Genomic DNA, 144,179 nt, shown 5'->3' with positions numbered 1-144,179 from the left:
TGGAGGTTTGTGAGGCCGAGGGCCAGGGAATTTTCATACTTCTCCCATGTGCATAAGGCCTATTCCCGGATCGACTTCTTCATTATGAGTAGGGCGCTGATTGCGAGGGTGGAGGATGCTGAGTATTCGGCGATAGCCATTTCTGACCATGCCCCGCACTGGGTGGACCTCGAGCTTGGGGAGGAGAGAGACCAGCGCCCGCTTTGGCGCTTGGAGATGGGGCTGCTGGCGGACGAGGAGGTGGGGAGATGGGTTCGATAATGTATCGAGAGGTACCTGGAGGCCAATGACAATGGGGAGGTCTGAGTGGGGACGGTCTGGGAGGCGCTGAAGGCGGTGGTTAGGGGGGAGTTCACAGGGAGAGATTGCTGAGGGAGCGGCGCAGCCTCCAGGCTGAGTTTGACTTGTTGATCACCAGAAAGGCGGAAGCTCAGTGGAGGAAGGCACAGGATGCGGTGTATGAATATGGGGAGAAGGCGAGCAGGATGCTGGCACACCAGCTCCGTAAGCGGGATGCGGCTAGGGAGATCGGTGGAGTTAAGGATAGGGGAGGCAATGTGGTGCGAAGAGGGGTAGACATTAATGGGGTCTTCAGGGACTTTTATGAGAAACTGTATCGGTCCGAACCCCCGGCGGAGGAGGGGGGGATGGGGCGCTTTTTGGACAGGCTGAGATTCCCGAGGGTGGAGGAGGGACAGGTGGAGGGACTGGGGGCGCCGGTTGAGCTGGAGGAGCTGGTCAAAGGGATAGGGAGCAAGCAGTCGGGGAAGGTGCCGGGGTTAGATGGGTTCCCGGCTGAATTTTACAAGGCGTATGCACACCTGTTGGGTCCCCTGTTGGTTAGGACCTTTAACGAGGCAAGGGAAGGGGGGGCTTTGCCCCCGACGATGTCTCGGGCGCTGATCTCCCTGATTCTTAAGCGGGACCAGGATCCCCTGCAGTGTGGGTCATACAGGCCGATCTCACTTTTGAATGTGGACGCCAAGCTGTTGGCAAAGATATTAGCCGCGAGGATAGAGGACTGTGAAGGGGAAGCAGCTGAACACCAACATAAGGAGGCTCTTGAACGTTATAATGATGCCGGCGGTAGAAGGGGAGGCGGAGATTGTGGTGGTGCTGGACGCGGAGAAGGTCTTTGATAGGGTTGAGTTGGGGTACTTGTGGGAGGAGTTGGAAAGGTTCAGGTTTGGGGAGGGGTTTGTTAGTTGGGCGAGGCTGTTGTATGAGGCCCCGATGGCGAGCGTGGCCACGAATAGGAGGAGGTCGGAGTATTTTCGGCTATTCCGAGGGGCGAGGCAGGGGTGTCCCTTGTCCCCTCTGCTCTTTGCGCTGGCAATTGAACCCCTGGCTATGGCGCTGAGGGAGTCGGGGAATTGGAGTGGCTGGTCCGGGGTGGGGAGGAGCACCGAGTGTCGCTCTATGCGGATGACCTATTGTTGTATGTGGCGGACCCGTTGGGGGGAATGTCAGAGGTGATGGGGATTCTCTGGGAATTTGGAGATTTCTCAGGATACAAGCTCAACTTGGGGAAGAGCGAGCTGTTTGTGGTACACCCAGGGGATCAGGAGGGAGGGGATTGGCAGGCTCCCACTGAAAAGGGCGGGGAGGAGCTTCAGGTACTTGGGGGTTCAGGTGGCCAGGAGTTGGGGGGCCTTGCACAAGCTTAACCTCACAAGATTGGTGGAGCAAATGGAGAAGGGGTTTAAGAGGTGGGACATGCTGCCGCTGTCTCTGGTGGGTAGGGTACAGTCAGTCAAAATGACGGTGCTCCCGAGATTTCTGTTCCTGTTTCCGTGCCTCCCAATCCTTATCCCGAAGGCCTTTTGGAGGCAGGTTAACAAGAGCATTACGGTGTTTGTGTGGGCACACGGGACCCCGAGGGTGAGAAGGGTGTTCTTGGAGCGGGGCAGGGACGGGGGAGGCTGGCGCTGCCCAACCTCTGTGGGTACTATTGGGCTGCCAATGCAGCGATGGTGCGTAAATGGGTGATGGAGGGGGAGGGGGCAGTGAAGAGGATGGAGATGGCGTCCTGTGTGGGCACGAGCCTAGAGGCGCTGGTAACGGCGCCGCTGCCGCTCCCTCCAACGAGGTATACCACGAGCCCGGTGGTGACGGCTACCCTCAAAATCTGGGGTCAATGAAGACGGCACAGGGGGGAGGTGGGGGCCTCGATGGGGGCCCCGATACGGGGCAACCACCGGTTTGTCCTGGGGAGAATTGATGGCGGGTTCCTGAGTTGACACAGTGCAGGTATCAGGAGGTTGAGGGACCTGTTTGTAGACGGGAAGTTTGCGAGCCTGGATGAGCTGGAGAGGAAGTTTGGGCTCCCCCGGGGAGCGCCTTTAGGTACATGCAGGTGAGGGCGTTTGTCAGGCGGCAGATGGCGGAGTTTCCTCTGCTACCGCCGCGTAGGATCCAGGACTGGGTGCTCTCGGGGGTGTGGGTTGGTGAGGGGAGGATCACGGCAGCGTACCAGGTGATGCAGGAGATGGATGAGGCCTCGGTCGAGGAGCTGAAGGGTAAATGGGAGGAGGAGCTGGGTGAGGAGATAGAGGAGGGGACGTGGGCGGACGCCCTGGGGAGGGTGAACTCCTCCTCTTCTTGTGCGAGGCTTGGCCTCATACAGTTTAAGGTGCTGCATAGGGCTCACATGACTGGGACAAGGATGAGACGGTTCTTTGGGAGTGAGGACAGGTGTACCAGGTGCTCAGGGAGCTCAGCAAATCATGCCCATATGTTCTGGGCATGCCCAGCGCTGGGGGAATTTTGGAAGGGCGTAGCGAGGACGGTGTCGAGGGTGGTAGGATCCAGGGTCAATCCGGGCTGGGGGCTCGCAATTTTTGGGGTTGCAGTGGAGCCGGGAGTGCAGGAGGCGAAAGAGGCCGGCATTCTGGCCTTTGCGTCCCTAGTAGCCCGGCGGAGGATTCTTCTTCAGTGGAAGGATGCGAGGCCCCCAAACGTGGAGGCCTGGGTCAACAATATGGCAGGGTTTATTAAATTAGAGAAGGTGAAACTTGCCCTAAGGGGATCAATGCAGGGGTTTTTCAGGAGGTGGCAGCCATTTCTGGATTTCCTGGCAGAACGATAGGAAAAGGCCAGCAGCAGCAGCAGCCTGGGGGTGGGGGGGGGGGGAGGGTTGTTTCGTTGTTTTGGACCGAAGGGACGGGCATAGTTGTTCTATGCTAATGGCGGGCGTTGATTTATTTCTTTCTGTATGTATACACGGGGGGGGGGGGGGGGGGGGGGGGGGATGTCGAAGGGGCGGGCGCAGGTTTTGTGCGAATGGCGGGTGTTAATTTACCTCTGCCTTTGTGTATGCGCGGGGGGGGGGGGGGGGGTACTGTTTTTTCTGTTCTTTGTAAAAAAAATTGTTACTTTTTGTTGTTGATATTTTATGAACCTTTTGAATAAAAATTATTTAAAATAGAAAGATGTTCATCCACATTCCAACAGAGTCAACATTCTCCACTGAGGTGTAGTCATACCAATCATTCTACTGTAAATATGTCAGTTTTGGAAAAGTGAATTTGTACTTGCTGACATCCTCGTATGTGACATTGGGCATTGCACGGTCCTGAGGGCGGGGCCAACCAGGCCACTCGGCATGTTCCCTCCATCACTCCCCCCCTCCCCCGGCCTGGCTGGGCCTCCCCACCTCCGCCAGCCCAGCCAGTGTCTGGCCCGGCAGCCCACAGTCACTCCTCTCTGTGTCCTACCTCCTCTCTCTCTCTCCCTCATCATACACGATGCCGGTTCCACAATTTTTAAAAGCACAAGTGAACCGCGCCATCGGGAACTCAGCCCATCAGAGGCGGAAACTCGCAGAGGTCCCAGCGAATAACATGAATGAATGTGCCTCTCGGTACGCATTGTCACCACTGTCAAGGTGACGGAGAATTGCGATTGGATGTCTTGCCTCGAATTTGGCATCGGAACCGATTCTCCGCCCAATCGCATTTAGCGTATTCGGAGTTTACCAACGGAGAATCCCAGCCATTGCTTTCACTGGTGTACGGGTTCCACACACTTAATCTCACTGTGGTACAGGATCCAAAAACTGTGAATTACATTGGACCATATCCCATGCCCTAGTGAGTTAGTAGGCTGGATTCTCCATTTGCCGACGTCGAAATCGCAGTAGGCGCTGGTTTGACCGCCAAATCGGGATGCTCTGGCACCCCCAAAATGAGGTAAATGCGGTGCTCGCTGCCCAGCCTCTGTCACCCGATACTCCGGGGCCTCCACGGTTCAGCGCCTCTGATGGGCCGAGTTCCCGACGGCGTGGGTCTTGTGATCTCACAAATCATGAACCTGGCGTCCTGGCTGCTGAGCGAGAGAGAGGAGGTAGCAACTGATGTGGAGTGACTGCGGGCTGCTGGCAGTGCTGGCTGCGACGGGGAGTGGGGTGGGGGGGGGGGCTCTGCCAGGACCGGGGTAGGAGAGGGGGAGGGTGGGAGGGGGGTAGAGCAGACGGCAGTGCCCAGGCCCCAACTGCCATCTTGCTGAACACCCACTGACCACCCACCCCAGCCCCTGGTTCTACACAGTGGCACAAGCCGTATGGTGCGCCCACCCCGCACCCCACCCCCCCGGCCACAGCGCCCCCTCCCCCCTCCGCACTAAACACCCCACCCAACCGGCAGCCACCCACTGGGGGACCACCCAGGGCAGCCCCAGTGAGAGCACTGCCAGCCAACAATGCCCCTGGCAGCAGGGGCGGGCACCAGGACCGGGGGGCACTGGCGGATAACAGGCCGAGAGTGAGGGGGGTCACGGTGAGGGGGTGAGTATGAGGGGTGTGGGCATCCAAAATGGCCACCCGCACAGATCGATGGGCAATTGGCCAACACAGAGACACAGACAGGCTGCAACTTGCAAATATCCAAGGCCTTGCAGAAACTGACACAGGGAAAAGGCCATTGAAAGGCTATCCCAGGGCAATGGGCTCCAGGTAGAAACTAACAATAAGTGGCAGACTTGGTGGCGTTGGTTTCCTTATTTGGGAAGGCCAACGTGCCTCGGACACTAACGGCCATGGCCGACTGGGAACCGTCCCACCATCGAGGTATCCACCCCCAATTGGTTGCAATCGATCAGGGTGATCGAGGCCTGATTGATCTATTGGACGTCTATCTGGAACCGCCCAAAAGCACGCAAAGCCTGTAAGTGATAAAAGGTGCTGCGCAGCCCACCACCCGCTCACTCGATCATCAACGACCACAGTGATACATGTACCAGCCAAGGAGGGGACCATCGACACCATCCACAGAGGGACGAGAGCCGGGGACACCAACGACCAGCGGCAGACATCCAGCATTGCCGGATGACGGAGTCCAGTTGAGGCCATATCTGTCTACACTTGCCAGTCACCTGGAAGTTAAGTTGGTCTTTCTTGTGTGTTAGTTTAGAGTCCAATCTGCTTGTGTGTGTGATTGACTAATATTAACTCTGTGTGTGTATTGGACTTGTATTATTTTATACAACTTGTGTGGTCATTTGTCCAATGTATACGGGTTGGAGCCACACTGCGGTTCAGAAGGCGACCCTGCTGCTATTCGGCTGGGAGTTACAATTGTTGCCCCGAAAGATGCCACAGGACAATCTTGGAGATTCCGCCTTAGGTAGGCAATCGACCCACGTAACGGTCAGTATCCCAAATTCATCGAAGGGAAAATAAAGGTCCCTATTCTTGAGGAATCTTCACAGATCAAACATAAACCACAAGTGTGAACTCCGTATTGGCCAAATCACCGGATTTCGGAAGTGTGTACTGATTACATGCGTACCTAACAAGGGAGGATCGGGTCAACCCGGCAGATTTGCGTGCAGCCTCTGAGGGATTAGGGCCGAACACAGCCACAAGCCGTATCGCTGTCCAATCGGCCCTCTACCTCCTAACGTCAATATGGCAGCTCGGACAACAGGTAGCGATGTAGAGGCATGGACAACAGGAGCAGAGAGGTGTCCCATATGGGAGACGGTGGTACGGGGATATATCAAAGGGAGAGGTTGGAACATATGGTCAGACTTCATCAGGCACCAAGACAGGCCCGGGGCGGTTGAGCACACTTGGTGGGAGGACGTAAGCACAGCGCACGGGTAACATCTGTCAAACTATAGGTAGCCACAGGCCACACCTATGGCATCATTGAGGAGAAGAGCCATCACCGCACCTCTCCACCCGGCAACTGCACGGCCGAAGCCCGAGCCAGGGTTAGTGCCCGTAACGGACATCTCGGGCAGCCACCCGGAGGTGAGCCAATGAATGCGATTGACGTCTCCCAGAGTAACATAGCCAACCTAGCTCAGTCCCAAAGCACAGATGGTTCCCCGGGACAGATCCTGAACGTCGATTCCCAGCCCCTTGTGAAACATGAGAGGACGGGCAGACCACACAGGACGGATTCGGTTAAAGGGTGGGAATGAGGTGGTCCTTACCCAGAACCAAAACCAGCTGATATACCAATCCCATGATGGACACGGGCACCAGGGTGTGGAGGCCACGACAGACCACCATTATGTTGGTGCCTGGAACTAAAGTAGGATGTCACTGACTACATTGAGGACTGCCTCATCCGCGACCAGAACATTCCCAACAGTGATGGCAGGAGAGGACATACAGGACATATTGTTGACGAGGACGGTGTGTATGGGGGTGGTTGTGTGTGTGAGCCTCATGTGCGGCAATCACAAAACCAGACGAACCCGGCACCGTTTTGCATGGAACCATTTGCTTTCCACGTGGCGATGGTGCTAGCCATTTAGAGTTGCTGAATTGGCGCAGCTGTTGGGCTGTTTTTCCAGTCATAAAACACAACTGCGTCAGCACTTCAACTCAAAAACGGAGAATCCAGCCCAGTGTGTGTGGAACCCGTACCCCAGTGAGAGTCAGTGTGTGTGGAACCCGTACCCCAGTGAGAGTCAGTGTGTGTGGAACCAGTACCCCAGTGAGAGTCAGTGTGTGTGGAACCCGTACCCCAGTGAGAGTCAGTGTGTGTGGAACCCGTACCCCAGTGAGAGTCAGTGTGTGTGGAACCCGTACCCCAGTGAGAGTCAGTGTGTGTGTGGAACCCGTATCCCAGTGAGAGTCAGTGTATGTGGAACCCGTACCCCAGTGAGAGTCGGTGTGTGTGGAACCGTACCCCAGTGAGAGCCAGTGTGTGTGGAACCCGTACCCCAGTGAGAGTCAGTGCGTGTAGAACCCGTACCCCAGTGAGTCAGTGTGTGTGGAACCCGTACCCAGTGAGAGTCAGTGTGTGTGGAACCCGTACCCCAGTGAGAGTCAGTGTGTGTGGAACCCGTACCCAGTGAGAGTCAGTGTGTGTGGAACCTGTATCCCAGTGAGAGTCAGTGTGTGTGGAACCCGTATCCCCAGTGAGAATCAGTGTGTGTGGAACCTGTACCCCAGTGAGAGTCAGTGTGTGTGGAACCCATATCCCAGTGAGAGTCAGTGTGTGTGGAACCTGTACCCCAGTGAGAGTCAGTGTGTGTGGAACCCGTACCCCAGTGAGAGTCAGTGTGTGTGGAACCCGTACCCCAGTGAGAGTCAGTGTGTGTGGAACCCGTACCCCAGTGAGAGTCAGTGTGTGTGGAACCCGTATCCCAGTGAGAGTCAGTGTGTGTGGAACCCGTACCCCAGTGAGAGTCAGTGTGTGTGGAACCTGTACCCCAGTGAGAGTCAGTGTGTGTGGAACCCGTACCCCAGTGAGAGTCAGTGTGTGTGGAACCCGTACCCCAGTGAGAGTCAGTGTGTGTGGAACCCGTACCCCCGTGAGAGTCAGTGTGTGTGGAACCCGTACCCCAGTGAGAGTCAGTGTGTGTGGAACCCGTACCCCAGTGAGAGTCAGTATGTGTGGAACCCGTACCCCAGTAAGAGTCAGTGTGCGGGAGTGTCTGATTTGAAGACTAAGTGCTGATGCCGCGTTTTAAGCCAGAAAAAACGGCGCAAAAGCTGCACCGATCCTCCGTCTGGTGGGGAGCTAGCAGGCACACAATGTCGATCTCCGGCTTTACCTGTGGATCTGGCCGTAGGATTGCTGGGTCAGTGGCCGCGCTTGCACACGGCAGCGGCTGAAGCGGCCGAAGCGGCCGTGCCGTGCAACATGGCACTGGCCGCTCGCGGACCCGGACTGCCACACACTGTCCCACAGTAACCCACTTGCAACCCCCCAGACCAACCCCCACAAGTGCCCCCAGCCCCTTTCAAAGCACCGCACCCTGCCTGTGGAACGTCTCCCCCCCCCCCCGACTGTGGCGGCGCTGGACTCAGTTTGCAGCTGCCATGCCGGGTTCACAGGAAAAAGGATAAGTGTTTCACACCGTCGGGAACTCGGCACATTGGGGGCGGTGCATCGGGGGTGGGGGGGATCATCAGATGACGTCCTGAGGGCCTCCCAGCAGCGTGCGGTGAACTCTGCGAATACACCGTTTTGGAGGGGGCAAATAGGGATTCTCCGACCGATCGGCGAACTCGATTTCAGCTTCGGCAAGAGGAGAATCGCGCCCAGTGTGTTTACTTCTTCACTAAGATAAGGAGACCAATGCTGTACACAAGCCCTTCCATCATTTGGCTGATAATTGAAAGAATGAGCTTTAATTCCCGCAGTCATCGTGATGAAATAAGGTGCGGTTGGGTAAATTACTCCAGAATGAATTGTTCAGCTTTCGTTATGTCAACTTGTTCTTTCTCACATCCTCAGCTGTGAAATTATTTGGGGTTAGCATTGTCTGAAAAATAACTTCCTTGCACGATTTTAAAACTTGCCTGTCGACATTTAACCATGAAACCTTCAATCAGGTAGAGACACACACGGACTCTCACTGCTGTATGTGAAACTGGACACAGCACATTCCATCATTGACATTTGGAAAATGATGTTTAATCCACATTGTGACGGATTCAACATTCTCCACTCAGGTGTGGTTGTACCAATCACTCTAAAGTAAATATTACAGCTTTAGAAAAGTGAATTTGTACTTGCCAACATCCTCATACATGACATTGAGCACTGCCACAGTCCCGACGGGGGGGGGGGGGGGGGGGGGGGGGGTGTCACCCTGGCCATGCGGCCTGTCCTTCCCATCACCACCACTCGTCCGCCACCCCTGGCAGGGCCTCCCCACCCCAGCCAGCCCAGCCAGTGTCCGGCCCGGCAGCCCACAGTCGCTCCTCTCTGTCTCCTGTCTCCTCTCTCTCTCTCCCTCATCAACCTTGTGCCTGTTCCAGATTTTTTTAAAGCGCAAGTGAACCGCGCCATCGGGAACTCAGCCCATCGGAGGCAGAGAATCACAGAGGCTCCGGCGAATACCGGGTCAGCCCTGTTAATGATATACAAGCAGATTTAATGTACGTGCGTTTCAGTACGCATTGACGTCACTGTGGAGGTAATGGAGAATTGTGATTTTAAAAAAAAAATGTATTTTATTGCAAACATGTATCAAAACAGGCTCCAGTGAATAAACACCCCGGGAAACATACTTCCCAACACCCAACGAGACCGTCTGTACAGATTTTTCCCCTTTTTCACCTCCCCCACAACAAACAGCCCCTCAAACACGGTCATGAACATCCCCCACCTTTCCTCAAACCCCCTGAAGAGCCCCTTAACTCATACTTTATCTTCTCTAATCGCAGGAAGTTGTACAGGTCACCCAACCAAGTCGCTACCCCCGGTGACGATGCCGACCGCCACTCCAGCAAAATTTGCCACCGTGCAATCAGAGAGGCGAAGGCCACGACATCGGCCTTCCTCCTCTCCATGAGCACTGGCTTCTCTGAACACCCAAATATCGCCACCAAAGGGCCTGGGCCCACCTCCTCCTCCGCTATCCTGGCTAAGACCGCGAATACGCCCGCCCAGAATCTTCCCAATTTTTCACAACCCCAAAACATGAGCGCGTGACTCGCTGGCCCCCGCCCACACCTCTCACACTCATCTACTACCCCCTGAAAGAACCCACTCATTCCTGCCCAATTCATATCCACCCTGTGCAACACCTTAAACTGTACCAGGCTCATCCATGCACAAGAGGAGGCCCTTTACTCTACGCAGTGCCGCACGCTATACTCCGCAATTGACCTCCCTTCCCAACTCCGCTTCTCATTTCTCCTTGATCTTCACCACCCGCTCGCCTCCCAGCTCTCCCAGTCACTTGGACATATCACTAATTCTTCCTTCCCCTTCCACATCCGGAAGCAGCAGTCATTCCAGTAGTGTGTATCCCGGCAACCTAGGGAACCCCCTCCAGACCTTTCACGCAAAGTCCCTAACCTGCAGATACCTGAACTGGGGGGACACGGTAGCACAGTGGTTAGCACAGTTGCTTCACAGCTCCAGGGTCCCAGTTTCGATTCCCGGCTTGGTTCACTGTCTGTGTGGATTTTTAACTTTCTCCCCGTGTCTGCGTGGGTTTCCTCCGGATGCTCTGGCTTCCTCTCATTGTCCAAAGACTGCAGGTTAGGTGGATTGGCCATGCTAAATTGCCCTTAGTGTCCAAAAAGGTTGGTTGGGGTTACTGGGATACAGGGATAGGGTGGAGGTGTGGGCTCAGGTCGGGTGCTCTTTCGAAGGGCCGGTGCAGACTCGATGGGCCGAATGGCCACCTCCTTCTGCACTGTAAATTCTATGAACTCACTCTCCCTCGGCAGCTCTACCCTTTCCCTTCGCTCCTACAGACTGGCGAACCCTTCCTCCAAATACAGATCCCTCACCTTGACCAGCCCACTTCCCTCCAACTCTTGCATACACTATCCTTCCCACTAGCTCAAACCCATGATTCTTGCACAGCAGCGTTGCATACAACAAAGAACAAAGAATAGTACAGCACAGGAACAAGCTCTTCGGCCCTCCAACCCAGCGCCAACCATGCTGCCCGTCTAAACTAAAATCTTCCACTGTTCCGGGGTGTGTATCCCTCTATTCCCATCCTATTCATGTATTTGTCAAGATGCCCTTCAAACGTCACTATCGTCCCTGCTTCCACCACATCCTCTGGCAGCGAGTTCCAGGCACCCACTACCCTCTGTGTAAAAATCTCACCTCGCACATCTCCTCTAAACATTGCCCCTCGCACCTTAAACCTATGCCCCCTAGTAATTGACCCCTCTACCTTGGAAAAAAGTCTCTGACTATCCACTCTGTCTATGCCACTCATAATTTTGTAGACCTCTATCAGGTCGCCCCTCAACCTCCTTCGTTCCAGTGAGAACAAACCAAGTTTATTCATCCTCTCCTCATATCTAATGCCCTCCATACCAGGCAACATCCTGGTAAATCTCTTCTGCACACTCTCCAAAGCTTCCACGTCCTTCTGGTAGTGTGGCAACCACAATTGAACACTATCCTCCAAATGTGGCCTAACTAAGGTTCTGTACAGCTGCAACATGACTTGCCAATTTTTGTACTCAATGCCCCGGCCAATGAAGGCAAGCATGCCATATGCCTTAGAACATAGAACATAGAACAGTACAGCACAGAACAGGCCCTTCGGCCCTCAATGTTGTGCCGAGCCATGATCACCCCACTCAAACCCACGTATCCACCCTATACCCGTAACCCAACAACCCCCCCCTTAACCTTACTTTTATTAGGACACTACGGGCAATTTAGCATGGCCAATCCACCTAACCCTTCTTGACTACCTTCGCCACCTGTGTTCCCCTTTCAGTGACCTGTGGACCTGTACACCTAGATCTCTCTGACTGTCAATACTCTTGAGGGTTCTACCATTCACTGTATATTCCCTACCTGTATTAGACCTTCCAAAATGCATTACCTCACATTTGTCTGGCTTAAACTCCATCTGCCTTCTCTCTGCCCAAGTCTCCAAACGATCGAAATCCTGCTGTATCCTCTGACAGTCCTCATCGCTATCTGCAGTTCCACCAAACTTTGTGTCATTCGCAAACTTACTAATCAGACCAGTAACATTTTCCTCCAAATCATTTATATATACTAAAAACAGTAAAGGTCCCAGCAGTGAACCCTGTGGAACACCACTAGTCACAGCCCTCCAATCAGAAAAACACCCTTCCATTGCTACTCTCTGCCTTTTATGACCTAGCCAGTTCTGTATCCATCTTGCCAGCTCACCTCTGATCCCGTGTGACTTCACCTTTTGTACCAGTCTGCCATGAGGGATCTTGTCAAAGGCCTTACTGAAGTCCATACAGACAATATCCACTGCCCCACCTGCATCAATCATCTTTGTGACCTCCTCGAAAAACTCTATCAAGTTAGTGAGATAAGACCTCCCCTTCACAAAACTGTGCTGCCTCTCGCTAATGCATCCAGTTGTTTCTAAATGGGAGTAGATCCCCTCTCGAAGAATTCTCTCCAGTAATCTCTCCAGAATTCTCTCCCCTACCACTGACATAAGGCTCACCGGCCTGTAGTTCCCTGGATTATCCTTGATACACTTCTTAAACAAAGGAAAACATTGGCTATTCTCCAATCCTCAGGGATATTACCTGAAAACAGTGAGGATCCAACCCAACATCGCTTCCACCCTAAAATGTCTCCTCAGCTGATTCCATAACTTCACTGTGGACTACACCACTGGGCACCCTGAATACTTACTCGGAGCCATTGGCAATGCTGCCGTCACCATAGCCCTCAAACTAGACCCCTTCCTGCTCCATCCTAACCCACTCTACCCCTTTTCCTTCCCACCATCGCCGCACCTTGTCCACATTCGCCCCCAATAATAATGAAGCAAGTTCGGCAATACCAACTCCCCCTGCTGCCTCTGCCTCTGTAGTAAGGTCCTCCCGACCCTTGCCACCTTCCCTGCCCATACAAAGTCAGAAATGGCGTGTCTAATTTCTGAAAAAAGGCGTTTGGTATAAAGATCGGGAGAGCTTGAAAGATAAACAAGAACCTCAGCAGAATATTCATTTCACCACTTAGACCCTCCCTGCCAACGTTAAGTGCAGTGTATCCCACCTCTTAAGATCCTCCCTAGCCTCCTTCACCAGCTTCGTTAAGTTCCACTTATGGAGCCCCGTCTATTCCCTTGATACCTGAATCCCCAAAAACTTAAACCTATCCCTTGCAACCGTAAATGCCATCCCCCTTAAATTAGCCCACTGTGCCAGCTCATTCACCGGGAAACCTTGCCTTTCCCTACATTCTGCTTGTACCCCGAGAAACCCCCAAACCTCCCCAATAGGCCCATAATCCTTCCCATACTCTCCAACGGATGCAAAACATGCAGCAAGAGGTCATCGGCATGGAGCAACACCCGATGCTCCCTCTGTCCCCTCGTAATCCCCCGTCACTCTGCCAACCCCCTGAGAGCCATTGCCAATGGCTCTACGACCAGCGCAAACAGCAGCGGCCACAGTGGGCACCCCTGCCTCATAGCCCTGTGTAAGTCAAAGCTTCGTGAGCTCATATCATTCGTCCTCACCCTCGCCCTTGGTGTCACACACAGCAAGCGCACCCCTGCCACAAATCTTGGCCCAACCCCAAACCTTCCCAAAACCCCAAACACGTACCGCCACTCCACCTGATCAAATGCCTTCTCCACGTCCATGGACACCACCACCTCTGGTACCAGAGCCCCTGACGGATTCATCACCACATTCAACAGCCGTCTTATGTTACACGCGAGCTGCCTGCCCTTCACAAAGCCTGTTTGATCTTCTGCCACCACCCCTGTATCACAATCCTCCATCCTCCCCACCAACAACTTAGCCAATACTTTCACATCCGTGTTCAATAGTGATATGGGCCTAAAAGACCCACATTCCACCGGGTCCTTCCCTTTTTCGGGATTAGTGTGATTACTGCCTGCATCATCATCTCTGGCAACTTCCCCTTCTCCAGTGCTTCATTAAATGCCCCCAACAGATGTGGTGCCAGGTCCGTCGCAAATTCCTCATAAAATTCCGCCAGGTACCCATCCAGCCCAGGGGCCTTCCCCAATTTCATACCCCTGATTCTATTCAGCACCTCCCTCAGCCCCAGGGGCTCCTCCAATGCCTGTCTCTTTGCTTTCTCTACCTGGGGAACATAGAATATAGAAATTCCAGCTTGTCCACATGTCCCCCTCCTCTCCACCCGGGTCTCCGTCATAAAATCCCTGGCAGTACACTCTAAATGCTTCATTTACCTTCCCTGGATCTGACACCACATCCCCAGCCCCAGTCCATATCTTCAATATTTCCCTGGACGCAGCCTGCCTCTGCCGCTGGTGCACCAGCATGTGTCTCGCTTGCCCCCCATACTCATGTTGCACCCCCTTTGCCCTAAGCAGTTGCCCTACCACCCTCCCTGTTGTCAGCCTGTCAAACTGCCCCTGCAACATTTTCCTCCTCGCCAATCCCTCCATGGTGGGAACCCTCGAATATTCCCTGACAACCTCCACTATCTTGCTCAAGAGATGGTCAAGTTCCTCCCTCCTTTTCCTATCCACACGAGCCTTAAACAAAATAATTTCCTCCTGGACCACTGCCTTCAGTGCCTCCCAAAAAATGGCCGCTGATGCCTCCTCATTCTGATTCAACTTCACAAAAACCTCCATCCACCAACACCCTGAGTCAAACTTCCACCCAGGCCTCTGCTCTTATCCCGATCTAAACCAAATCTCCAGCCAGTGGGGCACATGGTCCGGGATAACTATCCCCACATACTCTGCCCCCTCCACCCCAACCAAAATCTCCCTACTTAGCACAAAGTAATCAATCCTCGAATACACCTTATAGACGTGTGAAAAGAAGGAATACTCCCTTCCCCAGGGTTCTGAAAGTGCTATGGATCCACCATACCCATCCTCTCCATAAACACCCCCAGCTCCCTCGCCATTTGTACCCTACCCATCGACCTGGGGCTCGACCTATCCACCCTCGGCTCTAGGACATAGTTAAAATCTCCTTCCATGATCAACTGGTCATGGCCATATCTGGGATTGATGCCAGCAACCCCCTCGTAAAACCTACATCATCCCAATTTGGGGTGTACACATTTACCAACACTACCGGTGCCCCTTCCAATACCCCACTCACAATCACATATCTCCCACCTGGATACCTCACCTCCTTCGCACTCACAAATCCCATTTTTGTGCTCATTAAAATCGCCACTCTCTTCGATTTTGAATCAAACACTGAGTGAAAAACCTGACCGACCCACCCCTTCCTTAACCTAACGTGGTCCATCACACAAGGATGCATCTCCTGCAGAAAGACCATCCCCGCTTTCAAGCTACTGAGGTGCGCGAACACCTGCAACCTTTTAACCGGCCCATTCAGTCCGCGGACATTCCGCGTTAACAGCCTTGCCAGGGGCGTATGCCTCCAATCCCCTCTACCGTCTGTCATCTTCCCCTTTAAGTCCCACCCCTTTAATTCCACCCTATGCCTAGACCATCCCAGATGGTCCCCTTCTCTGCTCCTGACCAAGTCATCTCTCATCCCTGCCACGTCGCAACAACCTCCCCCCTGTCCCCCCTTCACCTCCCCCCCCCTCCCCCGGCCACCCCTATCGGCTTTTTCCCCCACCACCTCACTTCCGTTCACCAGCATAACCTGCTAGCGTAGCAGCCCTGCCTAAAGGCAGTTACCAATGACCCCCCCCCCACTCCTCAGCTCAAGGAGGAAGGCTCCCTGTTGACCTTACTCTCCCCAACCCAAAGAAAAACTTCACCTGAACTCCAGGCAGCCTTCTCCAAAAGCAAACAAATAAATGTTAAACATAAATAGGAGTGGGGGGGGGGGGGGAAATTAATCTCCACATAACCTTTCCATCCCTTACAATCCCAACAATAAACAGCCACACCCCAAAACAACATGCACAGTCCCCAATCCCTACCTCCACTTCAAACATGCTCTGACCATTACAAAGTGCCAGCACTCCAGTTCCCAAGCATTGTCCGCTCAGTTCTCCCCCAGTTTATGCTCCTTAATAAAGTCTTCGGCCGCTTCTGGGGTCACAAAATAATACTCCCGGTCTCCGAACGTCACCCATAATTTTGCCGGATAGAGCACCCCAAACCTGACCTGCCGCCGGTGCAGCACCCCCTTGGCCTTGTTGAAGCTTGCCCGTCGCTTTGCCAACTCGGCTCCAATGTCCTGATAAATTCAGACCTTATTCTGCTCCCAGACGCAGGTACCCTTCTCCCTGGCCCATCGCAGAATCTTCTCTTTCTCTTCAAATTTGTGGAGCCACACGATCACCGCCCATGGCGGGTCCCAGCTCCAGGCTTCTGCCTCAGGGATCTATGCACTCGGTTCACTTCAGGTGGCTTATCTAGCACCCATGCTGCCACCAGCCCCGCCAGCTTCTTCGATACGTACCCCGTGGCACTCACACCTTCCACTTGTAATTGGAATGTCACTTTAAGATATGTTTGTCTGCTCAAGTGGCTGCAGTGATGTCAGAGAGTGGGTGGAGCTGAGCTCTGGCTTTCCTTTTTAGTCTCGCTTCGAGGAAAAGCTTGGTTGTGTCTGTATTTTTTGCTTTCGTTTTAGTGTTGGAGCTGCAGCCAGCCAAAGAAAGAGTAATTTTGTTCTGTCTGCCATCTACAGACTATCTCTAGATCATTTGGTGAATTCAGAGTGATAACTGCTGTCAGTAGAGAATTTAAACCAGATGTGTAAAAAGGGTTTTTGCCTTATGGATGTTAAAAGGCAAGTTTAAGGATTACTTACGAGTGTTGTATTCTTTGGGGGGTGTATTTGAATTAATGGTTGCTAAGATGTTCACTGTATGTTTTAAAAAGGTTAACTGAGTTCACAGAATAAACATTGTTTTGCTTAAAAATTACTTTTATATTTCTGCTGCACCGCACCTGCAGAGTGGGCCGTGTGCTCCCCATACCACAATCTAGTAAAGGTCGTGGGTCAGGTAAACTTCATAATATACTTTGGGGCTCTCTAAACCCTGGCCCATAACACACTCCTTCAGGCAGGCCCAGTATTCGCAGGATCTGTCTTCTTGAGGCATTCCCCTGCACCTCCACCTTTGCCTGCAACATTTTACAGAGCTCTCCTAGGAGCTCCACTTCCGCCTCCAGAATCACCACACGATCGCTGTGGTCTGAGATCACTCCTTCAATCTCCCAAATCTGTGACTCCTGCACTTCCAAACACTTCTCCACCCATTCCATAGAACTCTTCACGGGTGTCACCGCTTCTTCAATGGCCTTTGCGAGCTCTTTGCACAGTTGTTCCCTCTGCTGCTGGAATTCAGCTTCAATAAAGGCCATCAAGTCAATTTGAAGCCTTCCAGCTTGAAGCAGCCCTTCCCCCGCCTGCATGCCTAAAGTGGCTCTTGCTATTTCTGCAGCACAACTCTGCTCCAGCTTTTCAGCCAAATCTCTCACTATTTTCTGCCGGGTCTGGTGACCAGCAGACATATCAGTCCCGGGGGAAAGTACTCCTTCAACATTCACCTTTCGTCTTTTCATGAAGATTCCACCCCGCATTGGGTAAAAAGAGCTCTTTTCTGTGACTATAAACAGGAGCTGCCCTGTACATGACCACTCACTCCATGGTCAACGCCGAATCTTGGTGAACTGTGGTTTGGTGTCAAATCGGCTCTTGCCGCGATTTTGGCATTGGAACCGATTTTCCGCCCAATTGCATTTCGGGATTTTGGCGTTGGCCAATGTAGAATCCCACCCAGTAACTTACACTGGTGTTTTCCACACACATTTAATCTCATTATCATAGGGGTTCCACACACACTGACTCTCACTGGGGTATGGGTTCCACACCCACTGACTCTCACTGGGGTACGGTTTCCACACCCACTGACCCTCACTGGGGTACGGGTTCCACACCCACTGACCCTCACTGGGGTATGGGTTCCACACACACTGACTCTCACTGGGGTACAGGGTCCACACCCACTGACTCTCACTGGGGTATGGGCCCCACACACACTGACTGTCACTGGGGTACGGGTTCCACACCCACTGACCCTCACTGGGGTATGGGTTCCACACACACTGACTCTCACTGGGGTACGGGATCCACAAACACTGACTCTCACTGGGGTACGGGTTCCACACACACTGACTCTCACTGGGGTACGGGATCCACAAACACTGACTCTCACTGGGGTACGGGATCCACACACACTGACTCTCACTGGGATATGGGTTCCACACACACTGACTCTCACTGGGGTACGGGTTCCACACACACTGACTCTCACTGGGGTACGGGTTCCACACACACTGACTCTCACTGGGGTACGGGATCCACACACACTGACTCTCACTGGGATAGGGGTTCCACACACACTGACTGTCACTGGGGTACGGGTTCCACACACACTGACTCTCACTGGGGTACGGGTTCGACACACTGACTCTCACTGGGGTACGGGTTCCACACACACTGACTCTCACTGGGGTAAGGGTTCCACACACACTGACTCTCACTGGGGTACGGGATCCACACACACTGACTCTCACTGGGGTACAGGTTCCACACACACTGACTCTCACTGGGGTGCACGTTCCACACACACTGACTCTCACTGGGGTTACGGTTCCACACACACTGACTCTCACTGGGGTACGGGTTCCACACCCACTGACTCTCACTGGGGTACGGGTTCCACGCACACTGACTCTCACTGGGGTACGGGTTCCACACACACTGACTCTCACTGGGGTACGGGTTCCACACCCACTGACTCTCACTGGGGTACGGGTTCCACACACACTGACTCTCACTGGGGTACGGGTTCCACACACACTGACTCTCACTGGGATACGGGTTCCACACACACTGACTCTCACTGGGGTACGGGTTCCACACACACTGACTCTCACTGGGGTACGGGTTCCACACACACTGACTCTCACTGGGGTACGGGTTCCACGCACACTGACTCTCACTGGGGTACGGGTTCCACACACACTGACTCTCACTGGGATACGGGTTCCACACACACTGACTCTCACTGGGGTACGGGTTCCACACACACTGACTCTCACTGGGGTACGGGTTCCACACCCACTGACTCTCACTGGGGTACGGGTTCCACACACACTGACTCTCACTGGGGTACGGGTTCCACACACACTGACTCTCACTGGGGTACGGGTTCCACAAACACTGACTCTCACTGGGGTACGGGTTCCACACACACTGACTCTCACTGGGGTACGGGTTCCACACACACTGACTCTCACTGGGGTACGGGTCCCACACACATTGACTCTCATTGGGGTACAGGTTCCATACACACTGACTCTCACTGGGGTACGGGTTCCACACACACTGACTCTCACTGGGGTACGGGTTCCACACACAAGGAGCGGGATTCTCTCACCCCGGGACCGGGCCGGAGAATCGCCGGGACCGGTGTGAATGCCGCCCCAATGCCGGGACGCAATTCTCCAGAGGGTTTGCTGATGACATGACCATTGTGAGTCGTATCTCGAATAACGTTGAGTCATAATACAGGAGGGAGATAGAGAGCCAAGTGGAGTGGTGCAACGACAACAATCTATCCCTCAATGTCAGCAAAACTAAAGAGCTGGTCATTGAGTTCAGGAAGCAAAGTATTGTACACACCCCTGTCGGCATCAACGGAGCTGATGTGGAGTGAGCTGACAGCTTCAAATTCCTGGGTGTGTACATCATTTAACTCTGTCTTGGTCCACCCACATCGACGCTACCACCAAGAAAGCACAACATCGCCTGTGCTTCCTCAGGAAACAAAGGAAATTCGGCATGTCCACACTGACTCTTACCAACTTTTACAGATGAACCATGAAAAGCATCCTATCGGGCTGCATCACAGCCTGGTATGGCAACTGCTCGGCCCAGGACCGCAAGAGACTTCAGAGAGTCGTGAACATAGCCCAGTCCTTCACATGAACCTGCCTCCCTTCCATTGACTGTAACGACAGCTCCCACTGCCAGGGTAAAGCGGGCAGCAAAATCAAAGACCCCTCTCACCCGGCTTAGTCACTGTTCGAACTTCTTCCATCGGGCAGGAGATACAAAAGTCTGGGAACAGGCACGAACCGACTCAAAAACAGCTTCATCCCCGCTGTTACCAGACTCCTAAATAATCCTCAGATGGACTGACCTGATGTATACTACACTCCTGTATGTTTCACCCATTGCCTGTGTATATGTATTTACATTGTGTACCTTGTGTTGCGCTATTATGTATTTCCTTTTTATTTTCATGTGCTAAATGATCCGTTTCAGCTAATCATGTAAAAATATTTTTCACTGCACCTCGATAAAAGTGACAAATCCAATCCAATCACTGGAGTGCTAGGTTCCACACACATTGACTCTCACTGGGGTACGGGTTCCACACACACTGACTCTCACTGGGGTACAGGTTCCACACACACTGACTCTCACTGGGGTACGGGTTCCACACACACTGACTCTCACTGGGGTACGGGGTTCCACACACACTGACTCTCACTGGGGTACGGGTTCCACACACACTGACTCTCACTGGGGTACAGGTTCCACACACACTGACTCTCACTGGGGTACGGGTTCCACACACACTGACTCTCACTGGGGTACGGGGTTCCACACACACTGACTCTCACTGGGGTACGGGTTCCACACACAATGACTCTCACTGGGGTACGGGGTTCCACACACACTGACTCTCACTGGGGTATGGGTTCCACACACACTGACTCTCTCTGGGGTACGGGTTCTTTTACACACAGACTCTCACTGGGGTATGGGTTCCACACATACTGACTCTCACTGGGGTACGGGACCCACACACTGACTCTCACTGGGGTACGGGTTCTTTTACACACAGACTCTCACTGGGGTATGGGTTCCACACATACTGACTCTAACTGGGGTACGGGTTCCACACACACTGACTCTCAATGGGGTACGGGTTCCACAAACACCGACTCTCACTGAGGTACGGGTTCCACACACGCTGACTCTTACTGCTGTATGGTTTCCACACACACTGACACTCACTGGGGTATGGGTTCCACACACACTGACTCTCACTGGGGAAAGGGTTCAACACACACTGACTCTCACAAGGGTACGGGTTCCACACACACTGACTCTCACTGGGGTATGGGTTCCACACATACAACATAGAACAGTACAGCACAGAACAGGCCCTTCGGCCCTCGATGTTGTGCCGAACAATGATCACCCTACCCAAACCCACGTATCCACCCTATACCCGTAACCAAACAACCCCCTCTTAACTTTACTTTTTTAGGACACTACGGGCAATTTAGCATGGCCAATCCACCTAACCCGCACATTTTGGACTGTGGGAGGAAACCGGAGCACCCCGGAGGAAACCCACGCACCCACGGGGAGGACGTGCAGACTCCGCACAGACAGTGACCCAGCCGGGAATCGAACCTGGGACCCTGGAACTGTGAAGCATTTATGCTAACCACCATGCTACCTTGCTGCCCCATACTGACTCTCACTGGGGTATGGGTTCCATACACACTGACTGTCTCTGGGGTACGGGTTCCACACACACTGACTCTCACTGGGGTACGGGTTCCACACACACTGACTCTCACTGGGGTGTGGGTTCCACACACACTGACTCTCACTGGGGTACGGGTTCCACACACACTGACTCTCACTGGAGTACGGGTTCCACACACACTGACTCTCACTGGGGTAGGGGTTCCACACACACTGACTCTCACTGGGGTACGGGTTCCACACACACTGACTCTCCCTGGGGTACGGGTTCTTTTACACACTGACTCTCACTGGGGTATGGGTTCCACACACACTGACTCTCACTGGGGTACAGGTTCCACACACACTCACTCTCACTGGGGTACAGGTTCCACACACACTGACTCTCACTGGGGTACGGGTTCCACACACACTGACTCTCACTGGGGTACAGGTTTCACACACACTGACTCTCACTGGGTTATGGGTTCCACACACACTGACTCTCACTGGGGTACGGGTCCCACACACACTGACTCTCACTGGGGTACGGGTTCTTTTACACACTGACTCACTGGGGTATGGGTTCCACACATACTGACTCTCACTGGGGTATGGGTTCCACACATACTGACTCTCACTGGGGTATGGGTTCCACACACACTGACTCTCACTGGGCTACGGGTTCCACACACACTGACTCACACTGGGGTACGGGTTCCACACACACTGACTCTCATTGGGGTTCGGGTTCCACACACACTGACTCTCACTGGGGTAGGGGTACCACAAACACTGACTCTCACTGGGGTACGGGTTCCACACACACTGACTCTCACTGGGGTACGGGTTCCACACACACTGACTCTCACTGGGGTACGGGTTCCACACACACTGACTCTCACTGGAGTACGGGTTCCACACACACTGACTCTCACTGGGGTAGGGGTTCCACACACACTGACTCTCACTGGGGTACGGGTTCCACACACACTGACTCTCACTGGGGTACGGGTTCCACACACACTGACTCTCCCTGGGGTACGGGTTCTTTTACACACTGACTCTCACTGGGGTATGGGTTCCACACACACTGACTCTCACTGGGGTACAGGTTTCACACACACTGACTCTCACTGGGTTATGGGCTCCACACACACTGACTCTCACTGGGGTACGGGTCCCACACACACTGACTCTCACTGGGGTACGGGTTCCATACACACTGACTCTCACTGGGGTATGGATTCCACACACACTGACTCTCACTGGGGTACGGGTTCCACACACACTGACTCTCACTGGGGTACAGGTTCCACACACACTGACTCTCCCTGGGGTACGGGTTCTTTTACACACTGACTCACTGGGGTATGGGTTCCACACATACTGACTCTCACTGGGGTATGGGTTCCACACATACTGACTCTCACTGGGATATGGGTTCCACACACACTGACTCTCACTGGGGTACAGGTTCCACACACACTGACTCTCACTGGGGTACGGGTTCCACACACACTGACTCACACTGGGGTACGGGTTCCACACACACTGACTCTCATTGGGGTTCGGGTTCCACACACACTGACTCTCACTGGGGTAGGGTACCACAAACACTGACTCTCACTGGGATACGGGTTCCACACACACTGACTCTCACTGGGGTACGGGTTCCACACACACTGACTCTCACTGGGGTACGGGTTCCACACACACTGACTCTCACTGGAGTACGGGTTCCACACACACTGACTCTCACTGGGGTAGGGGTTCCACACACACTGACTCTCACTGGGGTACGGGTTCCACACACACTGACTCTCACTGGGGTACGGGTTCCACACACACTGACTCTCCCTGGGGTACGGGTTCTTTTACACACTGACTCTCACTGGGGTATGGGTTCCACACATACTGACTCTCACTGGGCTACGGGTTCCACACAAACTGACTCACACTGGGGTACGGGTTCCACACACACTGACTCTCACTGGGGTACGGGTTCCACACACACTGACTCTCATTGGGGTTCGGGTTCCACACACACTGACTCTCACTGGGGTAGGGGTACCACAAACACTGACTCTCACTGGGGTACGGGTTCCACACACACTGACTCTTACTGGGGTACGGGTTCCACACACACTGACTCACACTGGGGTACGGGTTCCACACACACTGACTCTCACTGGGGTACCGGTTCCACACACACTGACTCTTACTGGGGTACGGGTTCCACACACACTGACTCACACTGGGGTACCGGTTCCACACACACTGACTCTCTCTGGGGTACGGGTTCTTTTACACACAAACTCTCACTGGGGTATGGGTTCCACACACACTGACTCTCACTGGGGTACGGGTTCCACACACACTGACTCTCCCTGGGGTACGGTTTCCACACACACTGACTCTCACTGGGGTACGGGTTCCACATGCTCTGACCCTCACTGGGGTACGGGTTCCACACACACTGACTCTCACTGGGGTAGGGGTTCCACAAACACTGATTCTCACTGGGGTACGGGTTCCACACACACTGACTCCCACTGGGGTACGGGTTCCACACACACTGACTCTCACTGGGGACAGGGTTCAACACACTCTGACTCTCACTGGGGTGCGGGTTCCACACACACTGGGCGCGATTCTCTGCACTCACGACGGGTCGGAGAATAGCGGGCGTCGCAAATTTTTACGGCGACGCTGGTCCGACGCCCTCCCGCTATTCGCCGAACCCCGCAAAATCTCGGAGTCGCCATTCCCGCCAAACGCCTCCATCACGCCCCCGACACGACCAGAATCGCTACAAATTGGCCCCCCCGCTATTCACCGGCCAGGATGGGCCGAAGTCCCGACGTCATCGCGCACTGTTTACACGGCGTCAAACACACCTGCTTTTTAAGTTCGTCAACCAGTCGTGCTGGCTGACGACAGCTTCGAGGAGGTTAGCGCACCGCTCAGCGCACCGCTCAGCGCACCGCTCAGCGCACCACTCTGCGCACCGCTCAGCGCACCGCTCAGCGCACCGCTCAGCGCACCGCTCAGCGCACCGCTCAGCGCACCGCTCAGCGCACCGCTCAGTGCACCGCTCAGCGCACCGCTCAGCGCACCGCTCGAGTCTGGCCACAACGGGGAAGGCATCCCTGAGACCGGGAGGGGGGTCCAGAGCGGGGGGAGTGGGGGAGACAGAGGGGGGAGTGGGGGAGACGGAGGGGGGAGTGGGGGAGACAGAGTGGGGAGTGGGGGAGAAGGAGGGGTCAGTGGAGGAGATGGGGGAGTGGGGGAGATGGGGGTGAGTGGGGGAGATGGGGGGGGAGTGGGGGAGATGTGGGGGAGTGGGGGAAATGGAGGGGGGAGTGGGGGAGATGGAGGGGGAGTGGGGGAGACGGAGGGGGCAGTGGGGGAGATGGAGGGGGGAGTGGGGGAGATGGAGGGGGCAGTGGGGGAGATGGGGGGTGGGGAGATGGAGGGGGAGTGGGGGAGACGGAGGGGGCAGTGGGGGAGATGGAGGGGGGGAGTGGGGGAGATGGAGGGGGCAGTGGGGGAGATGGGGGGTGGGGAGATGGAGGGGGCAGTGGGGGAGATGGAGGGGGGGGAGTGGGGGAGATGGAGAGGGCAGTGGGGGAGATGGAGGGGGGGTGGGGGAGATGGAGGGGGGAGTGGTGGAGATGGAGGGGGGGGGGGGAGACGGAGGGGGAGTGGTGGAGATGGAGGGGGGGTGGGGGAGATGGAGGGGGCAGTGGGGGAGATGGAGGGGGGGTGGGGAGATGGAGGGGGGGAGTGGAGTGGGAGTGGGGGGGGGGGGTAGGGAGAGAGTGAGCGAGTGACCCGTCCAACCCCGGTTACAAAATGTCTGCCACCATGCCATGGCGTGCCGGTCACGAGGACACGGCCGCTGGTTCCCCTGTGGCTTACGGCCACAGGCCACTGACACACCGGTGAAGAGGACGTAGTTTACTGGCCGTTGGATGCAGAAAGTGACCAGGGGTTAGGCTGCCCGCGTGTCAGCAGCACGTCCGGGACACACAGGTATCCCGTGGCTGGCGGCTGCCGAGTTGTCGACTAACCTCCGTCTAACATGTCCCGTTTCTCTGCCCCCACCACCCTTCTGTAGGTTAGCACAATGTCTGTGAACAGAACGGCTATGTTCTGCGCAGTGGTTGGGGCCGCTGCACTGCATTTGGCGATGCAGCAGCATCCACACCCACAACCCGCAGTGGATGCAGGGCCAGCTGCAGCAGCAGAGGGAAGGGCCGAGGAGTTGCCAGTCGTCGAGCAGCATGGGGGGAGGAGGAGGAGGAGGAAGAGGAAGTGGAGAGAGTGAGGGTGCAGCCACTGCGCCAGAGGCGACGACCAAGGCCGAGGGTGTACCGTGTCCGGGTCTCTTTCCTAACAATGACGGACATCATCTGCAGGAGGAGACTCCGGCTGAGTAGGCAGACGGTGATACATATCTGTCACCTCGTGGCGCACCTCGCCCCACGTGGAACGGGGGGAGGACACGCGATCCCGGTTGCCATCAAGGTGACGGTCGCTCTTAACTTCTATGCTACCGGCTCCTTCCAGTCTCCGAGCGGGGACCTCTCCGGGATCTCCCAGTCATCGGTGCACAGGTGCATCCGGGATGTGACCGACGCCCTCTATGCCATCGCTGACATCTACAGCACCTTTCCCGAGGACCAAGCAAGTCAAGACTCACGAGCTCGTGGATTTGCCAGCGTGGCCGGGATACTGAGGGTGCAGGGGTCAATCGATTGTGTTCACGTCCCCATGCGCCCGCCTGCAGGGGACAGGGACGTGTTCACAAACAGAAGGGGGACATACTCCATGAATATCCAGGTGGTATACGACCCCCACATGAGGATCATGAATGTCTCTGCAAGGTTCCCAGGGAGTGTGCATGACTCCTACATACTGGCGCAGTCGTTCATCCCTGCGATGTTTGAGGGACGTCCCCCCCGGATGAGGGGCTGGTTGCTAGGCGACAGGGGTTATGCGCTGAGGTCTTGGCTGATGACGCCTATACGGAGGCCTCAGACCAATGCGGAAACACGATACAACGAGGCCCATGCAGCAACCAGGGGTTTGGTGGAGCGCTGCCTTGGCCTCCTGAAGATGAGATTCAGGTGGCTGGACCGCTCCGGAGGGGCCCTGCAGTACCAGGCCGACAGGGTCGCTCGCATTGTAGTGGTCTGCTGTGCGCTGCACAACATCGCGATGCAGAGGGGTGATGACCTGCTGCAGGAGGCGGAGGGAGAAGCCAGTGGCAGTGGTGCCAGCACAGAGGAGGAGGAGGAGGAGGAGGAGGGGGTGGAGGAGGAGGAGGAGGAGGAGGAGAGGGAGGAGGAGGAGGCTGGTGGAGTGGCGGGCGCAGCACGCAGACACGACCCAGGTGCTGGGGATGTCCAGGAGGCGGCACGACAGACCCGGCGAGGACGGCGGGCACGCGACGCCTTGGTGGCAGCACGGTTCACGCATCGCATGTGACGTCCCCGCTGAACACCAAACCACCACCTGCATCGCTAGTCGTGCAGAGGGTCAACACACAACTTCCACCACCACAACCCCCCCCACCCCCTCTCAGTGAACACTGCTCCACTTCGACATCACCCTTACCACTGGGTCCAGACGGTATGGCACAACATTGCTGGATGTGTCAGCGGGTGTGATCAGTGCCATGTAGAATGATGACAGCCCGCTCTGCGAAGAGCTGTGAGCTCAGAATCGTTAGAGAGAGTCTGACCCATGGCAATAGCTGAACCATCCACCTTGGTGGCCGCTGAGATCGTCACTGACACTCTATCACGTGCCCGCGTGGGCTAGCTGTGGGAGGGGGTGGGGGGAGGGGCAGGGACTGCACACCCGGCACCGAAGTTTCACCGCTTGTCAACCCCAGCGACACTCAGTCACCATCACGATTCCTGTGGCTGTGGAACAATCACACGGTATTACAAGTAAGGTGGAACAGTGCGTTTAATGTTAACAATTATTTACAGGTGCCCTATCCCCTACAACTAAACTGTGCCCTTCACGCGTGCTAACTTACTCAGTGTCTATCTTAGTTGCCTTACGGGCCCTAACACTACGTCTACGTGAGTCCCCAGATGATACAGCAGGAGTGGAGGAGGATTGCTGCGAATCGCCCCCCTCGACTCGTTTCTCCTTGGCCAAGCGTTTCCTGGGGCGACCCGGCCTTGATGGGCCAGGCTGCTCTGCGGGCGTCTCGGGTGACATTGTGCCACCCTGCTCTGCCTGCTGCCCACCCGATGCACCAGGGATGGGACGGGGGGAGGCCGAGAATTCCGGGACGTCCCGTGATGGACTTAATGGGACGGGCCCCGAAACCTCCTCCTCCCTCGGGGAGCCCGGTGGCCCCCGGGCCTCACTTTGGGACAGAGGTGCGAGCGGGGAGGTGCCCCGTCGCACCACCGACACCTGGCGCTGCCAGTCCTGGAGGCCTGCAACGGTATCCACCAGGATCCGAAGGTTTGCAGGACACGGAGTCCAGGGAGTTAGACATTCCCGCCAGGGACTGTGCGATCTCAACCTGTGTGTGCACGACGCCATCCAGCACATGTGTCAGGCGGTTGATGCTCTCGGCGACTGACTGCTGCGACTGGCCAGTGACCTGGTGAGACTGGGCCAAGGCCTGCAGGGCGCCGGCAATGTCGTTTTGCCTCTGGCACATTGCTGCCTGTGAGAGGGCAACCCTGTCCAGGGCCGAGGATGACGCGTGCATATTAACCCCAATGCCTTGCATCACCTGACCCATTGCCTCCACCGCGGATGCCATCCGTGCGGTGTCGGACTGGGTCTCTTCCATGAGCGGCACCACTCCCTGCTCGTGGACGCGGTTCGACTCCTCTAACAGCGTCTGCAGAGTCTGGAAGGCAGCCCTCATCCCGTCGGTGTTTCCCTGGGTTTCGTGAGGCATCGGCTGTGCGGTTGGGTTGAGAAACTCCAGGAACTCCGAAAACGTCTGGGAGCCAGCTGCATCCTGGGCCTGGTCTGGCCTCCGCGAGTCCGGGCCCTCGGTTGCTCCGACCTCCACCTGCTGTACCTGCTCAGCTGTGATGTGCGAACCAGACTGTGACCCAGGAGACTCATCACTAAATAGGCCCGCCGGGGTGAGTGTCTCTGGGATGATGGATGTTGTGGGAGATAGCAGTGCCGCAAGCCCGATGTTGTCGCAATTTAGTGCCTCCTCTATGGTGTGGGGCCACTCAGAGTCCAGAGGATTATCGCTGGCCATTTCCGTGGCTTGTGTTCTCGCCACCCTCTGGGCGTCCTGATCCGCAGATTGGGTTGGGGAGGATGGGACTCCCCGCTGATCGGGCACCCTCTGTCGTGCGGCCCCGGGTGAGGTGGCGGCAGATGCCTGTGTCCGTCTGCAGCCAGACGGCCCTGGTCGTTCGGCATCACGTCCTAGGGAAGAGAATGAGATGGGTTATTTAGATTTGCTCGGCAGGCCGCTGGACGGTCCCAGTGGGCAGCGTGTGAAGGGACAGAGGATGGGGGAGGTGTCCCAGTGGGCAGGGTGTGTGAAGGGACAGAGGATGGGGGAGGTGTCCCAGTGGGCAGGGTGTGTGAAGGGACAGAGGATGGGGGAGGTGTCCAAGTGGGCAGAGTGTGTGAAGGGACAGAGGATGGGGGAGGGGTGGGTGTTTGTCAAGGAGGGTTGTCTCACTTGCTGCAGATCCGCCAACCTCGCATAGCGCGACATCCCGGGTGACAGACCCCCCAACAAGGTCCAGTGCCCTCTGCTCAAAGGTGGTGAGGGGGTGCAGGTTGGGCGAACCCCCTCCAGTCTTGTGCCGCTCACGGTTGTTGTGAGCGGACTTGGCCTGTTGGGGGAGGGTACATAGGTAAATCATTACAATACGGCAGGTATCAGCAGTCCGTTCAGATACTGCCACAGTTTTGGGGGTCAAGTTGTCATAATGGGCAGCACGGTAGCATGGTGGTTAGCATAAATGCTTCACAGCTCCAGGGTCCCAGGTTCGATCCCCGGCTGGGTCACTGTCTGTGCGGAGTCTGCACGTCCTCCCCGTGTGTGCGTGGGTTTCCTCCGGGTGCTCCGGTTTCCTCCCACAGTCCAAAGATGTGCGGGTTAGGTGGATTGGCCGTGCTAAATTGCCCGTAGTGTCCTAAAAAGTAAGGTTAAGGGGGGGGTTGTTGAGTTACGGGTATAAGGTGGATACGTGGGTTTGAGTAGGGTGATCATTGCTCGGCACAACATCGAGGGCCGAAGGGCCTGTTCTGTGCTGTACTGTTCTATGTTCGAAGACGATTGCATCTCTCCACGGGGCCAGAGCGCTGGGTCTGTGACAACTTTGTGAACCATCCTCAAATAACTCTGACCCAATCCCCCTCCACCCCCCCCCCCCCCCCCCCGTGCCAGGGGGGGAGGTGGGTGATTAAGTAAAGTGGGGGGGGGGAGGGATGGTTGTGACTAGGGGGCACCTTCTTGGCACTTACCCTGGCAGCCCTGGTGAGGTCGTGAAGCTTTTCCGGCACTGCTCTGCAGAGCGAGGGGTCTGCCCCACAGCACTGACGGCAGCAGCCACCTCACGCCAGGCCTGGCGTACCGCGCTGGCAGGTTGGCGATGCCCTCTCCGCGGGCAGATGATGCCCCTCCTCTGCTCGACAGCATCGAGCAGCGTCTCGACATCGGCCTCCACAAAACGAGGTGCAGCTCTCCTGGGCTCCGACATCATGGCCTACGGATTCTGTGATCGCCCGCGCCTTTTGCGGTGTCGGGCAGCGTCACGTGGGCGTGATCGTGTCATCGCCGCGTTCCGTCGTCATCGCGCACGTGATTGACGCCGCGGCGTTACTAACCCATTTCCCGGAAGTGAATACGTCGGGAAATGGACCCTTCCCGACCGTCGTAAAACGCGCCCGTTTTTTACGACAATTTCGCGATTTTTCGCGGGTGCGGAGAATCACACCCACTGACTCTCACTTGGGTACAGGTCCCACACACACTGACTCTCACTGGAGTACTAGTTCCACACACACTGACTCTCACTTGGGTATGGGTGCCACTGATACTGACTCTCGCTAGAATATGTGTTATGTTTGTGCACTATGATAATAAATGAATCAGTGTACGACAGAACATCTAGTTATTTAACGTTGAATAACTGTGGGTAAACTTAACATTGCTGACAAAACTGTGGAACTTTTCACTATGCTCCTGTCAGCTCCTCTAACTATGACTAATACTGGTGCTGTCCGTTTCCAGAGTCCAGTTCCTCTTGCATGACACCTAGTGGTCGGAGGTCCTATACACTTGCTATATATACTGGTATTGCATATCATTACATCCCCTTTCCTTGAGATTTTTAAAACATCCTACACATCATTTCTGTAACCAGACACATGATATGAGTAACAATAGCGAGTTTAGCGAGTTGGTCACACTGCAGATAAAGGAAGATAGGAAATTGGTGACCAAAACACAGAGCATGAGTACGAAAGCAGTGTAGATGTCCCCTGTGGTCATCTCCCTGCAAAACAGATGTACCGTTTTGGATACTGTTGACGGAGGTGGCTCACCAGGGAAAGACAGCAGCAGCCAGGTTCATGGCACTGTGGCTGGCTCTGCTGCGCAGGATGGCAGAAAGAAGAATGGCAAGGTTATCGTGATCAGCGAGGTGGGATGTTTGCTAGTGCTTTTGGGGAGGATTTAAACTAATGTGGCAGGGGGATGGGAACTGATGCAGGAAGACGGAGGGAAGTAAAACGGGGACAGAAACAAAAGGCAGTAAGGGGGAAAGTGCAAGGCAGAGAAGCCATAGTCAAAAATCAAATAGGGCCACAGTACAAGGTACAATGACTGAGGGGAGCTCAGTGAATAGGCCCAGTAATAATAAAAGGAATAAAGTAAAGCAGTAGGTTCATGAAGATATGTGTTCACCGCTAAGGAAAATTAGGAAAAAAGTTCAAAAGAAAAATAACTTAGGAGATGTTACTGATAGAGGTGTTAAGATTCAAAACGGAGGTATGAATATCAACATAAGGGTACTTTACGTGAATGCTCATAGTATTCGGAATAAGATAAATGAGTTGATGCCGCAAATCATCTTGAATGACTATGATTTAGTGGCTATTACTGAAACATGGTTAAAGGATGGTCACGACTGGAAGTTTTAATATGCAAGGGTATCAAACTATTTGCAAGGACAGAGTAGATGGTAAGGGAGGTGGTGTAGCTCTGTTATTTAAGGATGACATCTGGGCAGTAGTGAGGGATGACATCGTTGCTATGGAGGATAAGATTGAATCCATTTGAGTGGAAATCAGGAATAGTAAGCTGGAAAAGTCACTGATAGGAGTTGCCCACAGGCCACCAAATAGTAACATTACGGTGGGGCGGGCAATAAACAAAGAAATAACGGATGCCTGTAGAAATGGTACTGCAGTTATCATGGGGGATTTTAATATACATTTTGATTGGTTAAACCAGGTAGGTCAAGGCAGCCTTGAGGAGGTGTTTATACAACGTATCCGGGATACGTGTGGAGGAACAGAGGGGTCTTGGGGTCCACGTACATAGATCCCTCAAAGTTGCCACCCAGGTTGATTGGGTTGTTAAGAAGGCGTATGGTGCGTTGGCTTTCATTAACAGGGGGATTGAGTTTAAGAGCCACGAGATTTAGCTGCAGCGTTATAAACTCTGGTTAGACCACACTTGAAATATTGGGCGTGATTCTCCGAGGCTGCGCCGGTTGGGAGAATCGCCGGCCGCGACAGTTTTCCACGCGACGCTGGTCCGACGCGCTCCCGCGATTCTCCCAAGAGGCAAAATCGGTCTTGTCGGGTTCCGCGTGGCGCAAGCCGGAGAATCGCCCGAGACACCCAAAATGGCGATTCTCCAGTAACCCCGCTATTCTCCGGCCCGTATGGGCTGAACTCCCGACGGCGTGACCCCAGTTTACGCCGTCGCCATTCACACCTGCTATATACAGTCGGCAGCCAGTCGTGCTGGCTGACGCTGAGCACTGAGGTGGAGAGCGGACAGTCCCGGAGTTTCTGCAGACTGGGGAAGGCTTCCCCGAGAACGCTGCGGCCAAGGGAGGGGGGGTAGGGAAGGGGAGGAGGGAGGGGGGATGGAGGGAGTGAGTGGAGGTGGGAGGGGGAGAGGGAGTGAGTGGAGGTGGGAGGGGGAGAGGGAGGGAATGGAGGTGGGGGGAGGGGTTTGGAGGGAAGGAGTTGGGAGGGGGAGGGAGTGAGGTGGGAGTGGGGAGCGAGTGAGGTGGGAGGGGGTGGAAGGGAGGGGGGAGGGAGGGAGTGAGTGGAGGTGGGAGGGGGAGGGGGGGAATGGAGGTGGGAGGGGGAGGGAGGGAGTGGAGGGGGTCGTCCATCCGCGGATGCCACATGTCAGCCGCCCGGCTATGGCAGGATGGTGATGAGGACACGCCCGCAGGTTGTCGTGTGACTGATGGGCAGAGCCGACTGGCACACTGGTGAGGAGAACGGTGTTAACTGATGTTGGACGCAGACAGTGACCAGGGGTTAGGCTGGCTGCGTGTCAGCAGCGCGACCAGGCCACCGGGGCACACAGGTATCCCATGGCAGCCGGCTACTGAGGTGTCGAAGAACCTCCGAGAAACATGTCGTTTCTCTGCCCCCCACCACCCTTCTGCAGGTCACCATGTATACCAACCGGACAGCGATGTTCACCGCAGTGGTTGGAGCCGCTGCACTGAAGTTGGCATCCAGCAGCGTCCACAGCGACAGCCCACAGTGGATGCAGATGCAGGGGCTGCTGCTGCAGCAGAGGGGATGGCCGCGGAGTGGCCCGTCGTCGCCGTGCAGGCCGCAGGCGCTCATGGCCGGTATGTCCAGGGGGATGCCGAGGGGAACAATGACCCCCAAACACTGAGGAAGGCACAGGGTGCGGGCACTGATATCGAGCAGCATGGGGGGGAGGAGGATGAGGAGGAGGAGGAACCACTGATGGTGGAGCCTGGGCGCCATAGTCGGCCATCAAAGCCTAGGGTGTACCGTGACCGAATGTCATTCGAGGCCCTACCTGGACATCACATGCAGGAGGAGACTACGGTTCAGCAGGGAGACGGTCGCACATATCTGCCACCTTGTGGCGCACCTCGCACCACGTGGAACGGGAGGAGGGCACGCTATACCGGTATCCGTCAAACTTCTACGCTACCAGTTCCTTCCAGGCTCCGAGCGGGGACCTATCTGGGATCTCACAGGCATCGGTTCACAGGTGCATCCGGGACATGACAGACGCCTTGTTCGCCATCATGGACTGCTACATTACATTCCCCGAGGACTGAGCACATCAGGAAGCACGAGCCCGTGGATTCGCCAAGGTGGCCGGGATACCGATGGTCCAGGAAGTGATCGATGATGTTCATGTCCCCATGCGCCCACCTGCAGACAACAGGGAAGTGTTCACTAACAGGAAGGGCACATACTCCATGAACATCCAGGTGGTCTGCAACCCCCACATGAGGATCATGCACGTGTGCGCAAGGTACCCCGGGAGTATGCGTGACGCCTACATTCTTGCGTAGTCATTCATCCCCGCAATGTTCGAGGGACGCCCCCCCCCCCCCCCCCCCCCCCCCGGCTGAGGGGCTGGGTGCTGGGCGACAGGGGTTATTGGTTGAGGTCAAGGCTGATGACGCCAATACGGAGGCCTCAGACCAATGCGGAGACCCTACACAACGAGGCCCATGCAGCAACCAGGGGTGTGGTGGAGCGGTGCTTCGGCTTGCTGAAGATGCAATTCAGATGCCTGGACCGCTCCGGAGCGGCCCTGCAGTACCGGCCCAACAGGGTCAGTCGCATAGTTATGGTATGCTGTGTGCTGCACAACATTGCTATGCAGAGGGGAGATGACCTGGTGGAGGAGTCGGAGGGAGAAGCTGATGACAGCGGTGCTAACGCTAACGAAGAAGAGGAGGATGAGGACGAGGAGGTGGAGGAGGATGGCGAGCAGCAGGGTGGGGCGAGGGGTGCAGGACACAGACATGACCTGGTGCTGGTAATGTCCAGGAGGCTGCACAGCGGGCACGCGATACATTGGTGGCCGCAAGGTTCACGCACCACATGGAGGGGTTTGCTGAATACTACCACTTGCATCGGCAGTCGTGCACACGGACACCACACAGCCCCCACCACCCCTCCGCACCCCCGCTCCGCGTACACGGCACCAATTCCACATCACCTTACCACTGCGGCACTACGGTATAGCACTACATTGATGACTGTGTAAGCGGGTATGATCAGTGCCATGTTGAATGATGACAGCCCGCTCTGCGATGAGCTGTGAGCTCAGATTCGCTAGACAAAGTCTGACTCAATGGCAATAGCTGAACCATCCACCTTGGTGGTCACTGCGTTCGTCACGGACACTCCATCACGTGCCCGTGTGGGGTAGCTGGCGTCGGAGTGCCGAGGACTACGGTGTCCGACTGTGGGAGGGGGAGGGGGGAAAGGGACTGCACATCCGGCACCGACATTGAACCGCTCGTCAACCACAGCGACACTCGGTCACCATCACGAGCCCCGTGGCACCGGACATAGCACAGAGTCTTACACGTTAGGTGCAAAAGTGAGTTTAATAGTGAAAGTAACATACAGATGCCCTAGCCCCTTCAACTAAACTGTGCCCTGCACCTGTGCCAACTTACTATGTGTGCAACTTCCTTGCCTTACGGGCCCTACCGCAATGTCCAGGTGAATCCCCAGATGGTCCAGCGGGAGTGGAGGCAGAGTGCTGAGAATCACGCCCTGCGACATGGCTCCCCAAGGGCCCCATGATGGGCCAGGCTGCTCGGCGGGCATGCTGGATGACGTGGTGCCACCCTGCTCTGCCCACCAGATGCGCCAGGGACGGAATGGGGGGAGGCCGAGTGTTCAGGGACAACCCGTGATGGAGTTAATGAGACGGGCCCCAGAACCTCCTCCTCCCTCGGGGAGACCGGTGGCCCCTGGGCCTCACTGTGGGACGGAGGTGCGATCGGGGAGGTGCCCTGTCGCCCCACCGACACCTGGCGCTGCCAATCCTGGAGGCCTGCAGCGGTATTGACCAGGGTCCTAATGTTCGCTGAGACGGAGTCCTAGGGAGTGCAGCATTCCTGCCAGGGAATGTGCGACCTCAACCTGTGAGTGCGCTACGCCATCCAGCACGTGAGTCAGGCAGTCGATGCTCTCCGCGACTGACTGTCGGAACTGTGCCATGGCCTGCTGGGACTGGGCCATGGCCCGGTGAGACTCGGCCAGGGCCAGGAGCGCGGCAGCAAAGACATTTTGGCTCTGGCGCATGGCTGTCTGTGAGAGGGCAGCCCTCTCCTGGGCCATGGATGACGCGTGCACGTGAAGACCGACGCCTTGCAGAACCTGACCAATGGCCGAGACCATTTCACCCATTGCCTCGACCACGGACACCACCTGTGCGGTGTCGACCTGGGTGGCTGCGATGAGCAGCACCACTCCCTGTTCCTGGACGTGGATGGACTCCTCCAACTGCGTCTGCAGCTGCTAGAAGATGGTCCCTCATCCTGTTATTGTGTCCCTGGGTTTCCACATGCATCGGGTGTCCGGGTGGGTCAAGTACATCCAGGAACCCAGGAACCGTCTGGGCGGCAGCTGGATGCTGGGCCTGGGCTGCCCTCCGAGCATCCAGACTCCACCTGCTGTACCGGCTCAGCTGTGTGGTGCACACCAGACCGTGACCAGGGAGCCTCATCACTTATTTGCCCAACCGAGGTGAGTGTCTCTGTGATGTGGATGGTGTGGGAGACAGGAGTGCAGCAAGCTCTAGGTCATCGTCTGTTAGGACGTCCGGTGTGTCCTGGTCCCACTCATGGGCCGGCGCAGGGCACACGCAGCCCATGTAATGTTCCGCTCCGGGTGACTCCGTCGACTGTGTGGCCGTCCTCTGTGCGTCTACGTCCACTGTCCCCATCCTGTCCCCGTCACTGTCGTGGCTCATGGCCCGACCTTCGGGCAACGCACAGCCATGACTATCGTCACTGTCCGTCCTATGGGCAGCAGTATCGTCTCTGTCCGTCCTCTGTGCGTCCCCCTCCAGAGTCCCGGAATGAGAGCATGGCCCTCCTGGCCGAGCTCCTGCCACCCTCTGGCGTGCGACCCTGGGTGCGGGTGACATTGCGGATGGTCGGTGGTGTGTTGGCTGAGACGATGTTCGGCGGCTGGCCCTGGGGAACACAATGATATGGGGTTCGTTAGACACGCTCGGCCGGGTGTACGGTGTTGGTGGGGGCAAAGTGTGAGGTGGGAGATGATGGGTGGTACAGTGGGCAGAATGTGAGGGGGGGAGAGGATGGGTGGTACAGTGGGCAGAGTGTGAGGGGGGGCGATGACGGGCTTGGGGGGGCATGCAGGGTTGTCTCACTTGCTTCTGCGCCTCCAACCTCACATTGCGCGACCTTCCGGATGGCGGATCCCCCAACGAGGTCCAATGCCCTCTGTTCATACACGGTTAGGGGGTGCAGCACAGGCGAACCCCCTCCCGTTCTCATACGCTCGCGGTTGTTGTGAGCTGTCTTGTCCTGTTCGGGGGGGGGGGGGGGGGGGGGGGGGCATGGATAGAGCATCACAATTAGGCGAGTATCATCAGGGCGTTCAGATATAGGCTACATTAATGCTGGGTGGGGGGAAAGTTGGAGCCACACCATGGCATCTCTCCAGGGGGTCGCGGTGCACATGTGGGTCAGATACAATGTTGTTCACCCCCCTCCACTCACTCTCGCCCCCCTCGTGCCGGGGGGGGGGAGGGTTGATAAGGGACATGGAGGGGGGGGGGTTTGGTTGTGACCCGTGGGCACCCTCGTGGCACTTACCCTGGCAGCCCTAGTGAGGTCGTGGAGCTTCTTTCTGCGCTGCTCCCTGGACCGGGGGGGCGTGCCCCACAGCACGCACTGCGGTGCCATCCTCACGCCAGGCGCGTCTCACTGTGCTGGACGGCTGGCGATGCCCACGTCTTGGGCAGAGGATGGCCCTACGTAGCTCCACCTCATCGAGGAGGGTGTCCAGGTCCGTGTCCCGGAACCTCGGGGCGGCTCTTTAGGGCTCAGCCATCACTCCTCCTTCTTCTGCTCCCGGGTCCTTCCGTGCGCGGTTCGCACCCTTTAAGACGTGACACGCGTAATTCGGGCGTCGCGTCATGCCCCCCGTGTTCCTCGTGACTCCGATCCTAGCCCATTTCCGGGGCCAGAATCGATCGCGACGGGGCCATTTCGCGCCGTCGTGAAACTCGACGGAGTTCACGACGGTGAGGGGTCTCTGGCGTACGGTCGGAGAATCACGCCCATTGTGTCCATTTTGATCGCCTCATTATAGGAAGGATGTGGATGCTTCGGAGGGGGTGCAGAGAAGATTTACCAGGATGCTGCCTGGACTGGAGGGCATGTATTGTGAAGAACGTTTGAGGGAGCTGGGGTTTTTCTCCCTGGAACGAAGAAGGAAGAGAGGTGACATGATAGTGGTGTACAAGGTGATCAGAGACATTGACGATTGCATAGTGGTTAGCACAATTGCTTCACAGCTCCAGGGTCCCAGGTTCGAATCCCGGCTTGGGTCACTGTCTGTGCGGAGTCTGTACATTCTCCCCGTGTGTGCGTGGGTTTCCGCCGGGTGCTCCAGTTTCCTCTCACAGTTCAAAGATGTGCAGGTTAGGTGGATTGGCCGTGCTAAATTGCCCTTAAATTTGCCACACTAACGAACTAGCTGCGCAACATGCTAAACGTTGAATGCAAGAAGGTTAGACGTAAATATTGCAAGCGGTACAGCCACCATTGGTGTTGTGACGCAGTTAGAAAAGAAACATGGTCTCAGCAGCCATTCTAAACGGTCTGAACATACAGCCAATGCATGAAAAGCCCCAGCACCCTCAAACGTTCTTCACAAAACATGCCCTCTAGTCCAGGCAGCATCCTGGTAAATCCTGGAAAAATATGTCACTTAAATTAGTGCCATTGATCACAGTAATCGACTGCCCTGCAATCATTTTCTTATTTGAGAAAGTGTTTCTCAAAGTGATTCTTCCCTTTGCACTTTGTGCATATTTTGCCAAAAGCCTTGGGCGGTGCTGAAAAACCACATTGTCCACATGCAATGGGTGTATGTTCAGACCGTTTAGAATGGCTGCTGAGACCAGGACCCGGGGGGGTCAGAGAATCGCCCGGGGCCGGCATCAACCCCATCCCACCGTGTCCCGAATTCTCCGCCCCCCGAGATTCGGCAGGGGCGGGAATCGTGCCGCGCCGGTCGGCAGTCCCCCGCGGCGATTCTCCAGCCCGCAATGGGCTGAAGTCCCGCTGCTGACAGGCCTTTCCCGCTGGCATGGTTTAAACCACCTCTGGTACCGGCGGGATTAGCGGCGCGGGCGGGCTCCAGGGTCCTGGAGGGGGGGGGGGGCGCGGGGCGATCTGACCCCAGGGGGGTGACCCACGGTGGCCTGGCCCATGATCGGCGGGTGGGCCTGTGCCATGGGGGCACTCTTTTTCTTCCACCCCCGCCATGGCCTTCACCATGGGGGGATGGAAGAGACCCCCTCCCCTGCGCATGCGCCGGTATGACATCAGCAGCCGCTGACGCTCCGGCGCATGCAGCCCCCCACGGCTGGCGGGGCGCCAAAGGCCATTCGCGCCGGCCGGCAGAGCAGAAACCACTCCGGCGCGGGCCTAGCCCCTAAAGGTGCGGAGAATTCCGCACCTTTGGGAAGGCCCGACACCGGAGTGGTTCACGCCACTCATTCCCGCCGGGACCCACCGCCCCGCCGGGTAGGGGAGAATCCCGGTCCATGTTTCTTTTCTAACTGCGTCACAACACCAATGGTTTCTGGTGGCTGCATTGCTTGCAATATTCACGTCTAACCTTCTTGCATTCAACGTTTGGCATGTTGCGCAGCTAGTTTGTTCACTTGGCAAATTTTTATGACATCTTCTAATTGGAGCTCATTTTCCCGTCAAAGACACTCTCGCACCTTAGTATCTCTAATCACAGAGGATTTCAGAGTCGCAAAGTTTCATGTCTGCCCTTTCAGCTTAAGATCAGTAAGGAACCTATTGAATGATTCGGCAGTCTTCTGCATGAGCATTTGGAAATTTAACCTTTCATTTGTTTTATTTTTCTCAGGTGTAAAATGCTCGGGCAGCACGGTGGCACAGTGGTTAGCCCTGCTGCCGAGGTTCCAGGTTCGATCCCGGATCTGGGTCACTGTCCGTGTGGAGTTTGCATATTTTCCCCATGTTTGCATGGGATTCGTCCCCACAACCCAAAGATGTGCAGGCTAGGTGGATTGGCCATGCTAAATTGCTCCTTAATTGGAAAAAATGAATTGGGTACACTAAATTTATATTAAAAAAAGGTGTACAATGCTCATCAGATTTTTTGATTACAGCATCAAATTTCTTACTCTCATCCTCATACACAAATGTATTTTCTATTTCAATCTACAGCAGGCATGCTACCGTGAGCAGTAAAGCAATACGTCTGTGGTCCAGCTGCGCCTGCAACCCAACAGCTGAGACATACAATGTGAAGTGCTCTCAAACGCGCACCAATTTCCACCCATATTACCCATAGGTTTTATGGTGCTTTCAGACTTTCCATTTGAAGAACTACGTTTTTCTTGCCACAATGTATTTCTTTGTTTGACAACTGTGTCGTTCAAATCACACCTGGTACCATGTTATGGTTGTGTACTATGATGATGAATGAATCAGTGTACAACAGAACATCCAGTTCAAGACCAGTTGTTTAATGTTGTATAAACTATTGCCAACCAAACTGTGAATCTTTTAACCATGCTACTAACAGCTCCTGTAACCCTGACCAAGACTGGATCTGCCCGCTTCCAGTGTCCTGTTCCTCTTGCATGATAGCTCGTGGTCAGAGGCTATATACATTTGTTATATATGCTAACTGCATATCATTATAGTGTGGGTTCCACACACACTGACTCTCACTGGGATATGTGTTCCAAACACACTGACTCTCATTGGGATACGGGCTCCACACACACTGACTCTCACTGGGGTAAGGGTTCCACACACACTGACTCTCACTGGGCTATGGGTTTGACACATACTGACTCTCACTGGGGTGCGGGTTCCACACACACTGACTCTCACTGGGGTACGGGTTACACACACACTGACTCTCACTGGGCTATGGGTTTGACACATGCTGACTCTCACTGGGGTACGGGTTCCACACACACTGACTCTCACTGGGGTACGGGATCCACACACACTGACTCTCACTGGGGTGCGGGTTCCACACACACTGACTCTCACTGGGGTACGGGTTCCACACACACTGACTCTCACTGGGATAGGGGTTCCACACACACTGACTCTCACTGGGGTACAGGTCCCACACACACTGACTCTCACTGGGGTACGGGTTCCACACACACTGACTCTCACTGGGATACGGGTCCCACACACACTGACTCTCACTGGGGTACGGGTTCCACACACACTGACTCTCACTGGGATAGGGGTTCCACACACACTGACTCTCACTGGGGTACGGGTTACACACACACTGACTCTCACTGGGCTATGGGTTTGACACATGCTGACTCTCACTGGGGTACGGGTTCCACACACACTGACTCTCACTGGGATAGGGGTTCCACACACACTGACTCTCACTGGGGTACGGGTTACACACACACTGACTCTCACTGGGGTACGGGTTCCACACACACTGACTCTCACTGGGGTATGGGTTCCACACACACTGACTCTCACTGGGGTACGGGTTCCACACACACTGACTCTCACTGGGGTACGGGTTCCACACACACTGACTCTCACTGGGATAGGGGTTCCACACACACTGACTCTCACTGGGGTACGGGTTCCACACACACTGACTCTCACTGGGATAGGGGTTCCACACACACTGACTCTCACTGGGGTACGGGTTCCACACACACTGACTCTCACTGGGGTACGGGTTCCACACACACTGACTCTCACTGGGATAGGGGTTCCACACACACTGACTCTCACTGGGGTACGGGTTCCACACACACTGACTCTCACTGGGGTACGGGTTCCACACACACTGACTCTCACTGGGGTACGGGTTCCACACACACTGACTCTCACTGGGGTACGGGTTCCACACACACTGACTCTCACTGGGGTACGGGTTCCACACACACTGACTCTCACTGGGGCATGGGTTCCACACACACTGACTCTCACTGGGGTACAGGTTCCACACACACTGACTCTCACTGGGCTATGGGTTTGACACATACTGACTCTCACTGGGGTCCGGGTTCCACACACACTGACTCTCACTGGGGTACGGGTTCCATACACACTGACTCTCACTGGGCTATGGGTTTGACACATACTGACTCTCACTGGGGTCCGGGTTCCACACGCACACTGTTGTGAAGTATATCAATGTGTTTCCTGCACCACTGGCAGCTCCTCACAGACAGCATGGTTCGGTTGGAGCAACAGTTGGATGCACTTCGGAGCATGCAGGTGGCAGAAAGCGTCATAGGTAGGAGTTGTAGCGACGTGGTCACACCCAAGGTGCTTGGTGAAAGGTGGATGACCGCTAGAAACAGCAAGCAGTCAGTTCAGGAATCCCCTGTGGCTGTCCCCCTCTCTAACAGGTATACCGTTTTCGAAACTGTTGGGGCGAGAGCCTATCAGGGGAAAACAACAGCAGCCAGAATAGTGACACCGCAACTGGCTTTGTTGCTCATCAGGGGAGGGCAAAATGCAAGAGAGCGATAGTTATAGGGGACTCTATAATAAGGGGCACAGATAGGCACTTCTGTGGATGGGAAAGAGACCCCAGGATGGAATTTTGCCTCCCTGGTGCCAGGGTCAAGGATGTCTCTGAACAAAAACAGGTCATCCTGAAGGGGGAGGGTAAACAGCCAAAGGCCATAGTACACATAGGTACTAATGACATAGGCAGGAAGAGTGATGAGGTCCTGCAGAAGGAGTTCAGGGAGTTAGGCAATAATCTAAAAAGCAGGACATCTAGGGTTATAATCTCAGAATTACTCTCTATGCCACATGCCAATGAGGCTAGAAATAGGAGGACAGTGCAGCTACATACGTGGCTAAACTGGTGGTGTTGGAGGGAGGGTTTCAGATTTCTGGACCACTGGAATCTCATCCAGAGTAGGTGTGACCTGTACAAGAAGGACGGGTTGCATCTAACTGGAGGGGCACCAATATCCTGGCTGGGAGATTTGCTAGAGTCACTCTGGAGGATTTAAACTGGTATGGCAGGGGGTTGGGAACCAGAGCGCTAATGTCGAAGGTGTAATAACTGAAGGGGAAATAGAGAACAAAAATCAGAGAACAACATCACCCTGTCTGCTCAAAAGCAGTGGTTTGAAGTGTATTTGTTTCAATGTCAGAAGTATAGCGGGTAAGGCAGATGAACACAGATTTGGGCACTATGGTAGCACAGTGGTTAGCACAGGTGCTACGGGTGCTCCGGTTTCCTCCCACAATCCAAAGATGTGCAGGTTAGGTGGATTGGCCATTCTAAATTGCCTTTAGTGTCCAAATAGGTTAGGTTGGGTTACAGGGATAAAGGGGATAGGGTGGAGGTATGGGCTTGGGAAGGGTGCTCTTTCCAAGGGCCGGTGCAGACTCGATGGGCTGAATGGCCTCCCTCTGCACTGTAAATTCTATGCAATCTAAGAAACGTGGAGCATTTATTAGTACTTGTAATTACGAAGTTGTGGCTATCACAGAAATGTGGTTAAAGGAAGAGCAGGATTGGCAGCTGAACGGTGAAGGATATAGATGCTTCAGGAGAGATAGAGGGGTTGTAAAAGGGATGGGGGAGTAGCATTACTGGTTCAGGGGAATATTATAGCCGGACTGCGGAAGGACACCTCGGAGGGCTCATACAATGAGGCAATCTGGGTAGAGCTCAGGAACAGGAAGGGGGCAATCACAATGTGGGCATTTATTACAGGTCTCCCAACTGCCAGAGAGATAGAGGAGCAGATAGGTAGAGAGATTTTGGATCGGTGCAAAAGGTAGGGGATTTTAATTTCCCCGATATTGACTAGGACTCACTTAGTGCTGGGGGTTTGGATGGGGCAGAGTTAGCAAGATGTATCCAGGAAGGCTTCTTGATGCAATATGGAGACAGTCCATCTCGGGAAGGGGCAGTACTGGATCTGGTATTGGGGAATGAGCCTGGACAGGTGGTTGAGGTTTCAGTAGGGGAACATTTTGGGAGTAGTTACCACAATTCTGTAAGTTTCAGGATACTTTTGGATAGGGATGAGGGTAACCCTCGTGTTCAGGTGCTAAACTAGGGAAAGACAAATTACAATAACATTAGACAAGAATTGAAGAATTTGGATTGGGTGCGGCTGTTGGAGGGTAAATCAACATCGGACATGTGGGAGTCTTTCAGGCTACAGTTGATTAGGATTTAGGAAAGTCACATTCCTGAGAGAACGAAGGATAAGTTTGGGAAGTTTAGGGAGCGTTGGATAACGAGGGATATTGTGGACCTCGTCAAAAAGAAAAAGGAGACTTTTGTACGGTCTAGAAGTGTGGAGACAGTCGAAACCCTTGAGGAGTGTAAAGACAGTAGGCAGGTACTGAAGCGGGAAATTAGGAAGGCTAGGACGGGTCATGAAAAGTCCTTGGCAAGGAGCATTAAGGTGAATGCCAAAGCTTTTTATTCATATGTAAAAAGCAAGAGGGTGGCCAGGGAAAGGATTAGACCACTTAAGGACAGTGGGGACAATCTATGTGTTGAACCAGAGGAATTGAGAGAGGTACTAAATGAGCACTTTCATCAGTGTTCACCAAAGAAAGGGACTTTGTGGAAGGTGATTCTTGGGTCGGGTGTGTGGACAGTCATGTTAATATCGAAAAGGAGAAGGTATTGGGTCTTTTAAAAGATATTAAGGGGGGAAGTCTCCTGGGCTGCATGGGATTCACCCCAGAATACTGAGGGAAGCAAGGGAGGAAATTGCTGGGACCTTGACTGACATCTTTGTATCCTCATTGGCTACAGGTGAGATCCCAGAGGACTGGAGAATAGCTAATGTGGTACCGCTGTTTAAGAAAGGTAGCAGGGATAATCCTGGAAACTATAGGCCGGTGAGCCTCATATTGGTTGTAGATAAATTATTGGAGAGAATTCTCAAGGACAGGATGTATACCCATTTAGAAACAAATGGACTCATTAGCGATAGCATGGTTTTGTGAAGGGGAGATCGTGCCTCACTAACTTGATCGAGTTTCTTGAGGAGGTGACAAAGATGATTGATGAGGGGCAGGCTGTGGATGTTGTTTACATGGACTTCAGTAAAGCCTTTGACAAGGTGCCTCATGGCAGACTGGTACAAAAGGTGAAGTCACACGGGATCAGATGTGAGGTGGTAAAATGGATACAGAACTGGCTCGGTCACAGAAGGCAGAGGGTAGCAGTAGAAGGGTGTTTTTCTGAATGGAAGGTTGTGACTAGTGGTGTTCCGCAGAGATCTGTTTTGGGCCTCTGTTGTTTGTAGTATACATAAAGGATTTGGAGGAAAATGTAGTCGGTCTGAATAGTAAGTTCGCGGATGACACCAAGGTTGATGTTGAGGATTGTCAGAAGATACAGCAGAACATAGATAGGTTGGAGACTTGGGCAGAGAAATGGCAAATGGAGTTTAATCTGGACAAATCTGAAGTAATGCATTTTGGTAGGTCTAACATAGAGGGGAAGTATACCGTAAATGGTAAAACTCTTAGGAATATAGAAAGTCAGAGAGATCTGGGCATGCATGTCCACAGATCTTTGAAGGTGGCGATACAAGTGGACAGGGTGGTCAAGAAAGCATACGGAATGCTTACCTTCATTGGACGGGCGCGAGTATAAAAACTGGCAAACGATGTGCTAGGCATGTTTTTTACACAGAGGGTGGTGAGTGCCTGGAACGCATTACCAGGGGAGGCTGGGGAAGCAGATGCATTAATGGTGTTCAAAAGGCATCTTGACAAACACGTGGACAGGATGGGCATAGAGGGATACAGCACAAGGAAATGCTGAGAGTTTTGGTAAAGGTTGGTATCATGACTGGTATAGGCTTAGGAGAGCTGAAGAGCCGGTTCCTGTGCTGCATTGTTCTTTCTTCTAAATGTTATATTTATTTCCAGCAAATGTTTCCTGAGCCTGAGGCAAAGATGATTTTTTGAGTGACATCAAATGTATTGCAACACTCACAGCTCGCTATATAATCCTGACACACGGTTGTCACTATTCACACCCAGTTTCTCAATCTGAACTGGTCTGTTTTTGTTCTTCAGAGTGGGAGATCTCACATACTCAACATTCAGACATTCAGAGTAAGGATTACTCACTGTGTAAGTCTATAGTGGCACTGCTTATTCAGCAGGGTAAGTATCACTTACTGTGTAATTGTACAGATGATGTGGAGATGCCAGCTTTGGACTGGGGTGGGCACAGTAAGAAGTTTTACAACACCAGGTTAAAGTCCAACAGGTTTGTTTTGATTCACTAGCTTTCGGAGCACTGCTCCTTCCTCAAGTGAATGAAGAGGTGGGTTCCAGAAACACATATATAGACAAAGTCAATGATGCAAGACGATACTTTGAATGTGAGCTTTTGCAGGTAATTAAGTCTTTACAAGTCCAGGTGGGGAGACTGGAGAGCGGGATAATCACAGTTTAAAGAGGTGTGAATTGTCCAATCACTGTTTATTCAGCACAAGGGCCATTCACTTTCTAACTGTACAGTGTCACTTTACTCAGCAGGGTGAGGATCACTGACTGTGTAACTGTACAGAGTCATTGTTTATTCAGGGTAAGGATCACTCACTGTGTAACTGTGCAGAATCACTGTTTATTCAGGTAAGCGTCCTTCACTATGCAACTGTACAGAATCACTGTTTATTCAGGGTAAGGGTTGTTCATTATGCAACTGCACAGAATCACTGTTTATTCAGGGTAAGGGTCATTCACTATGCAACTGTACAGAATCACTGTTTATTAAGGGTAAGGGGCATTCACTATGCAACTGTACAGAATTACTGTTTATTCAGGGTAAGGGTCATTCACTATGCAACTGTACAGAATCACTGTTTATTAAGGGTAAGGGCCCTTCACTATGCAACTGTACAGAATCACTGTTTATTCAGGGTAAGGGTCGTTCACTATGCAACTGTACAGAATCACTGTTTATTCAGGGTAAGGGTCGTTCACTATGCAACTGTACAGAATCACTGTTTATTCAGGGTAAGGGTCATTCACTATGCAACTGCACAGAATCACTGTTTATTCAGGGTAAGCGTCATTCACTATGCAACTGTACAGAATTACTGTTTATTCAGGGTAAGCGTCGTTCACTATGCAACTGTACAGAATCACTGTTTATTCAGGATAAGGGTCGTTCACTATGCAACTGTACAGAGTCGGTGCTTAAAAGTTTCTGGTGGCATTTATAAGGCAGCTGAGAGAAATGTGGGTCCTTTTTAAAAATAAATTTAGTGTATCCAATTATTTTTTCCAATTAAGGGGCAATTTAGTGTGACCAATGCACCTAAGCTGCATATCTTTGTGTTGTGGGGGTGAAACACATGAAGACACGGGGAGAATGTACAAACTCCACACACACAGTGACCCGGGCTAGGATCGTACCGGGTCCTCAGTGCACTGGGCAGCAGTGCTAACCACTGCGTACCATGCCGCCCGTAAATGTGGGTCCTTTATGCAGGGTCAGGAGAATTTAAATTGGGAATAGAGAAATGGCAGAGAATCTAAATGATTTCATTGAGGCTGTTTTGACTAAGGGAGATAGAGGAAATATCCCAGGTGTAAAGATCGAAGGAACGAGGGATTAGAAGGTTGTATTGGAAAAATTGATGGGACTGAAAGGAGATAAATCCCCAGAGTCTGATAATATGCATCTCCGAATGTTGAAAGAGGTTGCTATAGAGATGATGCATGCATTGGATTTCACCTTCCAAAATTCTATAGATTCTGGAATGGTTCCTGAATATTAGATGGTAGCAAATGTCACCCCACTATTTAAGAAGGGAGGAAGAGAGAATCCATAGAACCCCTGCAGTGCAGAAGGAGGCCATTTGGCCCATCGAGTCTGCATTGACTCTCTAAAAGAGCACCCTACCTCGGGCCACTCCTCCACCATATCCCCGAAACCTCAACTACCCTGGCCAATGCACCTGACCTGCACATTTTGGACTGTGGGAGGAAACAGTGAGGGTGGCACGGTGGCACAGTGGTTAGCACTGCTGTCTCACAGCGCCAGGGACCCGTGTTCAATTGCAGACTTGGGTGACTGTCTGTGTGGAGTTTGTACGTTCTCTCCATGTCTGCATGGGTTTCCTCCCGGTGCTCCGGTTTCCTCCCTCAGTCCAAAGTTGTGCATGTTAGGTGGATTGGTCATGCTAAATTGCCCCTAAACGTCCAGGGATGTGCAGGTTAGGTTATGGGATTACAGAGATAGGGCAGAGTGGGCACCCGTAAATGGGCAGAGTGTTCATTCGAAGGGTCGGTGCAGACTCGATGGGCTGAATGGCCTCTGTCTGCACTGCAGGGATTTTCTGAAACTGGAGTACCCAGAGGAAACACACGCAGACGCGGGGAGAAAGTGCAAACGCCACACAGACAGTCACCCGAGGTCGGAATCCAACCCGGGGCCCTGGCGTTGTGAGGCAGCAGTGCTAATCACTGTGCCACATTGCCACCCTTAAACAAGCCCAGTCTGTCCAACCCTCCCTCTTGAGACAGCCCACTCTTTTTCTTTTTTTTAATCGCTTATTGTCACAAGTAGGCTTCAAATGAAGTTACTGTGAAGAGCCCCTAGTCGCCACATTCCGGCGCCTGTTCGGAGAGGCTGGTACGGGAATTGAACCGTGCTGCTGGCCTGCCTTGGTCTGCTTTAAAAGTCAGCAATTTAGCCCAGTGTGCTAAACCAGCCCCAATCCCGGTATTAATTAGTAAACTCTGGAGTATCATTGGATTTTCAGAAGGCTTTTGATAAAGTTAATCAGTGGAATGAAAGCACATGGGACTGGAGGCAATGTATTGCCAATAAATGTGAACGGAAAACAGAAAATACTGAATAATTTCAGCAGGTCTGACAATGTTGGTGGAAAGGGAAGGGAGCTAACATTTCAAGTCTGGATGACACTTTGTCAAAGGTGGAGAGAACTGGAAATAGGGTCAGAGTTATACTGTTGTGTGTGGGGGCGAGGGGAGGGGAGGTTGCGTGGAGCGGTGGGACTGCTTAGGGGGCCAGCAATATGTGGACATTGACAAAGATGTCGTGGTCAGAAAGACTAAGGGAATGTAAGTGAGGGTATTCAAGGCTGAGAAGGGTGCTGATAGTGGCACATTAAAAGATCAGAATGTGTTAATGGCAGAACAAAGGTAAGCGATGTGTCAAAGGGCAACTGGGAACAGGGACCTGATGGCCCAAGTGGGGTGGGGTGGGGCGGGGTAGGAGAGACAATGCTGAGGGAAGAATGGATTGATGGAAAGAATTAAACAAACTGATAGAAATAAAAAGGTGGTGACTGTGGAGGAGAGAGATCACAGACGGAAGTTGTTGAACGTCATCATGGATTAAGGATTGACTAACAGGCAGAAAATGGAGAGCAGTAATAAACGGATCATTCTCTCATTGGCAGAGGCTGGCTAGTGTAGTACCGCATAGATCAGTACTTGGGTCCCAGCTGTTCACAATATAATTGATGATTTGGATGTGGGAACCAAATGTAATATGATAGGGGGAGTGTGTACATGGGGCTGTGGGGGAGGATTAAATGGGTGGGCAGAGTCAGTGATGGGGAGAGTGTACATTGGGATGTGGGAAGGGATTAAATGGGTGGGTAGAGTCAGTGATAGGGGAGAGTGTACATTGGGATGTGGGAAAGGATTAAATGGGTGGGTAGAGTCAGTGATAGGGGAGAGTGTATATTGGGATGTGGGAGGGGATTAAATGGGTGGGTAGAGTCAGTGATAGGGGAGTGTGCACATTGGGATGTGGGAAGGGATTAAATGGGTGGGTAGAGTCAGTGATAAGGGGTGAATGTCCATGGGGATCTGGGATGGGATTAAATGGGTGGGTATGGTCAGTGAGAGGGGCAGAATGTAGTAGGGGATGTGAGAGAGTTGTGAGTCGATGGGTAGAGTCCCGGATTGACCATGATAAATGGCCCCTAAAAGTTCAAACGATTACATGGGGTACTGGGTTATGGAGATAGGGTGGTGGCGAGGCCGAGGTAAGGTCCTGTTTCAGAGGGCCGAATGGCCTCCTTATGTAGAAATTCTATAAATTCTATGATGATTCACGTTCTCTCAAGGTTTTCATTATATTTTTCAGGCTAGATCTTCGGAATGAAGATGAAGATTTTGTCATTTGGGATTGTGATCCTCCTCTTAACCAACCACATTCTCAGCTTCCAACCCAATAGAAGCAAAGGCAGCATCACGCACAGGGACATCACCAGGAATGGAGCTCTCCAGATCACATATAGAATATTCCAGCAACTTCCCAACTTCGAGGGAAAGGTCCTTGCTCCCAACTCCATTCCGGTGAGATAAATTAGCTTCCCATAAAAAGCCCCCTCCAACACAATAGAGTCTCCATATTGTGTCTGAGTATTTTTCCCCAACGTAACTCACTGAGGAACAACTCTAAAGCATAACAAGCTCACAGGGGATTCAATTCAACAATGTAGAGGGAGCCTTACTTTATATCTAACCCTGTGCTGTTCCTGTCCTGGGAGTGTTTGATGGAGACAGTGTAGAGGGAGCTTTACTCTGTATCTAACCCCGTTCTGTTCCTGTCCTGGGAGTGTTTGATGGGGACAGTGTAGAGGGAGCTTTACTCTGTATCTAACCCCGTGCTGTATCTAGAACATAGAACATAGAACAGTACAGCACAGAACAGGCCCTTCGGCCCTCAATGTGGTGCCGAGCAATGATCACCCCACTCAAACCCACGTATCCACCCTATACCCGTAACCCAACAATCCCCCCATTAACCTTACTTTTTAGGACACTACGGGCAATTTAGCATGGCCAATCCACCTAACCCGCACATCTTTGGACTGTGGGAGGAAACCGGAGCACCCGGAGGAAACCCACGCACACACGGGGAGGACGTGCAGACTCCACACAGACAGTGACCTAGCCGGGAATCGAACCTGGGACCCTGGAGCTGTGAAGCATTTATGCTAACCACCATGCTACCGTGCTTCCCTGTCCTGGGAATGTTTGATGGGGACAGTGTAGAGGGAGCTTTACTCTGTATCTAACCCCGTGCTGTACCTGCCCTGGGAGTGTTTGATGGGGACAGTGTAGAGGGAGCTTTGCTCTGTATCTAACCCCGTGCTGCACCTGTCCTGTGAGTGCTTGATGGGGACACTGTAGAGGGCGTTTTACTCTGTATCTAACCCCATGCTGTACCTGTCCTGGGAGGTTTCATGGGGACAGTGTAGAGGGACCTTTACTCTGTACCTAACCCCATGCTGTGCCTGTTCTGTGAGTGTTTGATGGGGACAGTGTCAAGGGAGCTTTACTCTGTATCTAACCTTGTTCTGTACCTGTCCAAGGAGTGTTTGATGGGGACAGTGTAGAGGGAGCTTACTCTGTATCTAACCCCGTGCTGCACCTGTCCTGGGAGTGTTTGATGGGGACAGTGTCAAGGGAGCTTTACTCTGTATCTAACCCCGAGCTGTACCTGTTCTGGGAGTTTTTAATGGGGACAGTGTTGAGGGAGATTTATTCTGTATCAAACCCCTTGCTGTATCTGTCATGGAGTATTTGATGAGCACAGTGTAGAGGCAGCTTTACTCTGTGTCTAACCCCATGCTATACCTGTCCTAGGAGTGTTTGATGGGGACAGTGTAGAGGGAGCTTTACTCTGCCTCTAACCCAATGCTGTACCTACCCTGCGCTGTCCAGTAGGAGCTTGAGCCTGTTTCCAACTTTGTGCTGTACCTGTCCTGGAAGTGTTTGATGGCAACAGTGTTGAGGAAACTTTACTCTGTATCTAACCCATGCTGTACCTGTCCTGGGAGTGTTTGATGAGGACAGTGTAGAGGCAGCTTTTTTCTGTATCTAACCCCGTGCTGTACCCGACCTGGGTGTGTTTGATGGGGATAGTGTGGAGGGAGCTTTACTCTGTATCTAACCCATGCTGTACCTGTCCTGGGAGTGTTTGATGGGGACAGTGTAGAGGCAGCTTTACTCTGTATCTAACCGCGTGCTGTACCCGACCTGGGTGTGTTTGATGGGGATGGTGTCGTGGGAGCTTTACACTGTATCCAACGCCATGCTGTCCTGTCCTGGGAGTGTTTGATGTGAAATATTTTGTTGACATAACTCAATCCTTTGCCCTTACAGGAATCTAAGCTGACTGCTGAGAGACTGTTCCAGTTGTATTACGGAGGGACGGTTTCAGCCTCAAAGTTCAGCAAGGCAATTGATGACATCGCCAGTGCCAATGCTATTGTCGACTATATCTATTTCTTCTCCTCTCTCCGCCACTTTGATTCTGAGACGCTGTTGGAGGGCAAGAGAAAGATCCTGGAACTGCTGACCAGTGTTGTGCAGAACATTCAGGAGGGGAATTTTCAATCTGCTCGGAAAAACACAGGCCGCCTCCTCCACACCCTGCAGGTAGGCTGGCGTCACAATGTATGGTTAATTCTGCATTATCGGCGCTACCAGATCTCTGCTGGATTTTTCCCTTTGCTTCTGCTGGTGCTGGGTGGGCGGGGAGGTGTTGGGGGAGGGGGGTCAGGATGCTGTTTTACGATTGCAGACGAGACCCCCAACATGGCTAGGAGACTGGAGGATACCTCAATATTTTACTGTAACTTTGTAAGGCTGTGAGGAAAGTGTTATGGGCCAGGGTTGAGAGAACCCCAAGCTTGTCAAGGAGGCACAGCCGGAGTGAGGCACTTCCAGAGTGGGAAGTTGGAACTTGGTAATTTGGTGCAGTAAGGTAATCAGGAAAGGTAAATGGTAAATCTAATTCTGCTGTTTTTCAGTTAAAGGTGCAGTGTGTAGCTTAGTGTCTGATTGGCTGAAGCTGCCCCCACCCTAATTGCTGAGAGGCAGTTATCTGTCAGTCACCTGAGGCCTGTTTATGGGGCACAAAAGGCACATTGTATTCTTCTCTTTGAAGTTTAGGTATTTTTCAGTCATCGGTTAGCTGAGGTCTGCATAAAAGGCAGACAGAAAGCGCACTCAGTAAGCTTGCACTTGTCAAGGAGACACAGCCGGAGTGAGGCACATCCAGAGTGGGAATTGCAACTTGGCAATTTGGTGCAGTGAGGTAATCAGGAAAGGTAAGTGGTAAATCTAATTCTGCTGTTTTTCAGTTAAAAGTGCAGTGTGTAGCTTAGTGTCTGATTGGCTGAAGTGCCCCCACCCTAATTGCCGAGAGGCAGTTATCTGTCAGTCACAAGAGGCTTGTTTAGGGGCACAAAGAGCACAATGTATTCTTCTCTTTGAAGTTAAGTATTTTTGAGTCATCGGTTAGCTGAGGTCTGCATAAAAAACAGACAGAAAGCGCACTTGGTAAGCTTGCGCTTGTCAAGGAGACACAGCTGGAGTGAGGCACATCCAGAGTGGGAATTGCAGCTTGGTAATTTGGTGCAGTGAGGTAATTCGGTGCAGAGTGAGAGAAGGTGCTTTTTCGGAGGTGCTTTTTAACCCTGGTAAGTGACTGGTAAGTAGTTTTTCTTTTCATTGTCTAATTTATTTATTTTTATTTTGAAATTGTAGTTGTATAAGTTAACTGAAGGTTTAAGACATGGCAGGAGATCCCAGACCCGTGGCATGCTCCTCGTGTGCAATGTGGGAGCTCAGGGACACGTCCACTGTCCCTGGTTCTTTCACGTGCAAGAAGTGTGTTCAGTTGCAGCTCCTGTTAGACCGCTTGACGGCTCTGGAGCAGCAGATGGACTCACTTTGGAGCATCCGCGATGCTGAGGAGGTCATGGATAGCACGTTTAGTGAGTTGGTCACACCGCAGGTGAAAGTTATTGAGGGAGATTGCAAACGGGTGACCAAAAGACAGAGCAAGAGTAGGAAGGCAGTGCAGGTGTCCCCTGCGGTCATCTCCTTGCAAAACAGATATACCGCTTTGGATACTGTTGGGGGAGATGGCTCACCAGGGGAAGGCAGTAGCAAGATTCATGGCATCGTGGCTGGCTCTACTGCACAGCAGGGTAGGAAGAAAAATGGCAGGGCTATAGTGATAGGGGACTCGATCGTAAGGGGAATAGACAGGCGGTCTGTGGACGCAATCGAGACTCCAGGATGGTATGTTGCCTCCCTGGTGCAAGGGTCAAGGATGTCTCGGAGCGGCTGCAGAACATTCTGGGAGGGGGAGGGTGAATAGCCAGCTGTCGTGGTGCACATAGGCACCAACGATATAGGTAAAAAACGGGATGAGGTCCTACAAGCGAAATTCAGGGAGTTAGGAGTTAAACTAAAACGTAGGACCTCAAAGGTAGTAATCTCAAGATTGCTACAAGTGCCACAAGCTAGTCAGAGTAGGAATGTCAGGATAGATAGGATGAATGCGTGGCTCGAGAGATGGTGCAAGAGGGAGGGTTTCAAATTCCTGGGGCATTGGGACCGGTTCTGGGGGAGGTGGGACCAGTACAAACCGGACGGTCTGCACCTGGGCAGGACTGGAACCGATGTCCTAGGGGGGGTGTTTGCTAGATATGTTGGGGAGGGTTTAAACTAATGTGGCAGGGGGATGGGAACCGATGCAGGAATTTGGAAGGTAGTAAAACAGGGACAGAAGCAAAAGGAAGAAAGGGGGAAAGTGCAAGGCAGAGAAGACATAGTCAAAAATCAAAAAGGGCGACAGTACAAGGTACAGTGACTGAGGGGAGCTCAGTGAATAGGCCCAGTAATACCAAAAGGAATAAAACTGGAGATGTTAAGATTCAAAACAGAGGTAAAAGAAACCAACATAAGTGTACTTTACCTGAATGCTCGTAGTATTCGGAATAAAGTAAATGAGTTGATGGCGCAAATCATCGTGAATGACTATGATTTAGAGGCCGTTACTGAAACATGGTTAAAGGATGGTCACGACTGGGAGTTAAATATCCGAGGGTATCAAACTATTCTGAAGGACAGAGTGGATGGTAAGGGAGGTTGTGTTGCTCTGTTATTTAAGGATGACATCCGGGCAATAGTAAGGGATGTCATCGGTGCTATGGAGGATAAGGTTGAATCCATTTGGGTGGAAATCAGGACTAGTAAGGCGAAAAAGTCACTGATAGGAGTAGTCTATCGGCCACCAAATAGCAACGTTATGGTGGGGCAGGTAATAAACAAAGAAATAACTGATTCATGTAGAAATGGTACAGCAGTTATCATGGGGGATTTTAATCTACATGTCGATTGGTTTAACGAGGTTGGTCAAGGCAACCTTGAGGAGGAGTTTATAGAAAGTATCCGCGATAGTTTCCTAGAACAGTATGTAATGGAACCTACGAGGGAACAAGTGGTCCTAGATCTTGTCCTGTGTAATGAGACAGGATTGATTAATGATCTCATAGTTAGGGATCCTCTCGGAAGGAGCGATCACAACATGGTGGAATTTAAAATACAGATGGAAGGTGAGAAGGTAAAATCAAAAACTAGTGTTTTGTGTTTAAACAAAGGAGATTACAATGGGATGAGAGAAGAACTAGTTAAGGTAGACTGGAAGCAAAGACTTTATGGTGGAACAGTTGAGGAACAGTGGGGAACCTTCCAAGCGATTTTTCACGGTGCTCAGCAGAGATTTATACCAACAAAAAGGAAGGACGGTAGAAAGAGGGAAAATCGACCATGGATATCTAAGGAAATAAGGGAGAGTATCAAATTGAAGGAAAAAGCATATCAAGTGGCAAAGATTGGTGGGAGACTAGAGGACTGGGAAATCTTTAGGGGGCAACAGAAAGCTACTAAAAAAGCTATAAAGAAGAGTAAGATAGAGTATGAGAGTAAACTTGCTCAGAATATAAAAACAGACAGTAAACGTTTTTACAAATATATAAAACAAAAAAGAGTGGCTAAAGTCAATATTGGTCCTTTAGAGGATGAGAAGGGAGTTTTAATAATGGGAGATGAGGAAATGGCTGAGGAACTGAACAGGTTTTTTGGGTCAGTCTTCACAGTGGAAGACACAAATAACATGCCAGCGACTGATAGAAATGAGGCTATGACAGGTGAGGACCTTGAGAGGATTGTTATCACTAAGGAGGTAGTGATGGGCAAGCTAATGGGGCTAAAGGTAGATAAGTCTCCTGGCCCTGATGGAATGCATCCCAGAGTGCTAAAAGAGATGGCTAGCGAAATTGCAGATGCACTAATGATTTACCAAAATTCACTAGACTCTGGGGTGGTCCCGGTGGATTGGAAATTAGCAAACGTGACACCACTGTTTAAAAAAGGAAGTAGGCAGAAAGCAGGAAATTATAGGCCAGTGAGCTTAACTTCGGTAGTAGGGAAGATGCTGGAATGTATCATCAAGGAAGAAATAGCGAGGCACCTGGATATAAATTGTCCAATTGGGCAGACGCATCATGGGTTCATGAAGGGCAGGTCGTGCCTAGCTAATTTAGTGGAATTTTTTGAGGACATTACCAGTGCAGTAGATAACGGGGAGCCAATGGATGTGGTATATCTGGATTTCCAGAAAGCTTTGACAAAGTGCCACACAAAAGGTTGCTGCATAAGATAAAGATGCATGGCATTAAGGGTAAAGTAGTAGCATGGACAGAGGATTGGTTAATTAATAGAAAGCAAAGAGTGGGGATTAATGGGTGTTTCTCTGGTTGGCAATCAGTAGCTAGTGGTGTCCCTCAGGGATCCGTGTTGGGCCCACAATTGTTCACAATTTACATAGATGATTTGGAGTTGGGGACCAAGGGCAATGTGTCCAAGTTTGCAGATGACACTAAGATGAGTGGTAAAGCGAAAAGTGCAGAGGATACTGAAAGTCTGCAGAGGGATTTGGATAGGTTATCTGAATGAGCTAGGGTCTGGCAGATGGAATACAATGTTGACAAATGTGAGGTTATCCATTTTGGTAGGAATAACAGCAAACGGGATTATTATTTAAACGATAAAATATTAAAGCATGCCGCTGTGCAGAGAGACCTGGGTGTGCTAGTGCATGAGTCTAGGAAAGTTGGTTTACAGGTGCAACAGGTGATTAAGAAGGCAAATGGAATTTTGTCCTTCATTGCTAGAGGGATGGAATCTAAGACTAGGGAGGTTATGTTGCAATTGTATAAGATGTTAGTGAGGCCACACCTGGAGTATTGTGTTCAGTTTTGGTCTCCTTACTTGAGAAAGGACATACTGGCACTGGAGGGTGTGCAGAGGATTTTTAAGAGATTTAAGAAATGTACACAACAAATATACTTTTTTGTTTCAAAAAACAACACACACAAACAGGTATAATAATATAGTCCAATTTATTGTTCTTCTTCCTCCAACTGGAATCCCTCTCGATTGACAGTCTCTTTGAACAAGAAGGTCTCTACATGATCCATCCATTTTTCTACACCTCGGCATTTCTCTTTAATGTCAGATACTTTAGTTCAATCTGATCACAGACTCCCTTGTAATTCTCCAACACAGGAGCATTGGTTATCACAGCTTTCAGGCAGTCAAATGCCTGTTGAAAGTCCGCTGTTCACTGAAAATTTTGTCGTTTCTTCAGCAAGTCCATCAGTGGAGCCCCACGCCACAAAGATTTTGCACAAATTTTCGATCAAATCCACTCATGCCAAGAAATCGCATTATTTCCCGTTGTGTCGAGGGGATTGGAAACTTACCAATAACTTTTGGTTTTACCATCCTGTGGGACCATTCGACCCTGCCCGATTGTATGGCCGAGGAAAGTGACTTGGGCTTTTCCAAATTCACTTTTGGCTGGGTTTACCACCAAACCCGCCTTCTGAAATTGATCGAATAACTCTATCAGATGTTTTAAATGTTCTTTCCATGTCTGGCTGAAAATTACCAGATTGTCGATGTATACAGCACAATTGGGTAATCCTGAAACAGCTTTGTTAGTTAACCGTTGAAATGTGGCTGGGGCGTTGTTCATGCCAGATGGACAAGTCCTTTGTCCGGATCCTGCGTGGCTGGTGGAAGAAGTGGTTCTGCTTCTGCAGGGCTCATCCGTCTGGTAGCGATCGTTGGTCTTAAACTTGTCTGTCTGGTCGTTATGCTGCACTTGGGTTGGCATAGGCCGGATCCAAGAGAGACCGAGCACATGGCTGTGTCTCTTCTTCTCCCTCTGGGATTTCACGCTCTTTGGGGTGGTCCTTAACTTGGACCCAACAATTCGACAGGCTTCGATCACTGCCTTCGATTTTGGCCAATAAAGGGACGGGTGCCTTGATGGCTGGGCGTGTCCTTAGCGGTCATTGACTTTGACTGTTAGGGCTCCCTGAGTAAAGGGAGTGGTGCCAATTAGTCTGTATCTGTATCGGTTACCTGAGTACAGTTCTTTTGTTCTGGGGAAATGGGCCATTAGAATGCAAACGAGCGGGGGGTTTCGATCGCATCTAGCTATCTGGGTTGCAAATTCAACCACAAGCTCTGAGTCTATCTGAGTCCTGGGTTGGCCATAATTCCCATGGTCCTTTGCAGGTGGCCATCTGAGATGGCTACACCTTTTAAGCATATTCACATGATACACTCGGTGAGTCTTCCTTCTATCTGGAGTTTTTACCACATAATTCACCTCACTTAATTTTCTTTCAATCTGATAAGGTCCACAAAACCTTGCTTTTCAAGGTTCACCTACCACTGGTAACAATGCTAAAACCTTATCTCCACTGGCAAAACTACGAAATTTGGATTTCTTGTATGCTACCCATTTCATCACATGTTGTGCACCTTTTGAATGCTGTCTAAGTAATTCACCTGCCCTATTTAATCGTTCCCTAAAATTTGACACGTAATCCAATAATGTAAGTTCGGATTTCTCACTCACCAGTTTTTCCTTAATTAATTTAAGTGGTCCTCTTACCTTATGACCAAAAATTAGTTCAAAAGGACTGGATTTGGTTGACTCATCAGTGCATCCCTTTTTTTTTAAAAATAATTTTTATTGAAAAATTTTAAATTTATACAACAATAACGCACCATAGTAAAATACCAAAAATAACAATAATATTAGCAATCATAAACATTCGCCCCACCTCCATGAACAACACAGCATTTTAACAACACAAATTAACACAATATAAAGTTACAGAATAGAAACTACAATAAGGAAACCACCCCCCCCCCCCCCCCCCACCCCCCAGGGTTGCTGCTGTTATTGACCAAGATACCTATCTTTGAGCCAGGAAGTCCAGAAAAGGCTGCCATCGTTTATAGAACCCTTGTATTGATCCTCTCAGGGCAAATTTGACCCTTTCCAATTTTATAAATCCCGCCATGTCACTGATCCAGGTCTCCACGCTTGGGGGCCTCGCATCCTTCCACTGCAGCAAGATCCTTCATCGGGCTACTAGGGACGCAAAGGCCAGGACACCGGCCTCTTTCACCTCCTGCACTCCCGGCTCTACCGCAACTCCAAAAATCGCGAGTCCCCACCCGGGTTTGACCCTGGATCCAACCACCCTCGACACCGTCCTCGCCACCCCCTTCCACAATTCTTCCAGTGCTGGGCATGCCCAGAACATATGGGCGTGGTTCGCTGGACTCCCCGAACACCTGGTGCACCTGTCCTCACCCCCAAAGAACCTACTCATCCTAGTCCCGGACATGTGGGCCCGGTGCAGCACCTTAAATTGGATGAGACTAAGCCTCGCACATGAGGAGGAAGAGTTGACTCTCTCCAGGGCATCCGCCCAAGTCCCGTCCTCTATCTGCTCCCCGAGTTCCTCCTCCCATTTAGCCTTCAGCTCCTCCACTGACGACTCCTCAACCTCCTGCATTAACTTATAGATGTCAGACACCTTCCCCTCTCCGACCCACACCCCCGAAAGCACTTTGTCCATCGTCCCCCGCGAGGGCAGCAGAGGGAATCCCTCTACCTGTCGCCTAGCAAACGCCTTTACCTGCAAGTATCTGAACATGTTCCCTTGGGAAAGCCCAAATTTATCTTCCAGTTCCCCCAGGCCCGCAAACCTCCCGCCAATAAACAGGTCCCTCAATTTACTAATGCCCACCCTTTGCCACCCCCTAAATCCCCCATCTTTGTTCCCCGGGATGAACCGATGATTACCACCCAGTGGAGCCTCCATCGAGCCCCCTGTTTCCCCCCGATGCCGTCTCCACTGTCCCCAGATTCTTAGGGTCGCCGCCACCACCGGGCTCGTGGTAAACCTCTTGGGGAGAGCGGCAACGGCGCCGTTACCATGGCACCCAGGCTCGTACCTCTACATGACGCCAGCTCCATTCTTTTCCATGCCGCCCCTCCCCCCTCCATCACCCATTTACGCACCATTGACACATTGGCCGCTCAATAGTACCCCAGAAAGTTGGGCAGCGCCAGCCCGCCTCTATCCCTCCCTCGCTCCAGGAACACCCTCTTCACTCTCGGAGTCCCATGTGCCCACACAAAGCTCAAAATACTGCTAGTCACTCTCCTAAAGAAGGCCCTGGGGATAAAGATGGGCAGGCACTGAAAGAGGAACAAGAACCTCGGAAGCACCGTCATTTTGACGGACTGTACCCTCCCCGCCAACGACAATGGCAGCATGTCCCACCTCTTAAACTCCTCCTCCATCTGATCTACAAGTCTGGTGAAATTATGTTTGTGAAGAGTCCCCCAGTCCCTGGCCACCTGCACCCCCAGGTACCTAAAGCTCTCCCCTACCCGCCTAAGCGGGAGCCTACCAATTCCTTCCTCCTGGTCTCCAGGGTGCACCACAAACACCTCACTCTTGCCTAAATTTAATTTATAACCTGAAAAGGTCCCAAACTCAGCTAGCAGCTCCATCACCGCGGCATCCCTCCCACCGGGTCCGCCACATACAGTAACAGGTTATCGGCATACAACGACACCCTATGTTCCTCCCCACCTCGCACCAAGCCTCTCCACCTCTCTGAATCCCTCAACGCCATCGCCAGCGGCTCGATTGCCAGTGCAAACAACAAGGGGGACAGGGGGCAACCCTGCCTGGTCCCTCGGTAAAGCCGGAAGTACTCCAACCTCCTCCCATTCGTGGCCACGCACGCCATCGGGGCCTCATATAGCAGCCTTACCCATCTAATGAACCCTTCACCAAATCCAAACCTCCCCAACACCTCCCATAGGTACCCCCACTCCACTCTATCAAAGGCCTTCTCCGCATCCAGCGCCACCACTATCTCTGCCTCCCCCTCAATCGCCGGCATCATGATGACATTCAACAATCTCCGCACATTCGTGTTCAGCTACCTTCCCTTCACAAAACCTGTCTGGTCCTCGTACACAACCCCTGGCACACAGTCCTCTATCCTGGTGGCCAGGATTTTTGCCAGCACCTTAGCATCCACGTTGAGGAGAGATATGGGCCTGTATGAACCACACTGCTGGGGGTCCTTGTCCCTCTTTAAAAGTAACGAGATCAGCGCCCGCGACATCGTCGGGGGCAAAGTCCCCCCTTCCCACGCTTCATTGAATGTCCGCACCAGCAAGGGGCCCACTAGGTCCACAAACATTTTATAAAATTCCACTGGGAACCCATCCGGCCCCGGTGCCTTCCCTGACTTCATCTGCCTGATCCCCTTAACTAGCTCCTCCAGCTCAATCGGCGCACCCAACCCCTCCACCTTCTCCTCCTGCACCTTCGGGAAAGGAAGCCCGTCGAGGAACCTCTCCATTTCCCTCCTCTCCCCCGTTGGCTCCAACCGGTACAGTTCCCCGTAAAAGTCCTTGAAGACCTCATTCACCTCTACCCCCTTCCGCACCACATTCCCACTCTTGTCTCTCACTCCAGCAATTTCCTTAGCCGCATCCCGCTTGCGGAGTTGATGAGCCAGCATCCTACTCGCCTTTTCACCATGTTCGTACACTGCCCCTTGTGCCTTCCTCCACTGTGCCTCCGCCTTTCTAGTGGTCAACAAATCAAATTTAACCTGCAGGCTGCGCCTCTCCCCCAACAGTCCCTCCTCTGGTGCCTCTGCATACCTTCTGTCTACCTCCAGCATCTTTCCCACCAGTCTATCCCTCTCACTCCTCTCCCTGTGTGCTCGGATGGATATCAGCTCCCCACGAATTACTGCCTTCAGGGCTTCCCAGACCATCCCCACCTGAACCTCCCCCATATCATTCACTTCGAGGTACCCCTCAATACTTGCCCGGACCCTCCTACACACCTCCTCCTCCGCCAGCAACCCCACATCCAACCGCCACAACGGGCGCTGGTCCCGCACCTCCCCCATCTCCAACTCTATCCAATGCAGAGCGTGGTCGGAGATTGCAATGGCCGAATACTCGGCCTCCTCCACTCTCGGAATCAGTCCCCTACTCACCACGAAGAAGTCTATCCGAGAGTAGACCCTATGTACGTGGGAGAAGAAAGAGTACTCGCGTGCCCTCGGCCTCACAAACCTCCATGGATCCACCCCACCCATCTGGTCCATAAACCCTCTCAGTACCTTGGCCGCCGCCGGCCTCTTACCCGTCCTAGAGCTGGACCGATCCAATGAAGGATCCAACACCGCATTTAAGTCCCCCCCCCCCCCCATGATCAGACCTCCCGCCTCCAGATCCGGGACCCGTCCCAACATACGCCTCATAAAGCCCGCATCGTCCCAATTTGGGGCATACACACTAGCAAGTACCACCTTCTCTCCTTGTAGCCTGCCCCTAACCATAACATACCTACCCCACTTATCCGCCACCACCTCCGATGCCTCAAACAACACATTTTTCCCCACCAGAATCGCCACTCCCCGGTTCTTCACATCCAACACAGAGTGGAAAACCTGCCCCACCCATCCCTTCCTCAGGCGGACCTGGTCCGCCACCTTCAGGTGGGTCTCCTGAAGCATTACCACATCTGCCTTTAGCCCCTTCAGATGAGCAAGTACCCTTGACCGCTTCACCGGCCCATTCAATCCTCTTGCATTCCAGGTGACCAACCGGATCAGAGGGCATCCCGCCCCCCCTCCCCCGTCGACTAGCCATAGCCCGTCGACTGCCCGCCCCAGGCCAGCACCCCCTGCCCGACCCAGTCCCCACAGCGACAACACCTCACCTCTGTCTCCCCCAGCCCCCACCAGCGCCTTCCTGACCCTACCAGCAGCAACCCGGTATTCCCCTTTCCCCCCTCCCTTCCCCCCCAGTCTAGGAACCATCCCAGCCGCGAACCGTCCTCCATTGTACTTCCGTGGGTCAGCTAACTTCTGCTGACCCCGGAAACTCCCACCAATAACCCGACCATCCCCCAATCTATCCCTCTTCCAGGCACCGCTCCAGCGCGGGGAAGAACCAGTTAAGGCCCCGCCTCCCCCGTCATCGTCTCCGCCCCCCCCAGCCCCGCAGCACGGGAAACCAGAGGAAAGCCCGCGCTTTCGCACTGCCCCACCACACCCTTCTGACGCAGCTCCCAAATACCAGCCCCACTCCATACCCCCAACCCGACATAGAATACAACAAACCCCCCGACCCTCCCCGCAAGATACAAAACTCAAACAATGCCCCACAGCAAAAAAAATAACAGAACACCCCCATAAATAACCATATCAAAATTGCAAAAGTACAAAAAAAAAGGACACAGCAACAGCAGAAACCAGCAATAAAGCATTACAACCGACCCTTGAAGTCTGGAAAGCAGCGCAAGAGAGCAGCTTGTTGCTCCTGGGCCCACAGCCTCCACTCCTCTGGAGCTCCGCCGGCCGCCATCTTGGATTCCTTCCCCCGTTTTTTCTGGGGAGCTGCTGCCGTTTTTTCCCCCTTTCCACTCCGAGTTCGAGTCATGGACTGCGGGGAAAGTCGATCAGCACACCTTCTCCCACCGGGAGACCTCGAAAAATTTCCGTTTTGGGCTCTAAAAAGAGCCGAAAAGTCCGTTTAAAACGGGAGCTCCCAAATGTGCGGCTTCCTACGTCATCGCCGCCACCGGAAGTCCTCATTAGTGCATCCCTAATTGCAAACAGTACGAATGGAATTCCTTCATCCCAATCCTCTGGATAATCTTGAAAATAAGCTCTCAACATTGTCTTTAATGTCTGATGCCACCTTTCTAACGCTCCCTGCGATTCTGGATGGCAGGCAGTTGATTTAAATTGTTTTATTCCTGAGCTATCCATAACTTCTTTGAATAACTTTGAGGTAAAATTTGATCCTTGATCCGATTGTATTTCTGTGGGTAGTCCATATCTAGTATAGAATTGAAATAACTACTCCACAATCATTTAGCTGTAATATTACATCCTGGAATGGCCTCTGGAAACCTAGTGGACACATCCATTATCATCAAAAGATATTGATACCCACTTTTTGTTTTCGAAAGCGGTCCTACGCAATCAATTAGGACCCTTGTAAAAGGTTCCTCAAATGTTGGAATGGGTATTAAGGGCGCTGGTTTTATCACTACTTCAGGTTTCCCTATCACCTGACATGTGTGACATGATCGACAAAATGTAACTACATCTTTATGTAGTCCAGGCCAATAAAAATGTTTTTGTATTGGAGCTCGAGTTTTCCTTACTCCCAAATGAGCTCCCACTGGTACCTCATGTGCAACTCGCAAACACCTCCTTTCTATTCCCTACCGGCAATACTGCTTGATGAACTTCTGCCCAATTTTCATCCGCCTGCATAAAGGTCTTCATTTTCTCTTCAAGACATCACTTTTACGGTAATGATACTCTGGTATACACTCAGATTCCTCTTCCGTATATGCTTTCTGATATACGGAATATGTTTTATTTCTACATCTTTCTGTTGTAACTCCGCCAATTTTCCTGAACTAAAAATATCTACCTGATCCACCTGATCCTCCACCTTGTTCTTTTTCAACCATCGGATCAAAAATCGTTGTTGATAATTGAACTTCAACTTTATCTTCACACTTTGATTTCTCCTCTTGTCTTAACCTGTGACTTTGCAACCTTGATACTACACAATCCGGAAACATCCCAGGATATTCGTCCTTCAACACTTCAGTTGACTGATTTTCCACTGGCTTATCAACCACAGTAGGCATCACTCCCACCTGTGATCCAGCTATATCATTACTCAAGATAAACTGTATTCCTGGACAAGATAGTCTTTCTATTACTCCTACTATCACTTCACCACTCTTCACTGGACTTTCCAACCTTATATAATGGAACACTTCTCTTCTCACCCTGAATTCCACATATTACCAGCTTTTTTGACAACATTCTTCCCAAACTACATAAGTCCTCATTTCTTACCATTAAGAAGTCTTACAACACCAGGTTAAAGTCCAACAGGTTTGTTTTAAACATTAGCTTTCGGACCACTGCTCCGAAAGCTCGTGTTTGAAGCAAACCTGTCGGACTTTAACCTGGTGTTGTAAGATTTCTTACTGTTCTCACCCCAGTCCAACACCGGCATCTCCACATCATGGCTTACCATTAAGGATTGACTAGCTCCCGTCTCTCTTAAAATTGTGACTCCTGTGGTGAATGTAATTCTTTACCTGCTCCTCCTATTACACATGAGTAAACTTTACCCACACAAGTAAATTCTTTGAAGACATCTGGCACCTTCTTAACAATTACTTCTTGAACAGGCTGTTGCAGGTCCTTCACTTCAATTGGGCTTTCCTTTACCACTTTAACCAACCCCACTATCTTCTCCTGTTTTACCACATCAGCCTTCCCAGTGCTTTTCTTCGACCACCAACACAGTGACTTTACATGGCCCAGTATATTTCAGTGAAAACATTTGAAACGTTTCATTTCTTTTCCACCCTCCTGGATTTCATTTTTAATCTGAAGTGCACTCTCGTTATTTTCTCCCATCAGATCACCTTTGCGTCTACCACTTGAGTATTTCTCATGTCCCCATTTTCTATCCCTCACAACTAATTCATAATCATTTGCCATCTCTACTGCTAATCTCGCAGTTTTAACCCTCTGCTCTTCCACATGAGTTCTCACTACATCAGGAATTGAATTTTTAAACTCCTCCAAAAGTATAATTTTTCTGAGAGCTTCATACGTTTGGTCTATTTTCAAAGAACTTATCCACCTGTCAAAATTACTCTGTTTGATCCTTTCAAACTCCATGTATGTTTGACCAGGTTCTTTCCTTAAATTTCTAAACCTTTGTCTGTAGGCTTCAGGCACTAGCTCATATGCACCTAAGATGGATGTTTTCACCTCCTCAAGATACCTCCTCCAGTAGTGATGCAAACACCTCACTAGCCCTACCTACCAGCTTTGTTTGAATCAGTAACACCCTCATGTCTTCTGGCCATTTCATTTGTTTAGCACCTTCTCAAATGAAATGAAAAAGGATTCTACGTTCTTCTCATCAAACCTAGGAATGCTTGGACATATTTAAATAGATTCCCACCAAGCCTTTGACTTTGACATGCTTTCCCACTATCCTCGTCACTATCCTACAATTGTACGTTTCCCTTTACGTCCGCCAATTTTAACTGACAGTTCTGTTTCATTTTTTTTTTTTTTTTTATAAATTTAGATTACCCAATTATTTTTTTTTTCCAATTAAGGGGCAATTTAGCGTGGCCAATCCACCTACTCTGCACATTTTTGGGTTGTGGGGGCGAAACCCACGCAGACACGGGGAGAATGTGCAAACTCCACACGGACAGTGACCCAGAGCCGGGATCGAACCTGGGACCTCAGCGCCGTGAGGCGGTTGTGCTAACCACTAGGCCACCGTGCTGCCCTTGACAGTTCTGTTTCATGGCCATTTTCTGAAGATCAAACTCTCTCTCTCTTTCTTTTTCCTCTCTCTCTCTTTCTCTCTCTCTCTCTCTTTCTTTTTCCTAGCTCTCTCTCTTTCTCTCTCTCTTTTTCCTCTCTCTCTCTTTCTCTCTCTCTTTTTCCTCTCTCTCTCTTTCTTTCTTTTTTTCTTTTTCCCTGAACTGTATCTCTCTTTCTCTTTCTTTTTGTTCTGCTCGGGCTATTATTTCTTTTTCCTTTCTTCTCTCTCTTTTTCTTTTTCCTCTCCATCTCTTTTGTATTCAAGCTGCTTTACTTCTTTATCATGTTCCATTTGATTAATTCTTTACTGAAGCTTTGCCATTTCCAATGAGTCAGTCTGTATCTCCGGCAATTTTAAATGCTTTGCCACTGCCATAATTATCTCATCTTTTTGCACTTTGTCAGGTAATGTTAACTGCAATGTTTTTGCCAAATCTAACAGTCTGATTTTAGTCTCTGTCTGTCAGATACTGCGTGTGATTGTCTCCACCTCCAAAAACTTCTGAGCCTCTGAAAGAGACATTGTCCACAACACACTCCCCACTTAAACTGAAATACCACACCTGAAAAGCAACCACAATATACTCACTCCTCACTGTCTTTAAGTTCACTAAGGCAATCCAATAGATGGACTTTTATCCCCCTCGAGCCCCCAATTTGTTACGGACCAGGGTTTAGAGAACCCCAAAGTGTATCATGGAGTTCACCTGACCCACAACTTTTACTAGATTGTGGTATGTGGAGCACATGGCCCACTCTACAGGTGTGGCACAGCAGACATCTAACAGTATTTTTAAAGAAAAACAATGTTTATTCTATGAACACAGTTCACCTTTTTAAAACATACAATGAACATCTTAGCAACCATCAATTCAAATACAATCCCCAAAGAATACAACACTAAGTAATCCTTAAACTTTCCTTTTAACATCCATGTGACATAAAAACATTTTAACGGAAGTACATCAGGTTTAAATTCACTTCTGAGAACAGTTATCACTCTGAATTCACCAAATGATCAAGAGATAGCCTATACATGGCAGAGAGAACAACATTACACCTCTTTTGGCTGGCTAAAGCGAAACGAAAAAAACACAGACACACCCAAGCTTTTCTCAAAGTGAAATTGAAAGCTGACAAACAGCCCAGCTCCACCCACACTCTGACATCAATGCAGTAATAAACACCCATTTCTTAAAGGTACTCTCACATGACAAAAGGATACCTCATACCGGGAGTGAGTTCACTCAGAATTAGGGATATGGTTTATTAAAACAAACTTTATTACGAACACAGTATTAAAATATCTTTAACATCACACCAGAAAAGAGCTTACAATTACTCCTTAACCAGTGTTTTTCAAATGTTTTTGCCCGAGACCTATTTTTACCAACCGGCCATGCTTCGGGTGCCCCACAGCCGATGTTTGTGGCCCACGTCAGCCGATCTACATGACCCACGCCAGCCGACCTTTGTGACCTGCGCCTGCCGACCTTTGTGACCTGCGCCCGCACCATTTTCACTTACCTTTAATGTGACAATCTCACTTGCTTTGTCATTCAATTTTACATTTCTGACAATAACTTCAGCTGATGATTTAAGATCTCATTGCAACCGCTGAAAAAATAAAGAGGTTTGTCCACGTGCTCGCCATGTTTAGTCTTCAAACATCTTCAAATTTTGACGGTTTTAAATTTTAATTTGCCAGTGCCTTCCTGCATATAACACACATGAACTCTTAATCCTGCCTTGCAGTGGAAGAATTAACAACCAAACAACAAATATTCACCTTCATGCTGCTTTGTTACCGTTCTCAACTTCTTCTCCATGGGTTGTTTCACAGAGCCCAGATGTTCACAGCAGCACTGCTGGCAGCTGAAAAATGGATGAATCTCTCTCACACCCAGAACATGTGACGTTAGCTTATGTGGCACGTAACCTGTACAGGCCACTGCTTCTGGTGGGAAGTCTATATCATTTGCAGAAAAACTGTCTCTGGACAGCACACTGACATCAGGACGAGGCTTTCCACGTCGCTGGGCTCTGGGCCTGCATACTGCTTGATCCAGGACACATGCACGTGATGGCCATAAATCTAAAATATCCGTCATGGCCACCATTTCTAGAAGCCAGTCGCAGCCACTGGCCGTTCCTCCCACGATCAGTAGCGTCGTGAGCCTCCCGAAACCTGCCCGCTCCCCACCCGCAGTTCGCGACACTTTGTTTGAAAACCCCTGCCTCAAACAATGCTACTAAATACAATAGCACAATAACCCTTAACTGATATCTTTATTCCCACTCAAACAACAATACCACCTCAGCTCACAATCCACTTTCAAATACAGTTAGCACTCAGGAATACCTGCTCCATAGCGACGTCTGGATCTTGCACTTTGGGAAAAGGAGTACTTTTGACACTACTTTAAAGGAAAGGCCTGAACCATGTGAGAACCATTCAGAAACTCTGGCTGTACTCCTTCAGTAGATGCTTCTCAGCTGCCTTCAGCTCCCCTTACAGCCGCACAATTCGAAACTGCTCGGAAAGAAGCTGCAAATCTGTATACAGACATAGCTATAACTGAACTGTGGTGGCGCAAGCCGTGGTACGATAGGGGAGTAGGGTGGCGAGCGTCTGCTGTAATTTCTCTACCGTTGACGATGAGGTCATGGACTTCACTTTGTGTTTTTCCAACCACTTGGAGTGAGGGTCAATGATAATCAAGAACATGGAGCCCATAAAAGTCGACGTGTGGTCCCACCCAGGGACGACCTGGCCATTCCCAAGGATGCACGAGGGCCTCATACAGAATGTGTTGCTGCGTATGACACTGGTCACGTTGTTTGACAAGATCCTCTATGTCAACGTCTATCCTGGGCCATTGCAGCTAACTGTGTGCGAGCATCTTCATATCGCACACTCAGATAAGACTCCGAAAGGTAGCCGGATATATTGGTACAGGACTTTGAGAGCATTTATGCTAACAAATTTCCTGGAGGTTTCGTCTGACTCTAACAGTTGGTACGCGTGAGTCATATTAATTTGGTGTAAGTCAAACCTCCTGCGAATTTCGTGTCTAAATCTTCAATTCTTGGCATTGAGTAAACTGTTCCAATTTGGCTGCCTGATTCAGAGTTAGTTTGTAGTCCCCGCATATTGTGATAGTTCCATCTGGCTTCATTACTGGCACGATTGGAGCCACCCACTCCAAAAACCGTTGATGATACCCAATTCTTCTCGTCGCCTGAGTTCAGACTCAACCTTCTTGTTTAAGGTGCAGGGGACAGATCGCACTCTGAGAATGGCCACATAAATTTTTGCTTTAAGGCCCTTGTTCTTGCCATTTTGGGAAATCTCCTGATAGACGTCATGCAGACCTGCTTCATTAATTTGAAAGATCTCCAACCAATTTAATTACATTTGGTGGAGCCAATCCCAGTCCATCAAAATTGGCCTTGCACACCCCACAGCCCCTCCCCCCCCCCCCCCCCCCCCATCCCCCTCCACTGCTATTAGGGGCAGTTGAGCTGATTGATCCCAGTTGCTTACGGGCTATGTGGTAATTCCTAGGTTACTAGCTAGCCTGGCTGACGTACTTCTTAACTTCAGAGGCTAGACTCCACCTTGCAGATAACAATACGTTTACTCTCCTGCAACTGTAGCGGAGACCCTTGTGCCCACCCCCATGCTAAATGGCTAACCATTTACTATCACCGCAGCCATAATTAGGGGCCTCTTGCCCACTTTGATATGGTTCAAAATCCATACCTCAGCTTCATCTTCAAGGTTATTCTCAACACTGTGTGCTGGAGTTGGAGATTTTTTTATGGCACCCTGTGGACTCTGCCCAGTCTTTCATTTCCTCCTAATGTGCCCCCTTCTGTTGCAGGCATAGCATGTAGTTCCCTGAATTTTCAACTCTCCAGGAGGTCTTCTCCCCCAACACTGGTAGCATTCTTCACAAACCCTGGTCCGTGAACCAAATTCCTGATATCCCTGCACTCTCTTTGCTCTGAACCTCTTTGCCCCATGGTTTCTGCGCCATCACTCTTTCACCGCAACTGCCAGTGGCTCCCCGCCAAACCTGGTGCACCTCGCCTGCTTGCACGCTCTGCAACTCCATTCCACCTTGCCCCCACCCCCCCCCGCCCCACCCCGCTTTTGCCACTTTCCATAGCGTGGGAAACCTCTAATACCTTCTCTAAGGTAACCCCTGCCTCTGCTAGCAATTTATATTTGCATGGCCGTGTCATTAATGCCACAAACCAACCTCTCTCTCAACATGTCATTGAGTGCAGAACAAAACTCACAGTGTTCGGCCGTTTGTCTTTGGTGGGCCACGAGTGCTGCAATCTCCCCTCCTACCTCAACATTCTCCACCCCCCAGCATCCCTTGTCGTGGAACTGAATTCACAACGCTGCATTATTATCGAGGGCTTTGGGCGGTGACGAGCATTGACTAACTGCACCAGCTCCTCGAATGTTGAGAGTTGTGGGGCAGCTGGAGTCGTCAGATTTCAAATGGTCTGTGGGAGACCCACAGGCCATTTGTATAATTACCCACTGCATTTCCTCCCTCTCCACCCTCCCCTCCCCCCCCGATTTAATTTGCCTTGAAAAAGTAACAGAGTAGTTCTATGCATAGCGCCCATTGCTCCTTATGGGGGTCGAATGGTTGTAGTTTACTGAAAGGGGACCTTGTTCATTCCCAGACTGTGAGAAAGTTTGTTTTGCTGGAGAATTTTTCACACAAGGTTAGTTCTCCGGATATTTGTAACAGCGGGAAGGCATTCTGGTTGATCATCATCACCAATGTAATATCCTGACAGACAGACAACCATAAGGTAGATTAACAAATGAATGATTTATTGAAGTACGAAACTATACACAAACAGTGAGATAAAAGCCGCCATGTTCCAAAACGCCGAACTCCCAACTAGCTGGGAACCTAACCTCCGCCCCCAGGGTACGCGTGCTCTGGCCCCATTGGTCGATTGGGTCACATGACCCTTTGGGGTCTCAGCTCCGCCTCTTAAAAGGCCATGCTACCACAGGGGGTGAGGGTGTGGGGGGGGGGGGGGATGGGTGTTGGGGGGGGGGGGCTTCAAACATGTCGCTCCCAAAAAGCTCACCCTTTCTGCTGGAAGGTCAGGTAGGGAGTTCCACCCGGCCAGCCTTTGAGAGCATTGCACCAACAGAAAAACACCCAAAGTCTTTGGCCCTTGTCTGCCCAGTAATTACAGTCACCTGGTTTGTAAATTTAAACACAATCAAGTTTATTAATAACAATAATTAAATATGCAGCAAATACAATAGATGAACTACTATCTAATTCAAACCCCCCCAAAAAAAAATATCATAAAAGTCTAAAATTAACAGCAGACCTTTCAGGAGTGGAATTAGGAAACATTTCAACACACACACACACACACAGCGGGAAGGTGGGCGTTCTCTTCCTCGAACTACAACCCATCGATTGTTAATTTTAATCTGAGATTGGGAGATTTTGTGCTCCAAAGTTATTCAGGGATATAAGAACATAAGAACATAAGAACTAGGAGCAGGAGTAGGACATCTGGCTCCTCGAGCCTGCTCCACCATTCAATGAGATCATAGATTTCATAGAATTTACAGTGCAGAAGGAGGCCATTCGGCCCATCGAGTCTGCACCGGCTCTTGGAAAGAGCACCCTACCCAAGCCCATACCTCCACCCTATCCCTATAACCCAGTAACCCCACCTAACTCTAAGGGCAATTTGGACCCTGAGGGCAATTTAGCCTGGCCAATTCACCTAACCTGCACATCTTTGGACTGTGGGAGGAAACCGGAGCACCCGGAGGAAACCCACGCACACACGGGGAGAACGTGCAGATTCCACACAGACAGTGACCCAAGCCGGGATTCGAACCTGGGACCCTGGAGCTGTGAAGCTCCAAAAAATCATGGCTGATCTTTTGTGGACTCAGCTCCACTTTCCAGCCCGAACACCATAACCCTTAATCCCTTTATTCTTCAAAAAACTATCTATCTTTACCTTAAAAACATTTAATGAAGGAGACTCAACTGCTTTACTGGGCAAGGAATTCCATAGATTCACAACCCTTTGGGTGAAGAAGTTCCTCCTAAACTCAGTCCTAAATCTACTTCCCCTTATTTTGAGGCTATGCCACCTAGTTCTGCTTTAACCCGCCAGTGGAAACAACCTGCCCGCATCTATCCTATCTATTCCCTTCAGCATTTTATATGTTTCTATAAGATCCCCCCTCATCCTTCTAAATTCCAACGAGTACAGTCCCAGTCTACTCAACCTCTCCTCATAATCTAACCCCTTCAGCTCTGGTATTAACCTAGTGAATCTCCTCTGCACACCCTCCAGTGCCAATACGTCCTTTCTCAAGTAAGGAGACCAAAATTGTTGCACCTGTAAACCAACTTTCGGTGACTCATGCATTAGCACACCCAGGTCTCTCTGCACAGCGGCATGCTTTAATATGTTATCGTTTAAATAATAATCCCGTTTGCTGTTATTCCTACCAAAATGGATTCCTCACATTTGTCAACATTGTATTCCATCTGCCAGACCCTAGCCCATTCACTTAACCTATCCAAATCCCTCTGCAGACTTCCAGTATCCTCTGCACTTTTCGCTTTACCACTCATCTTAGTGTAATCTGCAAACTTGGACACATTGCCCTCTGTCCCCAACTCCAAATCATCTATGTAAATTGTGAACAATTGTGGGCCCAACACAGATCCCTGAGGGACACCACTAGCTACTGATTGCCAACCAGAGAAACACCTATTAATCCCCACTCTTTGCTTTCTATTAATTAACCAATCCTCTATCCATGCTACTACTTTACCCTTAATGCCATCTTTATCTTATGCAGCAACCTTTTATGTGGCACCTTGTCAAAGTCTTTTCTGGAAATCCAGATATACCACATCCATTGGCTCCCCGTTATCTACTGCACTGGTAATGTCCTCAAGAAATTCCACTAAATTAGTTAGGCACGACCTGCCATTTATGAACCCATGCTGCGTCTGCCCAATAGGACAATTTCTATCCAGATGCCTCACTTTTTCTTCCTTGATGATACATTCCAGCATCTTCCCTGCTACCGAAGTTAAGCTCACTGGCCTATAATTTCCCGCTTTCTGCCTACCTCCTTTTTTAAACAGTGGTGTCACGTTTGCTAATTTCCAATCCACCGGGACCACCCCAGAGTCTAGTGAATTTTGGTAAATCATCACTAGTGCATCTGCAATTTCCCTCGCCATTTCTTTTAGCACTCTGGGATGCATTCCATCAGGGCCAGGAGACTTGTCTACTTTTAGCCCCATTAGCTTGCCCATCACTACCTCCTTAGTGATAACAATCCTCTCAAGGTCCTCACCTGTCATAGCCTCATTTCTATCAATCGCTGGCATGTTATTTGTGTCTTCCACTGTGAAGACAGACCCAAAAAACCTGTTCAGTTCCTCAGCCATTTCCTCATCTCCCATTATTAAAACTCCCTTCTCATCCTCTAAAGGACCAATATTTACCGTAGCCACTCTTTTTTGTTTTATTTATTTGTAAAAACCTTTACTGTCTGTTCTTATATTATGAGCAAGTTCACTCTCATACTCTATCTTACACTTCTTCCTAGCTTTTTTAGTAGCTTTCTGTTGCCCCCTAAAGATTTCCCAGTCCTCTAGTCTCCCACCAATCTTTGCCACTTTGGATGCTTTTTCCTTCAATTTGATACTCTCCCTTATTTCCTTAGATATCCATGGTCGATTTTCCCTCTTTCTACCGTCCTTCCTTTTTATTGGGATAAACCTTTGCTGAGCACTGTGAAAAATTGCTTGGAAGGTTCTCCACTGTTCCTCAACTGTTCCACCATAAAGTCTTTTCTCCCAGTCTACCTTAGCTAGTTCTTCTCTCATCCCATTGTAATCTCCTTTGTTTAAACACAAAACACTAGTATTTGATTTTACCTTCTCACCCTCCATCTGTATTTTAAATTCCACCATATTGTGATCACTCCTTCCGAGAGGATCCCTAACTATGAGATCATTAATCAATCCTGTCTCATTACACAGGACAAGATCTGGGACCGCTTGTTCCCTCGTAGGTTCCATTACATACTGTTCTAGGAAACTATCACGGATACATTCTATAAACTCCTCCTCGAGGTTGCATTGACCAACCTGGTTAAACCAATCGACATGTAGATTAAAATCCCCCATGATAACTGCTGTACCATTTCTATATGCATCAGTTATTTCTTTGTTTATTGCCTGCCCCACCATAACGTTACTATTTGGTGGCCGATAGACTACTCCTATCAGTGACTTTTTCCGCCTTACTATTCCTGATTTCCACCCAAATGGATTCAACCTTATCCTCCATAGCACCGATGTCATCCCTTACTATTGCCCGGATGCCATCCTTAAATAACAGAGCTACACCACCTCCCTTACCATCCACTCTGTCCTTCCGAATAGTTTGATACCCTCGGATATTTTACTCCCAGTCGTGACCATCCTTTAACCATGTTTCAGTAATGGCCACTAAATCATAGTCATTCACGATGATTTGCGCTATCAACTCATTTACTTTATTCCGAATACTACGAGCATTTAAGTAAAGTACACATATGTTGGTTTTTTTACCTCTGTTTTGAATCTTAACATCTCCAGTTTTATTCCTTTTAGTATTACTGGGCCTATTTACTGAGCTCCCCTCAGTCACTGTACCTTGTACTGTCGCCCTTTTTGATTTTTGACTATGTCTTCTCTGCGTTGCACTTTCCCCCTTACTTCCTTTTGCTTCTGTCCCTGTTTTACTAGCCTCCAACTTCCTGCATCGGTTCCCACCCCCCTGCCACATTAGTTTAAACCCTCCCCAACAGCTTTAGCAAACACCCCCCCCAGGATATCGGTTGCAGTCCTATGGGACATAAGAGGGGAGAATCAGCTGGTCGCTTCCCCCTTCCTCTCTCTCTCTCTCCACTTCCTCTTTCTCTCCCCTTCTTTTCTCTCTATCTCTCTCTTTCCCCATCCTCTATCTTTCCCTTCCTTTCTTTTTCTCTCTTTTCCCCATTCTTCTATCTCTCTCTCTCCCATTCCTCTCTTTCTCATTCTCTCGCTCTCCCATTCCTCTATCTTTCCCCTTCCTTTCTTTCTCTCTCTTTCTCCCATTCTTCTATCTCTCTCTCCCATTCCTATCTCTCTCTCTCTCTCTCTCTTTCTCTCCCATTCCTCTCTCTCTCTCTCATTCTCTCACTTTCCAATTCCTCTATCTCTCTCTTTCTTTCCCCATCCCCTATCTTTCCCCTTTCTTTCTTTTTCTCTCTTTCTCCCAATCTTCTATCTCTCTCTCTCGCTCCCATTCCTAACTCTCTCTCTCTTTCTCCCATTCCTCTCTCTCTCTCTCTCGCTCTCCTATTCCTCTATCTCTCTCTCCCATTCTTTCTACCATCATTCTCTGATTCTCTCCCATTTCCTATCTCCCCCCCCTTCCTTTCTCTCTCGTTCCCCTTCCTTTCTTTTTATCTCTCTCTCATTCCACTATCTCCCACTCTCTCACTCTGCCCTCCCTATCTCACTCTCTCTTTCTACCATCACTCTCTCTTTCTCTCTCCCCATTCCTCTTCTGTCTCTCTCTCTCTCTGTCTCTCTCCCATTTCCCTCTCTGTCCCATTCCTCTACATTTTTCTCTCTCTCATTCTCTCTCCCTCCCATTCCTCTATCTCTCTCTCCCCTTCCTTCCTTTCTCTTTCTCGGTCACCCATTCATTCCTCCCTTTCTCTCTCTCTACCATTCTTCTCTCTCTCCCTATCACTCCACCCCATTCTTCTCTTGCCTTCTCCCTTCCCTCTTTCTCCCTTCCCTCTCTCCCACTCTCTGTCCCTCATTCCCTCTATCTCACTCTGTCTCTCACTCAGTCTCCCTTTTCCTCTCTCTCAAATACTCTCTCTCTCTTACTCTCTCTCTCCCCCCTTCCCTCTCTCTCACTCTGTCTCGCATTCTCTCTCACATATAGTCTCTGCCTGATGCACGGTCAATTGTATAAAGACTAGAGTTGGATACAACTGAGGCTTTATTGCTCTCAGATGTGTGGCCTCCCACAGCAGCTGGTGAAATGGCTGCTGAATAAAGAACACGTATATTTATACTCCGCCTACTGAGTGGAGCCAGCAGGCAGGGGCTACCGGTGAACCTGTAGTACAGGTCCTACATTACATCACCTAATACAGGTGTAACAGTGGTTTACCACACTGTCTTACTCTCATTTTCTCTCACACTGTCCCACTCTCTCTCTCCCCTTCTCTCTCTCAAACACATGCTTTCTCTCTCTCTTACTCCCTCTCTCTTCCTCCTTCCCTGTGGGCCTCCTCACTCCCCGAGCAGAGATGAGTGAACGCCCCTCTTTGTCATGATGCTTCACTTTTCGCGGGACCCAGGGACAAAGTTCCGCCATGTTCCTAACTCCATCTTATTTCCCAGGATTTTTACAGCCACAGTAACTGGATTGAATTGGGCTTCATGGAACCAAACAGCAACATTATCGTTCCGGACCGAGACATCGGAACGAGAGCAGGTAGGAACCCAAACTCAATCTCACTGGAGAAATGTCACTGGGACAAGAGGAGGCCCATTCAACCCCTTCGAGCCTGTTACACAGGAACAGGAGGTGGCCCATTCAGCACCTTGAGTCTGTTACACAGGGAAGAGGAGGCCATTTAGCCCCTCGAGCATATTAAACAGGAACAGGAGGGGACCCATTTATCACCTTGAGCCTGTTACACAGGAACAGGAGGAGGCCATTCAGCCCATTGAGTCTGTTCTACAGGAACGAAGGCCCAATCAGCCTCTCAAACCTGTTACACAGGAACTGGAGGAGGCCCATTCAGCCCCTCGAATCTGTTACACAGGAACAGGAGGAAGCCATTCAGCCCCTCGAATCTGTTACACAGGAACTGGAGGAGGCCCCCTCACTCCCACCAGAGGAAATAATTACTCTCTCTCGACCCGATCGAATCCTTTAAACATCTTAAACCGCTTGATCAGATCACCCCCTTCATCTTCCAGGCTGGATGGAACACAAGCTCCGCCCCTCCCCTCCCCTCAGAATTTAACCCTTGCAGGCCTGGGAACATTCTGGTGATCTGAGCTGCCCCACGCCGAGGGAAAAATCCCTTCCCTGCGGTTTGGGACTCAGAACTGAACCCAGTGACTCCAGATAGGACTGGGGAAGGAGTTGGGGGGGGCAGATCAGAGCGGAGATTTATAAACCCAAATGGATATGGGGATAGTAGGTGTCAGATTGGAGCAGGTTATGTGGACATGGAGATCTTTGACAAAATGTAACCCCGTGTGTCTTACAGCAAAGAATGAGAGGACATGCAGTGACTGTGGGACTGATGGTTGTCGCAATAACATTCTCAACAATATTAAATCCAGGAACGTCCTCACAACTGGATACTTCAGTCTTTCATTTTTCAGCAAACCAAGTGGTGAGTGTGGGCAAGGAGGTAGTTAGACAAATGGGAACTTTAAACATGCAAATGTTCAGAAATTCCCTCATCACTTTACTGAGGTTACAGATAACAAGCTCATGATCTGGATACCTTCTATGTGGGACTTGCAGGCGAGGCATGTGTTTATTGCCCGTCCGAATTGCCCCCATGGAAGGTTGTGGTGAGCAGCTTTCTTGAACCGCCCAAGACCGTGAGGTGGAGATTCACCATGAGCTGTCAGTAAGGGAGGTCCAGCTTCTTGACACAGCGACACTGAAGGAACGGCCAATATATGTCCAAGTCAGGATGACGAGAAGGAACTCACTTAGCACTGACCCTCTGACAGTGCAGCACTCCCTCAGTACTGACCCTGTAAAAGTGCAGCACTCCCTCAGTACTGACCCTCTAAAAGTGCAGCACTCCCTCAGTACTGACCCTCTAAAAGTGCAGCCTCCCTCAGTACTGACCCTCTGACAGTGCAGCACTCCCTCAGTACTGACCCTCTGACAGTGCAGCACTCCCTCAGTACTACACCCTCTAAAAGAGCAGCACTCCCTCAGCACTGACCTGCCAACAGTGCAGCACTCCTTCAGGACTGACCCTCTGACAGTGCAACACTCCCTCAGTACTGACCCTTGACAGTGCAACACTCCCTCAGTACTGACCCTTGACAGTGCAACACTCCCTCAGTACTGACAATCTAAAAATGCAGCGTTCCCTCAGTATTGACCCTCCGAAGTGCAGCACTCCCTCAGTACTGACCCTCTGACAGTGCAGCACTCCCTCAGTACTGACCCTTTGACAGTGCAGCACTACTTCAGTACTAACCCTCTGACAGTGCAGCTCTCCCTCAGTAGTGACCCGCTGACAATGCAGCACTCTCTCCAAACTGACCCTCTGACAATGCAGCACTCCCTCTGTAATGACACTCCGACAGGGCAGCACCCCCTCAGTACTGACCCTCTGACAATGCAGCACTCCCTCAGTACTGACCCTCTGACAATGCAGCACTCCCTCAATACTGACCCACTGATTGTGCAGCACTCCTGGACTGACCCTCTGACAGTGCAGCATTCCCTCAGTACTGACCATCTGACAGTGCAGCACTCCCTCAGTACTGACCATCTGACAGTGCAGCTCTCCCGCAGTACTGACCCTCTGACAGTGCAGTGCTCCTTCAGTACTGACCCTCTGACAATGCAGCACTCCCTCAGTCCTGACTGCCTGACAGAGCAGCACTCCATCAGTACGGACCCTCTGACAGTACAGCACCCCTTCAGTCCTGATCCCTTGATTGTGAAGGATCCCGACAGTACTGACCTTCCAACAGTGCAACACTCCCTCGGTACTGTCCCTCTGACAGTGCAGCACTCCCTCTGTACTAACCGTTTCAAGTGTAGTATTCCCTCAGTTCTGACCCTCTGACAGTGCAGCGCTCCATCAGGATTGACCCTTTGACAGTGCAGCGCTCCCTCAGTATTAACCCAGTGACAGTGCAGCACTCCCTCAGTTCTGACCTTCTGACAGTGCAGCACTCCCTCAGTACTGACCCTCTGACAGTGCAGCATTCCCTCAGTACTGACCTTCTGACAGTGCAGCATTCCCTCAGTACTGACCCTCTGACAGTGCAGCATTCCCTCAGTTCTGACCTTCTGACAGTGCAGCACTCCCTCAGTACTGACCCTCTGACAGTGCAGCATTCCCTCAGTACTGACCTTCTGACAGTGCAGCATTCCCTCAGTACTGACCCTCGGACAGTGCAGCACTCCCTCAGTACCGACACACAATACAGACACCAGGTAAGTTTCGGCGAGGAATAAAATAAAACAGGGATTAAAGGGGTAGGTCTGAGATGAGTCTTCACTCTGTGGTTGCGGTCGCTGGGAAATAGGGGGCGACATTCTCCAATAATCGGTCTATGTCCTCACACCAGTGTCAAAACGCAGGTGTTTCACCCTGTACTTTAATTAAGAAAGTCCAGTGTGATTCTCCAATTTGCAGGGGGCTGGCGGGGCGCCAGAGGGCTTCTCTCAGCTCTGGCTGCGGATACGGGGCCTTGCACTTCCATCCGGAGTCTGCGCAAGCCTGTGGCAGCCACGCCATGCGACATGGCGGACTCAGCACGCAGAGCGGAATCAAGGAATATTGGCCGCCCCAGATCGCACGCGGCCACCGATTGGTGCCACCCGATCACTAGCCTGGCCATCTGTGAGGCCCCCCCAGTGAAGGATTCCCCACCATCCACCAGGGCGGCCACAGACTGAGTCCACAGCATCCACCAGCCATTCCCGACAGGTAAAACGTGGTTACATCCACGCCGTCGGGTAATCGGCCAATTGTTCTCAGAGAATCACAGCGGGTGCCTCTGTCAATGGCCAACTACCAGTGCCCCGTAGACCGCGCGTGATTATCCAGGGTGAACCTGCTCCTGACAGTGAAGCACTCCCTCAATATTGACCCTCTGACGATGCAGCAGCCCCTCAGTACTGACACTCTGGCAATGCAGTAGACCCTCAGTACTGACCCTCTGACAGTACAGCACTCCATCAGTACCGACCCTCTGACAGTTCAGCACTCCCTCGGTACTGACCCTCTGACAGTGCATCACTCCCACAGTGCTGACCACCTGACAGACCAGCACCCCCTCAGTACTGACCCTCTGACAGTGCAGCACTCATTCATTGCTGACCCGCTGACAGTGCAGCATTCCCTCAGTACCGACCCTCTGACAAGGCAGCACTTCCTCCGTACTGACCCTCCGACAGGGCAACACTCCCTCAGTACTGACCCTCTGGCAGTGCAGCACTCCCTCAGTACCGACCCTCTGACAAGGCAGCACTCCCTCCGTACTGACCCTCCGACAGGGCAACACTCCCTCAGTACTGACCCTCTAACAGTGCAGCACTCCCTCAGTACTGACCCTTTGACAGTGCAGCACTCCCTCAGCACTGACCCCTTGACGGTGCAGCACTCCCTCAGTACTGACCCTCTGGCAGTGCAGTAGACCCTCAGTACTGACCCTCTGACAGTACAGCACTCCCTCAATACCGACCCTCTGACAGTGCAGCACTCCCTAGGTACTGACCCTCTGACAGTGCATCACTCCCACAGTACTGACCACCTGACAGACCAGCACCCCCTCAGTACTGACCCTCTGACAATGCAGCACTCATTCATTGCTGACCCGCTGACAGTGCAGCACTCCCTCAGTACCGACCCTCTGAGAAGGCAGCACTCCCTCCGTACTGACCCTCCGACAGGGCAACACTCCCTCAGTACTGACCCTCTGGCAGTGCAGCACTCCCTCAGTACTGACCCTTTGACAGTGCAGTGCTCCCTCAGCACCGACCCCTCCGACAGTGCAGCACTCCCTCAGTACTGACCCTCCGACAGTGCAGCACTCCCTCAGTACTGACCCTCTGACAGTGCAGCACTCCCTCATTACTGACCCTCTGACTGTGCAGCACTCCCTCAGTACTGGCCCTCTGACAGGCAGCATTCCCTAGTGCTGACCTCGACAGTGCAGCACTCCCTCTGTACTGACCCTTGACAGTGCAGCACTCCCTCATTACTGACCCTCTGACAGTGCAGATCTCCCTCAGTACGACCCTGCTGACAGTGCAGCAGTCCCTCAGTGGTGACCCTCGACAGTGCAGCGCACCCACAATACTGACACTTTTTTAAAATGTGATTTCTGTTATAGGTAAATGCAGTCATGGAGGTTCTTTCGATCTGAGCAGATTCCGTGATGCCAAGGGTGGAATTAACAAGGATAAATTTGATTCTGAGCACGGTTATCTTCACCAAAAAGCTGCAAATGTGGCCACTGAGGCAACGAAGCAGCTGTTCCAGCGAATCAGAGACGCTGTCGGAGACAAACTCTTCCTAAGGTGAGAGCCAGCTAACTGAAGCTGCAGACCTGGCGAGAAAAAGAATGAGGGCCCCAAATCACTTCATTAATGGAGCTGTGTCCAGGGAGAGTCTCTGTATCTAACCCCGTGCTGTACCTGTCCTGAGAGTGTTTGATGGGGACAGTGTCGAGGGAGCTTTACTCTGTATCTAACCCCGTGCTGTACCTGTCCTGAGAGTGTTTGATGGGGACAGTGTCGAGGGAGCTTTACTCTGTATCTAACCCCGTGCTGTACCTGTCCTGAGAGTGTTTGGTGGGGACAGTGTAGAGGGAGCTTTACTCTGTATCTAACCCCGTGCTGTACCTGTCCTGAGAGTGTTTGATGGGGACAGTGTCGAGGGAGCTTTACTCTGTATCTAACCCTGTGCTGTACCTGCCCTGAGAGTGTTTGGTGGTGACAGTGTAGAGGGAGCTTTACTCTGTATCTAACCCCATGCTGTACCTGTCCTGGGAGAGTTTGATGGGGACAGTGTAGAGGGAGCTTTACTTTGTATCTAACCCCGTGCTGTACCTGTCCTGGGAGTGTTTGATGGGGACAGTGTAGCACGAGCTTCACTCTGTATCTAACTCCGTGCTGCATCAGTCCTAGGAGTGTTTGATGGGGACAGTGTAGAGGGAGCTTCACTCTGTATCTAACCCCGTGCTGTACCTGTCCTGGAGTGTTTGATGGGGACAGTGTAGAGGGAGCTTTACTGCATTGGGACTTTTACTTCAGAGATTGTTTGGTTGTCAGAGGTTGGGTCGCGTCTGCAGCTAATGATCCATTCGATTGATGAGATCTGGTCCTGTGAATCCTGCAGGTTTTTGAATATCGACAGTCCCTCGGCCCTTACCTTTGTCATCGATACCACCGGGAGTATGAGAAACGATATCAATGCCGTCAAACAAAGAACCTTTTCCATCATCGAAAATACTCTCGGAACTCCTCAGCAACCTTCCTTCTATGTCTTGGTGCCATTCAACGATCCAGGTAACAGGCTAACACAGAGCTACACCGAGTGACACGACCGTTACATAGTCGCACCGAGTAACACAGACTGTAATAGTATAACACCGAGTAACACAACCATAACAGAGTAGCACCGAGTAACACAGACTGTAACATTGTAACACAGATTAACAAAGTCTATAATTGAGTAACACCGAGTAACACAGACTATAACATTGTAACAGATTAAACAGGGTAACAATTAGTAGCTCTGACTGTGACAGTCACACTGAGTAACACAGACTGTAACAGTATAACACAGAGTAACACAGACTGTAACAGTGTAACACAGAGTAACACAGACAATAACATTGTAACAGATTAAACAGGGTAACAATTAGTAGCTCTGACTGTGACAGTCACACTGAGTAACACAGACTGTAACAGTATAACACAGAGTAACACAGACTAACAGTATAACACAGAGTAACACAGACTATAACATTGTAACAGATTAAACAGGGTAACAATTAGTAGCTCTGACTGTGACAGTCACACTGAGTAACACAGACTGTAACAGTATAACACAGAGTAACACAGACTGTAACAGTATAACACAGAGTAACACAGACTATAACATTGTAACAGATTAAACAGGGTAACAATTAGTAGGTCTGACTGTGACAGTCACACTGAGTAACACAGACTGTAACAGTATAACACTAAGTAACATTGAGTAACACAAACTGTAATAGTATAACACCGAGTAACACGACTGTAACAGAGTAACATTAAATAACAGACTGTAATAGTATAACACCGAGTCACACCACCGTTACAGAGTAACATTGAATAACACAGACTGTAATAGTATAACACCGAGTCACACAACCGTTACAGAGTAGCACTGAGTAACACAGACTGTAACATTGTAACACAGATTAAACTGACTGTAACAGAGTAACACCAAGTAACACAGGCTGTAATGGTATAACACAGAGTAACACAGACGATAACAGTGTAGCTACGAGTAACACTGAGTAACACAGACTGTAACATTGTAACAGATTAACAGGGTAACAAGTAACTCAGACTGTAACAGAGTCACACTGAGTAACACAGACTGTAACAGAGTAACACACAGGAAGACAGAGCTATACACTGTGAAGCAGGGAGATACTGTTCACTGCAGAGTAACTCAGCATTATAGAGAAAAATGGAATACCAGATAGCAATGCACAATTTCATAGAATTTACAGTGCAGAAGGAGGCCATTTGGCCCATCGAGTCTGCACTGGCCCTTGGAAAGAACACCCTACTTAAGGCCATGCCTCCACCCTATCCCCGTAATCCAGTAACCCACCTACTTTTTGGACACTAAGCGGCAAATTATCATGTACAATCCACCTAACCTGCACAATTTTGGACTGTGGGAGGAAACCCACACATACACGGGGACAACGTGCAGACTCCACACAGTCACCTGAGGCCAGAATTGGACACAGGTCCCTGGAGCTGTGAGGTAGCAGTGCTAACCACTGTGCTACCGTGACGCCCAAACAGGAAAACTAGAGTAACACAGAGAGTGGGTGAAGTTCTGCCCATCCAGTGATGCAGGTCAACACAGAGATGCAGAGACGAAAACAGAATAAAGTCGGGACCAAGGACAACGGCCGATGTTATGATGTTAGCGTAGATCCTGAGGGGGTTGGAATGGTCATGCTCGGGGCTAATAATGTGTTGTTTAAAACCAGCACAGTTTGAGACTCCAGACATCTTGCTGAAGGAATAAAGACACAAGAATCCATAGGTTTGAATAAACTAAACTAAACTTTACCAGACAAGATATAAATAGGTGCAATATCTACCTTGTCCTCTTATGTTAAGAATTAACTTGACGTAAAATTGAATGATCACACAAGCTGATGTCAAACACCCATGCCACATATTAACTGGAAAACACAAGCAGAATCAGCGAGCACTGTGTGTTAATCAATCTGTATGTTTGATTATCAAACCAGTGATGCTCAATTGTCATAAAAAACCCATCTGGTTCACTAATCTCCTTTTGGGAGAGAAATCTGCCCTCCTTACCCGGTCAGGCCTACATGTAACTCCAGAGCCTCAGCAATGAGTTTGATTCCTAACTGGGCCTTCCAAAATGAACCAGCAAAGTCAGTTCAAGGAGGCAATTAGGGATGGGAAACAATGCTGGACCTCCCCAGCGATGCCCACGTGGAAAGAATTTTCTTTTTACATCTAGCTGAAAGCCTGTCTTCCCTCATGAGGGACTCCAAACTGCTCACGTTTGAAGATCAAGTGTCTGAATTCCCTCAGTGCTCCTCCCACACGGACTACCTCAACAACTGCACAGCTCCCAGGGTTTCAATCTCCTGAGAATGTATTCCCCAATATTTCTGAGTCCACCGATATTTCTGAGCACTCCACCCACCACTTACTGGCAGAAATGGTTCCCAGGACTTCATTTGGGGCCGAGTCCTTTTTAACGCGGAATTGGTCACTTCCGCCACTTTCTCAGCTCCCCAGGGCTTCCTCTGAGCAATAATGTACCAAGCTATCAAACTCATGGGAGAGTGCAGGGCCAGAGAGCTTCATTGCCGAATAAGGGGGTTCTCACATAAGACAGATTTGAGGAAGAATTTCTTTTCTCAAAGAGTGGAGTTGTACTCATCCAGGCAAATGGAGAATATTCCATCACACTCCTGACTTGTGCCTTGTAGATGGTGGACTGGATTTGGGGAGTCAGGAGGTGAGTTACTCGCCGCAGGATTCCCTGCCTCTGACCTGCTCAGTTCAATTTCTGGTCATTGAGAACCCTCCGGGATGTTGAAAGCGGGGGATTCAGTGATGGTAATGCCATTGAATGTCAAGGACCGATGGTTAGATGTTCTTGTTGGAGATGGTCATTGCCTGGCACTTGTGTTGCGCGAATGTTACTTGTCACTTGTCAGGCCGATCCTGGATATTGTCTATGTTTTGCTGCATTTGGACATGGACTGCTTCATGATCTGAGGTGTCGCGAATGGTGCAGTCATCTGCGGCAATCCCCACTTCAGACCTTATGATGGAAGGGAGGTCATTGATGAAACAGCTTAAGGTAGTTGAGCCGAGACACTACCCTGTGTAGCTCCTATCACGATGTCCCGGGATTGAAATGATTGACTTCCAACCACCACCACCATCTGACATTGTGCCAGATATGACCCCAACCAGCGGAGAGTTTTCCCCTTGATTCCCATTGTGTCCAGTTTAGCTAGGGCTCCTTGATACCATACTCGCTCAAGTGCTGCCTTGATGTCAAGGGCAGTCACCCTCACCTCACCTTTGGCATCCAGCTATTTTGTCCATGTTTGAAACAAAGCTGCAATGAGGTCAGGAGCTGAGTGACCCTGGCAGAATCCAAACTGAGTGTCTGAGCAGGTTATTGCTGAGTAAGTACCGCTTGACAGTACTGTTAATGACTCCTTCCATCACTTTGCTGATGATGGAGAGTAGGCTGATAGGGCTGTAATTGGCTGGGTTGGGTTTGTCCTGTTACTTGTGTACAGGACACAACTGGGCAATTTTCCACATTGCCGGGTAGATGCCAGTGTTATGGCTTCACTGGAACAGTTCGACGAGGGGCAGACATCTGTGATGCTGATCTATCCACATAATTCGGGGACGTTATGGGGTTGAGTTTGGAATACTGTTTGTTTATGTCACCGTGAAGATGAACACATATTGTGACGGATTCTGATATTCTGTTTTACAGATTTTGGTCCAGCGATTAAAACCACAAACCCTGACATTTTCAAACAGTCCATTGCAGCATTGACAGCAGTCGGAGGGGGAGATTTTCCAGAGATGTGTCTCCATGGATTACAAGTCAGTCCTCGGGAAAGGAGTGTGGTATCTGAGGAGTCTCTCCAGATCCACCCTACATCTCCCTCACTCCTGTATCGAGGGAGACTACTCTAACCCTCTCCCTCACACACTCATGTATCGAGATGATCTCTGTAACCCCATCTCTCTCACACTCCTGTATCTGGGGAGGTCTCTCTAACCATCTCTCTCACACTCCTGTATCTGGGGAGGTCTCTCTAACCATCTCTCTCTCACACTCCTGTATCTGGGGAGGTCTCTCTAACCCTCTCTCTCACACACAGTCCTGTATCTGGGGAGGTCTCTCTAACCCTCTCTCTCACACTCACTCCTGTATCTGGGGAGGTCTCTCTAACCCTCTCTCTCACACTCCTGTATCGGGGGAGATCTCTGTAACCCTCTCTCTCTCACACTCCTGTCTCTGGGGAGGTCTTTCTAACCCTCTCTCTCTCTCTCTCACACACACACCTGTATCTGGGGAGGGCTCTCAAACACTCTCTCTCTCACACTCACTCCTGTATCTGGGGGGTCTCTCTTACCCTCTCTCTCTCTCTCTCACTCCTGTATCTGGGGAGGTCTCTCGAACCCTCTCTCTCTCACCCTCATTCCTGTATCTGGGGAGGTCTCTCTAACCCTCTCTCTCTCACTCCTGTATCTGGGGGGTCTCTCTAACCCTCTCTCTCTCTCACTCCTGTATCTGGGGAGGTCTCTCAAACCCTCTCTCTCTCACCCACATTCCTGTATCTGGGGGGTCTCTCTAACCCTCTCTCTCACACTCACTCCTGTATCTGGGGAGGTCTCTCTAACCCTCTCTCTCACACTCACTCCTGTATCTGGGGAGGTCTCTCTAACCCTCTCTCTCTCTCGCTCACACTCCTGTATCTGGGAAGGTCTCTTAACCCTCTCTCTCTACACACTCACTCCTGTATCTGGGGAGGTCTCTCTAACCATCTCTCTCTCACACTCACTCCTGTATCTGGGGAGGTCTCTCTAACCCTCTCTCTCTCACACTCACTCCTGTACCTGGGGAGGTCTCTCTAACCCGCTCTCTATCACACTACCTCCTGTATCTGGGGAGGTCTCTCTAACCTTCTCTCTCTCTCTCTCACTCCTGTGTCTGGGGGGTCTCCCTAACGCACTCTCTCTCTCACATTCCTGTATCTGGTGATGTCTCTCTAACCCGCTCTCTCTCTCACTCCTGTATCTGGGGGGGTCACTCTAACCCCCTCTCTCACACTCCTGTATCTGGTGAGGTCTCTCTAACCCGCTCTCTCTCTCACTCATGTATCTGTGGAAGTCTCTCTAACCCTCTCTCTCTCACCCCTGTATCTGGGGAGGTCTCTCTAACCCTGTTTCTCTCTCTCACTCCTGTATCTGGGGAGGACTCTCTAACCCTCTCTCTCTCACTCCTGTATATGGGGAGGGCTCTCTAACCCTCTCTCTCTCTCACTCTGTATCTGAGGAGGTCTCTCTAACCATCTCTCTCTCACACTCCTGTATCTGGAGAGGTCTCTCTAACCCTCTCTCTCACACTCCTGTATCTGTGGAAGTCTCTCTAACCCCCTCTCGCTCTCACCCCTGTATCTGGGGAGGTCTCTCTAACACTCTCTCTCTCTCACACTCCTGTATCTGGGGAGGACTCTCTAACCCGCTCTCTCTCTCACTCCTGTATCTGGGGAAGTCTCTCTAACCCTCTCTCTCGCTCTCACTCCTGTATCTGGGGAGGTCTTTCTAACCCTCTCTCTCTCACACACTCCTGTATCTGGGAGGTCTCTGTAACCCTCTCTCTCTCTCTCCTGTATCTCGGGGGGGGGGGGGGGGGGGGGGGGGGCCCTCTAACCCGCTCTCTCTCTCACACACTCCTGTATCTGGGGAGATTTCTATAACCCGCTTAATCTCACTCTTCAGTATCTGGGGAGGTCTCTCTAACGCTCTTGCTCTCACACTCCTGTATCTGGAGAGGTCTCTCTAACCCCCACTCTCTCACAGTCCTGTATCTGGGGAGGACTCTCTAACACTCTCTCTCTCTCTCTCACTCCTGTATCTGGTGAGGTCTCTCTAAACCTCTCTCTCTCCCGCTCCTGTATCTGGGGAGGACTCTCTAAACCCTCTCTCTCACACTCCTGTATCTGGGGACGTCTCTCTAACCCTCTCTCTCTCTCACACTCCTGTATCTGGGGAGGTCTCTCTAACCCTCTCTCTCACACTCCTGTATCGGGGAAGATCTCTGTAACCCCCTCTCTCTCACACTCCTGTATCTGGGGAGGTCTCCCTAACCATCTCTCTCTCTCTCAAACTCCTGTCTCTGGGGAAGTCTCTCTAACCCTATCTCTCTCTCTCACTCCTGTAATGGGGAGGTCTCTCTAACCCTCTCTCTCTCTCTCTCACCCCTGTATTGGGTAGGTCTCTCTAACCCTCTCTCTCTCACCCTCACTCCTGTGTCTGGGGGGTCTCTCTAACCTCTCTCGATCGCACCCCTGTATCTGGGGAGGTCTCTCTAACCCGCTCCCTCTCTCATACTCACCCCTGTATCTGGGGAAGTCTCTCTAACCCTCTCTCTCACACTCACTCCTGTATCTGGGGAGGTCTCTCTAACCCTCTCTCTCTCACACTCCTGTATCTGGGGAGGTCTCCCTAACCATCTCTCTCTCTCTCAAACTCCTGTCTCTGGGGAAGTCTCTCTAACCCTATCTCTCTCTCTCTCACTCCTGTAACTGGGGAGGTCTCTCTAACCCTCTCTCTCTCTCTCTCACCCCTGTATCTGGGTAGGTCTCTCTAACCCTCTCTCTCTCACCCTCACTCCTGTGTCTGGGGGGTCTCTCTAACCCTCTCTCGATCGCACCCTGTATCTGGGGAGGTCTCTCTAACCCTCTCTCTCTCACTTACACTACTGTATCTGGGGAAGTCTCTCTAACCCTCTATCTCACACTCACTCCTGTATCTGGGGAGGTCTCTCTAACCCTCTCTCTCTCACACTCCTGTATCTGGGGAGGTCTCTCTAACCCTCTCTCTCTCACTCACACTACTGTATCTGGGGAGGTCTCTATAACCCTCTCTCTCTCACACTCACTCCTGTATCTGGGGAGGTCTCTCTAACCCCTCTCTCTCTCACACTCACTCCTGTATCTGGAGGGTCTCTCTAACCCTCTCTCTCTCTCTCACTCCTGTATCTGGGGAGGTCTCTCAAACCCTCTCTCTCTCACACTCACTCCTGTATCTGGGGAGGTCTCTCTAACCCTCTCTCTCACACTCCTGTATCGGGGGAGATCTCTGTAACCCTCTCTCTCTCACACTCCTGTCTCTGGGGAGGTCTTTCTAACCCTCTCTCTCTCTCTCTCACACACACACCTGTATCTGGGGAGGGCTCTCAAACACTCTCTCTCACATTCCTGTATCTGGGGAGGTCTCTAACCCCTCTCTCTCACACTCCTGTATCGGGGGAGATCTCTGTAACCCTCTCTCACACTCCTGTATCTGGGGAGGTCTTTCTAACCCCTCTCTCTCTCTCCCACACACACCTGTATCTGGGGAGGGCTCTCTAACACTCTCTCTCTCACACTCACTCCTGTATCTGGGGGGTCTCTCTTACCCTCTCTCTCTCTCTCTCACTCCTGTATCTGGGGAGGTCTCTCGAACCCTCTCTCTCTCACCCTCATTCCTGTATCTGGGGAGGTCTCTCTAACCCTCTCTCTCTCTCACTCCTGTATCTGGGGGGTCTCTCTAACCCTCTCTCTCTCTTACTCCTGTATCTGGGGAGGTCTCTCAAACCCTCTCTCTCTCACCCACATTCCTGTATCTGGGGGGTCTCTCTAACCCTCTCTCTCACACTCACTCCTGTATCTGGGGAGGTCTCTCTAACCCTCTCTCTCTCTCACACTCACTCCTGTATCTGGGAAGGTCTCTCTAACCCTCTCTCTCACACTGCTGTATCTGGGGAGGTCTCTCTAACCCTCTCTCTCTCTCGCTCACACTCCTGTATCTGGGGAGGTCTCTATAACCCTCATTCTCTCACACTCACTCCTGTATCTGGGGAGGTCTCTCTAACCCTCTCTCTCTCTCGCTCACACTCCTGTATCTGGGAAGGTCTCTATAACCCTCTCTCTCTCACACTCACTCCTGTATCTGGGGAGGTCTCTCTAACCATCTCTCTCTCACACTCACTCCTGTATCTGGGGAGGTCTCTCTAACCCTCTCTCTCTCACACTCACTCCTGTACCTGGGGAGGTCTCTCTAACCCGCTCTCTATCACACTCACTCCTGTATCTGGGGAGGTCTCTCTAACCTTCTCTCTCTCTCTCTCACTCCTGTGTCTGGGGGGTCTCCCTAACGCACTCTCTCTCTCACATTCCTGTATCTGGTGATGTCTCTCTAACCCGCTCTCTCTCTCACTCCTGTATCTGGGGGGGTCACTCTAACCCCCTCTCTCACACTCCTGTATCTGGTGAGGTCTCTCTAACCCGCTCTCTCTCTCACTCATGTATCTGTGGAAGTCTCTCTAACCCTCTCTCTCTCTCACCCCTGTATCTGGGAGGTCTCTCTAACCCTGTTTCTCTCTCTCACTCCTGTATCTGGGGAGGACTCTCTAACCCTCTCTCTCTCACTCCTGTATATGGGGAGGGCTCTCTAACCCTCTCTCTCTCTCACTCCTGTATCTGAGGAGGTCTCTCTAACCATCTCTCTCTCACACTCCTGTATCTGGAGAGGTCTCTCTAACCCTCTCTCTCACACTCCTGTATCTGTGGAAGTCTCTCTAACCCCCTCTCGCTCTCACCCCTGTATCTGGGGAGGTCTCTCTAACACTCTCTCTCTCTCACACTCCTGTATCTGGGGAGGACTCTCTAACCCGCTCTCTCTCTCACTCCTGTATCTGGGGAAGTCTCTCTAACCCTCTCTCTCGCTCTCACTCCTGTATCTGGGGAGGTCTTTCTAACCCTCTCTCTCTCACACACTCCTGTATCTGGGGAGGTCTCTGTGACCCTCTCTCTCTCTCTCCTGTATCTCGGGGGGGGGGGGGGGGGGGGGCCTCTAATCCGCTCTCTCTCTCACACACTCCTGTATCTGGGGAGATTTCTATAACCCGCTTAATCTCACTCTTCAGTATCTGGGGAGGTCTCTCTAACGCTCTTGCTCTCACACTCCTGTATCTGGAGAGGCCTCTCTACACCCCCACTCTCTCACAGTCCTGTATCTGGGGAGGACTCTCTAACACTCTCTCTCTCTCTCACTCCTGTATCTGGTGTGGTCTCTCTAACCCTCTCTCTCTCCCGCTCCTGTATCTGGGGAGGACTCTCTAAACTCTCTCTCTCACACTCCTGTATCTGGGGACGTCTCTCTAACCCTCTCTCTCTCTCACACTCCTGTATCTGGGGAGGTCTCTCTAACCCTCTCTCTCACACTCCTGTATCGGGGAAGATCTCTGTAACCCCCTCTCTCTCACACTCCTGTATCTGGGGAGGTCTCCCTAACCATCTCTCTCTCTCTCAAACTCCTGTCTCTGGGGAAGTCTCTCTAACCCTATCTCTCTCTCTCACTCCTGTAACTGGGGAGGTCTCTCTAACCCTCTCTCTCTCTCTCTCACCCCTGTATCTGGGTAGGTCTCTCTAACCCTCTCTCTCTCACCCTCACTCCTGTGTCTTGGGGGTCTCTCTAACCCTCTCTCGATCGCACCCCTGTATCTGGGGAGGTCTCTCTAACCCGCTCTCTCTCTCATACTCACCCCTGTATCTGGGGAAGTCTCTCTAACCCTCTCTCTCACACTCACTCCTGTATCTGGGGAGGTCTCTCTAACCCTCTCTCTCTCACACTCCTGTATCTGGGGAGGTCTCCCTAACCATCTCTCTCTCTCTCAAACTCCTGTCTCTGGGGAAGTCTCTCTAACCCTATCTCTCTCTCTCACTCCTGTAACTGGGGAGGTCTCTCTAACCCTCTCTCTCTCTCTCTCACCCCTGTATCTGGGTAGGTCTCTCTAACCCTCTCTCTCTCACCCTCACTCCTGTGTCTGGGGGGTCTCTCTAACCCTCTCTCGATCGCACCCCTGTATCTGGGGAGGTCTCTCTAACCCGCTCTCTCTCTCATACTCACCCCTGTATCTGGGGAAGTCTCTCTAACCCTCTCTCTCACACTCACTCCTGTATCTGGGGAGGTCTCTCTAACCCTCTCTCTCTCACACTCCTGTATCTGGGGAGGTCTCTCTAACCCTCTCTCTCTCACTCACACTACTGTATCTGGGGAGGTCTCTCTAACCCTCTCTCTCTCACACTCACTCCTGTATCTGGGGAGGTCTCTCTAACCCTCTCTCTCTCACATTCACTCCTGTACCCGGGGAGGTCTCTCTAACCCTCTCTCTCTCACACTCACTCCTGTACCTGGGGAGGTCTCTCTAACCCTCTCTCTCTCACTCCTGTATCTGGGGAGTCTCTCTAACACACTCTCTCTCTCGCACTCCTGTATCTGGTGAGGTCTCTCTAACCCTCTCTATCTCACACTATTGTCTCTGGGGAGGTCTAACACTCTCTCTCCCTCACTCATGTGTCTGGGGAGGTCTCTCTAACCCTCTCTCTCTCTCTCACTCCTGTATCTGGGGTGGTCTCTCTAACCCTCTCTCTCTCCCACACTCCTGTATCTGGGGAGGTTTCTCTAACCCCCTCTCTCTCTCACTGCTGTATTTGGGGAGGTCTCTCTAACCCCCCCTCTCTCTCACACATTCCTGTATCGAGGTAGACCTCTGTAACGCCCTTTCTCTCACACTCCTGTATCTGGGGGGTCTCCCTAACACTCTCTCTCTCACACACTCCTGTATCTTGGGAGGTCTCTCCAAACCCCTCTCACATATTCCTGTATTTCGGAAGATGTCTCTCAACAATTTCCCTCTCACACTCCTGTATCAAGGGAGATCACAGTAACCTCCCTCTCACACACACTCCCGTATCGGGGGAGATCTCTGGAACTACCGCTCTCTTGCATTCCTGTATCTGGAGAGGTTTCTCCGACCCCCTCGTTCACACACCTGTATCTTGGGAAGTCTCATTAACCCTCCCTGCCTCCCTCCTCCCAACACCGCTCCGAGCCCATGGCCCAACTCTCATTCTCCTGTGTCTGAGCAGGACTCTCTAAAAGACTCTTTCTCACACTCCTGTATCTGGAGATGTCTCTCTAACCCTCTCTCTCACACTCCTGTATCCAGGGAGGACTCTCTAACAGACTCTCTCTCACACTCCTGTATATAGGGAGGTCTTTCTAACCCCCTCTATCTCTCACACATTCCTGTATCTGGGGAGGTCTTTCGAACCCTCTCTCTCTCACACTCCTGTATATGGGGAGGTCTCTCTAACCCCCTCTCTCTCTCGCAGTCATGTATCTGGGGAGGTCTCTCTAACCCTCTCTCTCACATTCCTGCATGTATCTAGGGAGGTCTCTCTAACCCTCTCTCTCTCTCTCCCAGCTGTATCTGTGGAGGTCTCTCTAACCCTCGCTCTCTCACACTCCTGTATCTGGGGAGGTCTCCCTAACACTCTCTCTCTCTCACTCCTGTATCTGGGGAAGTCTCTCTAACCCTCTCTCTCTCACACTCCTGTATCTGGGGAGGTCTCTCTAACCCCCTCTCTCTCTCACACTCATGTATCTGGGGAGGTCTCTCTAACCCTCTATCTCACACTCCTGTATGTATCTAGGGAGGTCTCTCTAGCCCTCTCTCTCTCTCACAGCTATATCTGTGGAGGTCTCTCTAACCCTCTCTCTCTCACACTCCTGTATCTGGGGAGGTTTCTCTAACCCGCTCTCTCTCACTCCTCTGTATCTGGGGAGGTGTCTCTAACCCTCTTGCGCTCACACTCCTGTATCTGGGGAGGACTCTCTAACCCGCTCTCTCACACTCCTGTATCGGGGAAGATCTCTGTAACCCCCCTCTCTCTCACACTCCTGTATCTGGGGAGGTCTCTCTAACCCTCTCTCTCTCTCTCACTCCTGTATCTGGGGAGGTCTCTCAAACGCGCTATCTCTCTCACACTCACTCCTGTATCTGGGGAGGTCTCTCTAACCCTCTCTCTCACTCTTCTGTATCTGGGGAGGTCTCTCTAACCCTCTTGCTCTCACACTCCTGTATCTGGGGAGGTCTCTCTAACCCCCACTCTCTCACAGTCCTGTATCCGGTGAGGTCTCTCTAACCCGCCCTCTCTCTCACTCATGTATCTGTCAAAGTCTCTCTAACCCTTTCTCTCTCACCCCTGTATCTGGGGAGGTCTCTCTAACCCTCTTTCTCTCTCTCACTCCTGTATCTGGGAAGGTCTCTCTACCCCTCTCTCTCTCTCACTCCTGTATCTGGGGAGGTCTCTCTAACCCTCTCTATCTCACACTCCTGTCTCTGGGGAGGTCTAACACTCTCTCTCCCTCACTCCTGTGTCTGGGGAGGTCTCTCTAACCCTCTCAATCTCTCACTCCTGTATCTGGGGAGGTCTTTCTAACCCTCTCTCTCTCACTGCTGTATCTGGGGAGGTCTCTCTAACCCTCTCTCTCTCTCACACTCCTGTATCTGGGGAGGTCTCTCTAACCCGCTCTCTCTCTCACTGCTGTATCTGGGGAGGTCTCTCTAACCCTCTCTCTCTCTCACACTCCTGTATCTGGGGAGGTTTCTCTAACCCGCTCTCTCTCTCACTGCAGAAACTGAGGAGGTCTCTCTAACCCCCCCCCCCCCCCCCCCCCCCCCCCTCTCTCTCACACACTCCTGTATCGAGGTAGACCCTGTAACTCCCTTTCTCTCACACTCCTGTATCTGGGGAGGTCTCTCAAACCCTCTCTCTCTCACCCACATTCCTGTATCTGGGGGGTCTCTCTAACCCTCTCTCTCACACTCACTCCTGTATCTGGGGAGGTCTCTCTAACCCTCTCTCTCTCTCACACTCACTCCTGTATCTGGGAAGGTCTCTCTAACCCTCTCTCTCACACTCCTGTATCTGGGGAGGTCTCTCTAACCCTCTCTCTCTCTCGCTCACACTCCTGTATCTGGGGAGGTCTCTATAACCCTCATTCTCTCACACTCACTCCTGTATCTGGGGAGGTCTCTCTAACCCTCTCTCTCTCTCGCTCACACTCCTGTATCTGGGAAGGTCTCTATAACCCTCTCTCTCTCACACTCACTCCTGTATCTGGGGAGGTCTCTCTAACCATCTCTCTCTCACACTCACTCCTGTATCTGGGGAGGTCTCTCTAACCCTCTCTCTCTCACACTCACTCCTGTACCTGGGGAGGTCTCTCTAACCCGCTCTCTATCACACTCACTCCTGTATCTGGGGAGGTCTCTCTAACCTCTCTCTCTCTCTCTCACTCCTGTGTCTGGGGGGTCTCCCTAACGCACTCTCTCTCTCACATTCCTGTATCTGGTGATGTCTCTCTAACCCGCTCTCTCTCTCACTCCTGTATCTGGGGGGGTCACTCTAACCCCCTCTCTCACACTCCTGTATCTGGTGAGGTCTCTCTAACCCGCTCTCTCTCTCACTCATGTATCTGTGGAAGTCTCTCTAACCCTCTCTCTCTCTCACCCCTGTATCTGGGGAGGTCTCTCTAACCCTGTTTCTCTCTCTCACTCCTGTATCTGGGGAGGACTCTCTAACCCTCTCTCTCTCACTCCTGTATATGGGGAGGGCTCTCTAACCCTCTCTCTCTCTCACTCCTGTATCTGAGGAGGTCTCTCTAACCATCTCTCTCTCACACTCCTGTATCTGGAGAGGTCTCTCTAACCCTCTCTCTCACACTCCTGTATCTGTGGAAGTCTCTCTAACCCCCTCTCGCTCTCACCCCTGTATCTGGGGAGGTCTCTCTAACACTCTCTCTCTCTCTCACTCCTGTATCTGGGGAAGTCTCTCTAACCCTCTCTCTCGCTCTCACTCCTGTATCTGGGGAGGTCTTTCTAACCCTCTCTCTCTCACACACTCCTGTATCTGGGGAGGTCTCTGTGACCCTCTCTCTCTCTCTCCTGTATCTCGGGGGGGGGGGGGGGGGGGGGGGGGCCTCTAATCCGCTCTCTCTCTCACACACTCCTGTATCTGGGGAGATTTCTATAACCCGCTTAATCTCACTCTTCAGTATCTGGGGAGGTCTCTCTAACGCTCTTGCTCTCACACTCCTGTATCTGGAGAGGTCTCTCTAACCCCCACTCTCTCACAGTCCTGTATCTGGGGAGGACTCTCTAACACTCTCTCTCTCTCTCTCACTCCTGTATCTGGTGTGGTCTCTCTAACCCTCTCTCTCTCCCGCTCCTGTATCTGGGGAGGACTCTCTAAACTCTCTCTCTCACACTCCTGTATCTGGGGACGTCTCTCTAACCCTCTCTCTCTCTCACACTCCTGTATCTGGGGAGGTCTCTCTAACCCTCTCTCTCACACTCCTGTATCGGGGAAGATCTCTGTAACCCCCTCTCTCTCACACTCCTGTATCTGGGGAGGTCTCCCTAACCATCTCTCTCTCTCTCAAACTCCTGTCTCTGGGGAAGTCTCTCTAACCCTATCTCTCTCTCTCACTCCTGTAACTGGGGAGGTCTCTCTAACCCTCTCTCTCTCTCTCTCACCCCTGTATCTGGGTAGGTCTCTCTAACCCTCTCTCTCTCACCCTCACTCCTGTGTCTGGGGGGTCTCTCTAACCCTCTCTCGATCGCACCCCTGTATCTGGGGAGGTCTCTCTAACCCGCTCTCTCTCTCATACTCACCCCTGTATCTGGGGAAGTCTCTCTAACCCTCTCTCTCACACTCACTCCTGTATCTGGGGAGGTCTCTCTAACCCTCTCTCTCACACTCCTGTATCTGGGGAGGTCTCCCTAACCATCTCTCTCTCTCTCAAACTCCTGTCTCTGGGGAAGTCTCTCTAACCCTATCTCTCTCTCTCACTCCTGTAACTGGGGAGGTCTCTCTAACCCTCTCTCTCTCTCTCTCACCCCTGTATCTGGGTAGGTCTCTCTAACCCTCTCTCTCTCACCCTCACTCCTGTGTCTGGGGGGTCTCTCTAACCCTCTCTCGATCGCACCCCTGTATCTGGGGAGGTCTCTCTAACCCGCTCTCTCTCTCATACTCACCCCTGTATCTGGGGAAGTCTCTCTAACCCTCTCTCTCACACTCACTCCTGTATCTGGGGAGGTCTCTCTAACCCTCTCTCTCTCACACTCCTGTATCTGGGGAGGTCTCTCTAACCCTCTCTCTCTCACTCACACTACTGTATCTGGGGAGGTCTCTATAACCCTCTCTCTCTCACACTCACTCCTGTATCTGGGGAGGTCTCTCTAACCCTCTCTCTCTCACATTCACTCCTGTACCCGGGGAGGTCTCTCTAACCCTCTCTCTCTCACACTCACTCCTGTACCTGGGGAGGTCTCTCTAACCCTCTCTCTCTCACTCCTGTATCTGGGGAGTCTCTCTAACACACTCTCTCTCTCGCACTCCTGTATCTGGTGAGGTCTCTCTAACCCTCTCTATCTCACACTATTGTCTCTGGGGAGGTCTAACACTCTCTCTCCCTCACTCATGTGTCTGGGGAGGTCTCTCTAACCCTCTCTCTCTCTCTCACTCCTGTATCTGGGGTGGTCTCTCTAACCCTCTCTCTCTCCCACACTCCTGTATCTGGGGAGGTTTCTCTAACCCCCTCTCTCTCTCACTGCTGTATTTGGGGAGGTCTCTCTAACCCCCCCTCTCTCTCACACATTCCTGTATCGAGGTAGACCTCTGTAACGCCCTTTCTCTCACACTCCTGTATCTGGGGGGTCTCCCTAACACTCTCTCTCTCACACACTCCTGTATCTTGGGAGGTCTCTCCAAACCCCTCTCACATATTCCTGTATTTCGGAAGATGTCTCTCAACAATTTCCCTCTCACACTCCTGTATCAAGGGAGATCACAGTAACCTCCCTCTCACACACACTCCCGTATCGGGGAGATCTCTGGAACTACCGCTCTCTTGCATTCCTGTATCTGGAGAGGTTTCTCCGACCCCCTCGTTCACACACCTGTATCTTGGGAAGTCTCATTAACCCTCCCTGCCTCCCTCCTCCCAACACCGCTCCGAGCCCATGGCCCAACTCTCATTCTCCTGTGTCTGAGCAGGACTCTCTAAAAGACTCTTTCTCACACTCCTGTATCTGGAGATGTCTCTCTAACCCTCTCTCTCACACTCCTGTATCCAGGGAGGACTCTCTAACAGACTCTCTCTCACACTCCTGTATATAGGGAGGTCTTTCTAACCCCCTCTATCTCTCACACATTCCTGTATCTGGGGAGGTCTTTCGAACCCTCTCTCTCTCACACTCCTGTATATGGGGAGGTCTCTCTAACCCCCTCTCTCTCTCGCAGTCATGTATCTGGGGAGGTCTCTCTAACCCTCTCTCTCACATTCCTGCATGTATCTAGGGAGGTCTCTCTAACCCTCTCTCTCTCTCTCCCAGCTGTATCTGTGGAGGTCTCTCTAACCCTCGCTCTCTCACACTCCTGTATCTGGGGAGGTCTCCCTAACACTCTCTCTCTCTCACTCCTGTATCTGGGGAAGTCTCTCTAACCCTCTCTCTCTCACACTCCTGTATCTGGGGAGGTCTCTCTAACCCCCTCTCTCTCTCACACTCATGTATCTGGGGAGGTCTCTCTAACCCTCTATCTCACACTCCTGTATGTATCTAGGGAGGTCTCTCTAGCCCTCTCTCTCTCTCACAGCTATATCTGTGGAGGTCTCTCTAACCCTCTCTCTCTCACACTCCTGTATCTGGGGAGGTTTCTCTAACCCGCTCTCTCTCACTCCTCTGTATCTGGGGAGGTGTCTCTAACCCTCTTGCGCTCACACTCCTGTATCTGGGGAGGACTCTCTAACCCGCTCTCTCACACTCCTGTATCGGGGAAGATCTCTGTAACCCCCCTCTCTCTCACACTCCTGTATCTGGGGAGGTCTCTCTAACCCTCTCTCTCTCTCTCACTCCTGTATCTGGGGAGGTCTCTCAAACGCGCTATCTCTCTCACACTCACTCCTGTATCTGGGGAGGTCTCTCTAACCCTCTCTCTCACTCTTCTGTATCTGGGGAGGTCTCTCTAACCCTCTTGCTCTCACACTCCTGTATCTGGGGAGGTCTCTCTAACCCCCACTCTCTCACAGTCCTGTATCCGGTGAGGTCTCTCTAACCCGCCCTCTCTCTCACTCATGTATCTGTCAAAGTCTCTCTAACCCTTTCTCTCTCACCCCTGTATCTGGGGAGGTCTCTCTAACCCTCTTTCTCTCTCTCACTCCTGTATCTGGGAAGGTCTCTCTACCCCTCTCTCTCTCTCACTCCTGTATCTGGGGAGGTCTCTCTAACCCTCTCTATCTCACACTCCTGTCTCTGGGGAGGTCTAACACTCTCTCTCCCTCACTCCTGTGTCTGGGGAGGTCTCTCTAACCCTCTCAATCTCTCACTCCTGTATCTGGGGAGGTCTTTCTAACCCTCTCTCTCTCACTGCTGTATCTGGGGAGGTCTCTCTAACCCTCTCTCTCTCTCACACTCCTGTATCTGGGGAGGTTTCTCTAACCCGCTCTCTCTCTCACTGCTGTATCTGGGGAGGTCTCTCTAACCCTCTCTCTCTCTCACACTCCTGTATCTGGGGAGGTTTCTCTAACCCGCTCTCTCTCTCACTGCAGAAACTGAGGAGGTCTCTCTAACCCCCCCCCCCCCCCCCCCCCTCTCTCTCACACACTCCTGTATCGAGGTAGACCCTGTAACTCCCTTTCTCTCACACTCCTGTATCTGGGGGGTCTCCCTAACACTCTCTCTCTCTCACACTCCTGTATCTTGGGAGGTCTCTCCAAACCCCTCTCACATATTCCTGTATTTCGGAAGATGTATCTCAACAATTTCCCTCTCACACTACTGTATCGAGGGAGATCACAGTAACCTCCCTCTCACACACACTCCCGTATCGGGGGAGATCTCTGGAACTACCGCTCTCTTGCATTCCTGTATCTGGAGAGGTCTCTCCGACCCCCTCGTTCACACACCTGTATCTTGGGAAGTCTGATTAACCCTCCCTGCCTCCCTCCTCCCAACACCCCTCCGAGCCCATGGCCCAACTCTCATTCTCCTGTGTCTGAGCAGGACTCTCTAAAAGACTCTTTCTCACACTACTGTATCTGGAGAGGTCGCTCTAACCCTCTCTCTCACACTCCTGTATCCGGGGAGGACTCTCTAACAGACTCTTTCTCACACTCCTGTACATGGGGAGGTCTTTCTAACCCCCTCTCCCTCTCACACATTCCTGTTTCTGGGGAGGTCTCTCGAACCCTCTCTCTCTCACACTCCTGTATCTGAGAAGGTCTCTCTAACCCTCTCTCTCTCTCACTCCTGTATCCAGGGAGGTCTCTCTAACCCTCTCTCTCACACTCCTGTATCTGGGGAGGTCTCTCTAACCCTCTCTCTCACACTCCTGTGTCGGGGGAGATCTCTGTAACCCCCTCTCTCTCTCACACTCATGTATCTGGGGAGGTCTCTCTAACCCTCTCTCTCTCTCACTCCTGTATCTGGTGAGGTCTCTCTAACCCCCTCTCTCTCACACACAATCCTGTATCTGGGGAGGTCTCTCTAACCCTCTCTCTCACACTCATGTATCTGGAGAGGTCTCTCTAACCCCTTCACTCACACTCCTATACCTGGGGAGGTCTCTGTAAACCCCTCTCTCTCTCACTCCTGTATCTGGGGAGGTCTCTCTAAACCTCTCTCTCTCTCACTCCTGTATGTATCTGGGGAAGTCACTCTAACCCTCTCTCTCTCTCACTGCTGTATCTGGGGAGGTCTCTCTAACCCCTCTCTCGCTCTCATTCCTGTATCTGGGGACATCTCTCTAAACCCCTCTCTCTCTCTCTCACTCCTGTATCTTGGGAGGTCTCTCTAACCCCCTCTCTCTCTCACTCATGTATCTGTGGAAGTCTCTCTAACCCTCTCTCTCTCACCCCTGTATCTGGGGAGGTCTCTCTAACCCTGTTTCTCTCTCTCACTCCTGTATCTGGGGAGGACTCTCTAACCCCCTCTCTCTCACTACTGTATCTGGGGACGTCTTGCTCACCTCTCTCTCTCACTCCTGTATCTGGAGAGGTCTCTCTAACCCTCTCTCTCTCTGACTGCTGTATCTGGGGACGTCTTGCTCACCCTCTCTCTCTCTCACTCCTGTATCTGGAGAGGTCTCTCTAACCCTTTCTCTCACATTCCTGTATTTGGGGAGGTCTCTCTAACCCTCTCTCTCTCTCACTGCTGTATCTGGGGACGTCTCGCTCACCCTCTGTCTCTCTCACTCCTGTATCTGGGGAGGTCTCTCTAACCCTCTCTCTCTCTCACTCCTGTATCTGGGGAGGTCTCTCTAACCCTCTCTGTCTCTCAATCCTGTATCTGGGGAGGTCTCTCTAACCCTCTCTGTCTCACACTCCTGTATCTGGGGGGAGGGGTCCCTCTAACCCTTCCCTCTCTCACACTGCTATATCTGGGGGGATCTCTCTGGCACACTGCATCTTCAGATATATCTCTCCAAGTTTTCTCTTCCTTGTTTTCCAGCTTGCGCTCACAAACTCAGCTCCAAATTCCCAAATTTACGTCTTCACAGATGCACCAGCCAAGGACATTGAGCTGTGCAATACAATCCTCGCACTGATTCAGCAGACACGTTCTCAGGTAATCACTGAGTGAAACATTTAACATGTGCACCAATATTTATTGACCTCCAAAATGATGTGGATACGCAGGAATTAATTCCACTCTGAGACATAAATCATGTAAGCCAACACAATTACCCATTTATATCGAAAGGAAGCACTTGGACCGAGTGTGTGTGGGACCCGTACCCCAGTGAGAGTCAGTGTGTGTGGAGCTCGTACCCCAGTGAGAGTCAGTGTGTGTGGAACCTGTACCCCAGTGAGAGTCAGTGTGTGTGTGACCCATACCCCAGTGAGAGTCAGTGTGTGTGGAACCCGTACCCAAGTGAGAGTCAGTGTGTGTGGAACCCACACCCCAGTGAGAGTCAGTGTGTGTGGAACCCGTACCCCAGTGAGAGTCAGTGTGTGTGGAACCCGTACCCCAGTGAGAGTCATTGTGTGTGGAACCCGTACCCCAGTGAGAGTCAGTGTGTGTGGAACCCGTACCCCAGTGAGAGTCAGTGTGTGTGGAGCTCGTACCCCAGTGAGAGTCAGTGTGTGTGGAACCCGTACCCCAGTGAGAGTCATTGTGTGTGGAACCCGTACCCCAGTGAGAGTCAGTGTGTGTGGAACCCGTACCCCAGTGAGAGTCAGTGTGTGTGGAGCTCGTACCCCAGTGAGAGTCAGTGTGTGTGGAACCCGTACCCCAGTGAGAGTCAGTGTGTGTGGAACCAGTACCCCAGTGAGTGTCAGTGTGTGTGGATCCCGAACCCCAGTGAGAGTCAGTGTGTGTGGAACTCGTACCCCAGTGAGAGTCAGTGTGTGTGGGTCCCGTACCCCAGTGAGAGTGAGCGTGAGTGGAACCTGTACCCCAGTGAGAGTCAATGTGTGTGGAACCCGTACCCCAGTGAGAGTCAGTGTGTGTGGAACCCGTACCCCAGTGAGAGTCAGTGTGTGTGGAACCCGTACCCCAGTGAGAGTCGGTGTGTGGAACCCACACCCCAGTGACAGTCAGTGTGTGTGGAACCTGACCCCCAGATAAAGTCAGTGTGTGGAACCCACACCCCAGTGAGAGTGAGTGTGAGTGGAACCTGTACCCCAGTGAGGGTCAATGTGTGTGGAACCCGTACCCCAGTGAGAGTCAGTGTGTGTGGAACCCGTACCCCAGTGAGAGTCAATGTGTGTGGAACCCGTACCCCTGTGGGAGTCAGTGTGCGTGGAACCCGTACCCCAGTGAGAGTCAGTGTGTGTGGAACCGTACCCCAGTGAGAGTCAGTATGTGTGGAACCCATTCCCCAGTGAGAGTCAGTGTGTGTGGAAACCGTACCCCAGTGAGAGTCAGTGTGTGTGGAACCCGTACCCCAGTGAGAGTCAGTATATGTGAGAAAAATTCTGTGTCTCTTGGGCCTCAATATCTTCCTCGTGCTTTTCAGGTGTACTTTTTTCTGACCAATGTGTTCGCGAGACGGAGAAGGAGTTTAAGTAGGCGTGTCAGACGAGAGGCTGAGACTGGCCTCGCACTCTATCGCAGTCTGGCCACAGCCTCGGGGGCTGACGCCGTGGTGATAACCAGGAGCCAACTCTTCGAACTGACTTCAATCATTGACGAGTCCACAAGTGGAGCCCGGGTAAGTTCCCCAAAGCGAAAAGACAGCTGTCCCGTCAACGGTGTGATTTTGAAAACTCACCACTATTCTTAGAATTCCCCCTATACCAAAAAGGGCCGACATTCTAAATGGTGAACACGGATTCTCACTCCCTGACTCCGATGCAGGCTTCAGTGGGTGCCATTCAGGTCAAACTATATTTTCAAGTTATCCCGGTATAACCCATACCTTCACCGAAGATTTTATCTACTTACCACTTAGTAGCATCGATGTCCTGGGTCCTGCATTGCTAAGTAAGTAAAGTAGACTTTAGGAATAACCACTTTTTCAGGTTAAGTCAAGTTATTTTATTATTATATTTTTTCTTTTAAGAGCTGCAAACACTTTCTTTACAGAAAGGTAAAAGGATCTTGCTTCTGGATCCTGCTGGTTGGTTGAAGGGACCTTCAGGCCCACCTTGACAATCAATCTTCTTTAAAGTCTGGTATTCTTGAGATGTATTCGCTGGTTAGCTCCGTTGCTGTGTCTTGTCGATCCCATGTACTGAGCTATAAGAGCTGGATCTGCTAGCTATCTCTCAGCTGACTCTGACTCCTGTTTAAATTCTAGTCTTCCTTAGATGTATAGCTGTTTAAGCTCGACTGCTCGTCTGGTCTTTCCCATGACCGAGCTGTGAAAGCTGAATATGCTTCTCTCCTCTCTCTGAGTTCTCATACCCTTCTCTTTTCCTTCTGGCTCTGCTCCCTGGGTTTATATTCTCTTTCTAACAATTATTAAGTTTTTATTACCTTATTGTAAATTAACTTATTTCACTTTGATTGTTAAAACGTATCTTTGATCTAAACATTCTAATGCAACTAAGTATTCATTTTGGGAATGATCTGATTACATTGTCCTTTGTGATGTTCAAAGTTTCTTTATGATATTCAAAAAATGCTTTGGTTTCAAGAGGTGTTACTTTTAATTTCTGTCATTTGAATAGTTTAATTTTCCAATTGTCCCCAGCTCATAACTTTGCCTTTGATTTTGACTTTAAATTATGTTTCTCATAGACAGGTTGTCTCCAATTTTCTTTAATTTACTTGATGTTAAGTAGTTGTTATGGGGGACTTTAACTTTCCAAATATTGACTGGAAATACTATAGTTCGAGTACTATAGATGGGTCAGTTTTTGTGCAGTGTGTGCAGGAGGGTTTTCTGACACAGTATGTAGACAGACCAACAAGGGGCGAGGCCACATTGGATTTGGTACTGGGTAATGAACCCGGCCAGGTGTTAGATTTAGATGTAGGTGAGCACTTTGGTGATAGTGATCACAACTCGGTTATGTTTACTTTAGCAATGGGCAGGGATAGGTATATACCGCAAGGCAAGAATTATAGCTGGGGGAAAGGCAATTATGATGTTATTCGGCAAGATTTAGGAGGTATAGGATGGGGAAGGAAACTGCAGGGGATGGGTACAATCGAAATGTGGAGCTTTTTCAAGGAACAGCTACTGCGTGTCCTTGATAAGTATGTACCTGTCAGGCAGGGAGGAAGTTGTCGAGCAAGGGAGCCGTGGTTTACTAAGGAAGTTGAAGCACTTGTCAAGAGGAAGAAGAAGGCTTATGTTAGGATGAGACATGAAGGCTCAGTTAGGGCACTTGAGAGTTACAAGTTAGCCAGGAAGGACCTAAAGGGAGAGTTAAGAAGAGCGAGGAGAGGACACGAAAAGTCGTTGGCGGATAGGATCAAGGAAAACCCTAAGGCTTTCTATAGGTATATCAGGAACAAAAGAATGACTCGAGTAAGATTAGGGCCAATCAAAGATAGTAGTGGAAAGTTGTGTGTGGAATCAGAGGAGATAGGGGAAGCATTAAATGGATATTTTTTCGTCAGTGTTTACACTGGAGAAAGACAATGTTGTCGAGGAGAACACTCAGGTTCAGTCGACCAGGCTAGATGGAATTGAGGTTCAAAAGGAGGAGGTGTTAGCAATTTTAGAAAATGTCAAAATAGATAAGTCCCCTGGGCCAGATGGGATTTATCCTAGGATTCTCTGGGAAGCCAGGGAGGAGATTGCAGAGCCTTTGTCCTTGATATTTATGTCGTCTTTGTCGACAGGAATAGTGCCGGAAGACTGGAGGATAGCAAATGTTGTCCCCTTGTTCAAGAAGGGGAGTAGAGACAACCCTGGTAATTATAGACCTGTGAGCCTTACTTCGGTTGTGGGTAAATGTTGGAAAAGGTTATAAGAGATAGGGTTTATAATCATCTTGAAAAGAACAAGTTGATTAGCGATACTCAACACGGTTTTGTGAAGGGTAGGTCATGTCTCACAAACCTTATTGAGTTTTTTGAGAAGGTGACCAAACAGGTGGATCAGGGTTAAAGCTGTTGATGTGGTGTATATGGATTTCAGTAAGGCGTTTGATAAGGTTCCCCACGGTAGGCTATTGCAGAAAATAAGGAAGTATGGAATTGAAGGTGATTTAGCGGTTTGGATCAGTAATTGGCTAGCTGAAAGAAGACAGAGGGTGGTAGTTGATGGCAAATGTTCATCCTGGAGTTCAGTTACTAGTGGTGTACCGCAAGGATCTGTTTTGGGGCCACTGCTGTTTGTCATTTTTATAAATGACCTGGAAGAGGGTGTAGAAGGATGGGTTAGTAAATTTGCAGATGACACGAAGGTCGGTGGAGTTGTGGATAGTGCTGAAGGATGTTATAGGATACAGAGGGACATAGATAAGCTGCAGAGATGGGCTGAGAGGTGGCAGATGGAGTTTAATGCGGAAAAGTGTGAGGTGGTTCACTTTGGAAGGAGTAACAGGAATGCAGAGTACTGGGCTAATGGCAAGATTCTGGTAGTGTAGATGAACAGAGAGATCTCGGCATCCAGGTACATAAATCCTTGAAAGTTGCCACCCAGGTTAATAGGGCTGTTAAGAAGGCATATGGTGTGCTAGCCTTTATAAGCAGGGGGATTGAGTTTCGGAACCACAGGGTCATGCTGCAGCTGTACAGAACTCTGGTGCGGCCACACCTGGAGTACTGCGTGCAGTTCTGGTCACCACATTATAGGAAGGATGTGGAAGCTTTGGAAAGGGTTCAGAGGAGATTTACTAGGATGTTGCCTGGTATGGAGGGAAGGTCTTACGAGGAAAGGCTCAGGGAATTGAGGTTGTTTTCGTTAGAGAGGAGAAGGCTGAGAGGTGACTTAATAGAGACATATAAGATAGTCAGAGGGTTAGATAGGGTGGACAGTGAGAGTCTTTTTCCTCGGATGGTGATGACCAACACGAGGGGACATAGCTTTAAATTGAGGGGTGAGAGATATAGGACAGATGTCAGAGGCAGTTTCTTTACTCAGAGAGTAGTAGGGGTGTGGAACGCCCTGCCTGCAACATTAGTAGACTCGCCAACTTTAAGGGCATTTAAGTGGTCACTGGATAGACATATGGATGAAAATGGAATAGTGTAGGTCAGATAGGCTTCAGATGGTTTCACAGGTCGGCGCAACATCGAGGGCCGAAGGGCCCGTACTGCGCTGTAGTGTTCTATGTTCTATGTTAGTAGAATTTCACACTTAGAATTGACACCAAATTGGACTGAACATCATCCATCCTTTCCAGCTGTTTACTAAGAGAGTTAATTTCAATGAAGGTGTGAAACCTTTGCTTTTAACTGTATGCTAAAATGTCACTTGGTTATGACTTGAAAGACCTGCCTGTTTTAAACATTCGTCACTTAATTCAATTGAAACTCTTATCCATGCTTTTCTAGATGCTTCCTAAAATAGTTACATTCAATGAAGGTGTGAGCCATTGTTTTAGCTTAATCCATGAATCCTGTGTGTTTGCTAAACCTGCTTGTGAGAAATAATCTGCATTTTATAATCCTGTTCTTTGCAGCTGCTATTAACCTTTTGTGGGATCTTTCCCTGTCTCCTCTCAAATTTCTTTCAGACCAGATATTGCCAGACTTCCATGTTTCAAATGACACATTTTTCTGTATTTTCAAGAGCAGGTGGGTATCAGGTTTTCCAACGGACAATGTTGGGATCCAGGGAAGGACCAGTACATAAAACAAGCGAGGTTAGAAATCCCACTCGCTTCCTCGGAGGATGAAGCCAAAAGTTTCCCACAGTTTTAAACAGAGAAAATAAACTTTGGTCAAAATTTGAAATGTAGAACAACTTCTAATATCTGTCTGACACTCTGCATTCAGAATTAACCTGTGGTAAATATGAATCAACAGACATACTGTGGACATGCACAGCACACTGGACATTAAATAGCAGATGTCACAAAGACATATGCCAGTGGTTTCTTGCTAACCCACCCTGACCTCAGTGACAAGCATTTGTCACGGAATCACATTGACTGACCGTACCCCTCACAAGGGGATGAAACTTTTCACTTTTAATTACCTAATCCCTGTGTACCCTGAAAAGTCTCCCGTGCCCCGACTGGCCCAAAGATTTGCCTCTTCCATATCGTCCAATCTCCTGTCCTGAGACTGCACCACAAGGGATTCACAAAGCCCCGTCCCTACTTCTATGGCCTGGCACAATTAAAGCTCTTTGGCAGAGTGGTAACTTCGCCTAGCTGGCACTGCCGTTAGATTCCTCACAACTCCAGCCTTCCTGCTGCCCCAAGCCACAAGTGGCTCCCAAGGTTATTTTCAACCTGCAATAGCTACAGCATCCAACTGGTATCGTTCTGCCTCCTTCACAGCCCCTCGCAGGACTTCTCCTGTTGCCCCAGCTGCACCAAATGCCTCCAATAATGAGATAGCGGCGGGGATTCCCGTTGACTGTCTGCCCTGCTTGCTGCTGCCAGTGAGGGTGGAGAATTTGGCACCCAACCAAATCTCGCATTCACGGCATTGGGACGGAGAATCCTGGCCAGAGCCAACCCCATTGGTTTTAGCTAATTATGCAAGCTGTCTTCAACAAAAGGCAATACCTTCTCTTTGGCTGTATTTCCTATGAGACCATAAGGCGATAAAGTAGGTCACTCGGCCATTCAATGAGATCATGACTGTTCTGATAGGATAATCCTCAACTCCCACTTTCCCGCCTTATCCCCACAACCCTCGATTCCCTCACTGGTTAAAATTCTGTTCATCTCAACATTATATCCTGCATGAGACCTCCGGGTTCAGACCAATTAGCCTCCCAGTGAGTCTCATTCAGTACGAGCTTCCCCACGAAGGGGCGGGGGGGGGGGGGGGGGGGGGGCCGTCAGCGAAGCCATGGACACTATGTTTAAAAGCTCAGCCCGAATGAGAGCTGGGCACTCCTGACTGGGACCTGTGTACAATGTGTAAATGGTCTCTGGTTCAACAAATATCCGGTTTCCTTGTGCCTCTCATGTGGGCCCCTCTGTGGACGTAATACTCAGCCTTGAACATACTTAACGGGCCAGCCTCTACAGCTCTCTGCGGTATGAATTCCACAGATTCACTATCCTCTGAGAGAAGAATTTCTCCTCATTTCTGTTTTAAATGGGCGACCCCTTACTCTGAGAATATACCCTCTGGTCCCAGACTCTCCCACAAGAGGAAAAATCCTTTCAGCACCTACCCAGTCAAGCCCCCTGAGAATCCTATACATCTCAATAAGGTCACCTCTCATTCTTCTAAATCCCAGGTCTAGTTAGTGTAAGTGTCAAACGTAACTAATCTGCCGATTACTATTTGCCTCCTGAAACACAGTAGTGCCCCCTGGTGTTTGAATTAAAAGGCTTAGTGAAAGAAATGTGACAACTTAAATAAGGCCTTATTCCTTCCCCAAGTTAATGTAGCTTATCAAGGCTGCAAACATTCTGAGACCTCCTCCTTATCATTCAGACAGGTGGGGAATCCACCATTTTACAAGTCTCTTGATTTCTGACTAGTATATTTCAGCTGAAGTACAATAATGCGTAAAAAGAAAACAAAAATACCAACTTTGTATTACATGATATATTACAAGGCTTACTCATAGATCTATTGATTTATTGCTTGTCCTTTAACTTTTTCACAATTAAGGCTCATTATTTGAATGATCTGGCTGGTTTCCATTAATACAGTAACTGATTTAGCTTTCAACATGTCCTCCAGATTAAATAATTTATCATCACAGGACCAGTTCAAAATGGCATTTTAATGATTCATTACAAAGAAGATAGATTAAGAAGAATCTGAAAATGGTTGGGTTGCACTAAATCTATTGAATTTGAAACTACCAACTCTCCCAGAACAAAAAACATCTGCCTGGACTTCACTTCTTTCGCAAGTGGTGCACACATCATGGCCGGGATTCTCCGATTTGGAGACTATGTCCCCCCCACGCCGGCGTGCGAACGGTGGCCTTTTATGCCAGGAATCCTGGCACAAAATGGCCTCCGATTCCCCTGGGGGCTAGCACGGAGGCAGTGTAGAGCACCCGGCTCTAGTTGCCGACCTGCCCCGAAGAATTACCGGGCCCATGGCCGCATATGTGCACGACGGCGGCCTGCAGCGACCGCACCGTGCTTCATAGCGGATGCTGCTCCCGGACCCGGCCGGTGAAATAGTGCTCCCCTTCAGCCGGCTCGTGTGCACCGGACCGCCCCATCACGGTGTCCCAGCACCGAATAATGTCCCCCTATCGTGGATTGGCCTTCCCCCGACTGTGGTGGCACTGGCCTGAATCCGCTTCCACGACACTGAGTTCCCGACGGGTGAGACCACACACAACCCTCGCCATCGGGAACTCGGCTGGTCGGGGGCGGAGCATCGGGGGGTGCGGGCCTCAGGCAATAGATGGAGGCCGTGGGCATGTGGCACAGCGTACTCCGAGAGTACGCCGCTTTTCAAGGGGCGGAGAATCATGAAAGAGGCGCCGCCCCGATTTCGGCGTCATTAGGGAGTTTCCGCCCCATCGCCGAACGTGATTTCAACATCAGGGATCAGAGATTCCAGCCCCATGTCTCCAATTCTCCAGCCGTGTAACCCCACCTGCTGTTTCATAGCTCCATCTCTTTCTGATTCCATTAAACAAATAGGAGTAACTTTCTGAACTGCCATTTTCTTCCAGGTGATCTGACAATCTCTGACTTTAATCTGCATCTTGACTGGGCAAATTAAATAGACAGTCATATTGTGGGGCATGAATTTCTGGAGTGCGTATGAGATTTTTCTTTTCAAACCAGTCTATCGAGGGACCAATTTGGTAACGTGCTATCCTGGGTTCGATATTGTGCAATCAGAAGGGGTTAATTAACAAATTAATTGTGCGGGTTCCTTTCGGGAAGAATGACCACAACTTGATAGAATTCCTCATGGAAAGTGAAGCAATCCATTCTGAAATGAGGGTCCCAAATCTAATCAAAGGGAACTAGGAAGGAATGAGGTAGGAGTTGGCTGAAGTAGATTGGGGCATTTAATTAAAATGTATGATGGTGGATAGTCGATGGCTAATATTTAAGGATGAAATATATGCATTGCAACAGTTGTACATTCCTGTCTGGTGTAAAGACGTACCAAGAAAAGTGGACAAACCATGATTTCAAAGAACATTAAGATCAGTATTCAATCCAAAGAGGAATCATATAAAGTTGCTAGAGGATTGGGAGCAGTTTAAAATTCAGCAAAGGCAGAACAAGAGATTGATTCAGAGGGGAAAACACGGTATGAGAGTAAACGTACAAGGAACGTAAAAGTGGACCTGAAAAAGTGTATACAAAGTAAAAGATAACTGAAGACAAATGTAGGTCCCTTACAGTCCAAAACAGGACAACTTATAATAGAGAATGAGGAAATGGCAGAGCAATTGAACAACTACTTCAGTTCTACCTACACAGTAAAAGACACAAATAGCTTCCCAGAAATGATAAGAAATCACAGGTCTAATGGGAAGGCAAAATTGATGGAAATTAGTATTCCTAACAAAATTGATAGGACTGAAAGCTGACAACCCTTACCCCAGTGAGAGTCAGTGTGTGTGGAACCCGTACCCCAGTGAGAGTCAGTGTGTGTGGAACCCGTACCCCAGTGAGAGTCAGTGTGTGTGGAACCCGTACCCCAGTGAGAGTCAGTGTGTGTGGAACCCGTATCCCAGTGAGAGTCAGTGTGTGTGGAACCTGTACCCCAGTGAGAGTCAGTGTGTGTGGAACCCTTACCCCAGTGAGAGTCAGTGTGTGTGGAACCCGTACCCCAGTGAGAGTCAGTGTGTGTGGAACCTGTACCCAGTGAGAGTCAGTGTGTGTGGAACCCGTACCCCAGTGAGAGTCAGTGTGTGTGGAACCCGTACCCCAGTGAGAGTCAGTGTGTGTGGAACCTGTACCCCAGTGAGAGTCAGTGTGTGTGGAACCCTTACCCCAGTGAGAGTCAGTGTGTGGAACCCGTACCCCAGTGAGAGTCAGTGTGTGTGGAACCCTTACCCCAGTGAGAGTCAGTGTGTGTGGAACCCTGTACCCCAGTGAGAGTCAGTGTGTGTGGAACCCTGTACCCCAGTGAGAGTCAGTGTGTGTGGAACCAGTACCCCAGTGAGAGTCAGTGTGTGTGGAACCCGTACCCCAGTGAGAGTCAGTGTGTGTGGAACCCGTACCCCAGTGAGATTCAGTGTGTGTGGAACCCGTACCCCAGTGAGAGTCAGTGTGTGTGGAACCTGTACCCCAGTGAGAGTCAGTGTGTGTGGAACCCATACCCCAGTGAGAGTCAGTGTGTGTGGAACCCGTACCCCAGTGAGAGTCTGTGTGTAAAAGAACCCGTACCCCAGAGAGAATCAGTGTGTGTGGAACCCGTACCCCAGTGAGAGTCAGTGTCTGTGAAACCCGTACCCCAGTGAGAGTCAGTTTGTGTGGATCCCGTACCCCAGTGAGAGTCAGTGTATGTGGAACCCGTACCCCAGTGAGAGTCAGTGTCTGTGGAACCCGTACCCCAGTGAGAGTCAGTGTGTGTGGATCCCGTACCCCAGTGAGAGTCAATGTGTGTGGAACCCGTATCCCAGTGAGAGTCAGTGTCTGTGGAACCCGTACCCCAGTAAGAGTCAGTGTGTGTGGATCCCGTACCCCAGTGAGAGTCAGTGTGTGTGGAACCTATCAGGAGACCTGTTTAACTCAGTCGGCTAGACAGCTGCTTTGTGATGCAGTGCCTCGCCAGCAGCAGGAGCTCAATCCCTGTACTGGCTGAGGGAATTTATGAAGGCCCAATTTCTGAACCTTGCCCCTCGCCTGAGGTGTGGTGACCCTCAGGTTAAAACACCACCAGGGGGAAAGCAAGATGTGGTCACCTGAGACTATGGCAACTTTACCTATTTACTTGCAACCCATATCCCAGTGAGAGTCAGTGTTTCTGGGACCTCAACGACCCCTTTTTCTGTTTGACAGGTAATCCTGTTGCTGATGACAAGCAGCCTCCCGCGAGTGGAAAATCCCATCTCCTTTTCCATCGACACTGCCCTCCAAAACGTTACCATCTACATACGGGGCAACACCAGAGACCTCAAACTCACCAATCCCAATGGTAAGAATTATTTTCTCCATCTATCCAAACTATGCATCACCGCAGTGGCTGGAATGAAGAGCATCTGTGATTAATGAAGAAAGTGGTATGTGTTGTTGCAGGCAGTGGCTTATTCTCTAAGTTTACTATGAGCTGGCTCTGCATTTCCTCAACCACAGAAAGGTGTTGATGCTCCCATTTTGCAAACTGTCATGCTGCATACTGTCCATCTACTTCAAATGGAAAAGAAAATTGGTCCGTCAAGGAGTTCGTCAGCATTTCTACAGCAAAAAAAGATGAACATGTTTTGCCTTGCCATTGGAAAATGTCGAAGATTGGAAGCTGATAGCAATGTGCACTGTTTGCTCGAAGGACAGTGGCCCTGTGGATAGTGTAACAGGAAAAGAGTAAAACAAATACAATGTTTATTTCCATAGCTTGAATTACAGGTTGCCGCCAGAGAGCTAACAATGTTATTTTCATGGTCTCATTTGTAACAGGAAAATCATTAACATGCGAAAACTCAGTGCGTATTTCTTTCAGAGAATAACGAGAAGTTTGATTATACACTTAAATGTTCTTGATCTCGAAATACATCCCAAGAGTTAACAAAGATATTATGATTACTTTCCAGGTCAAAATCAAATGATCACGGAAGGATCTGGAAATTTGACCACAACTAAGATATTTGGGAATCTAAAAGTGATCCGACTGCAATCACCATTCGAAACTGGAGTCTGGAAGCTGCAACTCAGATCCAACACGGAGTATTCAGTGAGAATCACTGGTTAGTAACGAGAAAATATAGACAACCAAACCGCAACACCCCAACCCCAAATGCCCCGATATAGAAACACATCGAACACCAACACCCCGATATAGAAACACATCGAACACCAACACCCCGATATAGAAACACATCGAATACCAACACCCCGATATAGAAACACATCGAACACCAACACCCCGATATAGAAACACATCGAACACCAACACCCCGATATAGAAACACATCGAATACCAACACCCCGATATATAAACACCCCGAACACCAACACCCCGATATATAAACACCCCGAACACCAACATCCCGATATATAAACACCCGAACACCAACACCCCGATATATAAACACATCGAATACCAACACCCCGATATATAAATAACACCCAAACACCAACACCCCGATATATAAACACCCCGACACCAACACTCCGATATATAAACACCCCGAACACCAACATCCCGATATATAAACACCCCGAACACCAACACCCCGATATATAAACACACCGACACCAACACCCGATATATAAACACACCGCCACCAACACCCCGCTATATAAACACCCCGAACACCAACACCCCTGATATATAAACACCCCGAACACCAACACCCCGATATATAAACACCCCGACACCAACACCCCGATATATAAACACCCCGAACACCAACACCCCGATATATAAACACACCGACACCAACACCCCGATATATAAACACCCCGACACCAACACCCCGATATATAAACACCCCGAACACCAACACCCCGATATATAAACACCCCGAACACCAACACCCCGATATATAAACACCCTGAACACCAACACCCCGATATATAAACACCCCGAACACCAACACCCCGATATATAAACACCCCGACACCAACACCCCGATATATAAACACACCGACACCAACACCCCGATATATCAACACCCCAAACACGAACACCCGATATATAAACACCCCGAACACCAACACCCCGATATATAAACACCCTGAACACCAACACCCCGATATATAAACACACCAAACACCAGCACCCCGATATATAAACACCCCGAACACCAACACCCCAATATATAAACACCACAACCCCAAATGCCTCGATATAGAAACACATCGAACACCAACACCCCGATATATAAACACTCTGAACACCAACACCCCGATATATAAACACCCTGAACACCAACACCCCGACATATAAACACCCTGAACACCAACACCCCGACATATAAACACCCTGAACACCAACACCCCGACATATAAACACACCGACACCAACACCCCGATATATAAACACCCCAACACCAACACCCCGACATATAAACACCCCGATACCAACACCCCGACATATAAACACCGCGACACCAACACCCCGATATATAAACACCCCAAACACCAACAACCCGACATATAAACACCCCGACACCAACACCCCGATATATAAACACCCTGTACACCAACACCCGATATATAAACACCCTGACACCAACACCCCGATATATAAACACCACCAACACCAACATCCCGATATATAAACACCCTGAACACCAACACCCCGATATATAAACACCACCAACACCAACATCCCGATATATAAACACCCTGAACACCAACACCCCGATATATAAACAGCCCAAACACCAACACCCCGATATATAAACATCCCGAACACCAACACCCCGATATATAAACACCCAAACACCAACACCCCGATATATAAACACACAAACACCAACATCCCCGATATATAAACACCCCGAACAACAACACCCGATATATAAACACCCCCGACACCAACACCCCGATATATAAACCACCATGAACCACCACACCCCGAATATATAAACACCCCGAAACTACCAACTACCCCGAATATTATAAACACCCCGAACCACCAAACACCCCCGATATACTAAACACCCCGAACACAACATCCCCGATATCTAAACACCCCCGAACACCAACACCCCGATATATAAACACCCCGACACCAACCACCCCGATATATAACCACCCCGAACACCAAACTACCCCGCTATATAAACACCACGAACACCAACCCCCCGATCTATAAACACCCCGAACACCAACACCCCGATATATAAACCACCGAGAGAACTCCTCACATCCCGATAATATAACACCATCAAACACCAACCCCCCGATATATAATACACCCCGACACCAACACCCGATATAAACACCCCGAACACCAACACCCCGATATATAAACACCCCGAATACCAACACCCCGATATATAAACACCCTGAACACCAACACCCAGATATATAAACACCCAGACACCAACACCCTGATATATAAACACCCCGAACACCAACATCCCGATATATAAACACACCGAACAACAACACCCCGATATATAAACACCCGACACCAACACCCGATATATAAACGCCCCGAACACCAACACCCCGATATAAAGACCCCGAACACCAACACCCCGATATATAAACACCCCGAACACCAACACCCCGATATAAAACACCGAGAACTCCATCACCCCGATATATAAACACCTCAAACACCAACACCCCGATATATAAACACCCGACACCAACACCCCGATATATAAACACCCCGAACACCAACACCCCGATATAAACACCCTGAACACCAACACCCAGATATATAAACACCCAGACACCAACACCCCGATATATAAACACCCCGAACACCAACACCAGATATATAAACACCCTGAACACCAACACCCCGATATATAAACACCCAGACACCAAAACCCCGCTATATAAACACACCGACACCAACACCCCGATATATAAACACCCTGAACACCAACACCCCGATATATAATCACCCCGACACCAACACCCCGATATATAAACACCACAACCCCAAATGCCTCGATATAGAAACACATCGAACACCAACACCCCGATATATAAACACACCAAACACCAGCACCCCGATATATAAACACCCCGAACACCAACACCCCGATATATAAACACCACAACCCCAAATGCCTCGATATAGAAACACATCGAACACCAACACCCCGATATATAAACACTCTGAACACCCAACAACCCCGATATTAAACACCCTAAACACCAAAACCCCGACATTATAAACACCCTGAAACACCAACACCCCCCCGGACATAATAAACACACGACACCAACACCCAGACCTATAAACAAAACCCCAACACCCCCCTATATATAAACCCACAACCCCAAATTCCTCGATATAGAAACACACCGAACACCAACACCCCATATATAAACACTCTGAACACCAACACCCCCGATATTTAAACACCCTAAAAACCACACCCGACTATAAACACCCTGAACACCAACACCCCGACATATAAACACACCGACACCAACACCCCGACATAATAACAACCCCAACGCCACACCCCTACATATAAACAACCCCATACACCAACACCCCGACTATATAACAGCCCCGAACACCAACACCCGACTATATAAACTACCCCGAACACCAACACCCCGATATATAAACACCCCGACACAAACACCCGGATATATAAACACCCTGTAACACCAACACCCCGATATATAAACACCCCGACACCAACACCCCGATATTATAACACCCCGAACACCAACACCCGATATATAAACACACCCCGAACACCAACACCCCTGATATATAAACACCCCGAACACCAAACACCCCGACTATATAAACACCCCCGAACACCCAACAACCCGATATATAACACACCCCCGAAACACCCAAACACCCGACTATTAAACACCCCGAAACACCAACACCCCGATATATAAACACCCCGAAACACCAACACCCCGATATATAAACACCCCAACACCAACACCCCGATAATAAACACCCCCTAACACCAACACCCCGATATATAAACACCCCGAACACCAACCACCCGATATATAAACACCCCGAACACCAACACCCCGATATATAAACACCCCGACACCAACAACCCCGATATATAAACACCCCGAACACCAACACCCGATATATAAACACCCCGAACACCAACACCCCGATATAAAACACCCCGAACACCAACACCCCGATATATAAACACCCCGAACACCAACCCCCGATATATAAACACCCCGACACCAACACCCCCGATATATAAACACCCCGAAAACCAACACCCCGAGATATAAACACCCAGAACCACCAACACCCCGATATATAAACACCCCGAACACCAACACGCCGATATATAAACACCCCAACCACCAACACCCCGACATATAAACACCATGACACCAACACCGATATATAAACCGTGAACACAACACCCGATATATAAACACCGCGAAAACACACACCGATATATAAACACCTGAACACCAACACCCGATATATAAACACCCTGAACACCAACACCCCGATATATAAACACCCCGAACACCAAAACCCCGATATAAACACCAGACACCAACACCCGATATATAAAACCTGAACACAACACCCCGATATATAAACTCCCAGACACCAACACCCCGATATATCAACACCTGAACACCAACACCCGATATAACACCCGAACACAACACCCAGTATATAAACACCGAAACCAACACGCCGATATAAACACCCCTAACACCAACACCCCGATATAAACACCTGACACCAAACCCGATATATAAACACGCTGAACACCAACACCCCGATATATAAACACCGCGAACACCAACACCCGATATATAAACACCCTGAACACCAACACCCCGATATATAAACACCCTGAACACCAACACCCCGATATATAAACACCCCGAACACCAACACCCGATATATAAACACCCCGAACACCAACACCCGATATATAAACACCCCGAACACCAACACCCCGATATATAACACCCTGAACACCAACACCCCGATATATAAACACCCTGAACACCAACACCCGATATATAAACACCACAAACACCAACACCCCGACATATAAACACCCCGAACACCAACACCCGATATATAAACACCCCGATATAAACCACCCGAACACCAACATCCCGATATATAAACACCCGAACACCAACCCCGATATATAAAAACCCTGAACACCAACACCCGATATTATAAACACCCCGAACACTACCCGATATATAAACACCCGAACACCAACACCCGATATATAAACACCCGAACACCAACACCCCGATATATAAACACCCGAACACAAACACCCCGATATATAAACACCCCGAACACCAACACCCCGATATAAACACCCCGAACACCAACACCCCGATATATAAACACCCCGAACACCAACACCCCGATATATAAACACCCCGAACACCAACACCCCGATATATAAACACCCCAAACACCAACACACCAGTATATCAACATCCCGATCTTCAAACCCCGATATATAAACACCCCAAAAACCAAACAGCCCGATATATAAAGACCACGATCTCAACCACCCCAATTATATAATTAAATATGGGTAACTGCAAAGACATTAGCACGGAGCTGGCCCGAGTTGATTGGAGAACAAGCTCAGCAGGGAAGACATTGGAACAGCAATGGCAAGAGTTTTGGGGGCTCAATAGGGAGGCACAACAAAAATTCATTCCAAGGCAAAGAAAACATGCTAAGGGGAGGACAGGGCATCCATGGCTGACGAGGGATGTCAAGGACAGCATAAAGGCTAAGGAAAAAGCATACAAAGTGGCGAGGATTAGTGGGAATCCAGAGGATTGGAAGCCTTTAAAAGTGAGCAGAGGACAACTAAAAAAGCAATAAGGGGGGAGAAGATGAAGTATGAGTGCAAGCTAGCTAGTAATATAAAGGAAGATAGGAAGAGATTTTTTCTATATAGAATAGGTTAGAGAGAGGCAAAATAGATATTGGACAGTAGAAAATGTGGCTGGAGAAGTAATAATAGGAAACAAGAAATGGCAGAGGAACTGAATAGTTACTTTGCATCAGGTTCACCATGGAAGACACCAGTGGGATGCCAGAGCTTCAGGAAACCAGGGGGCAGAGGTGAGTGCAGTGACCATTACAAGGAGAATGTTCTGGGGAAACTGAAAGGTCTGAAGGTGGATAAATACCTGGACAGGATGGACTACACCCAAGGATCCTAAAAGAGATAGCTGAGAAAATTGTGGAGACATTAGTGATGATCTTTCAGGAATCACTGGAGGCAGGAAGGGTCCCAGAGGACTGGAAGGTGGCTAATGTAACACCACTGTTAAGAAGGGAGGGAGGCTGAAGATAGGAAATTATAGGCTGGTTAGCCTGACTTCGGTCATTGGTAAGATTTAGAGTCTGTATTAAAGATGAGATCGCGAAGCACTTGCAAGTGCATGGTAAAATAGGACTGAGCCAGCATGTCTTTGTCAAAGGGAAGTCATGTCTAACAAATCTGTTTGAGTTCTTGAGGAGGTAACAAGCAAGTTAGACAAAGGAGAATCAGTGGACGTGATTTATTTGGATTTTTGAAGGCCTTGACAAGGTGCTGCACAGGAGACTGTTAAATAAGTTAAAAGCCATGGTGTTAAGGGTAAGATCCTGGCATGGCTAGAGGATGGCTGACTGGCAGAAGGCAAAGAGTGGGGATAAAGGGGTCTTTTCAGGATGGCAGCCGGTGACAAGTGGTGTGCTCAGGGGTCTGTGCTGGGACCACAACTTTTTACCATATACATTAATGATTGGAAGAAGGTACTGAAGGCACTGTTGCTAAATATGCAGATGATACAAAGATCTGTCGAGGAACAGGTAGTATTGAGGAAGCAAGGGGGCTGCAGAAGGACTTGGACAAGCTAGGAGAGTGGGCAATGAAGGGGCAAATGAAATACGTGGAAAAGTGTGAGGTTATGCACTTGGAAGGAGGAATCTAGGCACAGACTATTTGTAAATGGGGAAATGCTTCGGAAAGCAGAAGCACAAAGGGACTTGGGTGTCCTGTTCACGATTCTCTTAAGGTCAATGTGCAAGTACAGTCGGCAGTTAAGAAGCCAAATGCAATATCAGCATTCATGTCAAGAGGGCTAGAATACAAGACCAGGGATGTACTTCTAAGGCTGTAGAAGGTTCTGGTCAGACACCATTGAAGTATTGTGAGCAGTTTTGGGCCCTGTATCCAAGGAAGGATGTGCTGACCTTGGAAAGGGTCAAGAGGAGGTTCACAAGAATGATCCCTGGAATGAAGAACTTGTCGTAAGAGAACCGTTTGAGGACTCTGGGTCTGTACTCATTGGAGTTTCGAAGGATGAGAGGGGATCTTATGATGAAACGTACAAGATACTGCGAGGCCTGGATCGAGTGGACGTGCAGAGGATGTTTCCACTTGTAGGAAAAACTAGAACCAGAGAACACCATCTCAGATAAAGGGATGATCCTTCAAAACAGAGATGAGGAGGAATTCTTCAGCCAGAGGGTGGTGAATCTGTGGAACTCTTCACCGCAGAAAACTGCGGAGGCCAATTCACTGAGTGTCTTTAAGACAGAGATAGATAGGTTCTGATTAATAAGGGGATCATGGGTTATGGGGAGAAAGGCAGGAGAATGGGGATGAGAAAAATATCAGCCACGATTGAATGGCGGAGCAAACTCGATGGGCCAAGTGGCTTAATTCTGCTCCTCTGTCTTATGGTCTTATAAACACCGCGATCTTCAACACCCCGATATAAACACCCGATTATAAACACCCCGATATATAAACACCCTGAACAACAACACCACGATATATCCAGATGGAGTGCGAGGAGAACTGGCAGCCATTCAAATCCAAACATCCAGCGACTTTGGAGCGACTTCCATTCTCTGTCTGCATCAAAGCGGTTCCTGGGGCTTCATTAGGTGATGCCTCGCTTGGCCGAGCAGTCACTGCTTCCCATCACCTTCCCCCAATGCAATCCGACTTCGAACACAGTTTTCCCAGGCATGGTTTTATTTCCAAGCCGCAAAGTGCCACGCTATCCCCTTTCCTATAAACCATCCACCGGCACAAAAATTTTCCAACTGCTCAATTCCCTTTTCCTCCAAACTGCCGACATTCATCTCTGTGGCTCTGCAAATCTGGAATATTGTGCATAGTTTTGGTCTCTTTGTTAACGAATGATACACTTGCATTCGAGGCCACAGAGAGAAGGTTTATTTGTCTGATTCCTGAGGTGAAGCCTATCTCGTCAGGAATGGTTGAGGCAAGTATATATCGATCTCTGATAATTCCGGCAGGAAAATTCTTTGCGAAATTGGGAATGCCACCTTCTATTTTTGCATTAAACAGCCAAAATCCGAATGGAGAAACTTTGAGCGATAATCAACGTATTTCCCCTTTTAGGTCAGAGTCTGATTGACTTCAACTATGATATTGTCATGGCTTTCGAAGGACCTCATCCTGGACTCACTGTCCAGACTGGACGCCCCAATCCCGGTGAGCTAATCGAGCGTGCAGGTTCCACACACACAGACTCTCACTGGGGTACAGGTTCCACACACACTGACTCTCAGGGGTACGGGTTCCACACACACTGACTCTCACTGGGGTACGGGTTCCACACACACTGACTCTCACTGGGTACGGGTTCCACACACACTGACTCTCACTGGGGTACGGGTTCCACACACACTGACTCTCACTGGGTACGGGTTCCACACGCACTGACTCTCACTGGGGTGCAGGTTCCACACACACTGACTCTCACTGGGGTACGGATTCCACACACTGACTCTCACTGGGGTACGGGTTCCCACACACTGACTCTCACTGGGGTACGGGTCCACACACACTGACTCTCACTGGGGTATGGGTCTCACACACACTGACTCTCACTGGGGTATGGGTTCCACACACACTGACTCTCACTGGGGTACGGATTCCACACACTGACTCTCACTGGGGTACGGGTTCCACACACACTGACTCTACTGGGGTACGGGTCCACACACACTGACTCATTGGGGTACGGGTTCCACACACTGACTCTCACTGGGGTACGGGTTCCACACCACTGACTCTCACTGGGTACAGGTTAACACACACTGACTCTCACTGGGGTACGGGTTCCACACGCACTGACTCTCACTGGGGTACAGGTTCCACACACACTGACTCTCACTGGGGTACGGGTTCCACACACACTGACTCTCACTGGGGCACGGGTTCCACACACATGACTCTCACTGGGGTACAGGTTCCACACACACTGACTCTCACTGGGGTACGGGTTCCACACACACTGACTCTCACTGGGGTACGGGTACCACACACACTGTTCTCACTGGGGTATGGGTTCCACACACACTGACTCTCACTGGGGTACGGGTTCCACACACACTGACTCTCACTGGGGTACGGGTTCCCACACACATGACTCTCACTGGGGTACGGGTTCCCACACACACTGACTCTCACTGGGGTACGGGTTCCACACACACTGACTCTCACTGGGGTACGGGTTCCACACACTGACTCTCACTGGGGTACGGGTTCCACACACACTGACTCTCACTGGGGTACGGGTTCCCACACACTGACTCTCACTGGGGTACGAGTTCCACACACACTCACTCTCACTGGGGTACGGGTCCCACACACACTGACTCTCACTGGGGTACGGGTTCCACACACATGACTCTCACTGGGGTACAGGTTCCCACACACACTGACTCTCACTGGGGTGGGTCCCACACACACTGACTCTCACTGGGTACGGGTTCCCCACACACTGACTCTCACTGGGGTACGGGTTCCACACACACTGACTCTCACTGGGGTATGGGTTCCACACACACTGACTCTCACTGGGGTACGGGTTCCACACACACTGACTCTCACTGGGGTAATGGGTTCCATACACACACTGACTCTCACTGGGGTAACGGGTTTCCACACACACTGACTCTCACTGGGGTACGGGTTCCACACACACTGACTCTCACTGGGGTACGGGTTCCACACACACTGACTCTCATGGGGTACGAGTTCCACACACACACTCTCACTGGGGTACGGGTTCCACACACACACTGACTCTCACTGGGGTACGGGTTCCACACACACTGCCTCACTGGGGTACGTGTTCCCACACACATGACTCTCACTGGGTACGGGTTCCACACACTGACTCTCACTGGGGTATGGGTTCCACACACACTGACTCTCACTGGGGTAGGGTTCCACACACATTGACTCTCACTGGGTATGGGTTCCACACACACTGACTCTCACTGGGGTAAGGGTTCCACACACACTGACTCTCACTGGGGTACGAGTTCCACACACACTCACTCTCACTGGGGTACAGGTTCCACACCACTGACTCCACTGGGGTACGGGTTCCACACACTGACCCTCACTGGGGTACGGGTTCCACACACACTGACTCTCACTGGGGTACGGGTTCCACACACACTGACTCTCACTGGGGTATGGGTTCCACACACTGACTCTCACTGGGGTAGGGTTCCACACACACTGACTCTCACTGGGGTACAGGTTCCACAGACACTGACTCTCACTGGGGTACGGGTTCCACACACACTGACTCTCACTGGGGTACGGGTTCCACACACACTGACTCTCACTGGGGTATGGGTTCCACACACACTGACTCTCACTGGGTATGGGTTCCACCACACTGACTCTCACTGGGGTACGGGTTCCCACACACTGACTCTCACTGGGGTACGGGTTCCACACACACTGACTCTCACTGGGGTACGGGTTCCACACACACTGACTCTCACTGGGGTACGGGTTCCCACACACACTGACTCTCACTGGGGTACGGGTTCCACACACACTGACTCTCACTGGGTATGGGTTCCACACACACTGACTCTCACTGGGGTACGAGTTCCACACACACTCACTCTCACTGGGGTATGGGATCCACACACACTGACTCTCACTGGGGTACGGGTTCCACACACACTGACTCTCACTGGAGTACGGGTTCCCACACACACTGACTCTCACTGGGGTACGGGTCCCACACACACTGACTCTCACTGCTGTACGGGTTCCACACACACACCGACTCTCACTGGGGTATGGGTTCCACACACACTGACTCTCACTGGGGTACGGGTTCCACACACTGACTCTCACTGGGGTACGGGTTCCACACACACTGACTCTCACTGGGGTACGGGTTCCCACACACACTGACTCTCACTGGGGTACGGGCCACACACACTGACTCTCACTGGGTATGGGTTCCACACACACTGACTCTCACTGGGGTACGGGTTCCCCACACACTGACTCTCACTGGGGTACGAGTTCCACACACACTCACTCTCACTGGGGTATGGGATCCACACACACTGACTCTCACTGGGGGTTGGGTTCCACACACACTGACTCTCACTGGGGTACGGGTTCCACACACACTGACTCTCACTGGGGCACGGGTTCCCACACACACTGACTCTCACTGGGGTACGGGTTCCACACACTGACTCTCACTTTCACTGTGTTTCGGTCCACTTCAATCTGATCCTCACTCTACGTTTTACGAACTCTGAAAGTTCCGTCACAATTTGAGGGGTACATTTCCGCAGTTTTTGGCTCTCTGGTCATTCTCTCTGGCCTGTTCCCTCCCCAGATCGGAACGCAACACTAATGGTCTCCGTGATTGGTCTCCCTCTCTTCCCAAACTCGTCAATCTCTGAGTTACTCCTGGTGGATGTGAACGGGGGCACCTTGCAGAATGGAACCATCCTGAATGAGACGCTCTCCGCCGACACCTACCTGGTGGAGATTGAGTCGATCCCGAGGGTGTCTTTCTTCATTCTGCTGCGGGGACAGGATGGGATGGGGAATATGTTCCAGAGACTGTCCACCACGCTCATCTCCAGCTCCCGGGCTACATTTACGGTACAGTACTGCTCACCAAGTCCGGCCTTCCCGTATATCTGGTGCCAATGTGTTCACAGCACTACTTGGTCCGAGTGCAGAGGGTAGACAATCTGGTATCTGCTTCACACCGGGTTAGTTGGTGCACAGAGTGAGCATGTAGCACTGAGGCTGGATTCCAACCTGTGTCTGGATGGATAGAAGTGGGAGAGAGAGAGAGAGAGAGAGTAACACAATACTGCCAGTGGTACATCATCATCAGTCACACCTTCTACACCCCATTTTTAACCCTTTGTTCTACCCCGTCACAAATATTCTATCCCACCTTTCAACAAGGGCGGCATGGTAGCACGCTGGTTAGTTGCTTCACAACGCCAAGGTCCCTGTTTCGATTCCCGGCTTGGGTCACTGTCTGTGCGGAGTCTGCACGTTTCCCCGTGTCTGCGTGGGTTTCCTCCGGGTGCTCCGGTTTCCTCCCACTGTCCAAAGATGTGCAGATCAGGTGAATTGGCTGTGCTAAATTGCCCTTAGTGTGTCAAAAAAAAGGTGAGGTGGGGTTCCAGGGATAGGGTGGAGGTGTGGGTTTGGGTAGGGTGCTCTTACCAGGGGCCGGTGCAAACTCGATGGGCTGAATGGCGCCTTCTGCACTGTAAATTCCATGATTCAATAAACAGTAATAGGATGGGGCACTGATTTGAGCCTGCGGTGACCGCCAGTGAGAACGGCGACAAGAATGGAGCATTCGGCCCAAGACAACAGTTCTGGATAAACATGAATCCGCCAAGGGGGCTCCATTGGGGAGGGGGCACATAGGTAAGTATAGCCCCAGTCTGGACAGAGAGGAGGCAAGGGACGTGCTGGTCCCATGCACCTGGCAGTGCCCATCTGGCAGTGCCCATCAGTATAAAGGTAAGTGCCAGAGGTGCACCCTCAGGGGAGCCCAATTGGGGCGGGATTCGTGTTATGTTTGTTTTGTGTGTGGGGGGGGGAACCCCGATACTGATGGGGGGTGAGCTCCGCTACTGACGGTGGGGGATGGTGCTAGCCCGATACTGATGGTGGGGGTGAGCTCCGCTACTGACGGTGGGGGTGGGGGGAGCCCCAATACTGATGGTGGGGGTGGGGGGAGCCCGATACTGATGGTGGGGTGGGGGAGCCCCGATATGATGGTGGGGGTGAGCTCCGCTACTGATGGTGGGGGATGGTGCTAGCCCCGATACTGATGGTGGGGGTGGGGGGAGCCCCGATACTGATGGTGGGGTGGGGGGAGCCCCAATACTGATGGTGGGGGGGGGGAGCCCCGATACTGATGGTGGGGTTGGGGGAGCCCCAATACTGATGGTGGGGGGGAGCCCCGATACTGATGGTGGGGGGTAGCCCCAATTCTGATGGTGTGGGGGAGAGCCCCAATACTGATGGTGGGGCTGGGGGGAGCCCCGATTTGATGGTGGGGGGAGAGCCCCAATACTGATGGTGGAGCTGGGGGGAGCCCCGATTCTGATGGTGTGGGGGGAGCCCAATACTGATGGTGGGGCTGGGGGAGCCCCGATTCTGATGGTGGGGGTGAGCTCCGCTACTGACGGTGGGGGATGGTGGTAGCCCCGATACTGATGGTGGGGGTGGGGGGAGCCCCGATACTGATGGTGGGGTGGGGGGAGCCCCAATACTGATGGTGGGGGGGGGGAGCCCCGATACTGATGGTGGGGTTGGGGGGAGCCCCAATACTGATGGGGGGGAGAGCCCCGATACTGATGGGGGTGGGGACCCCAATTCTGATGGTGTGGGGGAGAGCCCCAATACTGATGGTGGGGTGGGGGGAGCCCGATTCTGATGGTGGGGGAGAGCCCAATATGATGGTGGGGCTGGGGGGAGCCCCGATTCTGATGGTGGGGGTGAGCTCCGCTACTGACGGTGGGGGATGGTGGTAGCCCCGATACTGATGGTGGGGGTGGGGGGAGCCCCGATTCTGATGGTGGGGGTGTGGGGGTGAGTAAGACGTTCCCAATACTGGTGGTGGGGTGGGGGTGTGGTGGTGCCCTGATACTGATTGTGGGAGAGGGTGGAACTTTCCCAAATTGATGGTGCTGAGCAACTGCTCATTTTTTCTCCATTGTGTTTTTTTAATGTTCCCATCAGGGTTGTAAAACCTCATTAAATTTGCAGAGACATAAACTGCTGAAGACCTGTTCTTTCCACTCCATAATGAAGCTACAGGCATGTTCTCCTGGGCCTGACCCCAACTACTCTCACAAGAGTCTAACACAGAACTGACTCGTGCCTGGGACACATCAGCAGTCAAACACTAGCATATCCCAAAGATTAACACTTCAGCCTCCACCTCATCTCTTTCACCCTCTCAATAACTTTCTGGCCCCCAAACCCTCTCACTCTGCCTCTCTCAATCTCACTTTCTCTGTCTCACTCAATCTTACTCTCTCTGTCTCTCTCAGTCTCACTCTCTCTGTCTCTCTCAATCTCACTCTCTCTCAATCTCACTCTCTGTCTCTCTCAGTCACACTCTCTGTCTCTCAGTCTCACTCGCTCTGTCTCTCTCAATCTCACTCTCTGTCTCTCTCAGTTCCATTCTCTTTCTCTCTCAGTCTCCCTCTCTCTCTGTCCCTCGATATTATCTCACTCCATCTCTCTCAGTCTCTCTCCCTCCCTTTTCAGTCTCACACTCTCTCTCCCTGTCACTCTCTCAATCTCATTCTCTGTCTCTCTCACAATATCTGTCTCACTCAATCGCTTTTCCAATCTCTCAATCTCCCTCTCTCTCCCTATCACTCTCTCTGTCTCTCAATCTACCTCACTCAATCTCTCTATGTCCCTCGCAATCTCTCTCTCTAAATCATTTTCTATCCCTCTCTCTTTGTCTCTTTCGCAATCTCTCTGTAGCGCTAACACTTATACTCAAAGCCGAGAGACTGGTACAATAGAGGCTTTATTGTTGTACGATGTTGTCCCTCCATCTGCAACTGTAGACTAAAGGTCTGAGTCTCACATGCATATTTATACACAAGCTCCCTGTGGGCGGAGCTAGCTGGCAGGGGCTCACCGGAGGAACCTGTATTACAGGTACAGGCATCCCCCTACTGCAGTACGCATAACTACAGTGGTTATCTCACCACACTCTCTACATCTATCTGTCTCAATCTCTTCTCTGTCTCTCTCGCAATCTCTCTCTGTCTACCTGTCTCTCTCAATCTCTCTCTCTGTCTCACAAAACTTCTGCCTTGCTTTTGCTCTATCTCTCTCTGCACTCACTCTCTGTGTCACTCAAATTCTGCCTCTTTCTGTCTCTCTCTGTCTCTTGCACACACTCAATTTTTGCCTCTCTCTCAATCTCGCGTTCTATCTCTGTCTTTCTCAGTCTCACTCTCTCTCCCACTGCAACTCTGTCTCCCGGGAGTCCAGTTCGGCAGACTGTTTGTCACTTATTAGATTACAGGAACAGTTCCATGCGACTGTGGATGGATAGAAATGACGAAGCTGGTGTATCTGACCATCCAGTCGGTGTGTGTCTCTCCATTTAGGTAGAGGATGATGAAATTGTCCGGTCAGGACAGGAATTCAACGTGACCGTTACTCTGAAATTAGAGGGGCCACCGGCAACATACACCCTGACTGTCAGAGATGATCTGAACTTTGCTCAACGGATCGTTCCATCCAGGTATAAACACATCAAACGTACAGCACGGGGTTAGATAAAGCTTAAAAAAACCCTATACAGCCCTATACAGTGGGCGGCTCAATCGCACGAGAGACCCGGGTTCAATGCCGGCCTTGGGTCAGTGTGTGGAGTTTGCACATTCTCCCCATGTGTGCGTGAGTTTCCCTCGGGTGCTCCGGTTTCCTCCCACAGTCCAAAAATGTGCAGGTTAGGTGGATTGGCCTTGCTAAATTGCTCCTTAGTGTCAAAGGGTAGGTGGGGTTCTGGGGATGAGGGCAGGTAGAATGCTCTTTGGGAGGGTCGGTGCAGACGTGATGGGCCAAAGGGTCCTCTTCTGCACTGCAGGGATTCTGGGATTCTGTGACTGATACAGCACGGGGTTAGATTCAGAGTAAAGCTTCCTCTACACTGGAAGCCAGTGTCCAGTGGGGCACCAGAGGGATCTGTGCTGGGTCCCCTATTATTTGTCATTTATATAAATGACTTCGATGAGTATGTGGGGGGTGAGGATCAGTAAGTTTAAGGATGACACAAATATAGGACGGTTGGTTAACAGTAAGGCTGAAAGTCTTGGGTTACGGGATGATACAGACAGGATGGTCAAATGGGCAGAAAATGGCAGATGGAATTTAATCCTGAAAAGTGTGAGGTTTTACACTTTAGAAGGAACAATTTGACAAGGAAATACTGGGATGTCCTGAGGAACAAAGAGACCTTGGAGTATTTGTAAATACATCTCTGAAGGCAGAAGGGTAGGTTAATAGGGTGGTGGAAAAGACATATGGGACACTTGCCTTTATCAATAGAGGCAAGTGTATCATAAAAGCAGGGAGGTCATGTTAGAGCTGTATAGAACTTTGGTGAGGCCACAGCTGGAGTGCTGTGTGCAATTCTGCTCACCACATTATAGGAAGGATGTGATTGCACTGGAACGAATGCAGAGGAGATTCACCAGCAGCGCCGGCCCTAGGGTTGCTGGCGCCCCGGGCAAGCTGAACTTCAGTGCCGGGGGGGGGGGCCGAGGCGGGGGGCGGGGACCGAGGCGGGGGGGGGGGGCGAGGCGCGGGGAGGGCGGGCCGAGGCGGGGGCGGGGCCGCGGCGGGGCCGGGGCGGGGCGGGGGGGGCGAGGGGGGGGAGCCGGAGGGGGGGGCGGAGCTGGAGGGGGGGCGGAGCCGGAGGGGGGGCGGAGCGGAGGGGGGGGGGGCAGGGGGCGGGAGGGGGGGGGGGGGGGGGGGCGGAGGGGGGGGGGGCGGGGGTGGAGGCGGGGGGGGGCGGGGGCGGAGGGGGGAGGGGGGACGGAGGGGGGGCGAAGTGGGCCGCCCTAGGGAGGGCGGCCACCGCGCATGCGCTGGTTGGCACCGGCCCAACTGCGCATGCGCGGGACCCGAGTCTCTGGCGCCCCCTTACACATGGCGCCCCGGGCGACTGCCCGAGTTGCCGGTACCTTGGGCCGGCCCTGTTCACCAGGATGTTGCCTGGGTTGGAACATTTAAGTTATAAAGAGAAGTTGGATAGGCTGGGATTATTTTCACTGGAGCAGATAAGGCTGAGGGGTGACCTGATTGAGGTGCAAATGGGCTTCGGCTTGGCAGATCATGCGGTTGTGCAGACTCGATGGGCCAAAGGGCCCTTTCTGCACTGTATTTTTCTCTGATTCTGTGATACACTGTCCCCATCAAACACTCCCAGGGCTGGTTCACATGGGGTTGAATACAGAGTAAAGCTCTCTATACACTGTCCCCATCAAACACTCCCAGGACAGGTACAGCATGAGGTTAGGTACAGAGTAAAGCTTCCCTACACTGTCCACATCAGATACTCCCAGCACAGGTACAGCACGGGGTTAGATACAAAGTAAAGCTTCCTCTACACTGTCCCCATCAAACACTCCCAGGACAGGTACAGCACGGGGTTAGATACAGAGTAAAGCTTCCTTTACACTGTCCACATCAAATACTCCCAGGACAGATACAGCACGGGGTTAGATACAGAGTAAAGCATCCTCCACACTATCCCCATCAAATACTCCCAGGACAGGTACAGCACAGGGTTAGATACAGAGTAAAGCTCCCTCTATACTGTCCCCATCAAACACTCTCAGGACAGGTACAGCACGGGTTAGATACAGAGTAAAGCTCCTCTACACTGTCCCCATCAAAACTCCCAGGACAGGTACAACACGAGGTTAGATACAGATTAGAAATGAAGAGCGGGTCTGCAGAACCTCATGTGCAGTGGAAACTCAAACACACAGCGGATGGTCAAATATCTTTGGCTGCATTCTCCAGCCGCCGTCGCCGAAATCACGTTCGGCGAATGGGCAGAGAATCATACCCCTCCAAAACGGCGCACTCTGGGAGTACGCCGCGCACGTATCGATGGCCTCAGGCCCTTGCCTGAGGGCCCCCCCCCGATGCACCACTCGGTCTGGCCGAGTTCCCGACGGCGCGTGAGATGTGTGGTCACATCCGTCAGGAACTCAGCTTGGCGGCTGCGGACTAAGTCCAGCGCAACAATGGTGGGGGGAGGGCTGATATGTGGGTGGGGGGGACATTGTTCGGATCTGGGGACACTGAGGTGAGGCGGTCCTGGATGCGCGGGGCAGGGGGTGCGCGAGCCAGCCGAAGGTAGGGGAATATTTTGCGGGCCGGGTCCGCGAGCGCCTCCACCATGCGTATGCGCAGCCACAGACCCGGCAATTCTCCAGGGGTATCAGCAGCTAGAGCCGGGTGCTCTAGGCTGCCGTCCTGCTAGCCCTCAGTAAAACGGGGAATCGGTGACCGGTGTGTGCCAGTTTGTCTGGCGAAAAACACCACCGTTCCCACTTCGGCCTGGGGACATAGCCCAGAATCGGAGAATCCAGACTCCTGTTTCCGTGATTGATCATTCCGTATAATTCTCACTATCTCTCATTCCCAGCGTCACGCTTCGGGGGAACGAGAGTGTTTCTGCTGTTGCCTATTTCATCGTTCCTAATGGCACAGCGACTGGGACGACCACCACCATCACCATCGAAGCCACCTCCACCGAAACCAATGACTTCAATTATGACGTGCTCTATCTCACTGTCAGGGACCAGGTACGGGGATTTATGGAGATTCCAACTTGGGAGAGGCAGAGAAAACAGCCTTTACTCCCTCATTCTAACATTAATGGGATGGTCAGAACTGGGGGGCAGCACGGTAGCATGGTGGTTAGCATAAATGCTTCACAGCTCCAGGGTCCCAGGTTCGATTCCCGGCTGGGTCACTGTCTGTGCGTAGTCTGCACGTCCTCCCCGTGTGTGCGTGGGTTTCCTCCGGGTGCTCCGGTTTCCTCCCACAGTCCAAAGATGTGCGGGTTAGGTGGATTGGCCATGCTAAATTGCCCATAGTGTCCTAAAAAGTAAGGTTAAGGGGGGGGGGGGGGTTGTTGGGTTACGGGTATAGGGTGGATACGTGGGTTTGAGTAGGGTGATCATTGCTCGGCACAACATCGAGGGCCGAAGGGCCTGTTCTGTGCTGTACTGTTCTATGTTCTATGAGGGAGCGTTGCACTGTCAGAGGGTCAGTACTGAGGGAGTGCTGCTTTGTCAGAGGGTCAGTTCTGAGGGAGTGCTGCACTGTCAGAGGGTCAGTGCTGAGGGAGCGCTGCACTGTCAGAGGGTCAGTACTGAGGGAGTGCCGCACTGTCAGAGGGTCGGTACTGAGGGAGTGCTGCACTGTCAGAGGGTCAGTAGTACTGAGGGAGTGCTGCACTGTCAGAGGGTCAGTACTGAGGGAGTGCTGCACTGTCAGAGGGTCAGTACTGAGGGAGTGCTGCACTTTCGGAGGATCAGTACTGAGGAAGTGCTACACTGTCGGAGGATCAGGACTGAGGGAGTGCTGCACTGTCGGAGGGCCAGTACTGAGGGAGTGCTGCACTGTCAGAGGGTCAGTACTGAGGGAGTACTGCACTGTCAGAGGGTCAGTACTGAGGGAGTGCTGCACTGTCGGAGGATCAGGACTGAGGGAGTGCTGCACTGTCGGAGGGCCAGTACTGAGGGAGTGCTGCACTGTCAGAGGGTCAGTATTGAGGGAGTACTGCACTGCCAGAGGATCAGTACTGAGAGAGTGCATCGTGTGTGATGAGAATCATATCAGGATGTATTAAGGGTCCATACCCCTCTCGCTGCATCTCCTTCACTTTACTGTCTGTGCCCACAGGTCGAGGACCTCAGCTCCCCAAACTGCACCACCACCCAGCTGGAATACTCTTGCCCACCTGTGCCAGGTGCCAACTGTAGTCAGGAGACCTGGAGGTTGGAGGCTGTGCTCAGCGACTCGGGATCGGGGATCACCAACATTTACAGTCGCCTCGGTAACGGCACCTTGGAGACGCGTGAGCTGGAGATGAACAGGACCGCCGCCAACTACAGCGCCTCCTGCTGTTTCCCCGAGGTGGAGCTGGTCGCGGTCGACAGGGTCGGGAACGTTGGCAAGTGCGTAGTGAGGGTGGAGCTGCCTACCACCCCTCAGCCAACCACTGTACCCCTGACGACTCTCAATTCGGGGGCCCCGCTCCGTAGCCATCCCAGTTATTACGGGAAATTGCTTCATGCCTGGTCTTCGCTCTCCTCATCTGCTTCCAGTAGAAAAACTCAATGAATGAGGAAATGGCTCTGGGTGTACGGGTTTCAGGGTCTGGGTGTCTTTATGTCTATCGTCTAAGGGTGTGTGTTGCCATTCATGAGTTGGTGCCACAGGCAAGGGCAGGATGATTGCCCATTCCACCCCGAATTGCTGTTCGACCTTTTCTGAGGGGCACTCACTGGGAGACTGGAGCCACCTGTCAGCCAGACAGGGTAAGGATGGGCAGATTTCCTTCACCTGAAGTACATTAGCGAATCAAGTGGGGGTTTTGACGATAATCCGAAAAGGGTTTCCTGACCATCCCGCTTTCAATTGAACACTTGAGCCTGTTACCCAGGAACAGGAGGAGGCCCATTCAGTCCCTTTCGAGCCTGTTACACAGGAACAGGAGGTGGCCCATTCTGCCCCCTCGAGTCTGTTACAGAGCAACAGGAGGAGGCAATTCAGTCTCCCTCTAGTCTGTCACACAGGAACAGGAGGTGGCCCATTCTGCCCCCTCGAGTCTGTTATGGAGCAACAGGAGGAGGCAATTCAGTCTCCCTCTAGTCTGTTACACAGGAACAAGAGGAGGCCCATTTAGCTGCCTCGAGCCTGTTACACAGGAACAGGAGGAGGCCCATTCTGCCCTCTCGAGCCTATTACACAGGAACAGGAGGAGGCCCATTCAGCCACCCTTGAGCCTGTTACATAGGAACAGGAGGAGGCACATTCAGCCCATCTGCCATGGGGGGGTCCATGCTGGTTTCCCCACAGCATTACCCTGGGTCCCAGGATTACTAGCCCAGGGACATTACCACTGCACACCACCATCTGCCTGTTATGGTTTCAGGGTTTCACTTCAGGGTGTCTTCAGTAATTCACTTTATTCAAACGATACAGAATATTGATGAGCTTTACCTTATCGAAAGACTTTCAAAATATTTGATGGACAATGTTTACTGGGGTTTCCTAATTCAGCATCTTTGTCACAAATCATTAACTAATAAAATTAAATGAATAAATCATGATCTCAGACCATGTTTGCTGTCTGGATTAACTCTCTCTACGCAAGCAAGCAGTCTGTGATGAATGGTATCAGTAGCTGCTGTAACTGTACCTTACCTTTAATACATTGGCCCTTTAAGACCGGACTTAGAACCCTGGGGGACTCCGCTTCTGGCTCCGCCCCCAGGAAACGGTATATAAGGTGAGGCTCACTCGGCAGCATGTGGTGAGCACACTTCTCGGCTGCTGTTCAGTTCTCTGATGATTAAAGCCTTTGAATTACCAATCTTCTCTCCTGTGTCGTAATTGAGGGTATCTCACAGTCATCACATGGAATCCCTTTAAACATCTTTCCCATTGGCAATGTCAATCTAATTGTTTGATTGTTTATCTGAGGAGGCCCATTCAGCCCCCACAAGCCTGTTACACAGGAACAGGAGGAGACCCATTCAGCCCCCACAAGCCTGTTACACAGGAACAGGAGGAGACCCATTCAGCCCCCACAAGCCTGTTACACAGGAACAGGAGGAGACCCATTCAGCCCCCACAAGCCTGTTACACAGTAACAGGAGGAGACCCATTCAGCCCCCACAAGCCTGTTACACAGTAACAGGAGGAGGCCTCAGCCCCCACAAGCCTGTTACACAGGAACAGGAGGAGGCCCAGTCAGCCCCCTCAAGCCTGTTGCACAGTAACAGGAAGAGGCCCATTCAGCCCCCTCGAGCCTATTACACAGGAACAGGAGGTGACCCATTCAGTCCCTTTGAACCGGTTACACAGGAACAGGAGGAGACCTGTAGAATCCAACAAAATAGCATGCATAGTGTTGGGACACCCTGGGCTAATGCGCGGTCAATTCCAGCCCAACAGGCCGTGGAGTTCCAACATCTTTGACCCTTGACTGCTCCAATGACTTACAGGCACCAGATTTGTAATTAAAACACAAAAGACCTGTTCATAATAATCTTTATCAGTGTCACTTTTTTTCCTCCCCCACTTCTTTTCTAAGATACTGTACATAATTCTCAACACTGTATATAGTTCCACACCACCCCGCCGGACTCATTTTTAACAGGGGGTGAATGGGGTGAACCGCTGTGCACCTGTATTAGGGGATGTAAGGTCGGACCTGTATTACAGGTTCGCCAGTAGCCCCTGCCGGCTGGCTCCACCCAGTAGGAGGAGTATAAATATGCGCGTCCTCCATTGATCTGCCATTTCGCCAGTTGCAGCAGGAGGCCACGCATCTGACTGCAATAAAGCCAAAGTTGTACCCAACCTTAGTCTTTGTGCAATTGATCGTGCATCACACAGTTACAGGAAGAATCCTTTCAAGCTCCTGGAGCCTGTTACAACAAGGAGGATCATTCAGCCCCCACGGGTCTGATGCACAAGAAAAGAAGGAGGCCCATTCAGCCTCCATGGGTCTGATACATAGGAACAGAAGGAGGCCCATTCAGCCTCTTTGAGCCAGTTACACAGATACAGGAGGAGGCCAATTCAGCTCCTCAAGCCTACACAGGATTAGGAGGAGGCGCTTCAGCCTCCTCGAGCTTTTCCACAGGAACTGGATGGGGCCCATTAACCCCCCTCAAACCTGTTACACATGAACAGAAGGAGGCCCATTCAGCCCCCTCGAGTCTGTTGCACAGGAACAGGAGGAGGCCCATTCCGCCCCCAATGAGTCTGCAACACAGGAACAGGAGGAAGCCCTTTCAGCACCCTTGAACCTGTTACAAAGTAACAGGAGGAGCCCCATTCAACTCCCTCGAGTCTGATACACAGGAAAAGGAGGAGCCCATTCAGCCGCCTTGAGGCTGTTACACAGGAACAGGAGGAGGCCAATTCAACTCCTCGAGCCTGTTACACAGGAAGAGGAGGAAGTCCATTCAGCACCCCCTTGAGCCTGTTGCATGGGTACAGGAGGAGGCCCGTTCAGCCTCCTCGAACCTGTTATACTGGAAATGTAGGAGGCCCATTCAGCCCCTTGAGTTTGTTAGACAGGAGGAGGCTTGCTCAGCCCCTCCAGCCTGTTGCACAGGAACAGGAGGAGGCCCGTCCAACCTCCTCGAGCCTATTACACTGGAACAGGAGGAGGCCCATTCAGCCCCTTCAAGTCTGTCAAACAGGGATTGGAGGAGGCCCATCCAGACCCCCTCAAGCGTGTTACACGGGAACAGGATAGGGCCCATTAACCCCTCAAGCCTGTTACACAGGATCAGGTGGATGCCCATTCAGCTTCGTCGAGTCTGTTACACAGGAACAGGAGGAGGCCCATTCAGCCCCCTTAAGCTCGTTACAAGGAACAGAAGGAGGCCCATTCAGCCCCCTTGAGCCTGTTACACATGAACAGGAGGAGGCCCATTCAGCCCCCGCGATCCTGTTACACAGTAGTTGGAGAGGCCCATTCAGCCCCCTTCAAGCAACAAATCATCACCCATCCCCAACACATACCCCTCATCATGCTTCCACCAAGTCCCACACCCCCACATCACCCTCTCCAACCTCACACCCCACTCATCCTCCAACCCAACTCCATACCCCTCATCAGCTCTCCCCAACTCCTCAGTCCCTCATCAATCCTCCTCCTGGTGTGTTTGGTCTTCTTTACCCTACAAAGGATTCCACCAAACACCAAGACTTGTCCAAATCAGGATCTTTATTGAGTCTTGTGTGGTAAAATAGCGATCTGTTACATAGCAAGTTGCCATGGACTCTGCTTATTACTACTCTGGAACTACACCTGGCATCGACCATCCATTTGGATGTCTTACTACCATCCGTAATCTTCCGATAATGGCCGGATATGTCTTCCCTCATATGGGAATCAGGGGTCACATGACCTTGTCTTGTGACCGCATGGTGTGTCCGCACAGCCACCTGCTGGTTGGAGGTCGCACACCATCCATCAATTATATAGCCCATAGGCATATCACCACACCCCCTCATCACCCCCTGCGAAACCACAACCCCCTCACCATCTCTCCTTCAACCCCAGACCCCCCCATCATCCCTCCCCCAACCCTGCATACCCTCATTCCCCCTCCGCTAACCCCACACTCCCCTCATTGCCCCTCCCCAACCCCATACCACTTCACCCCCCTCCCCAACCCCATACCTCCTCATTACGCCACTCCCCTCATCATCCCTCCCACAACCCCATACCCCCATCATCCCTCCCACAACCCCACACACCCTCATTACCCCTCCGCTAACCCCCCACACTCCTCATCAACCCTCCCTCAATGCCACACCTCTCCATCACTCCCCAACCCGATATCCCTTATCCCATGCCCCTACTCCCCCCCCTCCACCAATATCACTCTCTCTCTCTCCCTTCCCCAACCCCACACCCCTTCATCACCCCTCCCCAACCCTGTGCTACCTGATTCCCTCTCCCCAACCCCACACCCTCATCACCCCTCCCCCAACCCTGTGCTACCTGATCCCCTCTCCCCAACCCCACAACCTCATCACCCTTCCCCCAACCCTGTGCCACCTGATCCCCTCTCTCCCATCCCACACCCTCATCACCCCTTCCCCAACCATGAGCCCCCTCATCACCATCCGCCAACCTCACTCATCACCCTCCCCAACACCACACACCCATCATCCCTCCCCACACCCCTTCCTCACCCCTCCCGCAACCCTGTGCCCCCTCATCACCCCTCCGCCAATATCACTACCCCTCATCTCACCTCCTCCAGCAGCACACCCTTCATCACCCCCCAACCCTGCGCATGTTTATCCCAGCTACCTTAACCCCATGCCCATCCTCACCCAACCATGAGCCCCCTCGTCCCATCCCCCAACCCTACTCATCACCCCTCCCCAACCCCACACCCCTTCATCCCTCCCCCAACCCCACACCCCTTTATCACACCTTGCCCAACCTTGTGCCCCTTATCCCATCTCCCCTAACCCCACTGCCCCTCATCCAACCTCACTCCCCTTCATCTCCCCTACCCAGACCCCATACCCCTGATCACCCCTCCCCAACCCTGAGCTCCTTCATCGACCCTCCCAAACCGCACTCCACCTCATCACCCCTCCACCAACATCATTGCCCTTCATCTCTGCTCCCCCCACCCCCCAACCCCATCACCCCACGCCCCCCTCCCTCATCCCCATTCCCCTCATACCCCCACATCCTCTCATCATCCCACCCCATCCCTGAGCCCCTCATTACACCTGGCCCAATCCCACACCCTCCCTCATCACCCTCCCCCAACCGCACACTCCTCCTTTCTCCCCAACCGTACACCCCTCATCACCCCTCCCCCAACCCACACCCACCTTCATCACCCCTCCCCCAACCCCACACCCACCTTCATCACCCTTCCCAACCCCACAACCCCTCCTCACCCCTCACCCAACCAACGTCCACTCACCCTCCTCCCCAAACCCAACCACCTTCTTGTCCAATGACACTGCTCCCCCTCCCCTTGACAGTCTGAGGATTGCTCACTCTATTGATCGTGTCTACTCATTCCAAAACACTGAATAAAAATAGATCTCAAGCGAGCCCCCTCCCCCACCGCTCTAAATTTCTAATTTCCAGGGAAGCCCCGCTCAATTTGTCTTTCATTTCGCCTCAGAACAAGATTGATGGATTCCCTGTCTGGTTCTGAGAAATCGCTCTGAGAGCGAGAGGGGGAACGAGCCAGTTCCAGGAAACCACCTCCCACACCAAGGGTGAGAAACAGGTCACCATTACCCTGCTGGGCCCAGGGATTGGCTCCAAGAACCTGCCGCCGGAGGGTGGGAATGGGAAAGAGTGTCAGATCCATCATTGCTCCAGACTAGGATGATGAAAGTGGAACTGGTTGTTGGACATGAGGGACCATGCCTTCAGCTCACTGGGGCCCTAAGCTCCGTAAACCTCTCCGTATCTCTCTTTGTCCTTCTCTCTCTCTTTCTCCCCTCGCCCTCTCTCTGTTTCTCTCCCTCTCTCTTCCTTTAAGCCACTTACAAACCAACCCCTTTGACTGAGGCTTTGGTCGACTGTCCCTCATATCTCCTGATGTGACTCGTGGTCAGATTCTGTCTGATTCATGCTCCTATAACCCGCCCTGCAAAGTTGCAGGAAGTGAGAGGCGATATATAAATGCCCTGTTGTTAATGCTGCAGGTTGGTCAAGCTCTGTGAGGGAGGCACTGGCGTCGGTGTTTGTTGCTGAAACATCTGGAGACCCGGGTAACACCTGGGGACCTGGGTTCCAATCCCTCACCCCGGAAGAGGGTCAAGTTCGAATTCAATCATAATCTAGAGTTGAAAGATGAATTGCCTTAAAAAACAAACGCATCCAGGGACTGGTTTAGCACAGTGGGCTAAACAGCTAGCTTGTAATGCAGAACAAGGCCAGCAGCGCGGGTTCAATTCCCTTACCAGCCTCCCTGAACAGGTGCTGGAATGTGGCGACTAGGTGCTTTCACAGTAACTTCATTGAAGTCTACTTGTGACAATAGCTATTATTATTAATGTCCTTTGGGGAAGGAAATCTGCTGTCCTTACCTGGTCTGGCCGACATGTGACTCCAGACCCCATGGCAATGTGGTTGGCTCTATTTTTTTCAAAGAGATTATATTCCAAACATATTCAACATAATAACACAACCTTAACACTCAACAGAGTATACAGTTTGTACATTCTCCCTATGTACTGCCCCCTCACCCACGACAACCAGCTCCTCAAATATAGTCATGACCGGTCCCCACCTTACCTCAAAACCTTCCTCCGCCCCCTTAGCTCAAATTAGGTTTTCTTCTACCTGAGAAACCCGTACAAGTCTCCCAACCATGCCGCGACCCCCGGTGGCGTGGTCGACCTCCAATTCAAAAGTATCCATCGCCGTGCAATCTGAGATGTGAAGGCTACGACATCAGCCTCCTTCGCACCCCCCCCCCCCCCACCCCAGCAGCTCCGACACCTCCGACACCCCAAAGATTGCCACCATGGCGTCCGGCTTCATCGCAACCCCGACAATCATTGATAGGTCTCTGAACACGCTTCCCAAAGGTTCTCCAACTCCTCACACCCCCAGAATATCTGGATATGGTTTGGTGACCCCCTCCCACACCTCTCGCACCCATCTACTACGTCTGGGAAAAACATATTCATCCGGACCCGAGTCATGTGGACCCTGCCTTAAATTGTATAAGACCTTGCGCAGGAGGAGGTTGAGTTCACTTGGCGCATTACTTCGCACCAAACCCCCATCCTATCCCCCTTCCCTACTTATCTTCCCACTTCCGCTTGATCATTTTCACTAAGATCTTGCCCTGCTCCCCCAACCATCCATGTACATCTCCAATCCTACCATCTGATGAGACATCAATTCACGTGACACGTGGTTAGAAGTGAACAGTGGTTTTAATCGTCTTACAACAGAGCCTGCCTGTGACGGGATGAACTTGAGATGAACTGGCAGCAGGCTCACAGCACTGATCTTTATACTTCCGGCTGGGGGAGGAGCCATGGGCGGAGCCATGGGTGGAGCCAAGGGTGGAGCCCAGTACAAACTCCTCATCTCCCCCTATGGGCAGGGCCGCGCGATTAAACACAATCCGGTACAGAGTACAGGCTCAATACATGTGGTACAATACAGTGCGAATTACTGAGGTTTATAATTCACCACACTATCCCCACCTTCTTCCGGGAGCAACATTTTCTCCAGAAGTGTTTACTCCAGCACCTGATGGGACGAAGGCAGCTCCTTGCGCGCAAATCCCCACACTTGCCAATCTCTAAACTCGCTCCCCCTTACGAGCTCAAACCTCTCCCTCAGCTCCTCTAGCCCAGCAAATGTCCCCTCCGCAAACATGCCCTGACTCTCTCTAACCCCTCTTCCCTCCATCTCCCACATCCCATCCATCCCCAGCTGTAAACCTACCATTCCTACACAGTGGAATTGTCACCGACATGTGCCCCAGTTTAAAGTGCCTCCTCAGCTGGTTCCACATTTTTTAATGTCTTCACCACCGGACTCCTCGTATACTTTCTTGGGGCGATCCCCTAACCTGACCCAATCTTCTCCCTCTCCCGCCCACCATCGGCTCACCTTCTCCACATTCACTGCCCAATAATAATGCATCAAATTTGGGAGCGCTAGCCCCCCCTTCCCGCATCTGCCTTTAAGACCATAAGACATAGGAGCAGAATTATGCCATTCGGCCCATCAAGCCTGCTCCACCATTGAATGCTATGTTTCTCATCCCCATTGTGGCATGGTAGCACAGTGATTAGCATTGTTGCTTCACAGCCCCAGGGTCCCAGGTTCGATTCCCGGCTTGGGTCACTGTCTGTGCAGAGTCTGCACGTTCTCCCCGTGTCCGTGTGGGTTTCTTCCGGGTGCTCCCACGTCCCGAAAGACTTGCTTGCTAGGTGAATTGGACATTCTGAATTCTCCCTCCGTGTACCTGAACATTCGCTGGAGTGTGACGACTAGGAAATTTTGACAGTGGTGGCCCCTCATGTGTTACCTGAATGCCCAGATATCAGAACTGCTCCCTTGCCATCTTAAACAGTAAAGCTTCCAAGTTCGCCGCCCTCCCTGCTGCATTCACAGGGAACACTTTGCTTTTCACTACATTTAAGTGATAGCCCAAGAAGGCCTCAAACCTCTCCAGAAAGCCCATGATTCTGCCCATGCTTTTCGACGTGTCGATCACAAATAGCAGCATGTCATTGGCATACAACAGCACCCTGTGATTCCTTCCCCACCCCCCTCTCAATCCTCCACCACAGAGTACTTCCCATACACCCCAACTATCTTGTCCAACAGTCGCCAATGCTCCTCCCTCTCCATCCTTATGGGCCTTGAAATAAATAATTCCCCCCCCCCCCCCCCCCACCCCCGACCAATGCCTTCAAGGTCTCCCAAAATATGGCTGCCAATACCTCCTCATTCTGATTAAGCTCAACATATTTTTAACCGCCGCTGCGACCTTCCCACAGAATTCCATATCGGCCAAAAGCCCCGAATCCAAACTCCACCCTGGCCTCTGCACCTGACCCGTGTGGTCCGAAATCACTATTCCTACATATTCCGTTCCTTCCACTCCCATCAGTACCGTCCAGATCACCACAAACAAGTCAATCCGGGAATATACCTGATACACATGCGAGAAAAAGGGGTACTCCCCATAGTGATAGCATGGATGTGTTGCAATTCCTTGATTGATCACTAATATATAAGTGAATGTTAGTCAGCTGACCCCTCAGACCACTGAGAGCAGTGTTTTTCAAACATTTTTTCTGGGCACCCATTTTTACCACCGGCCAACCTTCGGAACCCACGCCAGCCGACCATCGCGACCCACGCCAGCCAATCTTCGCGACCCACCATTTTCTCTTCTCTTTAATGCGACAGGTGAGCTGCTTGGTCCTCACAATCTCACTTGTTTTGTCAGTCAATGTTACATTTCTGTGTGGGTTGTTCATCAGAGGTCCTGGAGGTCACACCAGCACTGCTTTGTTCTGCTGTGGATTCTCCTGAACAGCTCACACCTCCACTGCTTTGTCCGGCTGTGGACCCTCCTGAACAGCTCACACCGCCACTGCTTTGACCTGCTGTGGATTCTCCTGAACAGCTCACACCGCCACTGCTTTGTCCGGCTGTGGACCCTCCTGAACAGCTCACACCGCCACTGCTTTGACCTGCTGTGGATTCTCCTGAACAGCTCACACCGCCACTACTTTGACCTGCTGTGGATTCTCCTGATCAGCTCACACCACCACTGCTTTGTCCGGCTGTGGACCCTCCTGAACAGCTCACACCGCCACTGCTTTGACCTGCTGTGGATTCTCCTGAACAGCTCACACCGCCACTGCTTTGACCTGCTGTGGATTCTCCTGAACAGCTCACACCGCCATTACTTTGACCTGCTGTGGATTCTCCTGAGCCACTTACTCCAGCAAGTTTTGTTCTGAGATCCTGGCTTGTTTGTGTCTCTGGGCCTCTCTTTCTTATTGCAAAATTATCCATTAAAAAATTTTCAGTCCTGTATCTTATTTGCTGCTGACAAAATGGAGGTGCGGCCACCTAAAATGGCCTCC

The 144,179-nt window shown here is 51.2% G+C and overlaps 1 protein-coding gene across 1 annotated transcript; it reads left to right on the top strand.

Moving 5' to 3' along the window:
* The first annotated feature begins 45,671 nt into the window (after window positions 1-45,671).
* On the top strand, window positions 45,672-134,153 carry LOC119974253 (von Willebrand factor A domain-containing protein 7-like). Its single transcript, XM_038813022.1, has 17 exons — window positions 45,672-45,789; window positions 49,793-50,004; window positions 51,820-52,095; window positions 76,821-76,914; window positions 77,702-77,830; window positions 81,537-81,723; window positions 82,544-82,713; window positions 86,447-86,559; window positions 102,089-102,205; window positions 103,599-103,793; window positions 113,110-113,245; window positions 113,859-114,011; window positions 122,337-122,429; window positions 125,608-125,879; window positions 129,392-129,528; window positions 132,448-132,607; window positions 133,713-134,153. Exons 2-17 carry the CDS (start codon window positions 49,807-49,809, stop codon window positions 134,151-134,153), a joined length of 2,871 nt encoding a protein of 956 aa, XP_038668950.1. The 5' UTR covers window positions 45,672-45,789; window positions 49,793-49,806.
* Window positions 134,154-144,179: the final 10,026 nt, after the last annotated feature.

This window comes from Scyliorhinus canicula, chromosome 12, assembly GCF_902713615.1.
Source record: "Scyliorhinus canicula chromosome 12, sScyCan1.1, whole genome shotgun sequence".
Classification (NCBI taxonomy): Eukaryota; Metazoa; Chordata; class Chondrichthyes; order Carcharhiniformes; family Scyliorhinidae; genus Scyliorhinus; species Scyliorhinus canicula.
The sequence above is the reverse complement of the archived record's forward strand: the minus strand, read 5'-3'. Positions and strand labels throughout refer to the sequence as shown.

Bases quoted from the DNA above. Each gene is read 5' to 3' on its own strand.
- LOC119974253 (XM_038813022.1), top strand. From the start codon at position 49,807: ATGAAGATGAAGATTTTGTCATTTGGGATTGTGATCCTCCTCTTAACC. The intron at 102,206-103,598 runs GTAATCACTGAG...CGTGCTTTTCAG, and splicing joins TTCAGCAGACACGTTCTCAG to GTGTACTTTTTTCTGACCAA. The intron at 125,880-129,391 runs GTACAGTACTGC...CTCTCCATTTAG, and splicing joins GCTCCCGGGCTACATTTACG to GTAGAGGATGATGAAATTGT.